Source organism: Gymnogyps californianus, chromosome 2 (assembly GCF_018139145.2).
Source record: "Gymnogyps californianus isolate 813 chromosome 2, ASM1813914v2, whole genome shotgun sequence".
In the NCBI taxonomy this organism is placed as follows: Eukaryota; Metazoa; Chordata; class Aves; order Accipitriformes; family Cathartidae; genus Gymnogyps; species Gymnogyps californianus.
In genome coordinates, this window is record NC_059472.1 from 56,147,484 (window position 1) to 56,291,662 (window position 144,179).

Sequence of the window (144,179 nt, forward strand, 5' to 3'; positions counted from 1 at the left end):
CTAACTTTCTTGTATAATTTCCTGATTTCTGTCTTTTTGCTGTGATGCACTACAAATGGCAGATGATAAACTGTAGTAGAGATATTGTAAACAAGAGATAATATAGTTACACTCTTATAAAACGCAATAGGTGGGCTCCTTGTTATTTTGTTAAACAGACCAAGAATCCAAAGGGCATGGAAATAAACTGTCCTCTGATTTCTGAAGGGGGTCCATCTAGCTCCAGGGAAAAAAGTAATTGACAGAGCAATTGTGGACATTTGACTTGCACTGCATTTGTCCCAGTAGACAGAGGATTTCAAAGTGCACAGATGTGACTGACTATTAATAAATGTGACTATTAGTAGACACCAAATTCTTCACTCAGAACTGCTTTTAAAGTGAAAAAGTCACCCGAAGGCTGAGACGTAATGACAAGCTAGCATGTGATCACTTGTACACATGGAACAGACAAGACTGCATGTAGTGATGTCTGCCACATTTTTGTGACATGTCACAAAAGCCCAACAGGGCATCCAGAACAGGGAAGGTTAAATGTCAGCTACCTGATTTTTCATGGATGCCTCCTAGAAAGTTGGAAGGAAGCACCCATGAAAAAACAGATAAGGTCTTTATGTGGAGATCAAGCTCAAGTCAAATCAAGAACTGAAAAAAAAGATGTTCCCTTGTCTAAATTCCTTCAAGGGCTCAGTGTGTAAGGCATCAGAGTATGGCTTACACGCCTATCATATCATGCCTGTTGAAGGAGGAGGTGTAAACTAGCTTAAAAAACTGATCATAGCCTGCTGTCAGCAAGCAAGCTATAGAGTGAATACCCATCCATCACCCTTCTCTCCAGGACTTCATTAACTCCCAACAGCCTTTAGCATTCCTGCTCCTCTTCTTTCCTCACAGTGAGACAGGTTTGATCCTAAGGTACATTTATGCTTTTTCAATGAAGCAAATGAGGTCACACAGATGAAACTGAGAGCAAGATTTCATCCATTACACTCAGTTCATCTTTTCACCTTTATATTAACATAAGCAGGGTTGTTTCTTGATAATAGCAGGTTCAAGTCAAGTGTAGGATGTTAGGTATTTTACTTAAGTTTCAGAAAGCATGCCAGATATCTCTGAGCCCAGGATTCCTGCTCACATAACTTCCAAACTGATTTCTGAATACAGCAGCAAAGGAAGCAAAAGGAGACAGAGAGGATCTGGGGGCAGCACTGAGTTCTGTGGCAGTCCTGTGAGAGTTGTGCACCACAGGTCAAAGAGAATTATTTTCAAATGCATTAGGAAAATTAGTTGTAAGAGCCATGGAAGCAACTCATTCATTCAGCCCCTTGGTCACTATTTTATCCGTGTACCTATTTCCAAGGTCAGCCAGAACACTTCATTTTTGTTTTGCACGCTTACATCCTAACTTTTCCTCTTATATATACGTGGTTTATACCTGTGTCATTTGGTAGAGGCTTTTACCGCCATAGCAGAAGAAATAGGTGACTAATCAGACATCTGCTGTCTGAGATTACAATACTTGACCACGGGATTAGCTGGGCATCTACCCTGTGGGTTAATAACCCAAGGGGAAGGAACTATTACAGCTCCTAGCCCTGCTTTAGGATGGCACTTCAGCTCTTGCCTTGCACATTAGTCTTAATTGTTCAGGCAGAAGGAATAATCAGTTCTTATGTTCCCTGCACGCTGGCAGTCTGAATTGTAATCTGCAGCCCAAGGGTGCAGACCTCATCTGAGTCACCTTTATTCAAGATGAAAACCTAAGGAATTTTGCTTTAAAATCTTCTAGGTGAATTAAGCTAATACCTAACAGGACAGCATGCTTGTTCAACCACTTTTGCTAATTTCTCAGCACTAACAACTACATCAAATACATGTTCCACATTTAAAACCCCTTGAGGAGAAAAGCAGTGAAGGGGGCAGGGAGGATTAGGAACCCATTTTTAACCCCAAACAAGGACAACACCTGCCCTCTTCCTCCTCTGCCAGGTCTCTCATTCCCAATGCTGTCTCATGTTGTGATGATGGTTATTCAGGCTGCAGGACCATAAACTCCGCACTGCAGCAGCGTGTTACAGCTACATTTGCTAGTCACTCAGGGACCAGTTCTGTCCTTGCTTCAAACTGTGCAGAAGGTACTTCTCTCTTTCTGGGTTGCAGGTGATAAACAGGTATGGCCACCTCTTCTCCAGGGAATGCAGGATATTTCTGCTTGTGTCCGCATATGCTCTCACTCTCCGGGAAGAATAAAACATCTATGGAGTGATAAGTTCTTGAATGCATTTTAAAAAAACACTAGTGACTTTCTGAAAAAAAAACCAGATTTAATTAATAGTTGTTATAATCAACAGTGTTATGTAGGGGCTTCAAAATGTCAACAACAGCCTAAGCAGTGACTAAAACCAACAGATTGATGTTCTACATTAGCTACTCTTCAATAAGTTCTACGTTCACGCTGATTTACAAAGCAAAATAAGATTACTCTCCCTCCCTTTCCCCAAGTGGCAGTTATTAATCTCAGTATTTCAGAGGTTATTAAAGCAGGTAGGTTAGCAGCCTTTACAAAGTATTCCTCATTTATTGATACCATTCACAGTTATACGAGCAGAACAAAAATTAAAAAGGCTACTGATCCTCCTCTCCAGGCCATCAGCCTCTTGCCGTGCATTTCCTACGTCTTCTAAGCTAAGTAATTGTAGAGTGTGACAGTCCGATGAAAATTGTCCCAGTGGTTAAAATTCTTACCTGACCAGCCTGCAGTTCCTTACCACAAACTCCCTCTACGACCTTCCACAAATCCCAGGCCAGGACCTTGGTGTATTCATTGGATGCTAGCACTTTAGGGGGTTGTGGCTGCACCCATAAGCATGGTGCCTGGTTCTGGGAGCAAGCTCCACAGTCTGAATGTGGATGTTTCCCTCTTTCTCCTTCCCCTGCACATGTGTACATCCCAACAATTAAGAAATCTAGTCTACCTCCCTAGACTAGGCTGAGGAAAATGAAGGAGCGCTGGTTCTGAGATGTGACTTGGAAGAAGGAAGGCAGTGGGCTGGACAAAACCTCCACGAGCCACGAGTTACAAATGAGATGATTGAAAATAATGAATAAGATCTAGAATGTGGAATCACTTGTAGTGAGGTGAAATAAGATGGGGAAGGCGTTGGAGAAACAATGTCAAGAATGGATGCTTGAGATGGGAAAGAGTAAATCATGATCTGCTGCAAGAGAGGAAAGCCAGACTGAACCAAAAAGTAGGGAGAAGAGTAAGAAAGCCTGAGTTCAGGTGGAAAACAGTCGAAACCAGTGAGCTATCTGCTTTTCACATAGATGTAAGAAAAATACCCTGTGGAAAGATCATTCTAGAGTCCTAATGTATATACTGCACATGATAGATTAATCCTAATCTAAGCATTGTTCTCTTTTGCTTTCATTTGCCAAAGCTAATTTGGTCATTAAGTCCTTAACAAATCTGTGGACTTCCCTCAGTTTTACCCCAAAACAAGGAAAGTGCTTGCTTTTTTTAAACAGAATTCTTTCTCTTCAGAGGAAGCCAATACCTGCTGCTCACTCAAATGCCAGATGGTGCATTTGGATTTATTTAGACATGACCCACTTCACAGGAGGGAGTGTTGCCCAAATAAGATGATGCCTGTACCCCATGGGTTTGCATGAGGGACGAGACTTCAGCAGGCTGATAAGGCTGAATGCAAAGCAATGCTGAGCCCAGCACTGTATACTGCAGGTGATTCATCGCATTAGCAGCTCAGCTGGATGCATCAGGAGTTTAATGCCTTCAAACTGGCAGCTTTTTTCCACCTTAGGAACTAATAGTTCTTGCAAATGAATAAGCTGCAAAAGTATCTTTCTGGACTGGCTTAGGGAAGAAAGGAGTACAGAGCCAGAGTGAAAGAAAGAAGCCTGTATTTCTTTTCGCCCACGTTTCCAGCTTCACCCTTTCAGAGTGATGTTTTGCACTCTGTTTTGCTCTCCAGCTGTATAAAACCATCTGCTCTGAGTCTCTAAAAGGGGACTGTTGCTAATCTGCCTAAAAAAGACACTGTAGAGACTGACTTTAAAACTTCCTGGTGTCATTTCTTAGTTAGCCAAAGGAGTGGTGAATGAGGCAGTCTTCTCTTCCAAAGAAGATTAGGATGGTATGTAATGTTTCATGCACACAACAAAACAAAAACAGGAATCCATCCCACGTCTCATATGTAGCTGTGTAGAAAGATGTCTTTGCAGAATTAAGCTGAGCAAGAGGCTCAGCTTTATTTATTCACAGTAATAAAGCACATATAATGACTCATAATGTCCGTACGGGCATTCACATTTCTCAAGCAGTGCAATTCTCTGGAGTCTGCTCACTTATAGGTGTTCACTAAGGTGACAGTCTCTTAGAATCATAAAATCGTAGAATAGTGTGGGTTGGAAGGGACCTTTAAAGGTCATCTAGTCCAACCCCCCCTGCAATGAGCAGGGACATCTTCAACTAGATCAGGTTTCTCAGAGCCCCGTCCAACCTGACCTTGAATGTTTCCAGGGATGGGGCAGCTACCACCTCTCTGGGCAACCTCTTCCAGCGTTTCACCACCCTCATTGTAAAAAATTTCATCCTTCTATCTAGTCTAAATCTACGCTCTTTTAGTTTAAAACCATTACCCTTTGTCTTATCACTACAGGCCCTGCTAAAAAGTCTGTCCTCATCTTTCTTGTAAGCCCCCTTTAAGTATTGAAAGGCCGCAATAAGGTCTCCCCGGAGCCTTCTCTTCTCCATGCTGAACAACCCCAACTCTCTCAGCCTTTCCTCATAGAAGAGATGTTCCAGCCCTCTGATCATTTTTGTGGCCATCCTCTGGACCTGCTCCAACAGGTCCACGTCTTTTCTGTGCTGAGGACTCCAGAGCTGGACGCAGTACTCCAGGTGGGGTCTCACCAGAGCGGAGTAGAGGGGCAGAATCACCTCCCTCGACCTGCTGGCCTTACTGCAGTTGTTTTTCACCTATAACACTTAAAAGATCTCCTTGGGAAACAATTACAGGATCAATATGTCACATTAACATCAAAATGACTGACTACCAGGACACAAATATCAGTGGTAAAATCCTGAACTTGCAGGGTCTTCAAAGTCATTAATTACCTGCTTCTTTTTGCAGCCACCTGATTTAGGATGTCATGAGCTAGAGAGTCTCCAATGACTGTTTCTAAATCCTTTTTGAAGACCTTTATGCTTTGGACTTGATGGCATTCTGCAGCATTGAGTTTAATGATTTCATCATGCACCCTATGGAAAGAGAACTTGCTTTTCTTTGCTTGTAAACCTGATATACCCAATAATTTCACTGAGTACTCTGTAGCTTTCATAGTGTGAGAAATAATGAACAGCCACTCCTTAATCACCTTCTCTGTACTACTCATGGTATTATAAAATTTATCACATCTCCTCCCCCCCTTCCCTCCCACAGTTTGTTTTCCAAGTTGAAGGGCTCGAGATTGCTTACTCTTTTTCTGTGGAAGTTGTCCCATTTTGCAGATCAATGTTGCCATTCTTCTTGGCATCCTTCCCAGCTCAAGTACAACCCTTTCGAGATGAATGGCAAGACTTTAATGAAATGTGAAATATATTTGTGAAAACAGAACATTAACTCCTACCATTTGTTTCCTATTTTTCAACACAATATTAATCTCGGAGAGATCGTCTGGTTTAGATCATGATAGCTTTACATGCCTTTGGTAAGAAATCTTTTCGAAAGATTTTTGAAAATCTTTATGTATGAACAACTGTAATAATCTGCTCATTGACACCTTCAAAAGACTGTAATGAACTTGCAAATAAAAAGAAATCTGAGCTGATTTTTCCCCTATATCTCATATTTACACTTCACTCACTGACTGATTGTATTCTCTCTTATAGTTTCTATAAATTTGTTTGGTACAAAAGTCAGATTTACTGCCCTCAGAACAAACTCTGTAGCTCTTTTAAAGACTGATGCAGCATCTGCTTTTACTTTTAATGTGTAAAAAGGCCTTCAGTATTCTGGCTGCAACTGTCTCAGCCTTTGTATTTGTTTAAATAAATGTCTAGATTTAAGGATATAAATTATGAATTAACCAGTAAGATACTATATACTTCATGACTGGAAAAAAGTTTCACATAGACACTTTCCAAGCAATAATTTTCAGTCATCCATCAGTTCTTCTCCCACTTTCAATTACTTCCCTTTCTCTTAGATTTCAGACCTTTTACTTGATACAAAAATACTATCTCCAGAGCAATAATTCAATAAAGTGTGCATATGGAGATTTCTTTTCCCTTTAGCTTGAGTAATTCCAGTCTTGGAGGGAGGGTTGCAAGCCGTCCTTTCCACCAGAACCTGAAGGTAAATGCCATTTTTCTTTTATGGAAATTGACAGGAATAAAGTGTGGTGCAGTCTTAATGTGAACATACTGAGGTGCCCATGTCTTCATCACTGCATTTACAAAGACCTGCCAAGTCCTGGCAACAAAATTCATTATACAAAGAAAAAAACCCGAACACATACTAAAATCTGATTCTAAAAGTAAAGGATCTGGTGACTTATTGATTGAGGAATTAAGAGATACTTCCAGGCTACTCGTAAGTATGTACAAATTATTTATTGCTATCCTGTAGTTCTTATTCAGAGAAAAACATACACAGGAGTCTCTGAGCTTGAGAGATCTCCTCACAGAATTTTCTATACATTATTCTGAAAGTCTCTTCACCCACATTGTGCAATGCTTTGCTTCCAGCCCAAGCTCTCACGTTTCAGACAATATCTTGAGAAATCTGTCAAAAGTGAGACGTTTTCATGCAGAAGCCCTCTGATTTTATACTCGGATGGGTACAGGAAAGCCTAGAGCTCGCAGGGGCAACTCATTCAGTCCACCAAGCAAAACAAATCAACTATCTGTAACTGGCTTTCTGAAGTTGCAGGGAGTTCACGGCAAGAAAGTGATGTAGCTCCGCTGGTTTCCTTGTAAAGTGGAAGGACAGCGCAGCAGCACCCAGCTGCAGTCTTTGAACAGAGCAGCCTTGTGTTATGGCACTAAATGGGAAACTGAGAAACCAGGGAACAATTTTCCTGCTCGCAGGCCTCCGTGACCATGTAAAAATCTCTTTTAATCTCCATCTGTAAGTGCCCTGATGCGGGAAACAGGTTAATAGTGTGAGAATCTGAAAAAAGAAGGGCTATTTTTCTCAGCTAAGCCAACATACATACATGTATGCCACATGTATCAATGCCACGCTTTGCGGAAATATTTCAAATGTTGGCAAGCAAGATCCACAGGTTTAAAAGAGTTTTTAATTAATAATGTCCTGCCTTACAGGGACAGTGAGAGGATCAATACACTGAAGATGTAAGGTGCTCCTCTAGTAATAGGACTGACGTAGGTATAAATAAAACCCAGTTCAATTTTTATAGAATATTCTGCCATCTGACTGATTGAAACAAAAAAATCATATAGTCCCTGACATCATCACCTGCAGACTTATGTAACAGTAGAAACTGTTTTTCAGGAAAAATATTAATTGCAGCCTATTATTAGCCATGAAAACATTTTTCAGTGTTATGAGTCATGGTTCTAAATGCCGTGAAATGTATTTCCTAAAAGCAATACCCTTAACGTTACTGAACGCAGTGGTTGTGTTAGCATGGTTAAATGCTGGCTCTCCAAGGTTTTATTATGAAATAAAATGGGCACATGTGAAAGGACTTGAATGGTGTCACATGTATTTGGACTTCTGCGGTAGAGGGCTGATGCTGCCATAGCAACAAAATCTCTGGATTGTTTGAATTTGAAACCACTGCAGTTAAACTCCCTGTTGTGATAGAAAACAGCTGTATCGCTAGCCTGCGGTCACCGTAATTTTTGCAACTACAGTTGTCTGCAGTATGGTCCATATTTATGTTATTAGGAGCTGTATATCCCTAGGATTTTACATGCAGACTGATGCTTCTGTGTTCCTTCCTCCCACCTGACCAAGAGTTATGTCAACACCAGGTTTTCAGAAGATAGAGCTCCATGTACACGTCTATATTTATATACCTAGATACCAAAGCTGCGACTGAAGTTGGATATTTCAATAGTAATATTGTGTTGATGTTGCTGTTATTTGATTGTAAAGTATAATCACTGGATGTATAGATAAACATATACACATTTTTGCATCCTATTTTATGTATTTATATGTATATATTGCACCCTCAATCACAAACAGGGGGCACTAAAATAAGGTTTTGCCAGACATGTACTTCTGATACTTCTATTCTTTTCTTCCTGGGCTTAGCGGAGGTCTGGTTTAGAAGATTGCCTCTCTGCTTAGAAATTGTAATGCTTGAAAGCTTATAGATGAGATATCTTAAATTTCTGCCTTTTCCAGCATTAAACTAGTTTTTGCAATATCACACTTCAGATGCTCAGTTTTTTTCACACTTCTTAAAGCACTAAGTATCTTTTTCAAACACTGATCTTTTTCATATGCTCAGTCTTTACAGCAATTGCAGCTACCAATTTCATGAACAAATACTATTACAACAATATGAAGAACAGATATCAGTTTTGAATCCTTTTAATGTACTGGGTACAGCTCCTGGGTTACATCTTTTCATTTCTTAACTGTTAGTACTTTCCCAAGTATTACCATATTTTCTCTATTTATCTACAGCCATTGCTACTCTAAACTTGGCCCTTCCTGCTCTCAGGCCACTTATGTCACTCTGGTGGAGTAAAGGCTCTATCTAAAGGTAGATTATATTTTCATCTATTTTCAGGTCTTTTTATGTACAGTAATTGCATTGGGTATCTTCAAGATGAAAGAGAATGAGGTGTTCTGGTGTATTTTCCAGCCCCTCTGTAATTTGCAATTGTTCACAGTCAGAAATGGTGTATTACGAAAGAGCTGCTACTTATTAAAATATTTCTGGTGGGAATCCATCAGTGAAAATTTATGTTCCATTAGTGAAATTTCCATTAGTAAAATTAGTTATATAGCCAACATAACTATCTACTAAGTGTTGGATCAACATTCCTCTCCCTCCCCGCCTCCTAACTGGCTCACAAGTCATAGCAGAGCTTCCGACCACTGCTACCCCAGGGAAATAAAATGGGAGTATTTTTGGATATAGAGTCTCTGCTACAAAGCAGAAACTTGCCTGTGAAGGGAAATTATCCATACAGCTATAGGAATATAGTTACACTGCCACTACTGAGACAGTGCGACAACTTCTGCACGTAGTTTCTCTCAGGATTTGGAACGTCTCTTTTCAGTTTAATATACATCTCTTCAAAAGCACTTTAAGCCAAAATGAAAACAAGCTTAAAATCACATAGAGGTTCACAAGGGGACTAAAATTAACATACTCTTAGTGATATAATTAAACCAATAGAGATGATAAACTTCCCCAGAGAAAAACATCCTTAAATAAGCTCTTCAGTTCTGCATTAAAGGTTCTTTTCCCCCATTAATAAAAAAAGTGTGTAAAACACAAACTCACTGTCACGTAAGCTGTTATATCTCATGGTACGCCACAGAATGAGATGGCTAGACATTGGGTGTTGCATCTACGTGTGTTATCACGACAATCCTGAATGCAGAGGAACAGTTACCACCTAGCTCACCTTATTGGGGATTTGTATTTCACTTCTGACACTGAGACCCTGTTGGTGTTCGGGGAGCACTGGGCATCCAGGCTGCTGCGTTTTCCCTGTCTAGCACCAAAGGTTCCTTGACCTTAGTGCAATAGTGTGGAAAATAGCTTGTGAAGCTCAACCCTCACTCAGGTTTTTAAAAATAAACACCTTTTTATCTTGTGACCGGAGGCTAGCACAGGCTGTTCTATTGCTCTCAATAAATTTCCATTGCCTCTAAAGATTAACCAGCTTGGGAGCTTTTAATATATCATCATCATTACATTTGCCTTTGGTAAATTTACCTAAAATGTCTTTCCAGAGGACTAAATTGCAGCATAGCAAGGGAGATGAGAAATTGCTGTTCACAAGCTACTGCCTTGCAAAGGTTAGCTTATAAAAATATGTGCTGACTTAGGCAGTATTCTTCATTGCCATTTTGGGGATGAAGATTTGGTTATATTAAGATTTCTTACACATCCAGGAGTGTCCTCACACATACATAAATAGGAGGAACTGCTGAGCTCTGAAAATAAATCACTTCGCTTTGATTGGAGATTTTTAGGAAACTCTAAGGGCTGTGAAGATAGAAAAAGTGCTTAAAATACTTCCATTTGTCTTCAGAAAAGTCAGTTTTCAGTGGCCAGTGGGATACACAGCCAGTACTTCATCAGAGGCATCTTCCAAGGGTAGTCAGGACACAGCACTGAAGAAATGAGTCAAGTGCCAGTTCTTGGTTGACAAACTCACGGTATTTTGGACAAATCAGGTACCCAACATCTATGTAGAGAGCTTGGCCTGTTGATGACTGTTCTTCCTTGGACGAAGCATGATAAAGGATTGTGGTAGCAGGGAACCAGAGTTTCATGAGCCTGGCAAGTAAAAGCAGTGCTGGAGCTCAGTACTCAACCTCCGACATTATGCATCCATTTGCTTACCTACAGAATAGAAGGAGGAAAAGCAAGCTGAGAAGACCTAACGTTGAGGTCCTCACTCGGCCAGGTTTTACAGTTTTCTGACAACATTTTAGTTTTCAAAACATAAAAACCATGTAGAAAAGAACATTTATAAATTATTAAGTGGTCTGGAGTCTTATGGATGCATTCAGATGTTATGGGAGTCATTAAAATGTTACAATGATAAAGTCTAGGAGCTCTTTTGGTGATAAGAGACTTAAAAATGATGGCAATATGTTCATATTATTTAGTTTGCTTCAAAATTTTATTATATGGAGCTGCACATCCCTAGAATTTTACATGCAAATTAGTGCCTCTTAATTCTTCCTCCCATATGAACCAAAGCATTAACCGGGCCACATTTTCAATAAGTGGAGCTCCATATGCGTACATCTGTGCTTACATGTGCAAATCCCAAAGCTGTGCTTGCAGCTGAATGTTCTGATATCTGTTATTTGCATGAAAAATGTTGTCACTAAGGGTAAAAGCATAAGTATGTTTTGTATCAAATCATAGGCCTCAGTTTTCTGGAAAGATTTGAGCATATGAATTAATATAAATATGAATAATATATTGCCTGATATGTTATCTCCTTTTGGGCTCATTCAAGTGGGAGAAATTGGCTCCACAGTTGGGAAACTACTTCTTATTTGGATGGTAAGACACCCAAACATCATGTGCTGGCCCAAAACATTGCGTTGTCGTCGCGCTCCCTGAATCACCAAAGGCATGTTGGATTGTTTCAGGCAGCATTTGTTGCAGGGACCCTCCAGCTAAAGTGGAATCGTCCCATAAAATCTCAGATAGCCATTTTGTTGGCAAAGCAGTGTAAAGAAGTGCATGCTCTTCTCAAAGAACTGCTCTAAATTATCTTGCTGGTCACAAGACGGCAATAGGAAAAGAATGTGCTTTGTGAATAGGCATATATTTGAAGCACAGCACTTCCTTAAGCGGACAGGTTTGTATACCAGCTTATACTTTGCTCAAAGTTCTTCCTGAGCATAAAATCTCTTGCCAAGCTTTGCAGGGTCAGAGCAATGTGCGCACATTTTTCTTTAAAGGTATGAAGTTTGGTCATAATAGTCAGTGATATTCTTAGCTCTTTCCTAGGGCAATAATTTCCCAGAGCTTCTTTCATAGTCAGTTCCTTTACACAATATTTCAGCTGTTCTGGATTGTAGAAGAAGTTATCTCATCCCATTGGCTATAGGATAAGCAAAAGGAGGTTAATTTCCCTGGCTAAATTTAATCTGTGTGAATAGCCCTTGATTTTTACAGTAGTTTTTTCTAACATTTTTCATTAAAGGAACTATTCAAAATAATGCAAATTATTCTGACAAAGAAGGGAGCCACAGGATCAGGTGAAGAGTACCTGGTGCCTGCTGCATTTTATCTTGCATATTGTCATCAGAGGATAATTTTATAAACACATGATGTCCCTAGTCTCCGTTCTCCTTCTGTCTTATGTTCTGTAGCTTGGAATTACTCCACGTTGCCTACTGCAGGTATGTGTTCCCACCTTTTACCAGTCTTTCCTAAATGCAGAGGAACGGATGGTCTTAACCAGCTGAAAGGATGCCCTTCTCAAAGCGCCTCTCCATCTATTGATTGGGTGGTAAGACAATGTCTCCCTTCTGACAGTCAAAATGCTTTGGGAGTTTGGGAGTCAAGTGCCTTCTTCAGAACACCAGCATTGTTCACAATTTTTTGTTTTCGTAAGGGTCATGCTTCAGTGATACATTCTTGAGAGGGAAAAGACCTAACCCCCACAGCTCAAAAGTGCGATTCTTTTGGCTGTTAAGCATTGCAATCTAGAACATGGCACAGTTAAGAAAAAAAGGCCCTTCAGTGCTTTCTTCCTGATATTTGACTTAGGTTCTTTCTAGTATTTAACTCAGTAGCTATCTAATGAAAACATAGATGTATATAATAAACGGCATACTACACAACGGAATTATCTACTTCACCACATTTTATTTATTAAGACTATACAAACAATATCTCTTATACATGTCTGGAGACTTTATGCTACCATGGTTAAAGTGGAAATACTTTATTACCAATAGTTTAAAATGGGTGTATCCAACGCCATGATGAACCCCAAAGTAGAAATCACTGAGGAAAATCATAGATGAATGCAAACAGAATTTTTGTGTAGTACCAGCTACCAGACACTCTATTCAATATATTTCAGATTAAAATAAGTAGTCTTCAGTTGTTTAACTCAGACATTTACAAATGTATAGAAACTGGATTTTCTTCCTATAGTATATATATAGCACATACATAACAGAATACCATGAAACATACCATGACATTCATTTAGGATGATGGGCGTAATTCACGCACTTACTGCGAGTAAAGTAGTCTTCTCAAATTCATGTTGGTGATCCCTTTGACTAGTCCTTCATGCCGCCATTTATTTCCTGAAACTTTGCATGCATGCTTATACAACAAACCGGGTGGTGCCTGCCACCTGATTGCCAATCTCATGAAAAATGCAACTATCCAAGTATCGCTGAAGTCGGCTCTACCAACCCAGTATGTTTTGACTCTACAGGTATTTATGCAGGGCTGGTTCTTTCTCTACAGCTCTGAAGCATAAAGGCAGGCTCACGTTTCCTTAGAAAACAGCAGTAGCTGGAGGAGTTGTTGCCCCACAGCTCGATAAAACGGGCGCTCGTTCCTCACCTTCAGTACACAGGGGCAATAGCTCCGGTTAAACTCCTGCTGAAGACGGGTTTCGGCTCAGGCACCAGCTCAGACCTCGCCTGGTCGCCCAAAGGCGGCAGCTCGCCCCGCCGAGCCCCGCAGGGACGCAAGGGGCAATGGACGCCAACGACCGCTGGGTGGCAATCAATAACAAGGCTGTGGCGCGGTAAATGCGCGGCGCCGGTATCGGCCGCGTAACCCGCTGGGTTGATCGAAAAGGTTACGGGCTGCTACCGGCACGGTTGAGCCTATCCCTCGGAACGGTCTGAATCTTAGCTCTATGTTTTCTGTCAAGCTGGCCTTTAAAATTCACAAGCGCAGCGCTGCACTTCTTTTTGTTGCAATGCAGAAGAATCACAGGGTGGAGACAGAAGCTGTGACAAAACAAGGCATTGCCGCTAACAGAGATGAGCAGTTTGGTCAGTGACTGTCCCTCTCTTAGATTAAAGCCTGCCCTTTAATTCATCCTTCTGTTTCATGATAACAAGCCAGACTAAATCGATCTGCCAAACCTTCCCAAAGAAGCTCTGATGTAGTTGTTGATTAAACCTTGTTTTAAATACAGTGTTCACCATAAAGAAACAAAGAAAGGCAAGGCTTGTAAGAAGAGGTAATAGCTGTTAGCAGCTAATAGTGCAGTCTCACAAATGCCAACCTTTCAAGCATATGCACATTCTTCAGGACTTAAACCTAGTCTTTTAACAAACACTAACCTTAAGGCTTTAAAACGTTTCCCTCTTGTGTTATTTGAAGTGAACTGAACATCTGGAAAAACTCCTCACTGGGACTTAGTGTTTATGATTTTACCTACTAAAACATGGTATCAGCATAGGCCTCTGTTTTGCACTTTTATGTTAAAAAACGTAATATATGTACATGGAAATGGCTGCAGGAGGTCACACTGAAGATCCATCCAGTCCAGGAGTGGCCAATAGTAGAGCATGGGGCACATAGTAATAGGGCAAACAAATACCGATGGCAAATTCTTCCAGTTCCTAACAGCCTGAAGCTCAGGCACTTGCCAGCCCAGAGGTGATATTTATGCTTAGTAGCCTTTGGTGGTTTTTGTTGGTTTTTTTTTTTTAAATGGATTTGTCTTACTTCCATTTTCTCAACATGCGTACAGTTTGGCATTGATTGCTCTGCATGGCAGTAAGTTCCACATTTAAGTACGCATTGCTTGAAAAGGTATCTCTTTTTGTTCGTTTTGAACCAAAAGAGTATTGCTGGATGCAAGTATGATGCTGCAGTATTAAACATAAGGGGAGAAGTTTTACACTTTTAAATCAGATAGGAGGGCTGCCTAACCAAACAGACTTATATATGCTATTTGCATCATATATGATAAAAGGAGCTGAAATTATTTTTTATATCTTCTTTGAAGTCAGGTGATTACAGCAGCTATAAGGCTCAGCTATAAAGGCTAAGACCTTTAGAACCAAACTAGCATAATGTTTATCCAGGAACAAAGATGCTTTGAGGATAAAGCTCATTATCTCAGGCATTTCCAGATTGAGGGAGAAGTGTTATATTCATAATGACATATGGGAAGTACAGTGATATAAAGTGCCGAGGTGAGATTCTGTGCTATGCTTGAATCATCGTACAAGATCTTCAGATGTTAAGATAGTTTTACTCCTACCCAGTTCTGAGGGTGTCTGTGACTGAGGAGCTCTGCCTATAACTTATGCTGTTTAAATCTCTCTGGGGCACTCAGAGGGTCACAACACTGCCTTGTATCATCCCCTTCTGCTAAAACCTTCTCTATGACATGAAATACATGTTGTATATTTAAAGACAGTAAAAGGTTCAGTCTCTTTAAACCAACTGTAGATTAAATTCATCAAGAAGCTCTGTGGTTCCTCCTTTCAGCAGTTTAGATCTTAGTGTATTGCTTCCTTTAGAAGTCAGACCAGGGTAATTATGGGGAAACCTGCTCTCTTAAAAGGATGGGAAAGAGAACTTTTCCTTGGAAAACAGTCTAAAGATTGGTTGTTGAAAGATTTCATACAGAAAATACAATAAAAATCTCAAGATAAGGAGCTGGAAGTTTCCTACATTTATTCATAAGTGGCATTTTTCACAAGCAAAAAAAGGGCCTTGGCATTTCCAGTCCTAAGGTCAGCCAGAAAGCTAGGTGCAGACCTAGAGTTTAAAAGCATTTCCTAATTTTTAATAAATCTTTAAACAAAACTAACTGGACAAAATTCCTTCTAGCCAAACCTAAGTGAAGCCTGTTGAATTATGTCAACTGGAAAAAATTTGACCTATCTTGTTTGTAAAATGTTGCGCAAATATAACAAATAAATTGAGTAAACAGTTCCAGAAAGAGTGCATCATCATCATTCAAAATATGTTCTAGGAGACATGAGGGTAGATAGTGAGCTGAAGACTTGCATCATGGAAAAAAGCTAAATAAGGATTCAAATCTGCTCTAACACATTTAGCCTTGCTGCTCTTATTTCTTTCTCTATTTAGGACAGAAGCAAAATCTACTTACCAATCAGACAGGACCAAATTCACCTGTGGTGTAATTTAGCTGGATCTAAGACTAAGACTGAATCAGTATTTTGCTTGCCAGAGGATGAGACAGTGGGCACGGATAAAGTGTGGGATACCATTCTATCTATATGCATTGAATATCCAAACCCAATGAAAATACTCAGTGTCCAATGCATGGATTAAAAGCATTCCAGTATCTACGAGCACAGGAGACCTGGTCCATTGGATTCACAGATATCCTCTTCCAGTCCTCAGCTTCTGTGTGGTATTACTCTTCCCAGCAGGAGTTTCTTTTCAGGCCCTGCAAAGCCTGGTAAACTGGTGTGGGTAGCAGAAACTGCTTTTCGCCAACTGTTGCAGCTAGGACCTGGGGACCACTGTAATGGGAGAGTTCTGAGAGGATGAGCCAGTCAATAATTCAAGCAGGCATCTATTTATGCTCAGCTTTCAGGCAATCCATCTGTTAACAACCAAAAATCAAACAGTAATTAAACATACAGACCTAAACATGAAGCCTTAGTTCTACAATACTGTGAGACTGATGCTGCGTTGTGGTTTCTGATGGCTACATCATTTGACGATTCTTAGCCTCCAAGGCTGCAGTGGCTGAGTTTGAGAGCTCTCTGGCAGGGGAAGCCACAACCAAAGGGGGCATATTCTCCCTTCCCCAAGCTCCACTGTGTATCACTCGTGTTTACATATAGCTTTCCCGTGGATCAAGACCAGTCTGGTCCAAAGGTTTACTTCCTCTTTCCCTAGGTCAGAACCAGTCTGTTCTGGCTTGTCAGACAGATTTTACACTCTTCTGTGTGCAGGTCCAGTCCAGCCTCTTCAGGTGGGTGCTACCTGTTTGCAGACTACATGCTGGCCGTCTGATTCCTTCAAGTTTTTGCAGACTGGGTACAGTTATCTTAGCTCTACTATTTTTGTGCAACTATGCCAAGCAGACAGGTATTACACAATATTTCACTTCCTACCCTAAATCGAACAGTCTTGTGGTATGTCTGGGTGCAAGGCAAACAGGATGCCTCATGTTTCTGCTTTAACTCAAGCAGGCTTGGAGTATATCTGGGTACAGTGCAAAAAAAATATATTTCACAAATAGGTCTTCTCACTGCACAACTGTCCCTGCTGACTCTTGCTTCCTGCCATTCTGGAGGCAAACTAGCTGATGCTGCACCTAAGTACAGCACGATTTTCCTTCTTTTGTCAAATCACATTTTACCCCGCCTGGAGTTAGAGTCACTGACTCACCTGAGAACAGCCTCCACTCCTCCTCTACCTGAGCCACTAAAAGCTGCCTTCTCACCATCAGGTAGAAGCAAAAGATAAATGTGTATTTAAATGTTGTTTCTTTTTTAAAAAGGGAATGGGTCATTCATGTGCTTAAATGTAAGATTATAATTGTACACTTCTCTGACTTACAACTTGGTAGCAGTAACGATTACTTGTTTAATGAGGGCTGGATATAAATACTAGACAGATTTTATAATCTCTGGTTCTTCAGCTGTGAACTACAGCAGATGGTTTCAGTCTATGCAGATTAAGAGCAAAGTAACACATTTTATATTTCCAGAATAAATAGGAATAACTTAACACCAATTACAGTTAGATCATGCAAAATAGGAAAGGCAGCATTCTAAGCACTGAACATCTACTGATTTGAGCAGATTTTGAGATTATAAATATTACATTTGGCAGTTTAGAAACATCCACACCACAAATGGATGAGAAACTGTGAGAGAGAAGAATGAATCTGCAATAGGACTGGGATTTCGTTCCCCTTTCCTTTACACCACTCTTCCACTCAAGCCTTTACAGTAATTTCCAATATAGTTCTTCTTCTGCAAGGACACATGTTAGAACAAGTTTTGTCACTGGAACAGTTCCTCTGAGTAGAGCCCCTCTTACATCCTGTCCTTGTCTCCAGGAGGTTAAATCAAAGCATTAAACAGGAGAGGACAGAAGTACTTACAGGACGGATGGGGAAGCGCAAGGAAACGACACAACAGCATCAAACAAATGACACAACAAACGATACCATCAGCGTGACTGGTATCAGTTCCAGCAATCTTAACTGTTGTCATGGGTTTTTTAGATATCAGAGCAACAAAGAACTTTTATGAGGAATTGAAAGGTTATTTTATATATTCATACATATAGGAAATTTCTCCCCAGTACAGTGGGCAGCACAGGGAAAGCATGAAAAAAGTGGGCAATGCAGACTGGCATCATAGTGTAATAGAAGAGGAGGTTTTCCATAGAACCAACACCTTGACAGCACCAGACCTGCACATGGGCCTGCCCAGGAGCTCCCACATGTTTGGTTTCGGTTCATAGCTCATCATCCTGCAGCCCAGATGGCTGAATTCATGCCAAACATGAGCTGGCAATTCCAAGCCAGGCAATCTCTTGTCACTCTGTATGAGGACAACGTCCAGGATGGAGAGAGCATTCTTTTGTACGACAGCACCTGCAGTGGAGACAGGCATTTCTGTTGATGAGTTAGTGCCAAGGTAGGTCCTTGCTTACCTTTGAGGAGTGACAGCAGTGTAGTGCGGATTGGAACACGGATTTTATCAGGCAGGGTCCACGCTGCAAGATGATACCTGGTGTGTTTGTTGGTCCCATAGTTCCTGTTGTCACCCAGTTTCTGACACAGAAATAGCTGTTGTACAATTGAATCAAAATAATTATGGGGATTGAATAGAAGAAATAAAAAATGTTACTAATGCAGCTTTATAAGGGGGGGAAGCCTTGAAAATGAAAACAAGCCTTTGGAGAATAAAGGAAAGTCAGAACTTTCCTTTATTTTGCGGCCAAATTTGGGGAAACAGTATTTGCAGCAATATTCTGAGTGGCTGTGAATGGGGAGAGATTGAAATCACTAGGACACTGACTCAGGAGAGAGAAAAGAATGTGACGGTTACTGAAATAAATAATAGACTTAGGTGTCAGCAAAGTACAAGGGCAGAAGCTTCATTAAAGTGGGTTTTTTGATGAAACCCCAGATAGCAATTGTAAACTGTTTGTTAAGTACACCAAGAGATGAAAAGAGAAAGGATGATGAGGCAATAAACAGGAAAGGCAGGTGAGTTCAAGGGCACTATTTTGATTAAGATGGGAGAGGTTAAGTCATGCCTGGATCTGTGAAGAGGATAAACCAAAGAAGACTGAGGAGAAGACTGAAGATGATTAAAGATAGTGTGATGAGTGGGCATCAGAAACTAAAGAGAGAGGATGAGATTAAGCCCTTAGGAACATGGTCAGATGAGGAAAACAAATGAGAAATTTGAAACCTCAGAGTCTATGGTGGCAGGAATAGCAAGTTACAGACAGGTAAGGGCATATATGGTTTTGGGTCTGGTACACGGCTCCTCTGCCTACTGTTCCAGTGTGGCGATCATGAATCATTGTGACAGCTTTGGTGGTGAAAGACTGGCCCAGACTGGTGCAGTCACACTGTTGGCTCCCAGGCTTGGTGCTGGGTCCTGGAAAGGTGTGATTGTGCAGGGGACACACCCGTGGCAGGCTGTTGTGTTGTAAGCAGGACCTGTGCACCAGGATGCTCCTGTCAACTTGGCAGCAATTTGTTTCACCACAGGTATCAAAGTGTGGAACATCTGGATCCTAATAATCCACAAAGGCATCAAATCAGCCTGTCTGTTCCCAACAGACTTAATTACTCTCAAAGCTTTGGATATAAGACAAATGTAATTCCTGTGCTTGTAATTATTATCCACAGAGCTCTGGAGGTAGCTGACTAGGTCTGCATGTTTTGATTTACATTAGGTAAAACAGACTCCTTCCCTGGGGACCCGCTTTGATGCAAGGGAAAGGCTGATATGACCTGGTGATAGTGAGAGCTATGCCAACAGAAGCATTAAGTCCTGGAAGGACCATCCAAGGTGAACAGATCAAAGGACTAAAGGACAAATAAAAAACAGCTTCTGGAAATCCAGGATGGTGTCTATGTAATGGGGGGGGGGGGGGGGGGGGGGGGGGGGTGTAAAAAAAAAAAGTTACTGAAATACAGTATAACTGTTATAATAAACAGGATAATAGACAAGGATGGCAGAAACTTATTTGTGCCCTAGGATACCTGACAGGGTGAGAAGCATTTGTTTTCAGACAAGATACTAACACATTAGAAAGTCAGCGCCCTAAAAGTCTTACTAGGCAAAGTAAAAATATCCCTTTAAACTGCATAATAATAATAACTGCATAATAATAATTTGACCAGAAGTCAAATTCATTCCTGGTAGAATTTTGTTGCCTCTAGGGAAGAAACGAAGATGTTGTCTCCTTTCATGCACACATTCATTGTGTTGCATTTTTTTGTTACTTTTTTATTTTTGTAACCTCAACCCCAGGAGGTTTAATGCATTTTAATTTCTTTTTAAGTAGGTCACTGGTTTTCTTTTTCTGCACTGCCCTCCTTCTAAAACAACTTGTAGTCTAAACCTTTATTTATTCGCTTTAGTATAGGGGAAAAAAAGCTCTGCAGAAATTTCAAATCTACTTTAGCAATTCTACTGTATTCCACTTTAACCTCACCCACTCAATACCCACCAGGCTGTTCTCAAGTTCTTGCCTTTCCATCTGCTAGTCCTTCACAGATAAGGATTCGGGGAGGAAGACATCCCAGAAAGATGAAAGCTGCATACTGCAGAAAAGAGGAAACTTGTTCTTAAAGAGTATGACGAGGCAATGCAACTTGTTACTAAAGCTGTCACCATCCTGGTCACGCATGATCTTTGGAAAAAGACAGTCACACGCTGACCATCAGGAGCTTAAAAGAAAACAGCCTAAAACTCCATCCCATGATGTTCTTCCTGCATTTATCTCCATTGAAAATTACAGTTACCTCTCCTCCCACCTCCCAGAAGACCTGCAGAACTTGGTAATAAAATAAGCCACAAAATGTCAAAAAAAAAAATTACCCAGCATGATGTGGGGAGGGACTGCAGCGAGGGATTGACAAGAATTACGATACATGCAGGTAGTAACTGTGTACAGGGGGGTTCATCTCTGATTGCTTGTCCGAGAGGCAGAGGGAGTGCTTTGGTAAATTTTTTGCTTGGGATGCTAGAGGCTGCAACATCACTGGTTGCATTTGGTCAGCACCCTGAAGCCCAGCATATGAATCAAGGGCCATGCCACAGGGACTGCTGTGTTGCTTGGAGCTCGTGAAAGCAAGTAGAGCAACATTCAGACTCCCATCTCTGCCAGCACGAGATGTGAGGTTCACAGGCACTGTGGGAGGAAGACATAAATAATAAATGAGCTAAATAATGAAGACTAGCTGTACCTAATTATAGTTCTAGCTGCCCTTTTGAATAAAGAAAGTTCAAAGCTGCTGCAAAGAGATGCTGATCCCTTTTTTGAATGGTGTTTGAACTTCACAGATGATTAACATGAGAAAGTCAGGAGATGCCAATGGAAGTCACACCAGCCTTTCATAGCCTTGTTGAAGAGAGAAGCAGCGTCTCTTACAGCAGTTTATTTACACATGAAAACATTCTTAAGCTTAAATTAGTATTTAGCCTGAATACAGAAGCAATGTAAGAATTAAAATTAAATTGTGTAGACTATTTGGAAGCTGTTCTTCCTTGTAGCTTTTGGTACCTGGCTTGGGAGATTAACTTCAGAAAGTAGCTCTTCAGGCTCTGTACATAGGCAGGAGAGAGTCAGTTAACTACAGAAGGAGCGCAAGTTCCTGGCCTGGGCATTTAAGTGTCTAATGCTAAGTGTGTGAACGGATTTACCTCCTCATTCCTCTCTATTAATGGTTTAATTGAGAAGAATTTGTTCCTAGTGCCCTTCCCACGCTGCAAACCAGGGACTATGAATGCCTGACCACTGGGAACGGAATTTCTCTCAGACTGGGGGAAAAACACAGTCCATGGAATAGGATGCCAGGTTATAGGTCAGTGGACTTGTGTTCTTCTCCAGGTCTCAGTGACTTCTTATGACTAACGGGGGGTCAGTACACAATTGCCTCACATTTTCCTACTGTAAAATAAATATAATAACTCCTAATCACATTCTAAAAGAGGTCTTCATCTTTGCATAACAAAGTCTTAATTATATACAAACTATGATTATTTCATTCCCAGCACAAATATCTATCTGTACGGGCACATTTAAGTTATTGTTATATATTTCTAAATAATGTGAGTAGTAGAAATAAAGGACAGTTTAAATTAAGATTCTTTCTAAACTTCAAGTGCATTTCCACTTTCATACATAATATGAAATGTACTTCCACATAAAGGTGAAATTTAAACTGCTAGAGCATTTTGAAACAGCTGCATTTGTAGAAAGTACAAATCAAATCTTACAAAATTGTACAATGCCTTTGTGCAAATAGTAAACACCATTAAGATGTTTTTCATCATCCCATATTCCATCAGTGGAAGAATGTTTCATATTACTGTATAGGCTTGCTCGTTAGACCTCAGTAGCACTAAAGCAACATCTAGGAACACAAGCAATGTGTAGGCTTGTTGAATAAAGTGCAGTGTGTCGTAAAAGAAGTACATGGTAAAGAAAAACATATCATGTGTTGTTAATCTGTAATGCCATCTGTATACAGAACGGAGTATATCATGAAGGAATGCCAACAAGTCATCTTTGAATTTAAGCACAGATTACTTTTATATTTAAATATATATCAAACTTCATGACATAAAACAAAATGACTGGCTAAACCATGTATCAATATTTTACTGAGTTCATGTCCCCACAGCTAATGCAAAACTTCTCTTGTTCATTCTGCAGGTATTGTATAAAGGATGCCAAGGTTACAAGCATTTTATCTGCGTTAGGTACACAATATGGCTTGAGCCTATTTTCATTGTCACTCTCCATCATTTACTGGTACTGCTACCATTTGCTTCAAGCAAACTGTAGAACAGAGATGCAAATTTATTGTCTCTAGTACTCAAGCCATGGAAGCAAAGAAAAGAACTGAAATATATTTGTTGTATACAATGGGCTGTGAAAGCTCATAGCTCACAAACCAGTGGGCCTGGTCCTCGGATGAGGAAAATCAGGTTCAGTTCTCTCTCCTTCGGTGGAGCTATACCACTTCCCACCAGCACAGAGGATATGGCCAGTTACCTGTGGCAGTGTCATGCTCCTTCTTTATAAATCGCTTTTCAGATGCTCTAACACCTACTACACCTTCCAGGTTTCTCTGGTATAGTAAGGACTATTATCATTCCAGACAGCCTCCCCCTACAGCAGTATTCCCTGGTGTTCACTTCCAGTTTGGTTCTTAGTTGTTACTCAGCACTGTGGCTAAGTAATTGTGGGTTGGTTTTTGTTCCATGTTCCACGTGCCTTCTCGTTTTCTTTCCAGTCTCTATCCTTCTGCAATTATTTCTCTGAAGGAAAAAGTTCTGCAGAAGTGGTTCCATGTACCACCTCAACACTATCCATACAGTCAGATTTTGTTGGAAGAGTTCCTTCTATGATGCTAATAAATATCCATTCTAACATTTACAGTTCTCAGGTGAGCACGTTAAATGAGCAGGCAGTTCATTGCCTGCTTTGTCTCTATTTTGCTTACAGAAATGGGTCTCAGATAATACTTTACACTAATTCTGCTGTGTAGTACATGTAATTTTTTGATTAATTAAATCTAATCTATCACAAGGATAGCAACACTTTCTCATCTGAAACACTCCTGGGTATATAAACCAGTTTTTTTTGTACAGTGTTGCAATGTGAAGATTGCAACTGAGAATATTTTGTTTTCCAATATTTTTAGGTCTTAATTATTTAATACGATCTCTTCTGTTTGTCCCTTGTATATTCACACTTCCTAAAATAGATCACTGTACTGGTTAAATATGAACATACTAATGTATAACGCTGAGGTTTCAGAAAGATCTTAATAGCCTTTTCTTTTTCTTTTTCTTTTTTACATAGTGGGCAGCAAACTTGATTGAAGGTGTTTTAATGTGATAAGAAGCCTGTGATACCGTTTGATATTATTTATGTTCTCTCCAGATGATCTGTTTTCAGAAGAATCTCTTCAAATCGCTTGCCGACATTCACAGTCCCTACACTGCAACTTACTATTTATATTACTTAATGATAGAGCATGTATCATAAAATAATTAAAATTAAATGTTTTCAAGTATGATTGGTTAATATTACTTGTGCTGCTGTGGCTGGAAGTACTACTTTTGAATGTCAGAAAATATACAGCGAATGCCTGTACATGAATAATGGATTGAAGATTAATGAAAGCCGATTTGTTTATTTTTGTATTTCAAGATGGAGAGTAATGTAACAGTCATTAAATATCCCTAGAATATTTCCTTTTAAAACAAAAGCCCGAAAGCAATTATTTGGTATAACGCATACTAATAAAGAAATCCAATGACACGGTAGATAATTATTTGATTGCAAGAATAGTTGTCTATCCTACGTTTGCAGAAAACAAGAGTATTCTCCATCTCTCCCTTACTAGCCCACGCAACTAGAGCTTGTGAGGCTGCTGGGGACAGGGTAGTGAGGTTACAGAAAGAGGTGGTCTGGCCGTTTCTCACCCATCCTTGCACACCTGCCCTGTTGGAGCCACAGGCACAAGTACATCATCTGCTGCATTTCCAGACCCTTGCCAAAAAAGCAAACACACGGAGTCTCGTTCTCCTTAATGCAGCTTCCCTTGCTGACAGGTCACACGGGAAAAGGAGTTCTCTGAAATCATTGTGGTCCATGAAAGACCCTCTTAGCTATCACCGGCGGTTTGAGCAGTTGTATGCACACGCTTCGTGGTGCCGCACCAGGCCCTGCGTGGGCAGGACTTCGGCACTTCAGTTCAGTGCATGCAGAAGGCGGGACGCACAAAGCAATGGGCAGCTCTGCAGATCACTGCGGATACTGGACTCTCATTCAAGGCCACGCTGGTTTTTTAGTATTGTCATCTGATAAATAGACTGAGTTTAAATTACAAATGCTTCCAAATGCTTTCTTTTTCCTTGTCTAGTAACACATTTATGAAGTCCAACTGAAAAATGCGTATTAGGCTAACATATAACCAATAAATTACTGTGATTATATATTTTATAGTATAAAAATGAATGTTTATTAATTTATCTGCACAGGAACAGTCACAGAATGTAATCATACATGGCCTTTGCTATTCTTAGACTGTATGCCTAGGGCAGATTCTCAGCAGGATATAAAAATTTGGCTTAGCAACAGAATCTGTAATCTGTGCTTGAACATCGCTGCACCATTATACTTGCTCTGCTTTAGGCAGTCTTTTAAGTGTTTTAAGAATTCATCTCAGGGTAGTATACAAGTACAGAAATGAGATTTATAAGTGACTAAATAATTAGTGAAAACCAATCAATGAAAATATCAAATGCTGGTAGCAACACTTAAATTACAAATACTGACAGTAGCTCTCAGCATTGAGGAAATGAAGAATAAGGAGCAGGAAGACAACCACTGACTACACTAAACCTGTCCTGGTTTCGGCTGGGACAGAGTTAACTTTCTTTTTAGTAGCTGGTACAGTGCTGTGTTTTGGATTTAGTGTGAGAATAATGTTGATAACACTCTGATGTTTTAGTTGTTGCTAAGTAGCGCTTATCTTGAGTCAAGGACTTTTCAGTTTCCCATGCTCTGCCAGCAAGCAGGTGTGCAAGAAGCTGGGAGGGAGCAGAGCCGGGGCAGCTGACCTGAACTAGCCAAAGGGGTATTCCATACCATGGAACGTCATGCCCAGTATATAAACGGGGGAGTTGGCCAGGAGGCGTGGATCGCGGCTCGGGAACTAACTGGGCATCGGTCAGTGGGTGGTGAGCAATTGCACTGTGCATCACTGTTTTTTTTTCTCCCCCCCCCCCCCCCCCTTTTTTTGTTGCATTCCTTTTCATTACTATTATTATTATATTTCATTATTACTATTGTTAGTATTATATTTTACTTTACTTATTAAACTGTTCTTATCTCAACCCACGAGTTTTACTTTTTTTTTCCTTTGCTTTCCTCCTCCTCACCCCACTGGGAGGGGGAGGAGGAAACGGCTGCGTGGTGCTGAGTTGCTGGCTGGGGTTAAACCACGACAAAACCCAAATGTAAAAGGCAGTAATCTAACCAGAGGGCTAGTACCACATCCTACCCGATCCGTGCAAATGAAAAGCATTCTGTCAAAAGGGCATTAATTACAGTAACAGTTGCCAAATATATATGTGCACATATATACATATACGTGTATGTCTGTACGTATATATGCAATCATCTGTAAGAGTAGTAAGTATCTTAAATTGTTCTAATATGTGCTTTGCTTAGTGTTTTGGGCTTTGTCTAGAGCTATCTCTTGTCTCACCATACACACGGGTTTCTTTACAGAAGCCCTCCAGGTGCAACTACATAGGCAGAGCCACTGTGGTTCTGTCTAACCTGGCCTTTTGTCCCAACAACTGCCCTGACGGATCATTTTATCAGTACAAATCCATAATGTGGTCATGAAATCTTTTTAATAAAATTCAGTTTGCTCTAGTGCAGTTAATCCTGCCTTTTTGAATGTTTATATGAAGTAAAAAAGGGTCTTTCAACATAAATTAGCAGATGAAAAATAAGTTAACATTTTGGATGAAGGAAAACACTGTAAGGAAAGCTGAATTTTTGTTTTATCATGTATTTACTAAAAGTATTTGATACTCATAGCAACAACTAGCGGATCACCACAATTTTTGCAAAAGTAAAATACACATGGATAGATTTTCACTGCACACTGCATGAATTTAATAAGGCTGCATCACTGATAGCCAGTGTAGACAAGAGGGTGGGGAGTGCAGGGGAGGTCCTCCTCAGAGGGAAGAAGGATATGGTAAGAGATGTTGGAACACCATCTGATGCTTTGCAAATCTGCAATGCTGAGTACTCATCGGTAGAAAATACTTCTTTCTTAGCTGTTATTTGAAAAATGTGAATTTATTTTACAGTGAAAAAGATACATTTGCATTCCTCATCACAAGACCTGAACAATAAGAGGTCTGCACAAGGATGGACCTGTGACCGATGTTTCTAACCATCTGTTGCATCCAAGGAAGAGCTTGTTACTTAGTTCTTCTTCGGTTCCAACATTTGTACTGTATTGACTGAATTACACTGTAAAATGAGAATCACAGAATCATAGAATCACAGAATGGTTTGGGTTGGAAGGGACCTTAAAGATCACCTAGTTCCAACCCTGTGCCATGGGCAGGGACACCTTCCACTAGACCAGGTTGCTCAAAGCCCCATCCAACCTGGCCTTGAACACTTCCAGGCAGGGGGCATCCACAACCTCTCTGGGCAACCTGTTCCAGTGCCTCACCACCCTCACAGTAAAGAATTTCTTCCTTATATCTAATCTAAATCTAGTCTCTTTCAGTTTAAAGCCATTACCCCTTGTCCTATCACCACATGCCCTTGTAAAAAGTCCCTCTCGGGCTTTCCTGTAGGCCCCCTTTAGGTACTGGAAGGCTGCTATAAGGTCTCCCCAGAGCCTTCTCTTCTCCAGCCTGAACAACCTCAACTCTCTCAGCCTGTCTTCATAAGAGAGGTGCTCCAGCCCTCTGATCGTCTTTGTGGCCCTCCTCTGGACTCGTTCCAACAGGTCCATGTCCTTCTTATGTTGGGGGCACCAGAGCTGAACGCAGTACTCCAGGTGGGGTCTCATGAGAGCAGAGTAGCGGGGCAGAATCACTTCCCTCGACCTGCTGGCCATGCTTCTTCTGATGCAGCCCAGGATGTGATTGGCTTTCTGGGCTGCAAGCGCACATTGCCAGGTCATGTTGAGCTTCTCGTCAACCAACACCCCCAAGTCCTTCTCCTCAGGGCTGCTCTCAATCCACCCATCGCCCAGCCTGTATTTGTGCTTGGGATTGCCCCGACCCATGTGCAGGACCTTGCACTTGGCCTTGCTGAACTTCACGAGGTTCACACGGGCCCACCTCTCAAGCCTGGCAAGGTCCCTCTGGACAGCATCCCTTCCCTCCAGCATGTCAACTGCACCACACAGCTTGGTGTTGTCGGCAAACTTGGTTGAATGTTTATCAAAGGCTAAGAAGACAACCAAATGTTTAGTCTTGTTCTTTCTGATCAAGGGAGGTCAAAGCACAGATGCAAGCAGTTCAAACATTAAATACCCTAGTCAACAAAACTGGGTAGAAAGGAGGAAAATGGAGGACAAAAAAAACCTCACCAGTTTCTGCAATTTTCCCCTATTTATTACAGATACTTGCTTCCAAAGGAATTTGTTTTTTCACACTGATGTATGTCACAAAAGGTTAAAATTCACTGAATATTCTCATACAGATCTTATGGTTTGCTTCCATTATTTGAGACAAACCTTCCACGTCTGACAGGACAGGGATTCAACACCTGCAGGAGGGACACTCTGGATAACTTCTCCTTCCGGAGCAGGCAGTCATGATACCTGCTAGCGGGGTACAGTGAGCGGCAACTCACTCATTTTGGATGAGTGGCCATCACAAGGGAAGACACAAACCGCCACCGGCGAACAACCGCCACCAGCTAACGGCCGCCCGCCAACGGCCGCCGCGCGCCCGGAGGCGCGCGAGCTCAGCCGGCGCCCGCCCGCCGGGGCGTCCGGCTCGCGGGCGCGCGCGCGCAGCCGGGCGTCGCCGGCGCATGCGCGGGGCGGGTCTCCTTGCCGCTGCGCGGAGGGCGAGCGTAGGCCTGAAGGAGAGGGAAGCGGGGAGTGTGGGGGGGGTCGCCGCTTCTCCGCCGGCGCCATGTTCCTGTGCGCTCCCCTGCGGGCCGCGGCCGCACGCTCGGTAAGGGGGAGGCTGCGGCGGCGACACGTCTGTCCCCGCCGGCCGGGGCAGGGCGCCCGCTCGGCTCGAGGAGGCCGCGGGAGAGGAGGGGGACCGCGGCGGGGACGGGGGTGGGCGGTCGGTGCTGCCCTCGCAGTAGGCGGGCGGCCGGCCGGCCGGGGCCCGCGGCGGGGCACGTCCTCGGGGAAGAAAGGCCCGGCGCAGCCGGTGGAAGGGCGTCGCTCCAGGGTGTCTCCCTTGTGGCCCCGGGGCCTGCCGGAGTTACCTGACCGGCCCTAGAGTTGCATTGCCTGCATCAAGTGAAAAAGGCTCCAGCAGTAACTGCTTGGTGCGTATTGTAGGTTATTGGGAAGCTTCCCAAGTGGAAATAATATTTCTGCCTTGCCCATGTATGTAAGACTAACCACTGGAAGGAAGCCCCTTAGTTTGTTTTTCAATCCTGAGTCAACTCTTCACACCAATTGAAATCCTTTAGGCCAGTGCAAAAAATGGGGTCTCATCCTATTTCTTCGTGAAGTCTGAAACTAACAGATTTTGGTTCTTGGAAACAGTACAGTATCTTTGGATAGAATAAAGGGTTGTCATCTGAAGTGCTTCTTTTGGTAGGAGACTGCCTCTTACCGTTAGAAACCTGAAGCTTACAATGTGGTGGTGGTGGTCCCTTCAGAGCCAAAACTGCGTCTGTGCCGTATTTACTTAGCATTTAGTAGGATTTATACCAGAGCATTAAATCCTCATTTTTATGCTCCTTTCAGCATTGTCTGCAGAATTTCAGTTGTATTTGCATGCTCTATTTACACTTTTTAGTCTTTTGTCTGAATTTTACATGTTGTCTGGTTCACAGAGGGCACTCAAATTGACTTGCCAGTGCAGTTCATTTGATGTGCTTCATGTAAGTTGATAAAGGCAACAGGCCGAGAGTCTCCTGGAAAGGGTGGCACATAGGAATGATCTGCAGTCCTGTCCTGGTTTAGCTGGGATAGAGTTAACTTTCTTTTTAGTAGCTGGTACAGTGCTGTGTTTTGGATTTAGTGTGAGAATAATGTTGATAACACACTGATGTTTTAGTTGTTGCTAAGTAGCGCTTATCTTAAGTCAAGGATTGTTCAGTTTCCCATGCTCTGCCAGCAAGCAGGTGTGCAAGAAGCTGGGAGGGAGCAGAGCCGGGGCAGCTGACCTGAACTAGCCAAAGGGATATTCCATACCATGGAACGTCATGCCCAGTATATAAACAGGGGGGAGTTGGCCAGGAGGGGCAGATTGCTGCTGGGGCATCAGTCAGTGGGTGGTGAGCAATTGCATTGTACATCACTTGTCTTTTCTTGGGTGTTATTTGGGGTTTTTTATTATATTCCTTTTCATTACAATTATTATTATTATATTATTATTATTAGTTAGTAGTGTATTCTATTTTACTTTAGTTATTAAACTGTTCTTATCTCAACCCATGAGTTTTACCTTTTTTTTTTCCCCTCCTCCCCATCCCACTGGGAGGGGGGACGAAGCGGCTGTGTGGTGCTTAGTTGCTGGCTGGGGTTAAACCATGACAAATCCACAGAGTTAACCATGTATCCCAGAGTTCATTTTGGCCTCTTGACACAGAATGGCAGGAGATGAATTGCTTTCCTGGCTCTGCTGCTTTCAGATGAGCCAGAAGTGGAGAGCAAAGGCGAAATGGATGCATACAACATAATACACATAACTGCATAGTAAATCCAGTGCTTCCTGGAAGGACTGATCATATGACAGGGAAAGACTGCAGCCATTGTGTGAAACTACACTGCAGGTGAAACTACGTGATCTGCTGCTGAAAAGATTGAGCTGATTAGGTTGCTCTTACAGAAGAGCAGGGACTGTAGTTCCCTGGTACTCAAGCTTGGATTTCAGATCTGACCTCATGCCTGTATTTTTGCTAGTTTGATGGTGATCCACTTAAAATCCCACAGATTTTATATAGTAACAGAAATTAAGTAGTTAAGGGGGGATTTTTTTTTAATATGTTATACTTCTCTTACTTTAAGAACTGTCAAAATTGTTCTAGAGTTCAATATAAAAATATAAAATTGATATAAAATTAAATTTATTCTAGAATGTTTGCTTATGACAAGATAATATAATCAAATGATTTTAGTAATACTGGCCAGAATCCAGCAATCTTGATCTGTTTTGGCATGACAGATCCAGACAGAGACAACAGATGATAGTTGAACACAACCTGCATATGGCTCTTGTGTCCTGTTGATATTTCAGGTTCTTAACTTTGTTCTCTTATCTAACTGTACAGTGAGATTAGGCATAAAAACTGAAGAAGCTCATAAATGCTTACTAGAGAAGAACCTCAATAATGGTAGTTTCTGCAAACTTTTTAAAGGACATGCTATAAAGTAACAAATTGGACAATTCTTCATGAAATATTTGATAAGAATTTGTATTCAAGGCAGATTAAGCTGTGGCAGAGTATTATCTGTTTGAAGTTAAATCCTTTAACTTCTACACTGTCTGAAATGGTCAAGATGAGTTGAGATGTGCTCTCATAATAGTACAGGAGAGCCCTTCATATTCTTCTCTTGATTTAATTCAAATTATTAGTGATGATATTAGAATTAATGGCTTACAATTAGAGTGCAAATCAAGCTGGTTGTGAGAGCAGTCTCTAGCAGTTATGTAAATTATTAACTATTAATACTATCTACTTTTTGTTTGTAGATAAGACAAATCCGATACTTACATAGAACGGCAGTGTGCAATAGCAGTGGAGGAGCCTTATTTGTGGTAAGTAATTTTCTACCTTACTGGAAAGGGGATGTGTAAGAAGAGTTTGGCATATACTTTTTTTAATCTGCCTAAAAGATTCTGATGGGCAGAACTTGCTATAGAAGCCTACTGGAATTTAAAAAGAAGCGTTTTTTCAGTAGAACTTTTTATTAGAGTGGTGATGGAGTATCAAAAGGTTTTATTTTAGTTTTTGGCCTTGTGTTTCTTATATAGTGAAAACTCTTGTTTATTAATAGTAATGGTGATATTAGCAGCATTTGCATGTGATTGCAGATGAGACTTTGTTTAAACTTATTTCATTATAAAACAGTTTTCTTTTATTCTTGAAGTTGATTGAGTTTGTAATTGAAGCTCATGAAACTTTTTGCAGGTGCAATTTCTTGATTTCTAAAAGTTGCTGCAGAATTACCCTTAGGTCCAGGTCTAGCCCTGTTCACTAGCAGTTGAAAAGTGCAGTGCTTGTTCGTGTTATATGTCATATAGCATGTTGCATAATGATTCATAATTGAGGCCATTAGGCATTATCATAATACGTATAAATATTAGTAGTGATTGCAAAAAAAAAAAAAGCCCTCAAATTTAAATGTATAAAGCAGATGTGTTGTCTGTCTGTCTCTAAAGAGAACCTGAAGCATCTCTGAGAGGTGTATGCTGTCCCATTCTGCTCCTTTCAGAGCTTTATCTAGTCTGCAAGTCAACAGCTGAATAATTTGGCATTTTTCCAACATCTGGTAGAAATCAGCGCTTTACTAGAGAATTGACCACTTCGTTGGAAGCATTTTTGGACAGATTTTTTGTGTTGTTGTTGTTGCCTTTCTGCAGCTGTCTCTACAGCTTTTCTCATAAGATGAAGTTAATGGGATTACGGTACATGCTTCGTATACTTTTCCAGAAACCTGAGCAGGCATTGATGATTTATGGAGTGAAAGCTGGTATTCAAGGAATAGAGGAAACAGTGTAGGCTGACAACTTAGGAAACTTCAAGTGTAGTTTGAGGTTGGTGAAGACATGCAAAAGATGTCTTTGGCACCCTAATGGATATTGGTGTCTGGCATATGAACCTAGATAGCTTTGTAAATTCTCCAGGCATTTTTCACGATTTATGTAGCTGCTTAAATTACTTGCTGGAGGGAGGAGCCTGAAAATAGAGAAAGGGAAATAGAAAAGAAAAAGTATGTGTTTTAGTTAGCTACTTGTGATATCCAGCTGTTTTATTTAATAGCGTCATTCACTCCTTTTATTTTTATTCCACAACAGAATTTTTGCTAGCAGAGCATAGGCGATTGTTTGTGTGGGGGTTTGTCTTATGGTTGGGTGTTTTTTTTTTTTTTTTAATAGGGTAATATTTGTTCTTCTATGAAGTAAAAGGCTATGGGAAGAAGATAGTTGGATGTCATTGTTTGTGCATGTAATTGTTTGCCCTAACTACAACTAAAAACCTTCAGAGCAAATTTCAGATGTTATTTAACATGGCAAATTTCAAGGGAAACTCTTCCTGCTGAGTTGAGCTGAAGGCATTATTTTAATCAACACTAGGTGTTTGTATACAATCAGAAAATGGGACATTTTTTCCCCAGATTTCTGTAGGGAAAACAACATTAGAAAAAGTCTTAGTTTTCCCCAATATTACAAGCAGATGAAGTGTCAAAGGTTGTGTAAAACTGCTTGCGGAGGAATAGTAGGCTTCCCTGGGAGTAACTCTAACTTGTGGAGGTGGTCCTCTTTGTATGTCAATTTACACGAGTGTCTTGGTTTTGTTTTGCAAAGCATATTGGTGCTTCTTGTTGCACTTCCCATATAGGAAATGTATAGGTGAGGAAGGGAAATGCATACAGCATTATTTGTTTTGTAACAGCAGGGGACACGCTGGCAGCAGACCTGATTATCTTAAAATCTAGTATTAAAAGGCAGTGCTGATTTGCATGCCCTTGTATCCCTCTGCAAACTTTTTTCATGCAAGTTTTTTTTCCTTACATGTTATCAGAAACATACAGAAGTAAGAAAACTTCTACTGAAACTCCTTTTTATTCTGAAACAGCCAAGAAGAGACTTTCACAACCATTAAACTCAGTCTGATGCCATCACAGGCAGCTAGATCACACTTCCAGAAAGAATGTATCAAGTTTAAAACTAGGTAGATTGTTTGCCCATAGTAACCTAAGAGAGCTGCTCCAAATCTATCGTATTTCTGATGGCTAGGGAAGGCCTGATTTCAAAGATACTTTTATTTACAATAGTTACCTTTCTTTCTTTAAACATGCCTTCTCTATCTTTTGACTTTTACCTGTGTTTAGCCTCCTTTACAGCAAAAACATAACTCTTCTACTTTGTGGTTTTCAACACATGGACCGAGTTTCCTTAACACATCGACTGCCCTGATGTGGGCTTTATCATAGGGCTACACAGGGGTTCGGTACAGAAGGTTAGGTAATTGCTGTAGTTTTAGTTACTTGTGAAGACGGTCAGTGAAATACTTGGGTCTGAGAGCACTTCCACCATTCTTAATTTCCGATAGGTTTGTATCTTGAGTTTTGCTGGAGTAGTGAATGTAGGGTACTTTCCCCTTGGAGGAGAAGTAATAAATTTCTTTTTGTTGCTGATTTGATATGGACTCTCAACAGGTTGTTGCCCTAAACATCTTTTCCCCTGCATACCACACAGTTCTCTCATTTTGGTTTACAGTGTTTTGGACTGGTGTTTACCACAGGGCATAGGTCAAGTTTCAGGCCAACTTTTTTGCAGTATAGATGAAAAAGCTAAATTATTCTAGTTATTCTATTGTAATTCTTCAGTGCTCTTTAATAATTCTCTGTGTCAAGAAAGACAGATGATTAGATCACTGAAAAAGAGTAATAAAATGGCCCGGGTTGGTGTAGCAAAAAGAATGAGATGAACATTCAGCAGCCTTAGTACCTTCCATGGGGGAGTACCATCACCTGTGGGGACACTGTGGCTTGGATAGGCCTTCACAATGCAGTTGTTCACACTATAAGTAGGTTAGGCTGAATGCTGCAACACAAACGTGATACAGTCAAGCTATGCGTGGAATGAAAGCATATTGTGTAAGACTTGGAAATTGGGGAGCACAAGAAGGGAATTGGGAGGAAAAGTGTTGATAGAGTTTTACCTTGCTTTTCAACAAATTGCTGTAGTTGGTGCAGACATAATTGTTTGTACTTACTTTGTGTATGGAGGGAGCCTTAATATATCAGTTTCTTCTTATGAGCATCTCTTACGTGAGGAAAGGCTGAGAGAGCTGGGACTGTTAGAGAAGGCTGGGGGAGGGGGGATCTTACCAATGTCTATAAACACCTGAAGGGAGGGTGCAAAGAGGACGGAGCCAGGCTCTTTTTAGTGGTGCCCAGTGACAGGACCAGAGGGAATAGCCTCAGAGAACATCAGGAAACACTTTTTCACTGTGAGGGTGACAAAGCACTGGCACAGGTTGCCCAAGCAAGTTGTGGAGTTTCCCACCTTGGAGATATTCAGAAGAAGCCGTCTGGACATGGTCCTGGGCAACCAGCTCAGGGTGGCTTTGCTTGAGCAGGGGGGTTCGGCCCAACCTCAACCACTCTGTGATTTAACATAGTATTCCTTCCAATACTGTGTCCTTAAGTCTGATCTTGTTCTCCAGAATCTGTATCTTAAAAAGGGCAGAAATGCACCCATATCATTTAGGAGGAAATTGGCTCACAAACTGCACACTAGCGAACATGTGATTGACAAATTCCTAACAGCTCAGTAGGCCTGAACTATGTTAGCTCTCGACGAAAACTATCGAACTCTCCACAGCACAGAATTAGATGAAGCCTATTTAGGAAAATGGAAAACAAAAAAAGGTGACATGATCTTATTTAGTGTTCACCTGTGCTGTAGCCTTTACAACGTATTTTGGGGCCTTGCTGCGCAGAACTGTGTGGCAAACTGTAGCTTCAGATATAAAGTCTTTATTATTCCTCTTCACGTATGGTATTTAAGGATATCAGTTTAGAGATGATACACTGAAAAGAACAGCTGTTCTAGACAGAGGCAGATTTTAATAAATCAGATATACTTATTTGCAAAAGAAATTGAGATCAAGTACAATTGTAACTGTATCAAATAGCTATGGAAGGCAAAATAGCAGCCTGAAATAAAAGAGGCATGCAGATTTGAGAAGGAAAAGTTAAGTTATGGAAATACTTATCATGAATCATGGATTTGATCTGTGCAGCTAAGACATAGAACGGGTCTGTAAGGGAAAAAAATTAAAAGTTGCAGTGTGTTTCCAATCAATTTTTCCTCCATCAGCCTCTTTTTGAGAACCTTCATTAAAATTGGTAGAAAACCCTCACCAACACTACATATGAGGAGTCAAATCCTTTATCTGGAAGGGTCAGTCTAAAATAGTGGCAATTGTGTTCCTAAAAGCTGTTTTATGTTATTTTGTAGACCACACAATAAGCAATAAATTCATACTTAATAAAATATTAGTGTGTTCAAAGGGAATGGGTTATCTTTCTGTAATCCCTGTTATTAGGGGAAAGCCATCCTTGGTGGAGAAGTATATATTGACTGTAGTTTTATATTTGACTTGGAACTGTGGCAGGGGTACACGCTTTCAAATTGATGGTGGCAGTAGTACTGTTGCTCTAGGATATAGACAGGATAAGCAAAGGGGATCTCTTGCTAGACCAACAGATGTAATTGAAGTTATTTGGCCTTTCGATATTTCCATATTAATTTCTAAATCCAGGAATAGCTATGGACCATACATATTTTAAGTTCTGCACTGATGACAGTCTTTCAGTATGTAAGTATCTTGCAATGTTAAGATTTTTTCATTAAATCCTTCGCTGCTTAATAAGAACGCAGTGTGGAAACTGCAAAATCACCCTAGGTTACATGACAAAATGATCAAAGTGAAAGTCAGTGGAGTGGGTTTCTGTCTCCTAAATATACTTTTAAAGCTTTTATTATTAGGTGGTTGTGGATGACTTTTAACATCAAGCTTCAAGTATAGCTTGCATTTTTCCCCAAACTTTCCATTTAATTTGAAACTTTCTCAATTTGACAACTGTATAAAGTTTGGAATGAAACTTAGCTATGAGTATTTCAAGGATACCATAATGAGCTGCTTAGAGATAACTGAAAATTTTGTGCAGGAAGTTTTTCTGGTGGATAAGGATTTTTATCAGAACTAAGATTTTATTATAGGAAAATGACACTTTCTTCAAGACTTCCAAATTTGTATTTTCTGAAAATAGAAGAACTAATTTAAATTTGGTGTTTCCCTAGAAGACCACCTTAAAAATAGTATGATGGAATACCTTATTTTGGAAATATTAATTCAAAATTCTGCTTCTTCCATTCTGATTCAGAATTTTATCTAAAATTAAAATGTTGAAATCCATTACAAATCAAAATAATGTTAAAATGGATTGTGTGTGTGAATGTGCAAACATTTTAGTTATATAGCAAGCTTCCTGATGAATTTTGAAGTTTTTATAGTTAATGTCTCATGGGAAAAGAAAAAATGGGCTGTTGTTTTAGTCCCTTGTTGTTTATTAAGGTATTAACCAGAGGACTCTTAATCTACCTGTGATGAGTTTGAACATAATTGCCAAACTGTATTAACAGTGTTAAAAAATGTGTATGTTGATAACACCACCATATTCCTCAAGAAATAATTTTTTAATAGGAAATAACAGGAATAAGTCGTTATTTTTAAGAGTGATGAAATAATTATCAGTATTTTTGATAACTTTGCCAGAGATATTTAATCATTTGAGTACTGTGAAATTTGTATCTGGAATATATCTGTTTTATTCAAGCAACTCAACTGTAACTGTCTAATGAGAAGGTATTTTACAACAGTAAATCTGTCCCGAATCATTTCCTGACAAACCTAGTTTTACATGTTTTCTTTTTCTTTTCCTGAAGCACAGAGATAGTCCTGAAAATAATCCAGATACTCCATTTGAGTTCACACCTGAAAACCAAAAGGTATGCAGACAAAAAAAGTTAAATACACAGACTTTGTCTTTAGATCAGTACTGACAGGTTTTTTTTCCCTCTTTCTCTTTAAAAAGCGAATAGAAGCAATCATAAACAACTACCCAGGGGGACACAAGTCTGCAGCTGTCATGGCAGTGCTAGATTTGGCGCAAAGACAGCATGGATGGTTGCCCATATCAGCTATGAACAAGGTATTTAGTACTTAATTATCTTTCAAGCATAATTTTACTGTTTTCTTTAAATATCTTACTAGAATATGAGCATTTATTTATCAAAGCATACTAACATGGGAATTTACACGTGGCACAGAATTGTGAGGATTCCCTATGAGACTACATTTTAAAAAATAAAAGGGAAAACTAATACAGAAAACTTGGGGCTCTGTTGTTTACATAACGTTAGCCCATTGCTAGAAACTACAGACAGAACAAAACAAAAATTACATGAGCCTTATTTAGGTAGGCTCTTTTCCCAGAACCATTCTGGAAGTAGGAACAGAAACTTGAAAGATTTAGTTCGCTGCTGAATTTGGGGAAAGAAAAAAAGATAACAATGGTGGGGTTTTTCTCCTACCAGATTCTCCTACCAGTGGCACTACACACATTGCCAGGATTGTACTTAATCGCTGGGCCTGTAAAGACTTTTGCAGAGCAGCGTTAGTGTAGTATGTGTCATGAGTGTTTTATAACACCTCGCAGCAAGTGCCCAGAAGACTTATCAAATTATTTATTAAAATTGTTTCAAAATAAGCAAGCAAGCAACTACACTGCTCCAAAGTGATAGGTTGCATGACAGTAATCAAATACCAAGAAATAAAAAATTCTGGTTTATATTCATATTAATAAATCTATCATATTTTGTGTTACAGTCTGGCATGTCATCAGTTTTAAAGTGAAAAGTTTTAAATTCAACGAAGATATGCTGAGGATTGTGAGTGTTAAGAAATTACTGAAGGAGCTAAGTGCACATTTAGAGAAGGGCAACTTACATCTGCTACTGTTTCTGCAGGGTACCATAAAGCCTCAAATCTCCATTAATACTGAATGGAAAAAGTATTTTTGTTTATTTATTCTAACTTTTGGACTGATACTGTGTTGAAAACAATCTTAGGATTTTTAAGTGAACAAGTATTTCCTGTGGTTTGTTATTTGCCTGCAATGACTGGAACATACAACAGGTACACTTTTGAAAACGGAGCCAGTTCTCAACCTGAGCAGTTTGCCAGGGTTCCAGGTTAATGAGGTCAGGGATACTTGTACCAGAACTGGCTCCATGGAGATGGCACTTCACTCCCTATTTATTAGCTGTGACGCCAATCTGCAGATGTAGCTGTGGCGTTTCTAAGGCCAGCCCTGGTGTGTCACAGAACCCGAGACAGACCTGCTGTATCTGAATTAGGTGAGCGTAGTACCAGCCTGTAAGTATTCCCTTACCAAAAGGCGTATGTGGGTTAGTGTGGGTGGATGTGTACAAGTTCGTTCGTTCATACAGCAAAAGAGCAGAAGTGCAGTATGAACTGGAGCTGACAATGAAAGCTGGAACCCAGCTGGCTCCTTGCATCTAGCTTGTGTATGAGGCTAGGTGCTGGAGGGGAACTGACTTGAGCTCCTCGCTGTGCTAATCCATGACTTAGTAGAGTTTGTGCTTGAGCAGGGTGACTCCAATCAGAGTAACTCAGGTGTCTTTTCTTGGCATTTGAAAACAGCTGTGCTCTGATACCCATCCCCTCCCTCTTATTTATCCGTTACTGCAGACAGAGGACAGGTGACTTTATTGAAATGGTTTGTTAAATGCCTTTACTGATGTCCTGTGAGAATTCAATATAGTGTCTGTTTTCCCCTTGTTACAGGTTGCTGAAATTTTAGAAATGCCTCCCATGAGAGTGTATGAAGTAGCAACCTTCTATACAATGTATAATCGCAAACCTGTTGGGAAATACCATATTCAGATCTGCACTACCACGCCATGCATGCTGCGAGACTCTGATAGTATTTTAGAAGCCATTAAGAAGAAACTTGGTATGACAAAAATTTGTAATATATTTTTATAATTTTTTACCTTTATGTAATGATACTGAAGTGAAATTTTTCATATGGTGGGGACAGAGGAATAGTATTGAAAATACAGAGTGAAATCATTGGCGAATAGGCACTAAACACTTCAAATTTCAGATTTTGTATTTATTCTTTAAAGATTTCAGTATAGTAGAGCAGAAAAGGCCCTTGTCTGCAGTGCCATTTACTGGTCTTAAAGTGGTTTTAAAGGCAATTTGCCAGGAAATGCATTATTCTAATACAACTCTTGGACTGAGAAATTAAGGCCTATCCCATATATATGAGAGGACTCTGAATACTATGGCACTTTTTATATGCAAAATAAGATTTTTAAGGTATATGCTATATGAAAGTTGTTTGTGAGGCTTTTTTTACTTAAGTAAGGTGATAGAATCATAGAATGGTTTGGGTTGGAAGGGACCTTAAAGGTCACCTAGTTCCAACCCCCCTGCCATGTGCAGGGACACCTTCCACTAGATCAGGTTGCCCAAATCCCCATCCAGCCTGGTCTTGAACACTTCCAGGGAGGGAGCATTTACAACTTCTCTGGGCAACCTGTTCCAGTGTCTCACCACCCTCACAGTAAAGAATTTCTTCCTAATATCCAATCTAAATGTACCCTCTTTCAGTTTAAAACCGTTACCCCTAGTCCTGTCACTACACTCCCTGATAAGAGTCCCTCCCCATCTTTCCTGTAGGCCCCCTTTAAGTACTGGAAGGCTGCTGTAACGTCTCCCCGCAGCCTTCTCTTCTCCAGGCTGAACAACCTCAACTGTCTCAGCCTGTGTTCATAGGGGAGGTACTCCAGCACCCTGATCATCTTTGTGGCCCTCCTCTGGACCTGCTCAAGCAGGTCCATGTCTTTCTTATGCTGGAGGCACCAGAGCTGGATGCAGTACTCCAGGTGGGGTCTCACGAGAGCGGAGCAGAGGGGCAGAATCACTTCCCTCGACCTGCGGGCTGCACTTCTTTTTATATAGCCCAGGATGTGATTGGCTTTCTGGGCTGTGGGTGCACATTGCCGGGTCATATTTAGTTTTTCATCCACCAGTACCCCCAAGTCCTCCTCTGCAGGGCTGCTCTCAATCCACTCATTGCCCAGCCTGTATTTGTGCTTGGGATTGCCCCGACCCGTGTGCAGGACCTTGCACTTCGCCTTGCTGAACTTCATGAGGTTCATTCACATGGGCCCGCCTTTCTAGCCGGTGAAGGTCCCTCTGGATGGGAACCATGATGTTAACATAACTTACAAATTCTCCATGGAAAAAGTCAATTGAGAATGCTGCATCAAATGAGATGTAAGGAGAACTCATGGGTTTTGTGTGTGGGTTGGGTTTTTTTTCTTCTTCCTTGTTGGGTGGTTATGGAGAGAAGAGGAGGTAAGATCAGCAACTAACAACTTTTCCCCTTCTATGAAGTTGCAAGCTGTGCTAACATTTCCTAAGAACCACTGTGATAAGAGCTGCAGAACAGCTGCTTATTATCTTGCATTTCATATATTCAGTTGTCTGGAAAAGGCCTATTTAGATGAAATTTGTCTTAGTTTGTTACTGCAAAGATAGCTTAATTTAACTGAAACTCTTAGCTTGAGAAATCAAAGCATTAAGGATGATTGTGTAGCTCTTACTGAGACACAGGCCTTACGCTTTTATTAGTTTTTCCCCCTTCTAATAACTGTGGAGGAAAACTGCATTCTTCCTTCCATGGAGAATTTTGTCAAGATCAGACTCAGATGTTACTTTGGCTAACCTGCCCTCTGGGGAAGGTATGTGTCCGTATCACTAGAACAATAATGTGTCATGGAAGCTAAGTACGTGTACAGAGTTGTTCAGGAAATAAGCCTTTGTGTATAAACCTGGAAGTTGTTTATGAATTTGTAGCTAACAACATTAATACTTGGATCTTGGTTAATTTGGGAATTCAATACTCAACACTGTATATTAACACATTTCATATCAGCACATGAAAGCTATGTTTTCCCTATTTTTCCATTCTATTGTATTGATAACTAAAAATGTTCCTGAGTAGAGCCATTCTGTTTCTTAGAATTGTCATTTCGTGGTTATTTGTCAGTAAATCATACCTGTAAACCTGTAAATGAGGCCTCAAAAATGTATCTGAAGGCAGACTTCACAGTTTATTAGACTTTTGTTTAATAGAAACATTTTGGACTCATTTAAGAGGATTTAACTATGCAAATGTTCTTAAGGCCAAAATACAAGTGATGAGAAGACTATGGAGTACTCAGACTCATGCTTTATTAATCTTGTTCAATCACCGTTACTGAACCTAATATTCTTTATTGGTTTAGGTATAAAAGTTGGGGAAACAACACCTGATAAACTCTTCACGCTGATAGAAGTGGAATGTTTAGGTGCTTGTGTAAATGCACCAATGGTACAAATAAATGACAATTACTATGTAAGTATTACATTCCCTTTTAAAAGATTAAACTTCTTTGCTGGGTTACCTGTATTTTCACTTGTTTCATATTCTGAAGTTTTGGTCAGTTACTTCAAATTCCTACTGGCAGGGACAACTTAGAACCTAGAGCATCTTTTAGTTTCTTGGCCTCTTCCTGGAACACTTTGTCGGTATCACAATGTATTGGTGCATTTTTCCTTTCAGTTACTGTCTTGATTTATACAAGTGGGCTGATGCATTTTTTGCCATAGTGGTCTGCCCATAAATCTGGAATTTTTAAATAGGTATTTGATAAGCTTTTAAAAACACTTTAAAGCAGTCTGTTGCAAAGTATGGACTGGTTTAACACTGTTTTTGAACTTTTAGACTTCTGAATTGTGCCTCACTTGGATGCTATCAGATCAAAGGAATTAATGTATTGACTGAATCCAGCTTTTTAAAACTTGTTTTTAAAATATTTTGTTATCACAGTCTGATTAATATTTTGAGAACTGTTCTCTTGAACTGTACCCACAATTTTTTTGTCACAGCTGACACTGTTTTGCAGTCCGTGCAGTGGCATGCGTATAGTGCGTAGGCAGAGATCCAGCTCGCTAATATACCAAGGAAGCTGAAAACACAAACCCATGTTATAGATGGGTGAACATTTAGTTTTAACATAATTTCTGCAACTATATGTAAACCAAAAATTTTAACATTAAAATGACAGTAGGCTTTTTAATTTTCCTAATTCTGTAAACCAGTATGTGTGTTAGTGGACAGGATCAAAATTACCTATGCTAGGATCACACCTAGGAGAGCCACTAATCTGATGAATTTTGAATGCTGCACTTAGCACAATTGCTGACTCTTTTTCTATTTTGTCAATGATTTTTTTTTAACAGGAAGATTTGACACCCAAAGATATTGAAGACATAATTGATGAGCTAAAGGCTGGCAAAGTTCCCAAACCTGGCCCAAGGTATGCTATATTTGTATAATACTGGCCAGCTACTTGAAGGCTGATCCTTTTGAGGAACTAAATTCCTGTTGAGTTCACAACCTACAGCTAAAAAGCATTAATTAATTTACTGAACAGAATGGCATGTATTCAGTGCCTTTCTAAATATTCAAAGCCAAAAAGAACTGGAAAGAACTGAGAAGAGAATTTTCATGTTCTTGATGACTGACTAGAGGAGCATGAAATGTGAAAACATCAGTTCTGATTTGGCTTAGTACCTAATAGGTGAATGAGATTACCTGTTGGATTTTTTTTGTGTAGATCATGTAAATCAACAAATGCCTGTTGCTTGTTTGGGTTTTTTTGATTTCTGACAAAAACCAGGAAGATCACAAGTCTGTGAAAGGATTATTATTTCTGAACTTTTCTTATTGATTCCCATTGTTCTTTGTTAGCCCAGCTACACGTGTTTGTGTGAATGGAGGAATTAATTTGACTTGGGTGGGTTACCTATTCCTATTGTTTCTATGACTTTTTTGAATACAAGAACAATAATCTTAAAACAGTTATAGTTTCCAAACACAGGGAAGCATCTTTAACAAAAATATGACTGATACAATTGGATACTGCCTTTGGTGTTACTGGGATCAACATCACTTTCGTCTGGCCAACCTATAAATAAAAAAACTAGTGGTCCTGTCTTGCATTTCAGTTATGAAACTATTTGTCACTATATGAATTTGGAATCCTTTTGATTTACGAGTAGCATCACACAGTTCTGAAAGATGAATACAAAGAATGAAAGAAAAAAAAAAAACCAGTGGCTTCAGCCTGAAGTCAGATTCGTAACTATCTTCTATCCAGTGATTAAACAGTATCTGCGGTTATAAACAATACCAGCAATGACTAAAACTGCTTTCATTTTTCAGGAGTGGACGTTTTTCTTGTGAGCCAGCTGATGGCCTTACTTCTCTGACTGAACCACCCAAAGGACCAGGTTTTGGAGTTCGAGCTGACCTCTAAGGATTTTTGTAATATAAGATGAACTGTCTGAAAATAATAAAGTAACTTTAATCTCAGTAAAATTATGTACATTCTAATACTTTTTTTTAAAAATGAAGAAAGCAACAGCAATTAGAGTATCTAATTTACTATGGTTTTAACTACTGCAAAGCATAATCATAATTCTAGATTACAAGAAAAGTTCTGTAGACTGTAAAGTGACTCACTGAAAGAGTCCACTTACGATCACTGAGGGGTGAAAGTTGCATCTTTTGATCTGTCATTGAAAATTCTTTCAACTTTTTCTAAGGTTCTTTGAAGAAGCAACAAAACTGCCTAAATTACAAGTCTGGCAAATGCGCAAGGAAACAAACTGAAAAGAGAAGATCTGACAAAACTTCATCGCATGTTACTTTTAATTGCAATTTAAAACCAAAAACAAACAGGAAAGGTGATCCAAGCTGTGTTGTGCAAAAAATCCGGTAGGTTCAGTAAGAAGTGGTTCTTCTTGAGTCTAATTCTTCTTACTACCATTCAGTGACCAGGAAAAATGCATTATCTTTTTGTCATGTTACAAAAAAAAAAACCCCCAAATAGCAGTAGTACTCTACTAAAAGAATGAACAGCAACAAGAAACAACTTCCTGTACAAATTTATTCAATACAGCCAAGGTGTGCAGTTGGGGAAAGACAGACTATACCAGAACAGTTTAATACATAGCTAAGTGTAATATATGAAAGTAGTTATTTGATTCACAGATCCTTCTTTGACCTTACTGCTGCGTATCAGCTACTTTTAAGAACTAATCGGTGTGAAATTGAGGTATTTCTCCCGAGATAAAAAAAAGCTGATAATTTTTTTAAAAATTGACTGCATATTGACACTTAATACATATGCTTGTAAAATCTGGCAAATGCTTTATATATGTACACATATATACATTTCAATGTAAATTAGGAAATGTGAACATGTCAGTCACCTGAGACCATATTGAGTCTGCCTCTTCAAAATCTGCTGTGGAATTTACATTCTTCTTACAATTAATGGGATAGATGAGGCTTAATTGTATTATTTATATTTTACTCTAGTTTGTTTTGATATTCTGATTAACAGTACTTCCCTAAACTATTCTCCCTCTTCTGAGTCAAATTTTGTATCTACAGATTTCCACGCATGATTATCTCATAGTCTGTTCATGCCCCACCTTTATTTCAGTGGGCTCTGTGAAGTTCCTTGATGTATTGTTAAACAAGTAGTGTTACTTTTGGTAGTTCTGAGAGCAAAATAAATATGTATAGCATTTGTATGTAAAACTTGCTATCCCTTCTACATTACTAAATGTATAAAATGAAGTCATTGAATTGCATACAAATGGAAAAGTAAATTTGATAAATACAAGTCATGAGTGAAGCAGTCACCCAATAAGCACGAAAAAAAATCTTGTATCTAAGTGCACTGTGTATGAGAAAATAGTACATGGAGTGAAATATTATCTGTAAAATTGCTGAATGGTCTTTTGAAAGGTCACTCCAGTGTTTGTAATAGCCACATGCCTTGTAGCAGGCCAGGCATCTGGCATTATGCGGCACTTCTCTAGAGACATAAAATGAGACAGGCAGCATATTACATTCTGATGCAAAGACAGACTCATTTTAATATACCAGTCTGTAACTATGCTGTTTGCTCAACTATAACAACAAAGCTGTATTCTAGTTCATATAGCATTACCTTATTCTAATGTAGTATGAAAGCAGGCAACTACTTTTAAAAATATATGTTGACTATAAATGAGGATTTTGCATGCATTATGGAACTATCAGGTCCTACAATTATTCATGGTTTTGTATGTAACTGTGAAACTGATGGGATTGCATAATTGTGTTGAAGGGAAACATACTTCTAGACCTGCCAAGTTTGAAATGTTCAAGTATACAAAAACAAAGCTCTAGAATGCCAGACTCCTCCCATTCATAAAGCTGGACAGGAGAATTTGTTGCCTTGTCCCAGTTTTCCCCCCTGTTCATTCCATCTGTACGTGAAAATCGTGATGTCTGTCTGATGAGCAGAACACAGCCCTCAACAGTTTCCCATTTGTTGGAGATCATGTTAGTGATGTTCCACAGCCAAGTATGTCAGTCATTTTGATGCAACACTTAACAGTCTGCCAATCACTCGACTAGAAAACTATAATTTACATTATCCTTATTGCGTGGTACAAATCTGATACACCACTGTTTAAAATTAAATTGAATATTGTAGGGCAGCTATAGGACTGAAATATTTGAAGAGAAGTAAGCAAATAATCATTACTCTCCTCTCTCATCTTACCCACTTCCTTCATCAATTATATGAGGCTTTATGGTCCTGGTTTCTACATCAAAGTTTGGCCATCATTGTATTAAGATAAATGATTAAAGAAAAAAATCACATCTTGCGTTATTTCAGGTTTTGTTGAAATTTGAACATTTCAAACTTCAAACATCTCAAATAGAAATACAGATTCTGCAGGATGCGTTACATGTAGTTGTTTACTATATACAAAATTATTTTCACAATGGTAACTCATGCAGGACTGTGATGAGGATTAACAAGGTGATCATTATGGAAGAGTTCCAGAATAGTATAAGAATTAATATATCCAAGTTCTCTTTTCTGTTCTTCAACAGCTGCAGATAATACGCTGTGCTTGCTTTTACTGGTAGTATTCAATATTTTCGCTAACAAATATTAACGGGACGTAATTTCCATTATTCTCAATCCTTTACAGCAGAGGGTTACTAACAGGAATTCTGGGCAGCTGACACTAACCTGTCAAATAATTAAACGCACAATTTTGCAGTTTTGATCTACCGGTTAATATCTTGGACTGTAAGAGTACTGGGTGGTGAGTTAAATGAAAAATGAGTTAACTACAGCAACAGTCAGGACATTCCTTAAACTGGTAATGCAGCAGTAACAGAACTGATGCTGTGTTTTCAGTGGTCTTGTTTGCCCCTCTTCTTGAATGAGGGAAAAATGAAAGAATTCACATCCTATATTCTCCAAATGTAAAAGTGGAAGAAAAAAAAAAGAGTAGAAGAATGCCCTTTAACTGGGGAGGAAAAAAAAGACCACCCAGAGAAGATTTTAAGAAAAATAGGTACAGTCTTGGGAAAGGAAATGAGATTTAGAACGTGGAAGCAGAAGACACGCAAAGAATCCACTGGACTGGGGAGGGTGTGGAAGAAAGTTTGGAGTAATAGGAAACTCCCCTAGATACCCAATGATGTGTTAGATGCTGGATAACAGAAAAGATTTCCATTACCTGGAACCATGTTCTGTCATTAAATAGGAAGCAGCAATGAAGTTCAGTTCCACCTGTGCAGTACATTAGCTGGGCTCACCAGCTGGCCTGCCAGTTACCTACCAGAGGCTAGCACGCATGCTTTCACCAGCGTGACACTTTGCAAGTTCTTAGGACAAAGTTCTTATTTTTAGATTTTTGTACTGCAGTCTGAGATTTTCAGTCATTCAATTACAAGACTGAATTCAGCAATTACACAGTTCAACCAGATGCTGTGCATGTTCGTCTTGATTAAGACCAGGAGTTCATACAGCTGATAGCACAAGATGTTTCATTAGGGAGGGCAGATCAAGGGAAGTACTATGCACACCAACACAGTACAGCTACAAAGGCATTTTGCAGCTGTGCTATATGTAAAAGGGAGGGGCTTCTGCAGACAAGGGGAAGAAACTAATGTAGGGGTAGCAATTAGCAATTAACTGACTGATGCTTTTTATTAGTCCAAGCCACAGTTCTTATAAAAGGCTTAAGGAACCGTATTTTTTAGTTACTGATAGCTATTATCAAATCTTAACATCTGCTGCAGGAGGTGTTGCTCATGAGACTCCCTCCCCATTATCTGAGCTGCTGGCTGCAAACACCTACGAAGACACACTGAAATTCTGGAACTGCACACTGCTAGTGCTGATGCACAAGGATCAGAATGCAGTATTACACTGCTGCGCTACACCTGTAGCCTGTCATGTTTTAAAGTGTGAATCATCAGTATCATCCCTATATAGTGAGAAGAGAAAAATATTCTGCCTTGGGAAGTAGTTCTTACTCCACTTACGCTGACAGTCTATAGCCTGTCTACTCCTCAACCTGCTTGCCACCTCAAGTGATGACCTCTGTAATCAACCCGACATGAAAGAATATGAAGTGAATGCAACTCCCTTTGTTACGCATTCACAGGTGCCGGGATACCTGCTCCTAGTCAGTGGACAGTACTCATGGTACACTAACAGAATCAAATGAAAATGAAGGCAATTGCTTTACAACACAGATGATCTGTACCAGCATTTGTACAGTAATATTTTGAAAGCAAGTGAGAGAAGCTTGCCTGAACAATAAGCTGTTGTGCACGCTGGGAATATTTGAGATTTGTGATGCCATTCTCTACCCATGCTGCAACATGACGGGTGGAGACCAGAACACAGGGGAAGTCCACACAATTAGACGGCCTTAATCAAAGTAATCTTTTAATTCTGAAAAATCCTCATTTCTGACTTGCATAGTAACTATGAAGGAATTCTTGCTTTCTACACAAGAACAGATGAAAGTAATCCAGTAGCAGGCTGAGCATGGCAATTAAAACTACATCAAATGGAAGGGCTTTGTTTAGGTGCCTTCTCAAAACACTACACCTGACAACCCACCTATCTTTAGCACCTTCCAGAAGCAATGTGGAGAGTATTATTTGAGAACCCACAAGTACAGAACCACACAGATTCTTTAAGTCTTACCACATACTACTATTTTAATAAGCAGATGCAACACCTTACACAAGTGCAGACGAATGACCCATTTTTAAGGTTGCAACTAGAACTAATGTCAACCTACTTCTGTAACCCCTTTTGATGCATTTATATGATGTCTGGCTTATTGGCACAAGCAAGACACCCTAAAAAAAACTGTTTTGTTTTGAAAACTGGAAGCGGGCCCAAGCGTCAAACAGCAGGCTGCGCTCGCCTGCGGGGCTAGGGGCTGCATGCCCCCCACAGAAGGTCCTGCAGCTCTTCGCCTGCACCCGCCGGGATGTGAAGCACCGGGCGGACGGGGACTCTGCCTAATCGAGGCATAGGAGGAAACACTGCCCGGGCCACCAGGAGCTGTGAGCTCGTCCTCCCACAGCCTCTCTACGCGGGTGCCCCGAAGGAGAACGGCTCCCCCGGGGCTCTCTGGCACCGCGCCACACGCACCTGCGTCCAGGGGCTTCTCCCAAAAGCTGCGGACCCTTTAACTGCAGCCTGCCGGTACACAGCGCTCCTCTCAGCCCCTGGTGTGAGCGCGTACGCCAGGCAATAAAGCGGCTCCTGCCTGGCGGGGGCAGCGGCCCCTCCTCGCCCGCTAGCGCCCGTACCCCGCCGCACCCGCCTCATTTGGATGCGCTGCCGCTACCGGGCTGCGCCCACCGCGCACGCGCACTGCGCCGGCTCTTAAAACTCACTGCGCCATCGCCGCCGGAAAACCCCTCCCCGGGGAGGGAGCGGCCGCCACCGCCGCGGCGGCGGGGCAGGGGGAGCGGGCCGGCGCCGGTGGCTCTAGGTCGGCTCCCGTCCGGCGGGGACTCGCAAGGCTCTCGTCCCCTCGCCCCGTCCCTGCCCCGCGACCAGGTGCGCCGCAGCCGGGCCGCCGCCATTTCCAGAACGTTCCAGCGACCGCGGCCAAAAGCCCGGCCGCCCCGGCGCCTGCGCACTGCCCGCGTCCTCCCGTCGCCACCCCTCTTCCCTCACGCCCCCATCTCCGGCACCCTGCGAGCCCGTTATTCCCCGTCGCCTGCGTGCGCAGGGGGACGAGGCGCTCCGCCCGCACAGCAGCGAGGAGCCCGGCGGAGGGAGCGCCTCCGTGCCCCTCTCCCTCGGGACGGGGAACGGAGCGGTGCAGTGACGTTGCCCCCCCCCCCCCCCCCTTTTCCCTCCCCAACCGCCGCCCGAGCGGGTTAACGTTCGCGGCAGCGCCTGCCCGCCCGCGTCCCGTGCCCTGTGTGAGGGCCACGTGGGCGGGGCGCGGCCAATGGGAGCTCCGCGGCGCTCGACTCCAGCAGCGACGTTGGGGAAGGGGGGGGTGGTGGGAGGGGGAGGGGAGCGGCAACGGCAGCGCAGGGTGAGAGGGAGGGCGAGAGCGGGCGGGGGAGGGGTGTTTTCAAACCCGACAGCCACAGCGGCCGGAGCCGGGGCTGAGCCCGAGCCCCTGCGCACCGCCGGTGGCGGCGGGCGGCACCCGCTCCCCTGTCGGATCCCCGCGGCCGCGCCGCCACAGAGAGAGGAGGGGGAAAGCGGCGGGAGGAGGAGGACGCGTCCCGCCGCCGGCTCCCAGGAGAAGGTAAGGACCCGGAGCGCAGCTCCCCACCCTTTCCCGGTGCGCGGCGGGGACCCCCCGATCCCACCTGCCGCCGCGGTGCCCGCGCCCGCGGGGTGCCGCCCCCCTGTCTCTGAACGGCGGGCAGCGGGGTGTCCGGGGAGCCCTCACCCGGTGCCCGCCGCGGGGGGTGTAACCGCTGTCCTGCCCTCCCGGGCGGCGGGCACGGCGCCTTCCCCGCCCAGCCCGGCGGGGCGGCGGGCCTGTCGTGCCCGGCAGCGGGCAGCGGCTCTCCGCTGTCAGCCTGTCAGCGCCGCGGCGGGAGCCATGGCCGCCGCTGTCACCGTCTGGCGGCCGCGCCTCTCGCCCGCCGAGCCCAGCCCCTGCCCCGCCGTCCGGCGGGGGGCCCGCTTGCGGCCGGGGGGCGGTGGTGGCGGCGGCGGGTGCAAGGGGCCGGGGCGGCGGTTCCCGCGGGAGGCAGGGCCGGGGCTGTGGGGAGGGAGGCGGTGGCGGGGGCTGCACGGACGGCCGGGGCGCGGGTGCCGAGCGCGGCATGGCGGTGTACACACACAGACACACATACACACACGCACGCCCCGCCGCCCCGCCTCCCTTTCGGGAATTTCGGCAGCTCCCTGCAGCCTCGGGAGTTGCTCCGCCGATTTCGGCCGTGCCGCCCCGCCGGGGTAGCCTGCGCTCGTCAAACCGAGACCCGGGGCGAGCGGGTGAGGCGTTTTTGGCGTCTTCCGTTAAATGCTAAAGGGTGCCCAGTTCTTTTGCAGAATAATACGTTCAGCTGCCTGGTCTGCCAGTACAAGGCAGCCGCCGCTGAGGTGGAGCACAGTAACTCGCACAGCACAGGTGACACTAGGCAACAAAGGAAGGACAAGAAATGAGAGAATGCCAGGCTCAGTTGCACCGTTCTTCATGTTAGTTCTAGCCTGGCTCTCCAGGTACCATCGCTAATATTCAGTCTTTTTTTTTTTTTTTTTTCTTTTTTAAGGACTGGGTAGCTGATAAGACATGAGAGGATTTTCAATTTATTTTTTTTAATTTAAACTCCCAAATAAAATTAGTAGTTTAATATCAGTATTATCAGCTAGAGGTCTTGTGGAGATTGCCTGGACACTGTCACTGTGTTCTATGCCTTTCTTCTGTGGGCCATGTGATGTGGAGGAAAATCTGAATTTTATACCTCTGAATTACAAGGTAGTTTATGGGATAAAGCAGCTCTTTCATGAAGACAAGTGAGTAAGTTGTGATGCTTGTAGGAACAAAAAGCTATCAGACAGATGTGGAACAGTCCAAATGTACTTATGTTCCAGGAAAAAACTGTTTAATCTTGGAACACTAGGAAAGGGTGAGATCATCATGTCTATAAGAAATCATTAACTTTTATTAAAATAATTCACTGTTATTGACATGTCATGATTTGGAGGTGAGGGGCATGTCTGCTCTCTAGTTTTGAAGCAGCAAGGGTTTGGGTGTTTTTCAGTATGCAAGTTGATGGCAGCTTGGTTGTCCTCACATCTTAGTTACTCTAGGTAGGGACATGGTGAGCTACTCACAGGTACTCATGGTGAGCTAAGCATCCTGTGCTTTCTTTACTTCTTCCACCATAATTCTCTGCTATAGTTCAGTGGGTAATGGTCCCCAGAGTAATAGGTCATCAAAATGATGTGAGATGCCAGGGCATTTCACCTGTTCTTATTATTTGAGTCTTGTGCAGATGTTGGGTGTCACTTGCTTTTCTTCATTCTTTAGATGGAAACTCAGACTCTCAGCTAATCTTGTGACTTGATCAGGTAGGGACCTCAATCTCACCCTGTGTGAATTCAGTAGGTTTCTGTGCAAGCTTGAGAAACTGTTCAAATAAAATTGCAGCGTTTGAGGTATAGCAGAATACTTCATTGTGAAGTTAATGGTAAACCCATTGACTATCTGTGTCTTCCCCCTCCCCAATACTTCTGCTTTCCTGTATGTGTCTTGTAACCTAAAATGTCAAGGAGTGGCAGTGTTTTTCTCAGCACCCAGAGGACTGTGGTGGCATTCTTGTGGTATGTTGGTTTTTTGGTGTATGGTATATGAGTCCCTTTTCTGATTTCCTGGCTTTTGTCTGGTAATCATTGAGTGCAGACAGTTGATCAGAGCGCCTTTGGTTCTTTCGTGAAGATGACAGCTCAGTCTTTCAGATATAAGGATTTCTGCCTTTCCATTGCCATCTCTGTGTGTGTTCTTCCACCCAGAGGATTATTCAAAATTATTTGTGAACTCTGAATACTACAGACAGCAAAGCTTAGGACAGATGTTGTGTAAGAAAGCAAGCTCTGTGCAACAAACTTAAGTTCATTTATGGTTTCTCCCAGCAGGCTTGCACAATAGGTAACTTCTTTGAGGAAAAGGTCTTTTAATAAGCAGGCTGAATGAGTGCTTGTATGAAGCTTCAGTGGTTGGTTGGCATTAGTTGCAGGGGGTACTATTACGTTACCACTTACCTTAGAATTAAAAGCATATACTGAAAATGGAATACCTGTGTTATTTAAATTAGAGGTCATCAATCATAGTCTCAAACAGCAGCTTCTTTGCACCATTAAGTGTCTGTTTAAATTGCTACAAAAGCCATGAACTGTTGCAGCTTTAACTTAACTAGATGGAAAAGTCCTGGATATCCTTTTAGTGGAAATACGGGCGCCTAGAAATGGCTGAGCTAGAACTTCTTCCTCAATATTGGGCATACGGATATATGAAAACAAATTCTATTTGTTGAACTGATTTACCATGTTTAGATGATCTTAGGCTGATGAAGTCGTCTGGAAGACTAGCGCAGTTGGTCCTCTTTAAAATTGGAAAAACCTATTGATCACAAAATATGTAATGATTAACCTGCTACCACACTGTTAATATACACACTCAGAACAACTTACTTTTGACATTTTTTGGATCTTATCTTATGAAGAGGTGGGCTGGGCATGAATGTTTGGTGTTTCTTCTTTTCCGTGTTCTGTTGCAGATGGAGTAGTATGTGTCGATTGGTCATTTAGTCTCCAAATCAGACTATATTTTTTTAACTACATCATTAGACTCTACTTAGACTCTAGCGACAGATGGTATGAAATAAATATTAGCACAAACTCTATCTTGCATTTTGTGTTATGACACTGAATAGTTTTATTAACAGAATAACAGAAGTCAGAGCCCTGCTAACATCTTTAGTTTTTTTTCTTACAGTTCATTATTATTCCAGAACCTAGAGAAGTCTTAGAAAGTTCCTCCATAAGCTTATGGAGCCATACTTTGTATCTTAGCTATGCAGTTGAAGACCTTTATTGCCACCTTGCATAAAGCCTAAATATTCATTTAAAGAGAGACTTGAAGCCCTTGAGAGTATGACTTTGCCTTGGCTTATTTTGGGTTATCTCCCTGGATCTGACAAAGCATCCTTATATCTGCTGCAACTGCTTTTATCTTGAGCAAGCAACAAATGAATAAACTCTCCTCAGTTTCACGGCTGCTACTCAGAGTGCTCTAGGTAGTGATAATGTCACAACTGGATTGGTTTCACACTGGTTTATGCTAAGAAAAGCCATTAGCAATGTTAGAGACAGAATTATGAGCTGTATTAGAGGCAAAAAGTAAAAATGCCAGCTGAGGAGGAAGACCTGAGATATTTTCTTCCCTGCTCCTGTCATGTGCTTTCTACTTGCCAGTAGCCTGGTGGAGATGGAGGGTATTGGAACCACTTTCTTCTTGTCCTATGTCTTGCATTCATGAGGCTGGAAAACATCAGAGGTAGAAAGCACTTTTTTCCCCCCTCTCTGAGCTTCAGAATGTATTAAACGCAACAGAAACCGAATAGCACTTTGCATTTCCAGGAGTATTGTTGTGGTAGAAATCTTAGGAAGTTCCATTGCTTGATGATAGCAGAAATGAGCTTACTTACATGAAGACATTTCCTATAGTTTCCCTTCTCTTTCAAGCCCTTTTGTGTTAGCCCTACTTAATAGGTGTCTGGCTTTTCAAACCTTTCAAGCTCTGATAGATAGATAGATAGCTTCCTTAGCCGATTCAGGGAAATATCTTTCTCTTGTTTATGTTTGCTTCAAGATTGTGTGCAACAAAGAACGCAAACTGAGAGAAATCAACTTTCTGTGGTGCTCTGCACTGTTCAGCAACCTACTAATCTGGGTTCTTACTACTAGTTTAGTGATAAAGGGAAAATGGAAAATTCATTTAGTGATACTCTCTTTCTAATGTGGGTAATGCTAATCCATTCGTCTTCTGACTTCAAGAAGGGCCAGGTGTCTTGACAACTGTATTACCTTTTTTAAATAAATAAAAAAAATTGTCTTTTGTCTTGAAAATAACTAGTTCTTTGCTTTCCAGTCCCTTCGATTCTCTAGATGACATAGTAAAACATTAATGAAGGTTAATTGCAGTACTCACTGTACTTTTACAGCTCTAAATAGTCATACTTGTATGCAAACAGTATTCTGGTTATTCTCTGTTCTCTGTTTCCACTCCATCTGTTCCCTCACTATCTCTTTTCTCCCAAAGAAAAACTATTTCTGTAAAGGAACTGGCATGTGATTTCGTTCTGTTACTTTTGTGAAATGTGGTGATGGCCGAGAGGTGGCAATAAAGACTGTTGAATATTTTGCATGTCTTCACAACTTTGCCGGGACAAAAACCTCTGTTAATGAATTGGGACCTGTAAGTAAGCCTAGTCAGAAGCTTGCTTTTTTCCCTGCGTCTGCCTCTTTAGGTCTTTCTCATGAACGGTAGCAGTGTTGGGAGTTCATTTGCTTTTAGGCCGTGAAGGGCCTTTGCGTGTTTTTAGGTTATGTTCCTTCTGGCAGTGCTGCAGATAAGTTGTGGCTTTTCTTGTTTTTAGGTTGGCAAACTATCATTAGCTTGTGAAGATTTAAATAGAAATTACTGAGGTTCTAGTAATATGGTATAGAGTAGTTTTGAAATCTCTTGTCTTGCAGGTCTTTAGAAGGTTTCCAGAGGGTATATAGATTCCTGTAGAAGGAATTTGAACTTAATTGGCAATAGGCTTGCTTATCTTAAGTTTGGCAAAGTACTGATAGAAAGGCTTTTAAGTTTTTCTTTGATAGGCACTGTGCTAATGGAATAGCCTCTTAGTTGACAAAGATCTACTTAGTTACATCTTTAAGGAATAACCAGTAGATCAAAACTGAAGTTTACAATTCCACTTCTCCATTTAGCTTAAAGGGAGTATCATATTATGCTAAACATCTGTGCAGGTGCTTCCTTTGAACCCGTAGCTCATCCTAAAAAAGTCTCAAGAGGAAGCACCTGTGAACATACAAGTTTTTAGACTTGTAGATTAAAAGGGAGGACTAATGGATTTTGCAATAAGTGTCTTTGGCTCCTAAGAGCCAGAGTTCTTGGGCAAGCATGACTCTTTCTTTTCTTTCCCAGAATAGGTTTCCTCTTTATAGGATCAAGAATCTCCTTTATTTCGAGAGGCTATTCAGAATAAAGGGAGATCCCTTCAGACACTCTGGAAGCTTATGTATGTCTGATTCTCAGAGTAAAGAGGAGAGGTGGTTTTTCCATGTAAATGTTTGTTTAGACAGCTAGGTATATCCCTCAGTAGGAATATGATGTTTGCATTCTACACAGCTGTCTTAATGATACGATTTAACTTGAGTATGACATCAGTACTCACAAGCTACACAGGTTCTTCTAGCCACCTGTGTAAGTCTTTGTTGGAATAAATGCTGTCCTGACTACATAGCATAAGTTGCTGGAGAATATAGAAGACTTAAACCTTTTCATATGCTGTATGTATCAACAGGAGGAGAGAACTGCCAGTAGACATGCTGCCGCTGAGGTAAAGAACATCTGCATTTCTAATTCATGGAACAGCATGATAGACTAGTTGAGATCAGAAGGCACCTCTGGAAGTCATGTACTCCACCCCCTGCTCAGAGCAGGGTCAGCTAGAGCAGATTGCTTATAGTCATGACCAGTTGAACCTGGAATTCACCCCAATAGTATGAGTAAAATGTTGTTAAGTTCTAATTTTAGTTAGTCTGTTGGGATTCCTTGCTGAACCTGTTGCTGAAGGCTTGATAAATTGTAAAACTGTCAAACATTTTTTTTTTTTCCAAATGTGGAATAGAACTTTTTTTCAACTCTTGGTAGGTAATGTGTTTTTCCTGACTAATTTCATTTTTGATAGTCAAAGGATGCATTCTTCTTTTACTGCCTGTGTGTGGTAGTCTTGTAAAGCTGTGGTGCATTCTGCAAAGTTGTGCTATACAGATTCTTAATGAAGTCTTTTTTGTTGTTGTTGTTTAAATGACTAAATAACTGGTTGAATAAATAAGTGAAATGAAGTGCAAAGAAGCCTTATTAAAACTGCAGTTTCTGATAATTTTTTTTTAAGAAAAAACAAATACATGTATGTGTTCTCTACATTGTTTGTACTAGAACTTACTTGAAAGTCTCTTCCAGTGCCTGCAACTCAGAGTAAGCCTGAGTGAGAAACTGAAAGTGAAACGACCTTATTTTCTACTGCCGGAGACATGAAAAGTAGCTAAAGCATAAATATTAATAAGAACATTTCTTCAGAAATTATCATTTGAATATTGATAACATCTGAAAAGAAACTTAATAATATTTTTGATCTTGCAGAATTCCTTTCACGGAGAGAAAGAATTATTTATTCAACCAGTTGTATTTGTACCCTCATAATTCTGTTTGTTTCTTTCCAGTGCTTCCTTGCAGAGCAGCCAGCCATATGTAAAAACAATAATGCTAGTATCTTCCATGAAAGACAAAGGGTTGATCTGAGAGTAGAGAAATGCACTTGAGAATAAGACAGTACTGACAAACATCCTTCAGATTCATCTTGAATTCTAGCACCAGTTGCAGTTCCTTACTGGCCCACGTGGAGGAATGCTGTAGAAATAGTGTATGTGGTTCAGAAGGAATGATGCCCCTTGTCACTATGTGGGAGCCATTCCTGCCACACTGAAATGGGAGTCAATGTCTGACTTCTGGAAGGCAAGTTTATCATCATTTTGGGGAGAGGCAATGCTTTTTTTATTTGTTTCTGTTTGTTGCTAATGCTAGGAGATAACCCTGTTCCTAAATGTTCATTTCTTACATCTTGTCCCTCCCAATTTGGGGCAGGAGATGTGTACCTGTATGCATAAAAAGAAGCTTCAACACAAGTCTCTCAGAATCAGGGAGGATTTTCTCCTTTTAAATAATTCCTAACCATTCTCTAATAAAAACGTCATCTGGTTTATGTTATGCAAGTTCCACAAACTTTCAGCTTTGGTAATTTAAGCTGTTTAATTTAAAATCATTTTTTTCATAAAATATTAACTTAAATGCTTTGAATGCAGCACTTTTCTTGGGTACTAAGAGGAAATTATATGAGAAAATAGATAGTGGTGATAGAATGACCTGCCTTTTTTGCAAGATAATACTGGCTTATTGATGAAGATTCTGCCATTCTTGTACAATCTGGGATGCTGTTGTGATATCAAATGTCCTACTGTTTTATGCTTTTCCAGAAAAACTAGCATTTTTCCAACCTTGTTGTGAAAATTATTAATAAATTAAGGCTATGATTTTGCAAGTTCATTTGTAATGTACGTATCCAGTCCACATGCTTCACTATTAAGCAAGCCCACAGCCCTTCAAAGACTTCTCTGAAACAATGGATAATTCTGTAATCTTAAGCTGGTGGGACTTCTGTTCTGAAAGTTTATCCTGAATATAAATACCTGTGTGATTGAGGTGTGAATTGGAGAGTACCTATTGTAAAGACAGTTCCTTGGCCCTGTGTATTTCTTTTACTAAACAACTAACATTTAGGATTTCCGACTTGTTAAACTAGTTGTGTTCAAAAATAAAAGTGAAGAAATAATAGTATTTGATCGTACTTTTTGTTCCTTCAGATACCTTCTCATTCAAGGCTTCCCCATTTCAGCTGTCTGTTTATATCAAATCTTCTTTTGGGATTCCTGTTGCAAAGAACCATCTTCCCCATTCGCCTGTTTTCAGAGTTGTGCTACCCTGTCAGTTTAGGCCATGTTTGTCAACATTGTTTTTCACCCTAAACAATACTATGTAAACAAATTAATTCCCATAGCTTTTTTTTTATTATTTTATTTTTTATTTTTTTAAGTCAGGAAGGAGTTCAGTGTCCTAGGAGCTGTTCAAGAGTCAGCTGGGAAAGAATTCATCCCCTCCCTACTTCTTTTGTTTCATACCTTTTCTCAGCACCTTACAGAGTCTTTGGAGGCAGTCTCTTGGTGTCTTCTTTTGGATGGGGCTTTATGCAGATGGGTTTCCCAGGTTTTTGATCCATGAATCTAAGTGATTCTTTGAGAGTGTCCCATCCTTTGAAAATTACACCTTTTTGGATACTTGGACTTTAGTATTCTACTGTGAGGTGTTAAAGTACAAGTAGAGCCTAGCACACTAATTTTCTTTAGTTTTTCCATGTTCAGTTATCTATGTGGAGGAACATTAAAGGTCACTTGTAGATAGGTGGGATCCTTTTGTTTCTTTTCCTCTGTCATGTTCTGTTAATAATTTTTACCTCTTATATGCTAAGCAAGACTAGATTGTTTGGCATAGCACCTGCAAGGATATTGTGACAAAATGTTAGTTTTTATGATTTTTTTCAGTGCCTTGGCAAGACATAAACAGTAATTAATTCCATATGCATTTAGAAGTCTGGTACCAACAAACTGCTTTGATTTTTTTCATAATCTTGACGTGCGGAGTGACATTTGCAGTGGGAGGATCTCAGAATCTATTTGAGACTAGAAACTTTAGAGAAAGTAAAGGAAGAAAATGGGAGTGTGTTGCAAAAGAAGTGGAACGAGGGCTTCTTGTTCGTATTTGCATGCATTCTTGCTGTATACTACAGTGTCACAAACCTTTATGTTCTGCTGTGTCAGAAATGCTGTCTGCCATATATTAGAGCAGCACTGCTCATTTGCCTTTCTGCAGATAGCAGAATGGGATTACAAGTTGATGGTTTTTGGTTGGGACTCCACTTTAAATAATGAACCAGATGGATCTCTGGGGATAAATTGCAATTGTGCCGTCTAGGATACTGCTCCAAGAAGGAGTCCTATTGCAGAAGTTCGAGTAAGTTCTCTAACTTAGGAGGAGGTTGCAGGAACAGAAAAGAGGGTCCTATGTTGAAGAAAGTTGAGTACTGACCCTGAAAATTACCAATTTTCAGTCTGTTTTGGAATTCAGGTAAGATACAGGCTTCTTATGAGCATTTGCCAAGTGTTTTCTTCACTTGTGGATAACTGCTTTGAGACTGTTTTAGCTTTTTCCTTCAGCAGTGGTAGGGAAGAGGAGTTGCTTGCAGAAGCTGAAACTGAAGTCACTAGTAGCTATGGTCTAACCAAGTATAAAGTACTGTCTAACATGCAATAATCTGAAAAATAAAGTCTGTAATGTGTTATGGGTATGGCAAATTGGTCAAACTCCTGACTTGATTATTTCTGTGAACTTAAGTCACCATCTGTAAAATGAAGGAAATAATGCATTCTCATTTTCCAGCAGTATTGTGAAAATAAATTAATGTCTGTGAAGGGAGGGGGGGCCCTAACCCTTATTATTCCCAGTTTTGATTTATGGATAATAAGTTCTGTGGTGTTGTCCAGGATAGGTCCTCCTTTTTATTTAGGATGTTTTTTAAAATTAAAAAAAAAAGTGTTGTAGTAATTTCTTTCTCTTTAAGAAGGTAGAAATCAAGGCAAGCTGAAATAGCAGGGAATCATGGTATGAGTGACAAATAGATTCTCTTTCTCTGGAAGCAAGTGAAGCCACTTGCTGCGTGTGTTTCTGGTCAGTGGTTCCTCAGAACTTCACCAGGTTGTCAAAAATTTTTCACACAGCAACAGAAGCAAGGTTCTTCAATTGCGATGACAATTTGCCTTTGCCAGTAGTAAGAATGATCACAGAAAGCTGAAGTCCACTTTTTGCCTTGAGTGCTACTTAAACATTTCAGCAGGAGCATTAAGGACTAAACTAGCTTAAAAGAAATGTTCAGCAAGTGAATATATTTGTTGATCATGTCCAAGGAAGTATAAATAAAATCGGAGTTGTAAGTTACCCTAAAAATCTGATTTGTTTTGTCTTGTTTTGTTTTTACTTTCAGAAGAAAATCAGTGCCAGTGCATTGGTTTCATTCTGACAGGTAGATTTTGGAGTTTTAGTTAAAAGTGTGTGAGGTGAGAGATGTCCAACGCTACTCCAATAAGAGTTTCAGTCCTTACTTGGTTGACATTTATTGTAAGTGTAGTTGCAAGAAGACATTATAGAAAGAAGTGCAGGTATATTTCTAATGATGAGCTGTGACATCAAAGAGGAGCCATCTCTTGCTCAGATACAGCTGTTATTAAAGCATGATCTATCTGTAATTTATAAAGCAGTAGTACCTTTAAAATTCAAGTCAATCTGTGTAACAGATCTCAAAGGCATATTGGGGTGTGGTATTTTCAATCAGTGAGTAAGATTTTGTAAATTAAATTTTGGGTCAAAGTTTTTTCTTATTCCACGGTGTGCTGCTTGTAAAACACCGCTGCATGATTTATGGGTGCCTACAGTTAGTCAAGAATAGGAAGGTTTGTATTTTCCATGGTTTCTTTTACCCTTTTCTTTTTCCTGCTCAAGTAACAAACTCAACCTGGTCTATGTAAGGTACATCAACAGCTGAAAATGTCTGACTGACTAGATAACTGAGGGACCTAAATGACCTCTAGATGCCCCTTAACTTCAACTATTCTTTAATTCTATGAGCAATGAAGTTCTTGTGTTCTTTGGTAAGCATGTGTTTAGTTTACTAAAACTCAATCGGAAAACTACAGATTCAGTCATGCTCTTTAATGGAGCGTATTTGTTAGAAAGAGGTTGACAGGTCTAGGTGCTACTATTAGCATGGAAAATAAATTGAAGAGTATTGTGAAATCTGGAACTTGACATTTGAAACCAAGCAGAGGTAAACTCAGGCTCTTAAAACAGGTATTTGAAGGTGTTCTGGGTAGGAGCCCAAGGTCCTATATAGGCAAGTGCAACAAAACCCCTGCAAAGAGTCTTGTTTGGTTTTTGCATAGGAAAGAGTTGTATGTCCTCTCATTTTTTTGCTCTTCCTAGTAGAAATTCCTAGACTATGAGATACATTCTTTATTTTGGTAGGAAGTAGTGGTGAGTTCCAGCTGAAGTATTGGAAAATCTTTCTTGCTGCCTGAGTGTCGGCTGTTTTTTAGGGACTTCATCCTAGTCCTGTGTAGTGTAGTCTGGCATGCAATGAGTAGGTAATTCAGAGTATATTAAAAGCTGTTCTGGAGATTATGAGTAGTCACTGCCCATTCCTATTTCACTGTTCAAGGACACCTTTATAAAATGGGGTTCAAATATTTTATTTTCTTATTACAGAAAGATTTGTGCAATCCTTGTATGTTTGGATCTCAAGTATCTAAACATTTCAAATTAAAATGCAGAAATACTCTCTGATAGGACAGCGAGTCTAGGAGTCCATTCCATATATTAGCTGGGATCTGAGGAGGCTCCAAAATACACATATCCAAGTTATCTCATGGCATGTATTTCTGAAAGGTGTGTTTATGTTAGGCTGGTGTTTTGTTTTCTCGGATTTTTAGTGTATCATCTAAAATCTGGTAGGGAGAATTACTGCAGGGGAGGTGTAAGGCACTTTTTCTGAGGTTGCACAATAGGTATAGCAAAGAAAGGAGTAGAACTGATCTCAGTGTTGCATGTTCTAGCCACAAAGTCATCTCAAGTATTGTGCAAGTCTTAAAGGAAAATTGTAATAAAAATAATTGCTCACCTCTGGATGAAAAGTGTTTTGTCATATTTTATCGTCAAATGCTGTAAAATCTGCCAAATTTGTGACTCATGTCCATGCTGGGTACTGCATTTGCACTTAATACCACAACAGACTGTTGCCTTAGGCACCGTTAGTTTGAGACTGTGTTGGAGCTTAGTTCTTTCATCATAACTCGGACACTGGAGTCTGCATGTGCTGAACTGTCACAATCATGTGTGAAAAGAGCTTGTGAATATTTTCCAAATAAAAAAGTTCTTGTCACCTTTCATGTGTAAAAACCACAGGATGTATCATTCGGGCACTGTTCTCTCCAACATACTAAATTGATGTGCTACCTAAAGCCAGTAGTATTTAGTAATTTGTTTGCTGGTTACTGCTAGAGAACTGAATTGCAAGTACAATGAGACACCATGGAGTGCAGGGAAAAAAGTGCCTGGTAAATTGTTCTGTTTGTTATATTTTATGGTATTTTAGTGCACACCACGTACAGGAAGTGGTGATGGTAAAAACTCAGTCTTAAATAGTATAACATACACAAATAGCCTCTTATTTCATCTTTTCTTACGCAAAATGTGTTTTCCTTTAAGCTTATAAAGGACAATATGCTTCTAGCCTGCAGCAGGAGGCAGGCTTGCCAGTAGGGCATACTGCAGTGTATGTTTAGCCCATTATAGCTGCATATGTCTAATGTATTATCAGCTTTTGAAAAAAATGTTTATTATATAGATCTCATACCTACTCAACTCTGACTTTAGCACCCTGGGAGTTAAGTTGTTCAGTAATCCTACTTAGCAGTAATATGCATGCTGGACTTCAGCAGCACCCTCGGTCGCTAAATGATTGGGAGGAAGTCTTTTTTTGGGATCAATGTAACACTGTTTTCATAGGACTTTGCACAAGAAGCCTAAAACTATTTTTGCTCAAATGAAGCCTTTAATAGCACTTTCATTGTCTTCGTTGTAAAGATCAAATAAACTGCTGCAATCATTCTAGAATAGCTGTGTTTATGTAGTCCTCTGCAGTGAAGACCTTGGTACAAAGACTAATAGTTTTGTGGCTACAATCACTCTGAAATTTTGAAATTTCAGAACAGTATTTTGTATAATGTTCTAATGAGATTTTTAAGTGCGTGCCTTGGGCAATGTCCCATCCTTTACTATCATTTTGACATTCTCATGAGACATCAGCAGTGTTTAAGACTTTGTTTCTATAAGTGTGTCTGTCCAAGGAGGTAATGGAAAACTGACCACAGTAGTAAGCCTGTCATTCTCAATTAAAACTAAAAGGAGATGGAATGCTTGTGCTTTTTTACAGGGCCACAGGAATGACAAGACTAAAGAGTTTTGGTTTGTGTTCCAAGTTCTGGGGAAAAAAATTCTCGTGTGTTGATCATGGAGTCTCCTGTGCTTTCCTCCCAAGTGCAATCCCTTCTTACCTGTCCTCTCAAGTTTCTCTCTGTGCTGCTGCCTCATCACAGTCACATTCTCTCATTTAGCTAAGCTGAAGCTTTACTCCTCACAGGTATACTTCTGTGTGGGAAATATCAGGTAAAAATATAAATGTTCTTTTCATACATGTGATGTTTAAATTCCCAAGCCAGAAGAGCCCAGCTCTGTACTACTGGACTTTACTACCCTCCTACTGTGTGTTGTACCTGAATGGTCTCTTTCCCCACAGTTCCAAATTCCTGGTCTTGTGCCTCTTAGCATGTCCCCAGCCTCTAACCAAAATATCCCAAATAATCTCTCGTTCCGTGTTGAGCCCTTTTTTCTTACTGGACACTGTAGGTGAAAAGGTAGATGCTGATCTGATAACACATGCATTGCAGTCTGACCGGGAGGTGTTTCATTGTATAGTAGTAGGTTATGGTTGAGTAACTATCTGTATGGAAACACTGAGTTCTGTAAGAAGAAAAAAAATTGACAATGCTGCTACATGTCCCATCACAACGTTTCATTTAGCACTAGTAATGCTGCAGTTTAACCTCTCTTTTGGAAAGAAATCATGTCTCTAAGTTGTTTGCTGAAGGATGCTTTTATTGTGAAATAAAATACTGAAGTAATTTGCACTTTCCTGATAAGAAGAAAAAAGAACTCAAAGAGTGTTAAACTTAGTTAAATGAACACCTTTTTGCTTAAACTCTGCTCCTTACAGTATTTAAAAAAGCCCAATTTTCTGTGGATATTGGTCCTTTGTGCTATACCCATTCCCTTTCTCCCAGTGCATTAACCTCAACTGCCTTTGACACGCCCACCAGAATACAGATAACATTTGGCATGGCTAGGCAGGAGCTACCTACATACTTCTTAATTAGCCAGTATGTACATACGGGTTCTGGCTTTCTCTGAACAGAACATGTAATGTTGGCTTTTGCCTGCTTTTCTGTCAGTTCAGCTATCTCTCTCTCATAATCATCCACCAACTTTTTTTTTTCCTTTCCATAATAGACTCTTAATAGCTTTGAGATCTAGATCATAGCAGTCATTTCTAAATAAACTTGGAAGAGAGAAGGTCTTGGGGGTGGGAGGGAGGAGATCACTAAGAGGAAATCTAGGTCAGTGTCTTAGTTTGAATCAGGAATACACATTTAGAGTGACTGTCCTTATCTCACTGTAGTTTAGTTTGCTCTGTGCTTCAGAGCTTGATTCCTCCTGTTTTAAGCCGAGAGATGTGTTCAGGAATGTGCTGAATGTGCTCCAGCCTTTAATGTGTGTTTAGTACATGGGACTGCACTAGAACTAGTCCAGAGCAAAACTGCTAAATGTGACTAGTGTAAATTCTGAATTTTTGTTACCAGCTGTTCCAATCTACAGATCTGCTCTTGATAATTCTGTACTACTTGCTAATGTAGATGGAGTCTTAGCTGTCATTTTCCTAAGTTTAATTTTAGCAAAACATTCTGAAGCAATCCTATCAAATATTTATAGCAGAAATTTTGTACAGTCAATTCACTGTTTCCCAGTCTGGAGTAAATCCCTATTGGAAGAGAGGGATATTTTTCTTCATTTTTTTTTTTCCTCTGCAGATGAAATAAGATATGGGAAATATAGTAGCAACAGAGGTAGTTGAGAAGATTGCCTTGTGCTAGATCCCCTGCTTTTTAAATGCAAATGCATTCTAGAGCTCAAGGATAAATGCAATATCTTGGAAAGTAACCCGTCTACTACTAATATTCTCATAGAAGTTCAGTCTTGTGCCCCATTGATTTGCTATAATAGCAGTCAGGTAACCTTCAAGATCAACTGTACAACAGGGCTACCAAAGAAAACCTTCCCTAAGCATCGTGTAACTTTTTGCCGTATGTGTTATGGGGAAGACATGCAGGAATAAGAAGGTAAGCATGCATTGTAAACCAGAAAGGAAACAAGTAGTTCTGTGAGCACCAGAACTAGTGATGCTTTATTTCTTATAGATTTATGTCTTATGGTTGGTTGACTCTGGTAACATGCAGGTCTCAACTGAAACTTCCCCTGTGACTAGGGCAAAAGAAGGAAAGTGGTTTATAAAGGCCATCTCATGTGGAGTTTTCTTACATGCAATATGGCATGAAGCTCGTATTGAAACTTTCCCTCGGGGAAAACAATGACAGATATTATTACTATTATTATCCACCTTTTTCCATGAAATTTGTGAGTGCTTAATAGATTTGAAATTTTTTTTCTGCTGTCAAATTTAAAGAAAATCCATCTACAGGCTTGAAAGTCATTGGTGAATTATACATATGCATGTAACACAAACACATGGGCCTCAGTTTCTTAGGGGACTGGGCTGAAAGCAAAAACTCATATAAAGGGATTGAACAACAGTGGCAGCGGTGCTGTTGGAGTACTGCATGAATTCTCTGGATTTTTTACGTAGGTGAAGGCATGCCCTTTCATTAGTGCTAGATGTAAGCTTATACAAAATTAATACAGTAACTTGGTGGTATTAGAGATTTATTATATGCCTAATTTTCTGTAGCTAGTTATATCTGAAATTCTGGTGGTTGGTGAGGTTTTTTAATTTGGTTTTTGGGGTGGGTTTTTTCATGAAATAGTCCTAGCTTTTTATATCACTGCCTGTAGATCTGTCAAAACGCTTACTTTTGTTACTTTAAGGAGAAAATAGAGTTTTTTAGTTCCTTTAGGTGAAAAATGATTGAGAGAAAAGTTTAATGGTATTTCAAATAATAGGACATTGATAACTGATAATGAATGTGCAGGAAAGATGTCCAAACATAAAATCAGAATATCGGATTTTGTTAGATGCAGAGAAGTTTCTTTAGTAGGAAACAGATTCTATGTTTTATTGAAAAGCTTGAAATAGATCAGTTTGTTAGAGAAAAAGCACAGCTGTGCCTGTTTGTCAGATGAAAAGTGATGGTGCTGCTTGTTGTGACAGAGGAGAATCATTTGAATGTAAAGAGTTTACCTTTTAATTTAGGGTTCTGGTGATTTGAAATATGCCATCAAGACTGCCTGATAAACCAGTAATTGCATTAAGAAACAGCCCTGAAGGAAACTCAAAGCAGACAGATCTAGGTTTCCCTGAAAGAACCTGCTAACATTCTACATTTTCACTTTGAATGCAAATGTTTGTTGACTCTGTTCAGAACATGAGTTGGAACTGCACTGAACTGCAGGCAAATGGAAATAAAAGGTCAGCAAAATCACTTCTTCAGGTCAGAATTTTATTGTAATATATACCATGTGATCATGGATTGAGTAGTTTGCTTACATTTCTGCACCATAGTGGTATCTTATGAAATAAAAAAACCTACCCTTTATGAAAAGTATTTTTTTTTCTCAGCTATTTGAAGCATTTTTGTCTGTTTGAAAACTGTTTCACACAGGGATTGTGAAATAGCAACCTGGTACATAAAACACTTAATGGAAATACTGCTGTGTGTCAGTGTGATAGTTGAGATGGTGTCACGGATGAGTGATTTAGGATCCTTAAAGAATCTGTAAAAGTGCAACTTAACAGAGTTTGATGGCAAGGTTCACTCTGTTACTTACTACGTGGGAGAAACATACAAAGGAAGATCGAGTTAGAATGGATTTTTCTTGATTTGCACAGAGATCGGAGTTGCAAAAAGGTAAGGGACACCCTCCAGTTGAGTCACGAGGTTCAGAATGGACCCCCTTGCTTTCTAAACTCCTAATGGAGCTTAGGTGTGGCTAGATCCAAACCTAGTCTCAAACCTTCTCAATGGTTTATATCTAAGAGATTCAAAGGGTAAGGAAAACCTCCTCTTGAGTCACGAGGTTCAGAATGGACCCCCTTGCTTTCTAAACTCCTCCTCAGAGAGGAGTCTAAGTGCGGCTGGATGCAGTCTTAGTCCCAGACTTGGTTGACCATTTATGTCTAAGGAAATTATATGTGCATAATCAGTCCTTTATATCACTTAGTTAGGATTTCAAAGTTTAGCATGCAATTAATCACTTACCGATCCATCCACGTGTCTGGTGTTAGTTTGTTCCAAAGCTCAAGCTCACGGTTTCCCGAAACAGACTCAGGCATCGAGTCTTATAAAAAGAAATAATTTAATAGTGGTACAGCAGCAGGGTCAGCTCCAGCTGAGTGCCCCCGAGGGCTGGGGGGGTGAAGGAGAAGAAGAGGAAAGAAGGAAGGAAAAAGGAAGGATGGAACAACCCAAACAAAGAAATTCCTGGGCAATTATACCCTTACAGATTATTCACCCGCCCCTCGTGCATTCTTCACGCGCCTTCCACACGCCCTTTGGTCCAATAGTGATTCTGGCCTGACCCCTTCTGACTCCTGATTGGATTCTTTCACTGTCTCCAGACAGGCCATTCGTTATCTTGTCTGAGTTGCAGGTGCTGTTGACGATTGTAGCCTTGAAGCCTCCTTATCTTCTAATTTACGCTGGCTCTGGAGGCCCCTGTTTTGACTAAGTAGGTACACATTCAGTAAATCTGAGTGAAAGTTTACAGCTTGTGGCCTAAGATTTCAGCAAATCTAGCTACTCATGCTGAGTAAGTAAAGCTAAGCCAACAGCATACTAAGTCACACAACATTATAACTTCAAGTGATTCATTCTATTTAAAACTTACTTATTTAAGCTAAACGACTAATATCTCTTAACATTGAGAGGCATCCCTGCTCAAGGGGAGAGTTGCCTGGCGTGCAGTCCAGTTGCCGTCCAGGGACAACTCAAATTGGGCTCTTCCAACAACCTGTCGGTAAAAGATCTTGTTGTTGGAGATCAACGCCATGCAGCCACGCTGCCTAGCAGGGAGAGCTCAAAGAAGGCTCACTTAGGCTGTCATATTTATGGGATAAAGTGGTTCGCTCATAGTCAAATTGCACACAATGGGAGAGGAATGCATGAGACTCCTTGTACCCACACCTTTCACTGTGTCGCTCTGCTCCTTTGTGGGTTTCATAGAGGTGTTCTTGGCCTGACTGCGGCTCAGGGCTTTACCTCCTTTGGAACCTGTACTAAACTGCTGCAGGTTTGGTTAAGGGGGGTCAAGTGCATCCATCACAGATGGTTCTGCTTTAATAATCCAGTATGTGATATTCAGTTTTAGTGAACTTCCAAAGCAGTTTTCTCTTCAAAACATAATTGGCTTGGGGTCAAGAATTGAATGAATTCACATTTAATTTTGATCATGTGGTGAAGAAAATGGAAATATCCTATGCTTTCTGTTTTCATTTACTTATATTTGTGTATTATTTGTGCTAACTATTATTTAAAAATACTTTTAATTTAAATTTATTTTAAAAATGTTTTCATCATCCTCTTGCCCCTATACAATACCTGTAGCTTGAATTTTTTTTTTTTTGGTCTACCATTTTTAAAAATAAACTATTTCTGTTCAGTAAGACTTGAAAGGACATGCAGGGAGGCTGGGCCTCTTGTGAAGGAGGAACTCTTGTTCAGTTAATGTGGTTTAGCCCCTACTGGTGAGGCAAATAAGAGGAATGGAGCCAAGCCTAAGCTAATAAATTTCGCCAAGCTCATGAAGCTGGGCTCCTTACTGTCAGTACCAGCAGGGTATAGGGAATGGCATACCGAACCAGGAAAGGAAGAAAAGCAAAGCAGGAATGGAGGTAGTTTCAGGGATTCAAGTAGTGGAAAACAAGGAAGGAAAGAAAACAGCAGCATATGCAATGAGAAATACTTTGATTAAAATAATAAAGATAACTTTCACACGTTGATCTGTTCTAAAGTAGTTGTAATCATGGTGATTTATACAATGAGAATTGTTGCAACTGAAACTTAGAGAGGATTTGAGAGGCTAACTGAGCAGAAGCAGATTTATGACTTGTGTTTTCTTTTTAAACCCATGAAAACAGCGATATTTGCTGCTATGGTAATATTCTAGGTATGGTGTAATCAGCACAGTAGTCGTTGTCTGTGAAGATACTAACTCGTTGCTTCTTTTAGGATTAAGAAATGTTTTTGTAAACTACAGGAAACTCATTCTAGAGTACTCTCCATTGCACCGATAATCTTTTTTCTTCCTGCAAGTGTTATGAAAAGCAAATAAAAAGAAAAGGCAAATAACCATGTGCTTTGATGTCCATTGAAAATGAACAATTACTCTCCATATCAGGAGGGCTGCCAAAATTGTACCGACACTACGTAAATGAAGGGAAGACCCTAATGTTTCTTTTGTCTTGGGTAAGAGTAGAACAGTAGGAATTTCACAATATTGTATCTTGTATCATAGTGGAGACAAGATTCAGGTTATTGTGAGACAGTTTCTAATTAAGCTCTTCCTGTTTTTTATAAGCTTGTGGTTACTGTTAAAAAAAACCAAAAAACCAAAAAAAACCCAAAAAACCAAAACAAAACCAAAACCCCCAAACCCTCAGGTGTGCGGGAAAGGGAGGAAAAGAGCAGACCTTAGTGCAGCATTTCCTAATTTTCTGACTTTAGGATTGAGCATTTTGAACTTTCCTTTTTCTCTTGTTCTTCCCCTCCTGTTCTGGAAGAATAAGAAAGTAAGTTGTTACTTTGTTGTATACAATGGTATTAATCTTAGCCAAGTATTCTGTAAGGGAATTTCCCATAGTTTAGGTCTTGTGTGAGGTGGATGGGGTGGTGTGGTATGTAGAAATTTGTTTGAATATGAAAGTTTTGTGTGACAGGTCTAGTGTGCAGAACAGTTTTCTCAGTCATCTACCAAAGAGAAAATACCAGTCTCTGTTGTCAGTTACCTGTGTCAAAGCAAAATAGTGGCCCTGGTCCTATAACAGCAACAAATTCGCTACGTGATGATCCCAAAATCTTAACTGTAAAGCAACAATAGAAATGTCACACCTGAAACAATGTCTAGCTGAGACATAAAATTACTACAAGACTCAGTAAGACTGTGATCACATAAATATTTTTAACATAATACATCAATTCCAAAAGACCTATAAAACGTCACCAGCTTTAAAGTGATGTTAAATGCAGTTTTACTTTTCACATGGCCTTTCCTCTCAGGCACTCTTGCAAGAAGAGTGGCTCTTCATTCTGTGGAAGAGGCAAGTCAGACCTCTTCCATTATGTGAATCTGTAATGACACTTACTTGGTGTACCCTGGAGATGAAACACCACAGAGCTCTTAGAGCTTTTTATATATATATAGTGACGGCTTATGTAATTAATTTGCTAGACAGTGGAAATGAAGGTTTCTAGTTCCAGGTCTAAGCTTTAGAAGATTCTTCTTTTAACATATATCTCTTGTTCAAACAGAAAGGATAGCAAATCACCAAGATTTGACCTTCTTTCCATAATATTTTGGGTAGACAATACTTCAGTTTCCCAGGCTAGAAAGTTTAATTTCTCTTTACAGTGTTGCTAGAAATGATCTTGTGCATCTTCCCAGTCTTACTACCTATAAAATGAAGTGAGATACTGAACCAATGAGCCATCAAATACCCAAAAGTGTTAAGTCTGCCAAAGAGGTTAAGTTAGAGGGATGAGGCAGTTCAGCAACTGACTTGGTGGTTTTCTGATGACACTGTCCCCAGTAGTAGCCATGTTAGACCTTTCGGGTTTTTGCCCCAAGGTTTGAGCTGCAGATGAGTGGCGTGCTTGAAGTCAGGCATCATTGTTAGTCATCTTTTTTGGGGTACTATTCAGCTCTGCTACCATCTGCCGTAACAACATTTGCCCTGAAATGATGCTGCAGTGTGTATATTTATATAATGTTGTTTGTCTGTTTGTTTTTCAGACGCATGATGAACCCACTGATACAAGATACAGCTAGCTAAACAGCTATAAAATGCCCAAATTTGGGTCTACAAAAACAGTTCAAGTTGAAAATTCTGACAGTGATAGCACCATGGTGGAAAAAACAACTGCAAGAAAGGTAACAAAATTATATTCATGTCCATTTAATTTCAGTGAAATGAAGAGCATGTGTTCTACCACAATTTTTGTTGCTGTAATGGGAAGAAATAAATATGAATTTGTATTCTGATATCTTGAGTGCAGAAAATAAAGTATAAGTTTTTACATGGCTTTAACTGTAAATTAAACTAGGGAACAGAATTTATGCTTTTTATTATAACTTGCCACTTAATTCAAAAGGAAGCTGGATGCGTTGGATTTATTTGATGTAAATTAGTGCATAGTTTCCATATCTTACATCATATGAAGTCTTTATACACTCACAGGAACAACAATTCATATTTTATTTAATTTTACAGTGTCTTACTCTCTGTAACAAACACATGAAACGTTTCTGAAGGCCTGTGACAGAGCACAGACCAATGAACAAACACAAGTTTCTTATATTCCTTTGTAACATAGGGACTTGTTCCCTCTGTTAGGAGGACTTGAAAGCCAAATGCTGCAGAAGGGTTAAGAGTAACTTCTGTACAAGGGAGCCCACTTTTAAAAATTGTACAATCCATTTTTGAATGTTGGAGAATGAAGGAATATGGGAGCTCCAATAATACTGAAGGGTGATTTGGTTTTTGTAAGTGTGAAGTATCCCATCATTTTCAAACTTCTGGAGCCAAGTTGCAAATAACCCTGTTCTCTGTTTTGTCTGCCTAGTACGCTTGTGCAATACACGAGTTTATCTGTAGTACTAATGAATAACAGAAGATAGAATAATATTTTGCATCGTGAATGATGAGTTATATATTGCCCTAAGGAGAGAGAATCCATTTATCTCCCAAATGATGTTTAAAACTGTCTTCTCTGGAAAAGGAGATTGTGTGTGGTCATCCTTATGGTTACTATTTTGTTGAAGTCTGTATTCTCTGTAAGACCACTTAATGAATGGATATAAGACAGGAAGAGATTAAAAAATAGGAGAAGATAGAAGATCCAGCATCTACTTCAAACTGTTTGTCTTCAGAAAACATTCATAGAAAACTTCAGACTTTTTAGTCTCTTCCTAGTTTGTTTTATGGGTCCCAGTAAAGTGAGACAAAGGTAGTTGTTTCTGCTAGCTGTGATGAACTACTTAGATAAGAAGAGGAAGATAACAGGGTAAAATGGGGAAAGGAAATTGGCTTACTAGTAAAGGGATGAAAAAATATTGGGTTTTCTTTTTTTTGTTCTGGTCCTTGTTTGGGATATGGTCAAGTTAACTGAAGTGTCATTCAATACTGGGAAAGAGGGGGGAATGTCTGGGACCTACATGCAGCAAGAATAGGAAGGCTATTGCAGTGAAATTTAGTGGTATTAAATACTGCCTTTTTATTTATACACTTGTAAATTAGTTACATTTTTTAAAGATTTTAGGTTATTTATTTAACCAAAAAAATTTTTTCTGGCTTTATAAACTCTCATTATCTTGACACTTCAGTATTTCTGAAAAAAACCAAACTTCTGACACAAGAAAATCTTGAAGACATAATCAACAGCTGCTCATGCTAGGAAAACTGACTAATGTCAATTTTTTCAAGATTTATTTGTGTTTATAATAGTGGGTTTGCTGGAGTGTGTCAATTTTTAAGTTTGCCTTTTCCCTGTTTCTTTGCTAAAGCTATGGCTTGAAATGCTTGGAATGCATTTGTTTGTAGGTTTGAGTGTATAGAAATAGATCATTATATTTTTATAGTACAGATTACTTCCTTCCTAGGCTTTGAATTAAACATACAAATTGCTCTGCAATCTGAATTTAAAAAAAAATAATCAAAATAAAAAGTTTACATGTGAGGCCCCTTTTCCTCCTCCACTCTCCACCTCTGACTCCCCCTCGCCTCCTCTCGCTGTTGCTTGCTGCCGTTGTAGAAAAATGGTGCTAGTTTCCAGAGTGGCTGTTGAATCTGCAACCACTGCCAAAGGAACTGCCTTAGCAGTGACCCTTGTGCCCAGGTCAGTATTTACTCGGTGTCTTGACACCTTCCTCTCCAGTGATCTCCTGCCTCTGATCCCCATAAACTGTTCCCTCTCTGCTAATAACAGTAGCAGTTACATCTGCTGAGCCGTGTAACCCCCATACCCTGCAATCTCTGCAAAGTTAGGTAATCTTCTGAAACAGAGATGTGTAGCTCTTTTGCCAGAACATTAAAGAAGAAGATATGAATTCATATGAAGATATGAGTAACTTTTTCCAGGGAACAGAAGAGTGAACGTGGTGTCATTTATTTAACCACCAGTAAATACGGCAAATTTTGATTTGATTTAGAAAGAAGTAAATTAACATACTATTTTTAGTGGTCACATAAAACCCTTTCATTGTCATAGTGGTTTGGGTGAAGGTTCATCCTTAGCTGCTTGCTCTAGCAAGGAAATGTTTGTTGTTGAGACTGATCACCAGTACAGGAATTACAAATATGGACAAATGTCAGGTTCTGCCTTGCCTGGTATTTGAGATTAAGATGCCAGTGAAAGCAGAATTACTTAGAAAATTAAAGTCTAGGGGAAGATGGAAATTTGACCAAGGACATAAATATGGAATCACAATGTGGACTAATTACATTGATACCAAAAAGCAAGCTGATAAACTGCTTGCACTGTTATGTTCAGTCTTGCTCACTATCCACCTTGCCATAATGTATAATGTGAGATTAGAATAATGTAGGGTTTGGTTTGGGGATTATATGACATGAATTGATATATAATTTTGAAAATGTGAGATCCTAAATAAAATTGCAGAATTATTTAAGTTGCAGTTAATATTCCTGTATTCAGGTTTTTAGCATAATAAATACAGTTTGGTTGCTTTTGTCATATTTTGAGAAAAAATGAATACATGGTTAAGATGTTAAATAGTCACTTAGAGTCACACGATCTGTTCTCTAACACATGGACAAGTAATTGTCAGAAGTGTTTAGCTGGCCCTTGAATAATCTGCAATCTTTCCCCCATATTAGAAAAAAAAGAGAAAATATTGCCAAAAAGTAATCATTTGCATTCAGCCTAGAAAATTATTTAAAATTCAACAGACAATAGGGTAAGAGTACAATTTGAGTTTGAACAACAGAAAATCATGAAGGCAAATCTGTATTACATACACAAACATAAAATTCTGAAGTCAAGATTGACCAGGCCAAATCAACAGTGATAATTTTAAATGAAATATCTTTAGGAAGAAGTGGAAATCTCTGTAAAGCAAATAAGGATTTTTCTCGATACGTAAATACTTGCAACCATGAATTTAAAAACAATAGTCTTTGAAGCATTAGAACTTCTTATGAAAAAGTTATGGATTTGTTAACCTAATGTAATTGATGTAAGCAGTACTGATGCTGCAGGTGAAAGGGATACTAAAGTAAAATTTTTGCCTTAGTGGCATTCTGATATGGAAGTGTCTTGATTAATCTGGAAAATACCTCTTGTCCGCACACTTTTCTCAGTATTGTGCAACCAATGAGCGACCATTCATTGTGCCATCAGAGGTGCCTGTGTCTTTTAGTAGCATGAAAAGACCCTGAGTTGTTCAATGTTCAGATAACCGCAGTGTTCCTTAGTACAAAAAAATGCATTCTAACTGTATTTTTCATGTAGCTTTGGCTTTTTATTTTTTCTGTAGAATAGTACAGTCAAACCACTTCTGCACTTTGCTACATAAACTTGCTCTTACTTGCTTCTGTGTCCATGTTGTTATTGAAGCAGAAATGTCTTTGAACTACTCGTGGAGCTTAATCTCTACGGCTGTAAATGAACAGAAGATAGGTAGTTTAATTATTGGTGTTCCCTTATATGTTTATAGATGCATTGTGGGCAGAGGAGGCCTAATGTGAAATAATGTTCATACAAAACAGTGCATCTTACAAATGAACAGTAATGTTAAAGGACACCACTCCCTAAAAAAAATCCTCATTCTTCTTCTCAAGACTGTAATGGCCTAAATATATGGTGTAAGACTATTCCAATGGTTAATATAGTAAGATAAAAGAGAAGACACTTGCAGGATTTGACTTTCCTTTCATAGTTGGTACAATGTTTGGCTCTTACTGATCGTGCACTCTTAGCTGTTGACTGAGGAATGTAGTAAAGTTACTGTTGTTATATGAGACTTAATCTTTCATATTTGTCCAGGGGAAGTTAATGTTTATTATGCTGTTCTAGCAACCAGTAAATAGCTATGTGAATCAGCTATGTGTTCAGGTCTTCTGAGAGCTTAAAAAAAAAAAATCATTAGGAATAACATTCCTGTTAATAAGCTGAGTTTATATCATATATGCTTTAGGGTATGTGTATTTTTATTTCAGTTGCTCATCTTGGGAGCATAAAATAAATAAAAAAATTGTAAGAGTGTGTACAGCTGATAGACCATTTAGTGTTTGCGTGAGATATTTTATAAACATAAGAACATGATGAAATTTTAATTTATCTGAATTTATACTTTAGAACTTTCATGGCCAAACCTCAGGAAGTAAATGATAGATACGTGGTCCAAAGGAGAAACACATTTGGGGTTTGTAAGAATTAACTCTCTTCTCAGAAGAGTTCAACAATAGTGCCCAAAGCCATTTTAATACCATGCAGAACACGCTTCAGTATGTAATTATCTTTGATAGGCAGAAAAAGAATGCTTGTTCTCCCAGGGCTTAGTACATCTGCTAGATTATATGGCACTCTGTTGTCTCCTTTTGTGTATTGTCATTGATTGTAGTGGTACCAGACAATAGAGCTGGAATGGGATATCAAGAAATTGTCCAGACTGCTGTTTGTTAGCCTTCCGAGACGGTTTCTGTTGAACAGATTAAAAATGTGTTCCTCATCATATCACACTAGTATGGTTTTGTTGACAGAGAAGATTCTTCCTTGTTACTACATCCTCCAGTGAGGCATGCATTAAATGTTGAGACGTGCAGATCCAGTTCATCCATTTGCCCCAGAGTAGAATAAGCTGTACTCTGTTCTTGACAGATGTTTGCCAGACCTTTTCTTTAAAGCCATGCCTGATGGAAATTCCAGTCTCCTTGGGCAGTTTATTCTGATACTTAATTACGCTGATTGGCATAGAGTTAGATACTTAGTAGAAGGATAAATAACCTTTGCTTGTCTCCTGTTGCAGTCTAAAGCCGTTAAATGTCCTCTAACTGTAGTGGACATGGAGTGTATGTAATGCCTTTCTCTTTGCAGCAGTAGTTTGTGTATCTGAATACTATTGTGTCTTCAGCGTTTTATTTGATTAGCAGTTTTCACTTTAGATTAACAAACCTCTTTAGGAAGTCCACAGATATTCTAAGTTACAGGTTGTTTTATAAAAGACGTCAACTTCGTTTTAGGTTGCTTCTATGGAGCACATTAAACTAATACATAGACCTATTCATGCTGAATTTTTAACCTTGCTTTGGACCCTGAAAAAGAGATGTCCATGCTGTTGCAGTGACCAGGAGTAGTTGGAACAGTGAATGCTCACTCTTCAAATCAAAATACCTGTTCTAACCTGCAGGGCTTGCTACCTCCTCTTGCCTTCCTTTACTTGAAGTTGAATCCAGGAGGCTGTTAAGAGTTTTCTGGCTTTTCATGTGGGGTCTTGTGATTGTACAGTTAATTATTTTTATTAATTTGTAGAACCTTGGTTTTATCCTGGCTTTTCTGGTTTTGTTTTGTATTTAGACCTTTTCAAATTCACTAGTCATTTTACTTTCCCTTTGCCGGTGCTCTTTGCTTCTCCCTCTCTCCCAGTTATGATGGTGTCTGCATATCTAATTGCATCTCTATTTCAGCATTGTCACTGAAAATACTAAATAGCATTGACTTTGTACAGACTTCTCAAACACCCTGTTCATTGCATCTTTTGGGTTGGAAAGTCCACCACTGGTGGTGGCTAAATGTTTATTTCCACAATAGCTAAGGAACAAAATACTCTCTTTTTTTTCAGTTTCTGTGTATTCTGTGTATAGCCTGTTCTTTCATTTTCAATATATCTTTATTTATCTGAAAGTATGCATTTTGAACTGTCTCTCCTCCTAATTAGATCATCACAAAATTAATCAGTGATTATCAAAAAAGTAGTGCATCAGTCATAATATTTAACATAATGCATATACACAATTTAAGAATAAGAATAAACATAAAGCTATCAAATCATTTAAGCAGCTTGTGTTTCTTCGAGTGCCTACCACTGTATTTTACTGATTAGTACCAAAAAAAGCAATTCTTTTTAAGGATGACCAACTGCAAAAAGTTTACCTTTTTTTCTACAGAACAAGTTGAAACCAATGTTTCCTGCTTAGGAATTTTAAATTATTTTTAATTGATCCTTTCTATTGCATAGTACATAACATAAGATAATATTCTAGAGAAAGCAATAAAATTTTAATACCAATTTATCATATTGTGGGAAATTTACATACATATGAGAAATAATTGGATTGTTTGGAACAAGGGATGGGAGAGCTCTTGGTGAGGTTAGGCTGAAGTGGGAAACTCCTATGTGTAGTCGAAGAGATCGGAATGGGCTTAATGGAGTTTGGATCTGCTCTTGTCAGCTTATAGATGCATTTGCAAATGATCAGTTGCATTAGATTGATTAGCTTCTTTCAAAAGTAATAGCACAGACACTTTATCTCCTAAGGGCTTAGGGGCGTCTTAAGGGGTTTTAGATTTTTAGATTCTCTTGTTCTAGCATGTAACAAAAAGGTGGTGGTGGTGGTGTGTTTGTTGTTTCCTTTGGGGTTTTGGAGGAGGGTTGATTTTGGTTTTGGTGTGTGGGTTTTATTCTGTGTTTTGGTTTGGGGTTTTAGTTTTTTGGGGTTGGGTTTTTTTTCAGGTTTCCAAAATCAGAATGAAGATAGGTTTTCTCTGGGGGCATCAACCTTTTACTTCAGGAATTCTCCTGACATAGACTGGTCCCTTCCTTGTGATTTCCCTGGTACAGACATTTGTTGTCTGAAGATTGTAGAGTTTGTTTGCAGGTTCTTTTTGTGATCACTTCTGCCTACCCTTTTGGCAACAGTTTAAACTTAGAGTGTCAGATGATATAATCAAACTGCTCTTCTTACCTGTGTTTGTTTTTCAAAAAAGGAAGGGTGCCTTCGAGAACAGTTACCTTTACTTAGAGTTATTTTCTAGTTTTCCTCTAATGAGAATAAATCTTTTAACTGCTTGCTTCAAAAGTACCAAGGAGCAGCCTTTTGTTTTTCACTGATTGGCAAGTCAGTGTATGTGCCTCTTCTACCTTCAGAAAATGAATCTGTTAGTGGTTTCATCTGATCATCTGTTAAGAATGATACAAAGCTGTGGAGTTGTGATAGCTGACATAGCTGGATGATATGTTTCTGCAGCATGTAATGAACAGAAAGCGTTATGTCTCTACATTGCATCTTGATTGGTAGGCCAAAATGTTGGGGTTTGCAGAGGGTGCTGTGAAGCAGTCTTCTCACTAACCTGGTGTCTTTTACACACTTTGACCTCCTATATTATCAAAGTAATCAAACATAAGTTAATATTGTGCCCATCCAAGTTTTTCTCTGTTTATCTTGAAATATGTTTTATAAGCCAAAAATCCCAGATTTATGCAACTAAAAATTTGAAATAGCTTGTACCTGTTTTTTCTAAATTTGATACTAGTTTAAAAAGTTTCTTCATAGATTTTCTAAGTTCTTAGTAAATTTTGCTTTAGAAAATGAAACCCTACACTATTATTCTTGTTGAAATAGGAAGGGAGTTCGGTATGGATGGATTACAGGGTGGGGGTGGAGGCAGGGGAGGGTTGTTAGAGGGTTTTTTTGTTGTTACTGTGTTACTGTTCACAGTCTGAATTGCAGTGTGGGCTTTTAATGTGCTTTCAATGTGATTATTATATTATGGTCAGGGAAGGAAACTGGGCTGGTTGTTAAGACTTAGCAAATTCTTGTCCGGTTTGTGGTGTTCCTTTGCTGATTAATCAAGGCTCTAATAGTGAACAGCAGTTCTACAGTGATGTATCTGGAAGTAGAAATAACACAGAAGATACTAATTTTAAAAAGAAAGAAATGCCATTGATTATTTTTAGTAAGGTTACTTTAAAAGTTTTTGAATAAACTATGTAATACACACACTTACACGCATGCACATACATTCTCTCATAGCAGTCTTTTCAGTCTGTATACGTTATAAGACTATTCTGCTTGATGCAAAAATTACTTAGTATACTTTTTATTTATATTAGAGCAAGGACAAGATTGCATCCTACAGCAAAACTCCAAAAGTGGATAGGAGTGATGTGGGGAAGGAGATGAAAGAAAAGTCTTCCATGAAACGTAAACTTCCTTTTACTATTAGTCCATCCAGAAATGAAGATCGCAATTCAGACACAGGTAGAACCTTTTTATTTCCTTAACTAATTATTTGTTGGTAAAATAAGTCCTAATTTAATTAATTGTATATTATGTTTTTACATTGATTATTTTTTCCCTATAAAAAAGGATACTAAGTATAAAAGTTGCTTGCTTGCTTCTGATTGTTGCATCTCAGTCTGATAGGCTTTCATCCTGTCATTAGCAAGAGCTAGCATGCCAGCATAGTTTATCTACATTTTCCAGTTATTTCCTAACCTCATTCTTTTGCTTCTATTTTAGTAATAAATCTTCCTTCTCATTGTCATCTCTAGAGGTCCATTTGTTTAAACAAGTAAACTGATGAAAAGACATGTAAGTGCCTTGATTTGAGACACAGCTGTCAGCCTTTTGTAGCCTTTTTTGGGGAGGAAGAGTGGGAAAGATTGGTAGATGTACTGTCCTCCATATAAAAGAAGAGGTTGCTAAGGTTGTGGAACTAACTAAACTAGCCATGAAGAGCGAACTTTTCTTTCAGTCTAAGCTCCTATGATCTGTTCAGGATACCTTTTCTGCGCAGGCTGGTAGTTCTTCCTAACTTAAGCATATTCTATTAGAACTGATTTCAAGACTTCAAAATACAATTCTTAACATGGCTCTTTTCAAATCAAGATGGAGGGATCTGGATGTATTCCAAGAGTACAGTTATCTCTGAGTCTAGGTAATTAGTTATCTGTGTCATAGTTCAGTAATAGTTCTGTTGATAGCAAAACAGTATCTGTGCCCTCTGGAAGGCCACCAGAAGGCATGTTCCCCAAATTTCTCAGAGGCTCAGTACTACAGTTTCTTACACAGTGCTCATAGGACATTTGAATATTTTCATGAACAGGTAATTCCCTTAATATGCTTAGATTTAAATGCAAGATAGAAGTATATACCTCAGTACATGTTTAATTTTTGTCCAGGATTGATTTCATGCAGAAGATTTGGCTCCTGGATATTACATACATATTTTTGTTACTGTAGAGAGAATATGGTATGAAATCCAAATTTGAAATAGTCACATTACAAAACAATATTCTTGGCTTTAGATCTCTGTTTTCAGTGGTTTTACAAAATTCTAGAGTCTTACACTATTCAAGATACCACTTGATTCTGAAAAGACCATGTATAAATTAGAAGTATGCTTCCAGCATCTGCCTTAGTAAATTTATTGCTTGGTTTTAGACCCTAACTATTTTTCATAATGGAAATAAATATATTTAGAAGTAGTATTTAGCACTTACCTAATGTTTTCTGTGTTGAAAATCTTTTGTCATCTCTCACCTCCCCCATCAACTTTAAATAATTCATTGTCACAGCATCTTGTAAGGTAATGTAATTTTTTGTGTTTCTCTTGCTATAGCATCTATTGTCACAGTTGCCACAAACAAGATGGATTACTCTAGGCACTTAGACATGCACAGAAAGACACACACTACAAAATCTTTTTGTTACAAGTTGTAGCAGGGAGATGAAATAAGCAGTTCAAGTAGGGGCAAGAATACTTAGTATAACAATAGAAGGCACATAGCTTTTAACTACTGTGTAGCAAACATAGCTTGTTGTCCATTTCAATACTGCTGAGGTAAGGAGGTAAGAGCAACTACCCCGTTTCACAGATGAGGAACTTGGTACATAAGCTTTCCAGAAATTTCAGAGGCAGGAGCATTACTAGGATCAAAAAACAGTTCTTGTAATGCTGATTCTGTACCTAACTAATTAGATTAGACCAGTGGGAATTAACTGCTTACATTGGTGCCAAGTTTGCCACTGACATGGATTAGGACTGACATCACTGATTATGAAATGCAGTGCTGCTTCTGACACAAACTTGGCAATATACATTGAAAAGGTTTGCCATCACTGGACTGAACTGTTACCTCTGACAGAAGTGTCTTCCTGCAAACTATGTACAGAGAATGGTAAATGTTATTTGAGAAGGAAGAAAGTAAGTTTTTTGGAGATGAGAGTGTAACTAGAGACAGAGGGAAAAAGAAGAGGTGATGAAAAGCTTCTTATCAGCTAGTAGTGCTAGTGTTTTTAAAAAAAAAAATAAAAATCTCAGTTTTCTTCTGCTACTTTGTGAAAATCTGTAGTGCTATTCTATGGAAATGCTCAAAGTTGTGTATACAGTTCATAATTGAAAAGATTCTGAAAAAATATGTGGTACTACTCTGTCCATTACAGTTCCAGGATGTATTTTATCCTTTCCTGATAGTTTTATTTTTAATAGCCTTCCAATATGTTTTTTTCAGAGTTCAGAATAGCAAAATGTTCTTACTGCTTTGCTAAATAATTTCTTTGCAACAGATGATAAGACCATTGAGTTTGATTTTCAAATGTTTTTAAAGATTTAGGGTCTTCTAAAAATGTGTCTGCGTGAACAAAAATCAAGAAATGCCATAAAAAGTAGCTCTAGGATAAAAAATTTAATTAGTAGTTTAATTTAATAAATGGTATATCTCCAAGATACATGATAGGGTTGCTAGCTGATTGTAGAAACCCTGTGATAATTGGGTTTCATCCTGTTTAGACAGGTAAATCAGTCAAAGAATGGGAATACCTAATTTTTAGAGCTTTACATCATTAGAGCTGTCTCGGTTCTATCTCCAGAGTATTCATTCATAAACTAAGATTTTGTCTTTTTTGCTTTATTTTTGTAAAAATTGCCCCCTGCAATTCCACCTCTTGCTCCTTTTTGTGGTGGGGTTTTTTTGGTTTAGGTATTGTCTAGAAACTCTAAGTGATAATGAGCATGGACAGCCAAACTACGTTAACTTAATTTGGAAATAATTTTTTAATTTGATTCCTACAGAACTATACATAAAGTAAATTTTACACCCAGTCAGTTTTGGCAAGACTGAAATCAAACAGCATTTGTAGTGTCCCGTAAGAGTCTAGAACAATTCTAGTCCTGTTTATCTAAGTTTAGATTTAAATCAGTGTTTTTGCCTAAGAAACTGCTGCAATAAATTAGTATTAAATATTTTCAGATTTAGCCTTTAGGTTACTTTCTTAATAATTTCATACTGGTTAGGACCAGGTCCAGTTGCCTAAATGTAGTCACGCAATGCCAGTTGAGATGCCTGCAGTAGCTGAGAAGTCTGCACAGGGCTGAAAGATAATGTGAGTCGCAGGAGACCTGTGGCCTTCTGAAGAGGCCAGCGGGACAATGACAGCACCTGAAATGGCACTACGTTCCTGTCTTTAAGCAACAGCATCCTATTCTCAGTTTCTTTTGTTGTGCAGGGGTGTGTCTGTTACACTGTCCTGGTTTGGACAGCTACCCTAAACTGAGGGCTCTGTTATCACATCCCCATTCTTTGATCAGAGCAACTGCAAAAAGCTAATACGATATGTACATACTGCAGTCAAAGTTATTTATACTGCAAATTTTTGCAGTATAGCTTTAACCCATATTTAAGTTAAACTTACGAAGGATTCTACACACAAGCTTTGATTAAGACTGGTAGAATGGATGGTGGAAGGAGAAGCATTTTTCATACCTTTTTTAATAAGTTCTCTGATTTGAAGTCTCCCAATCCAAAACCATAAATTGATGGGAAGACCATCACTTATTTAGACTACTTAAATAGCATTATTTAAATTTTGTTAATTTATTTAATTAATTTGGTTATTTTTAAATAACCTCTGATGTGGTTATCAGAATAAGAACAGGCAAGTACTGTTTTTGCAAAGGACAAGTTTGTTTGCTCTCTCCACCTTTTTAGTCTGAAGAGAGAAATTTGAATTTTTCATAATAATTAAACATAACTGCAGATCAGGAAAATCTTTTCATTGTGAAGATAAGCGTAGGCTTTTTTTTTTTTTTGTAGTCTTGTTACATAGTTGATTATTCAGGAAGAACAACAAGAGTTACAATTACACTGAATGTGCTAATTTGTTAATCTTTCCTTGGAAATGATGTTCTTCGGATTTTCTGTTTATAGTAGCATCTCAGTTTTGTTTTCTGACCCCTTCAATTTCTGTCTTTAAAGTAGTCTAAACATGGCACAGTCATATTTCTTTTAGCATTTAATTGACATCCGGAAGAGCAAAACAACTGACCTCTTTATGTTCCATGTGTATATCATAGTAACACAATATCTATGCTTGTGCTTCCCATAGTTACAGAGGTTAGTGGGGCTGTTAAAGGGACTGTTTACACACTGTGTTACTGCTTGCTGGATTTGAATTTACTGTTCAACTATTACAAGTTTCTTTAACTGTTGTTTGGGCTAGAGGCAGGAAAGTGGAGGTGGGTTTGTGTGTGTGTGTTGGTTTGGTTAAATAAATATGCCATAAACTTGATTAATTAGGTATCACAATAGTACCTTGATATCTCTACAGTGTACAGTGTTGTGGTGGGTTGACCCTAGCTGGACTCCAGGTGCCCACCAAAGCCACTCTATCACTCCCCTCCTCAACTGGAAAGGGGAGAGAGAATATAACTAAAGGCTCCTGGGTTGAGATAAGGAAAGGGAGAGATCACTCACCAATTACTGTCACGGGCAAAACAGACTCGACTTGGGGGAAAAAATTAATTTAATTTATTACCAATCAAATCAGAGTATGATAATGAGAAATAAAAACAAATCTTAAAAACACCTTCCCCCCACCCCTCCCTTCTTCCCAGGCTCAACTTCACTCCCGAATTTTCTCTACCTCCTCCCCCTGAGTGGTGCAGGGGGACGGGGAATGGGGGTTGCGGTCAGTTCACCACACGCTGTTTCTGCCGCTCCTTCCTCCTCAGGGGGAGGACTCCTCACACTCTTCCCCTGCTCCAGTGTGGGGTCCCTCCCATGGGAGACAGTCCTCCACGAACTTCTCCCAACGTGAGTCCTTCCCACGGGCTACAGTTCTTCACAAACTGCTCCAGCATGGGTCCCATCCACGGGGTGCAGTCCTTCAGGAACAGACTGCTCCAGCGTGGGTCCCCCACGGGGTCACAAGTCCTGCCAGCAAACCTGCTCCAGCGTGGGCTCCTCTCTCTCCACGGGTCCACAGGTCCTGCCAGGACCCTGCTCCAGCATGGGCTTCCCACGGGGTCACAGCCTCCTTCAGGCACATCCACCTGCTCCTGCATGGGGTCCTCCACGGGCTGCAGGTGGATATCTGCTCCACCGTGGACCTCCATGGGCTGCAGGGGGACAGCCTGCCTCACCATGGTCTTCACCACGGGCTGCAGGGGAATCTCTGCTCCAGTGCCTGGAGCACCTCCTCCCCCTCCTTCTTCACTGGCCTTGGTGTCTGCAGAGTTGTTTCTCTCATATATTCTCACTCCTCTCTCCAGCTGCAACTGCAACTCCCCTGTAACTTCTTTTCCCTTTCTTAAATATGCTATCACAGAGGCGCTACCACTGTTGCTGATAGGCTTGGCCTTGGCCAGCAGCAGGTCCGTCTTGGAGCCGGCTGGCATGGGCTCTATTGGACATAGGGGAAGCTTCTCGCAGAAGCCACACCTGTAGCCCCTCTGCTACCAAAACCTTGTCACGCAAACCCAATACAAGTATACCGTGGGGTCTCGTCATCACTTTCTAATCTTTCATTGACAATAGGAAGCAGCAGTCAATCATGATGTGTTTCTCTTCAAAGTAACTTCAGTCAGACTACCACAATCACGCAGATCTCAGTAACTCTGTCACTCTTAACTTCATCGTCTGCACACTTGATCATCTTGACCTGTATTCTACTGTTGTTGGTAATAAGCATATTAGTCTTTTGTTGTATATCAGTGAATCTTACAACTTCTTTAGAAGCATTTTTTTCAAGCAGTTCATATTTTAGCTTTGCCTGGTCCTATTTCTTAATCCTGTTATTCCTTACAGTTTGCACTATGATAGGAGTTTTACATGAAACCAGACTTATCATGAGCCCTGAAGTTTGAATTTGGTCTTTTTGCTTTATTTCCGTTATCCACTAAGGTGGTTATTTTACCAAATGGAATATTCTGTTAGTTTGGCATGATTTGTTTTGAGAAATCCACTTTACATTATTTAATAATTTATTTTCCTAAAACATTTAGAAATTACCTAACTGAGAATTTGTAGTTTATCCAATTAAAAAAAAAAAACCAACCCAGATACATTATTGGTTGCCTTGGGACATAATCTGTCATGCGTAAGTTCTCCTAAAATAATCACCGGTGATTCTGATGTTTCTCGTGCCAGTACGTTTAAGTCCTGTGAGTGAATTTCATGAAGCTCTTCTACAAATAAGTGCTCAAATGCACCTAAACCACTGTTTCACATAACTTGGCTATTTTTAAATCCTTTTTTTTAAAGTGTTAGGTGAAAAACTTACATTGCAAAAGGAAAATCTTAAAAGGAATGTTGTCCAGATAGATTTGGCTGCATATTATGAAGGTTATTTAATAGAGATAATTGAACATGAAGCCACTTGAAGAGTTTTGATTTTTATTTCTTTAATAACAAGTAAGAAATCCCCTGATATTCTGTTTCTAACTGCTGAGGAACACCAAAAAGTGACAAGGAAGTGAATTTAAAAGAAGATATTTGTATTCCATAGACTTTGAAAACAAAATGCTCAAAATCTGAAAAAAAACCCAAACTAATTGACTTTAACAGTCAATTTTATACATGAAATTCTACCTAAGCTTAATTTCTTAAACTGGTATTATTCCTCTGTTAAAGAAGTTATTACTGTTCAAATTGTATAAACATCAAGTACACAGCTGTAAAAAGTTTTCTGTTACCACAAGATAAAGAATATCCAAAAAGTCAACATTCCTGAATGTTAAATTGGTGGTCTTCTGCTAAATATAGTGTACTGCGTGTTGATATTCTTGGAGCGGTGAAAACAAATCTTATATTCTGCAATAAGCATAATGGGGGTTCCCAATAATTTATAGGATTTTTTCTGTGGATTTGTGTAGCTTCTTTATCCACAGTTGCATTGTTGTTTTCCTTGGATTTTTTTTTTAAAAGGTAGTTTTTTACTATCTTATTTATTTATTGGTGTATAAAAATTTCTCTTTTATATGCCCTACTGCCTTCCTTTTGCTTCCTTCCACCCTTTTTGTCCTATGTTGTTTTATCTTGTACATTCAGAACTAGGGCATACGCATGAGATCTCAGAGGGGAAAAGCAGTAGCCTCTTACAAGCCATATTCCAATAAATGGATTATCAGGTGCACCTGCTGTAGTCCTGAGACTTTTTTTTTAGGTTTGTTGTTGATCATACTGATTTTGTGTATTGAACTGTTTAGATTTACTGAAAACACATATGAGGTCTCACATAAGTTTTAATAAAATTGTGTCTTTTTTTGAGTGGTAAGGGCATAATTACAGTATAACTTGGTGACAGCAGTTGTATTCTTATTTGGTACTTTTAGTTGGTAAGTTCTAGAAATGCTTTGCAAACAGTGTGTTAGTAAAGAGTAATAGAAGAATGATTTGCCCCACAACTGAAATGCATTGGAATATGTAGGGGAGAATCTTTGTGTTGTTTGACAACACTAAACATGAGACAGGAGTAAATTGCACTAATTTACTTAGTAGGCTTTTCTAACAAAATGATTAAAACAAAAAAACAACCAAAAACCAACAGATAAAAATACCTGGAAAAGTACACTGTATAGTAAAAAAGTAAAAGCTAGATCATCAAAAGATTTATTTCACTTATTTTGATGTATTATTTTCTCAAGCTGAGTATAGCTATAAAATTGTAAGGAATAATTCAGAATGAAAATGAATGTGTTTTTCAAGAAAAGAATCATAAGCAGTAAATAGCATAAGCTAAGAAACAGCAGATCATGCCAGACAAACTGAAATGTGTTGTTTTGATGGAAGTACTAAATTAATCCATGAAGGGTATGCTGTACATTATCCTTGGAGAGAGAACAGCATATTTGCCATGAAAAGTTGAAAGTACAATTTCATTGTAGGTTTTCTTTAAATTTTCCTATGCAGATGTTCTACCAATAGGGCAGTAGTGTTGATTTGGATATTGAATGAATTTTTAGATATTCAGCAGTATGAGAAGCATGCAGTTTAGAAAAGTCTCCTCAATTACTTCTGTAAAAGGAATCTTGTTTTCTTTTTAAACATGATGGATAAATTTGTATGGTTTTTTAATATGTACATCAGTTGTAGCTTTCCATTCTTAAAATAGTCTTGCTCATAATTGTTTAGTCTGTAAAATCATGTATTTCTTACTTGGTCACTATGGAATTCAAGATGTGCACTATTTATGTGCCTTCCTCTGCCTCAAGAGCATTGCATTACTAGAGCCTGTGTATGTTATCAAGCCTAGAAGATGAGATTTAGAGAAGGCTAGGAAGGCAGAAAATGAGTTGAGAGGAAACGAGTGACACAAGGAGGGCCACAGAAAGGGCCTAAGGCAGAAGTGGAGAAAATGAAAAGATTAAAAAAGGGTCAATTTGGGGCTTAATGAGACAGGGAATGATACATGGTTAGGAACCTCAAAGGGACTTAAGCTTCTAATTTGTAATTTTTATTAATTTTTGGCTCTCTGCAGTAGGTTAGTGAAGTTTGCCTCAGCGGAGTCTTCTGTTCTAAGATTTTCTGCTTTTGCAGATGACAGATTTTTTTATTATTTTTTTTAAATGAAGTTTTTATACAGGTGTTTAAGGTTGAGATTTAGGAAAGGAAACTAGGAGACCAGTGTAATCATAGGGACAGTAATAAAAATAAAATCCTCCCCCAACCTTGACTGTAGCTTGATTGCATTTCCACCTTTTTTTTTTTTTTTTGTAGTATGGCCTAAAATACTAGGATTAACTAAAACCAGATGAACAGTGCCTCATCAGATGGTAATCAGTCACAGTAAGAATAAGATGAAATAACTTATTACACAAAGAGCTAAAAAGATCAGTGTGGCAACCAGGCTTATTTAACTAATAGTAGCAATCCCCAACCAAGCCTCAACCAATTCCCAGCCAAATTCTAGCATACTAGTATGGCCAAGTCTGATTAATCAGTCCAACATCTTTCCCCCTGCCTCCCTTTCATTTATTACATATTCCCCATTGTAATTTTTAGATCTCAGCTTTGTTTCATATTCTTGCTTGCTTTATGGGGGTTAGCACATCAGCCAGCCACAGAGGAGAAAGCAGGCAATAGACATCCTTACTGAATTCTGTCCCTGTCTTTGTGGTCAGTAGTCCAGCCTGGAGCATGAACTGGGATTACCCGTGACTGTAGGATGCAGAGTCCTATCCAGCTGTTAAGGGCCTGTTGGGAAGGTGGTTGGTAGGGAGGCTTCCAAAAGGAGAAGGCGCAGTAGAGTGAGCGGGATCTCTGGAAAAGCTAATATTGAACCTGGGCTTTTAGAGAAGGAAACCAAGGAAATTATTTGCTCAGAGTTTGGAGATGTTGTTTCTGTTGGTTGAGTCTGTTAGAATATTCTTCAGACCATTTGTTCTTGACGGTGGTGGTTAGAAATTTTTTTTTAACTCTTTCAAAAATTTTAATTCCAAATCACCTAATTTGTGACTAAGGTTCCTTGAGCCATCTTTTACATCCAGTGTGTTTATATTCAAGTAGTAATCTTAGGGGCTCTGGAAAAAAAAGGTAGACATTATAGATCTAACATGTAAGTAATATAAGCTACTTAGAAGATATAAAATGTTGACTTTGATAAGAACTCGTTACGACAGAAAAAGAGCGTTGCCTGGAAAGACGAGATAATTACAGAAAATGAATGGTCTTCACTACACATAAATGCAAACTCATATGTCTCTAGAAAACACAGTTAAACAATAATGACCAGGTAGGGAGATCTGTGGAAAACAGTTGTAGCAAAAGAAATTTGATGCATTGAGAGTTTGTACTTGTTTAATGTTAAGATCATTAAATACTGCTCCAGTTAAAACTGATTTAGTCAAAGTCACTTAATCACAAATCAGTTGTTTTCTATCATACTTTAACCTAAATGCCTGTGTTTGGTTTACAAGACCTCTATACAGAAAAATGAAGGAAGAACTTCTGAAAAGGATAGAAGACATAGACCAAAGTTTCCAAATTACACAAAATTCTAGTTTTGAAATTTTTTAGGTATTAAAAAGTTGTCTGATTTCAGAGCACATTTAACCAATCTGAAGATCTGTGAGAGTTTGTAGGTACTGAATAGCTTTAGAAATGATCTGTTTGTTCAGATGTGTAATTTTAGCTCCTGGTTTAAAACTTGGACATGAAATATTAAACAACTTCCGTAAATATTGATAAAAGGAAAGAAGTTATGTATATAAAATAGCTGTATGTTTTTGAAGGATATGAATTTTGGAGAAGAAATTGCTCTAAGGTGAAGTAACAGGATGAGTTTGAGAAACAATCTTTTATCCAATTACCTAACAAATACCAGTATTAAAAAGTCTCTTCCTAATTTTTAACATGGTGTCTTGAGAGAAGTAGAATAGAGCACAGTCTCAGATCTGTATTCAAGGCTGAAAGTTGACTAGCTGATCTTACAGCATTTTTTAAGCGCCTGACTTGATTCTCTGAAAATTGAATTTGTGACATATACAGTCATCCTGCTGTGAAACAGGTTTTTCATCTTGTAGAATTTTTTAGTAATCCTCCTTACAGCTTTAAGTGCTTTAACTCAGTAGCTTATTATCTTGATATGATTAGAACAGGTAACCAAAACTAATGCAAATGCAGTAAATTAGAGATGCAATTTCTGTTTTTCATCACCTGCCACCAATGACTAGTTCACATACTTTAAAAGGATGTTTTTATTTCTAGAACAATCTTCTAATAGAACAGCAGTTTGAGGTTTTAAAATGTTAATATTTCCAGAGAAGGAAGGTCCGGAGAAAAAGAAAATGAAGAAGGATGCTGGAAATAAGAAATCAACACCAGTTAGCATTCTTTTTGGTTATCCTCTGTCAGAGCGCAAGCAGATGGCACTTCTCATGCAGATGACAGCAAGAGACAACAGTCCAGGTGATGTTACAAAGTTAACAGTTTTCTTCCTCCTGCCTGTTCAGTTCTGTCCCAATCAGAATATTCTGAACCCTGATGTTTTTCAATAATCTTGATTTTTATTGAAAATTTTTTATTTATTCATAATTCTGTTAAAACTCTATTTTGCATTGACAAGTAATTTGATGAAAAATTCTTGACCTTCTGTATTTATGTGCAAAGCTTTGCATTATGATAGCTGTAAAACCTGAAAATCTCTTTTCTTCCTTTGATTATTTTTGCCTCTCAAACACTGTTCCATATGCATTATTTAAAAACGGAAATGTTACCTGTTTTTTTTATGAAGTTTAACTACTGTCTCATTGTCTCAATTTGGAGTAGGATTTTAATTTAGAAGGAAACTGGATCATTTCCTTAGGATTTAATGGGAGAGGGGAGACACCTTGTTTTTAATTCAGAACTTCAAACTGCCCTTGGTCCAGTTGTATTTAAAAATCTTTATGTATGTATATGTTCTACAGGTGTAATGTTTTTCCAAAATTGGCATTTAAAAGTGAACTTCTAGAAGTGAACTAGGAGAACTGAAAGGCATTTCCTTAAGAAACTATCCAGTCCACCCAAAAACATTTGTGTTGGCACAGCTGAGGAAGTGCATGGAGTACAATACGCAGACAGTAATTCCTTAAACTGGCATCCCATTACATAAAAATATAGTGGAATTGTGCTGGAGGAAGGGGAAGCAGGGTAGATACTAATCTGTATGGTCATGCTTTGTCTTGTTTCGGCAGAATTTATACCAGAGTATGTCAACCTTGTAGTTTGGATAGACTTCATTCTGTCCTTGAAACCTACTTTAAAAATAGTGAGATTTTGCAAAACACCCTTTTGCACATTGCAAGTAGGCATTGGGTTGATACATGTGAAGTGTCAAACACATCCTTTATTTAAATATAATTATTCACTGATTATTGTCATCTTTGAATGTAAGTGTTAAAATGAGGTGAAGTAAAAATAGCGACTTAGAGTGACCGTTTAAAAACTTATTTTGTAGATTCCACCTTGAATCATCCCTTACAAACAACACCAACACAAAAGAAAACTCCAAACTCTTCTTCAAGACAAAAAGACAAAGTTAACAAGAGAAATGAACGAGGGGAAACTCCTCTACATATGGCAGCAATTCGAGGGGATGTTAAACAGGTTAAGGAGCTAATCAGTTTAGGTGCAAATGTGAATGTAAAAGATTTTGCAGGTAAGTTGATACATGTTGTCTTAGCTGTACAAATTCAAAATTAATGCTGAAGTTGTTATCAGAGGTTTAATTTCAGTTCATGCTATATGCAAATGAAAAATGTAACTTAAAACTTATTAGAAATTCTCAAACCCATGTTTTTTATTTCTGATGGCAGTGGTAATACTGGAACTTTATAGTACATAGTATATTATTAGGACAATATATTAATACCTGGAGGTTTCAGTTGTGGCCAGGGCCTTTGCATACTAGATATTTACAAAATATGTGTGCACACTTGCTGAACTTCATAGAATTATACTAGGCAAAGTCAGTAATTGATAATGGGATTGTAGGCTACGTGAGGAGATGCAAAGTTTAGTAACAGTGAAGGTGGTAGCACTGTAATGTACACTGTCTTCTTACTGGGACAGCTAATATGCACCAAAGCAGATGAGTGTGGTGTAGCTTGCACTTGTCATCTAGTCCTGCTAGATTAATGACAGTTTTGATATGTCAGTATTTGCTGTGATTTCTGCACTGATTGATGAACTTTAAGGTAAGTTGTAACTTGTACCATATTTTTAGTATCCTTTATTTGGTATCTTTCTTTATGGTCTGTTTGTGTGTAAGACCTCCTAAATAATTTTTTTTGGAACCTGCTGGCAGGCTTTTGCCTATTTTGCTTTTGATACTCTCACAGTAGTCAAGTTTCTACATGCTTTATTAAAAAATCTCCAGCAGACTAAATATGAGATCCCCAAAGTAACGCTTTAACAGAAGATAGAACCTGCAATTTTGAGTTCAGTAGTTGCCAGTTGTTGATTGGCCAGGCACCAAATTAAATGCATTTGCATACTGAGATAAGCCAAAGTACTTGCTAGTTTTTCCTCAACGAGTGTGAAAGGGCCTAAGACTTAGGAACTGGAGTATTGGGTAGAGATTTAGAGCGTAGAAGGAGGTTAGGGTAACAAGGAGGGATGGAACAGAGTGAAAGGGAGGCTAAATCAGAGGATAAAGGGTTGGGTGAGGTGCGGAGGTTGTTGTGGGGTTGAGGTCTAAGAGACATCTATAAAAAGATAGGATTCAGTAGATGTTTCTATCTTAAACACAAGGACAACTCTAAAAAATAATACAAATATCAAGTGCACATTATATAAACAGCATAATGATCTGCTCCTAATACGCTAACTCTCAACATTGGCTCTAAACGCTGGGTTTTTTGCATCCACAGTAGAAGTGGATCATGGGAAAGCGAGGAAGTAAATATAAGAAGGGGCCATGTTGCTTTTGCTTTTATTCAGAAAGACTGTGCTCTCAATGTGAAGGGTAATGCTGAAGAAAAGGTGAGAAAATTTGTGGGGAGCTGCTGGCATCCCAAGGGAATAAAGATAATACTGAGAATTCTCAGTAGTATAATTAAGTGGCAGCACTAGCAGTTTCAGGTTTTTAGAGGCATTGCATAATAGAAGCAAAAATATAAGGAAGGTCTGAATGAGAATTTTAACTAGACCTACAGCAAAGCCTGCTAAAGATGCTTGGTTTATGGGTCTCAGTGGTTACAGTGAGAATTATGCTCTCAATGGGAATGGGTGAGATGAGCTGAGGTAGCAGGCCCCAGTGGGAGAAATTAAGAACTATATGGTACAATTAGTTGTCGATTCAAACTTGACATCAAGAATAGATATTAATGAGATGGACTAAAATCTTGATTTTAGGTAAGAAACAGGTCAGTAATTTCTTGGTTTGCGGAAGGTGGCTGAATTTGTGTTTGAAGATGAGGCTGCCCAGGACTAGCACATAGAGGAGGAAAGAAAGGAAGAACCCTGTGAGATCTTCAGAGAAGTTGAGAGGGAAGATGACAAGAACTTCTTGACAAGAGCAATTTTAGAAAAGGAGGGGGAGGTTCAGGGGAAGACAGGCCCATAGAAATCACAGGCAGAATAGAAACACTTCAAGAAGAGATGTTGTGGTGGGTTAACCTTGGCTGGCTGCCAGATGCCCACCCAGCTGCTGCTCTCTTACTTCCCCTCCTCAGCAGGGCAGGGGGAGAAAATAAGATGGAAAAAAGCCCTCGTGGGTTGAGTTAAAGAGCATTTAACAAGAAGAGCAAAAGCTGCGCTTGCAAGCAAAGGAAAAAGAGGAATTCATTCACTACTTCCCGTCGGCGGGCAAATGTCCAGCCACTTCCTGGGAAGCAGGGCCTCACCAGGTGTAACGGTTGATTGGGAAGACAAATGCCATAACTACGAACACCCCTCCTTCCTTCTCCTTTCCCTGAATTTTTATTGCTGACTGTGACATCATATGGTATAGAATATACCTTTGGTCAGTTTGGGTCAGCTGTCCTGGCTATGTTCCCTCCCAATCTCTTGCACAGGGGGAGGGAGAGAGAAAGCCTTGACACTGTACAAGCAGTGTTCAGCAGTAGCCAAAACAGCGGTGTGTTACGAACACTGTTTTAGCCCCAAAGGCAATGCACAGCACTGTATGGGCTGCTATGAAGGAAGTTAACTTCGTAGCTTCATCCCAGCCTGACCTAGTACAGATATTTCACTAATTTTAAAGGCAGATGAAAAGACGAGGAGAATGGCTGAGAGCTGCTTCTGAGAATCAGTTGGGAGCAAGTCGTTAGAAACTTTGTTCAGAACTCTGGAGGAGGTGTTTGGGATCAAGTGAGATACTTTTCCATTGGTAATCCAAAGCGAGAAGCAGAGGTGGCTGAGCTTCAAAATACTGTGCAGAGAAAGAAGTCAAGAAGAGGGGGAGGATTTGAGCAGTGAGTCATGAGTGGAGAAAAATAAGAATTTAGGATGCAATGAAGTTTAGAGAATTAGAGTTTTTTAGCTAAGAATTTGGCAGAACTAAAGGAGCAGAAAATGAATTAGTAATGGAGGAAGTAACCCTGCTCATGGGATATCTGCCAGAATGATACTGCCCTGTGAGAACAAGAGTAAAGGAAACAGATGTTGAGAGCAAGCCAGGACTAGAGTTGGCACGCCAGACATTGTGATAGAATAGAAAGGCAAAGCAGTAAAACGTGGAGAAGAATGAATTACGGAGAGAATTAATAAGGGGAAAGAAGACAGGGATCAGAGGGCCGAGAGCAGAAGAGTGTCATCATTGTGGGTGAATGGGAAAAGGGCAAATGACAAGAAAATGGAAAGAAGGAGGTGATAGCCAGGCAGTGTTGGAAATGAGTGACCCAAGTGATAATTGGAGAGGAAATTTAGTATACGAAGATCAGGAAGAAGTGTTTTGCTGTAGAATGAAGTAGAAGCTTTATTCTTTTTTTTTTTTCTTTTTTTAGCTTTTTTTTTATTTAAATGAGTGACAGGTGAGAAGTTGAGTGAGAGATGAAGGTGAGATTACTTTACTGAAGGATTAGATAAGTTAGGGGTTTCTTGTACCTCCTCTTCATGGACGTACAAGACCATTACTGATTAGACACAGAGTTCAAGTGAATAAACTCTTCCAGACTTGCACTGGTTATGTTGGAAACAAAAGTTGAATGCCTTCCCAGAACTGGGCTTTGAGTTCAGGGCTAGAAGTTCAGGACAGCTATAAAGTGGAAGGCATCAAGTTGGGGAGAGAAACTGAGGTAAGGAATATAGCGTGTGTGGGTTGATTGTCATCTTCAGTTGAGGCTTTGCTACAAAAAATGAGCACTGAACTTCAGATTCTCAATGTAGAAATCAAAATTCCTAAAAATGACTAGTATTCTAGGAAATATCAGGAATAAGTTCTCTGCCAATATTTATTAATAGCTTGCTATCTACACTAATAGCTGCTGAATGTTACTAGTAGTTCCTGGTACATGTTCAGTGGCTGTAAAGGAACACTGGTTATGATAATTTGCCATACTTATTCTTTCCAATAGTGTGGTTTTCAAACTGTTTCCATATAGAATAATGTTATTTATATATACCTAACACTGTGTTCAAATGCTCACCAGTCAAAGAATTTCTAACACGTTTAGCCTGGGGATTTTGTGCCAGATTTTGTCTTTTACTATTTGATTAGTGATTTCTGTGTTCAATTTAATCACAGTAAAATTTGCAATTTGGCATGAGGTTTAAAGTTGATAAAGCATGTGTTGTTCATCAGATGGATGGCATTACCTTCCTGCCAACTACTGTGTGTGAGTGTATTTTGAAATGTTTCAGGGCAATAGAGATCTATAGCACAGGAGAAAAAAACAAACTTAGATCTTTGACCTTTCAAATTTACACTTACCACTCTTCACTATAGGTTGGACACCACTGCATGAAGCTTGTAATGTTGGTTACTATGATGTTGCTAAAGTCCTGATAGCAGCAGGAGCCGATGTGAACACACAGGGCTTGGATGATGATACACCACTTCATGATTCTGCTAGTAGTGGGCATAGAAATGTGAGTGTACTGGGTGAGTGGGAGGGGAATAAATAAGTGGTTTGAAATGCTGTGTCTTTAGAACAAATCCTAACTGTCCTGACTGCTGTCATATGGTTTTATAATTCTGTTTCTGCTGTTTTGGGGGCATGTTAAAGTTGTTTTGGTTTTCTTTGTTTCACCTTGCTTTTCATCCTACTTCTGTTGCCAGATATTTTCTACCAGTATCTGTTTTCTTAAAAATTTAAAAGTTTCACTTTTAGTTTTATAATAAATAAACATTTTAGTGACTTGGTTTTTGAGAGCCTTCTACTGTATAGAATTCTCAAAAGAAAAATGTCTCCAAACAGTATACTGTGGGTTTGTGTATATATATAAATATTTAAAGGTATATATCCTACATTTATTTTTATATATTTGTTTATGGACTTTGAAATAGAGCACTGATGTATATATATTCTTAATATTTTTTTTTTAAATTTACCAATAATGACTTAGCGGAGAAGATAAATGGAGCACTGTAGGTATTTAACATTAATTTCTGAATTTGTTCTTGTTTTCTGCAAACTAGATGCAGAAATGACTCTACTCTCCCTTAATATCTCTTTTATTTCATTACTATATGTGCGATCTGCTGCATAAAGCAAAAAATAGAAAATATCCTTAAATCAAGTATACCTTCCAAACAAGATGTTCAGTTTGAAAGGATCTTCAGGAAAGGCTAGAGAAATGAATTATGATAATCTGTGAAATTTTTATTGACTGTTTAGTAACTGTTTCTTATGGGTATGTAAACAAAAGTGGGTCTTTAGATTGAACTTGCATAAAATTGTAGTAGAGTTTTGGAGAACAGGACCTCTTGCATGTCTGGTATACATATCTGTGACCATCTCACTGACATTACGTATCGGAAAAATTCTGAAGTTTCATGTTAACATATCACTGTCTGCTGAATTTCCCCATTCTTAGCATGTAGGACAAAAAAAAGTAACTCATACTGGATACTGTGCTGTATTGTATTCATTTGGGGATGGGGGTAGTTTGTTCCTCCAATAAGATACTTGGATCTCTGTCAGGGCTTTTCTGAAATGCTGTGGAAACAAATAGTACTGCTACTTGAAAAACTTTTCCTGTTCTTAGAGTTAAGTGCTGTAAAATTTGGAACAAGGAGGTGAATCGAGTGTAGAGGAGTAGAGAGCTTGGTAGGTGAGGAACCAGATGAATTGTGTGAGGAAATGCTAGAACAGCAAGAACAAAAGACCACTGGTGCTTCTCTTTATGATGATGCTATGTCTGTGTAACAGAGGACAACTTTCATTAGTCTTCCTCGTTACCTCTTTTAATGAGCAGATTACATATACCTGGAGTTTGCATTCTAGTTGCTGAAGTCTTGCTTTCCAGTCTCAGTTTCATAGGGAGGAGTTTAGTATTGCATATCACGTTATCCACATTTCGTGTGCAATGGAAGATTTTTATGCTGGTCAAGTAACATGTTGTGGAAAACCTAAAAGTTCATTTATTTAATGCTGCAGATTGTGAAGCTCTTGCTTCGACACGGTGGAAATCCATTTCAAGCCAATAAGCATGGGGAGAGACCTGTTGATGTTGCTGAAACTGAAGAGTTGGAAATGCTATTGAAAAGGGAGGTACCCATCTCTGATGATGAGGACAGTTGCTCAGGTAAAAGTAGCCATTTAATTGCATACTTCAAGTGCATCAATTCACCTGAAGTTAGGTGTTTTTAATCTTTTGCATAGTGTTAGCTGTTAAGAGTTGCTGCAGGTAGCAATTGCTATTGCTAAGGTTGTTTTCCACTTCTAGTTTTAGAGGTAGTTTTCAAATCTTTCAATTGAATTGAGTTACTTGAAATGTTTATTCTGACTTTTTTCCCTTCTCTCTCTCTCTTTAATAAGCCCTTCCCACTCTCCAAATCAACCCTACCTCAGAATTGTGGTTTTAACAGAGAAAGATACAGAGAAAAATACCATATTTATTATGATACGAAGTGGTTTCTGAGAGGTCTTCTTGGGGGAAAACTTCCCCAAAGTAATTTATTTCACATGCTTAGTAGATGAATCAGGAGCTAGTGTCTCACATGGGTATAACTTCGTTAGACTTACTCAGTAAAGAAAAAGTCCCTGCCAGTGGGGGAATCACTGGTTTGTGAAGGTGACCAGATAGTAGCTTGCTTACGTGGAGGCAGTAATTCTTGGCCCCTACTGTATTTCTGCAGATTAAGGAGCAGGTATCACGTCTTGGGGCACAGAAAGAACTATTGTCTCCTTGGCAGCAAAAGATTCTTGACCACGAGTAACTTGCTTGAGTGCGAGGCAGGAGCTTTTCATTCTGCTTTTACAGAATCTTCAGGAATTCAGATTCTTCTGAGTAAAAGAAATGAGGTGGATTGAAAACTGGCTGAATGGCCAGGCCCGGAGTGTTGTGATCAGTGGCACAACATTTAGTTGGAGGCCAGTAACTAGCAGTGTACCTCAGGGATCAATACTAGGTCCAGTCCTGTTTAACATCTTCATTAGTGATTGGGTTAGAGTGTACCGTCAGGAAGTTTGCTGATGACACAAGACTAGGAGGAGTGGCTGATGCACCAGAGCGTCGTGCTAACATCCAGAGGGACCTCGACATGTTGGAGAAATGGGCTGACAGGAACCTCTTGAAGTTCAAGAAGGGGAAATGTGAAGTCCTGCACCTGGGGAGAAGCAACCCCAGGCACCAGTACAGGCTGGGGTCTGACCAGCTGGAGAGCATCTTTGCAGAAAAGGCCCTGGGGGTCCTGGTGGACACCAGGCTGAACATGAGTGAGCAATGTGCCCTTGCCGCAAAGGCAGCCAGTCATATCCTGGGCTGCATTAGGAGGAGTGTTGCCAGCAGGTCGAGGGAGGTGATCCTTCTCTACTCAACGCACTGGTGAGGCCACAGCTGGAGCGCTGGGTACGGTTGTGGGCTCGCCATTAAAAGAGACACATGGACATACTGGAGAGAGTCCAGTGGAGGGCCAGGAAGATGATGAAGGGATGGGAGCATCTCTCCTATGAGGAAAGGCTGAGAGAGCTGAGACTGCTCAGCCTGGAGAAGAGAATGTATACAAACACCTGAAGGGAGGGGGCAAAGAGGACAGAGCCAGGCTCTTTTCAGTGGTGCCCAGCGACAGGACCAGAGGCAATGGGCGCAACCTAAAACACAGGAGGTTCACTCTGAACAGCAGGAAACATTTTTTCGCTGTGAGGGTGACCAGGCACTGGCACAGGTTGCCCAGGGAGGCTGTGGAGTCTCCATCCTTGGAGATACTCAGAAGCCATCTGGACATGATCCTGGGCAATTGGCTCCAGGCATCCCTGCTTGAGCAGGGGGTTTGGCCCAGATGACCTCCAGAGGTCCCTTCCAGCCTCAGCCATTCTGTGATTCTGTGAAAATTACATGAGGGAGAGCATCGTGTCACGTGATTGTCAAAGTCTGTTTCTTTTTCCCTCACAATAAAAAAAAAAAAACCAAACCCAAACCAACTAAACAAACAAACAAACAAAACCCAAAACCAAACCCTAGGAATGTTTCTATTCAAGGTTTCACTATACTTGAAGCAAAAAAAAAAAAGCCATATTGCCCTATGTAGAGCTAATAAACGTTCTGATGTACTGTTAACTTTTTTGGCATTAGAAGAATAGCCTGAAATACAGTAGGTAGTCATTCTGTTCTAAGGGACAGTTGTGGCATTGCTCCACAGAATCTACTTAAGCTTAGCTAAATCATTAATCTTAAGAAAAGTATTTTTACATACGCATAATAAAAACTTGTTACTATTTAGCAATTGATTCCTCAGCAGTTGTCTGTCTGTGCAAGGTATTGCTTAGTTTCCATGGGCTGGTTTCCAAGAGGAGCAGAATGTTCTCTGCAGTTTCTCAAGGAGTCAGGATTAGAGAATAGGTGATCTGTCTCCTGTACTTCCATTGCTTTACCTTTGGTCATTAAGGAGTAAGATCTCTGATGTGTTTGGAATGGGGAAGGACTGTTAAGAGCAAAGCAAATAGGGACATGGAAAAGAGAAGCAGCAACTACCTTGTAGGAAAAGGGTGAAGGTAAGGCACAGACAAGGTACAAGGAGTGGTTAGAGTTAAGGCAGGAAGATGATGGCATGTACCTATGGGCGAGGGGGGCAATATACAAAAAGCTGGTAGCACAGAACTAGGAATATGTTCTGGGTGCTACAGATAATTTGGAAGATAATAGGGACTTCTGCGATCTGTTTTATTGATACTGTATTGTTGAATACAAAGTAGCTGAGAAGCCTGCTGGCAAGGTATGTTTCTTAACCATTGTGTACTGGCAGTTGGTCCCCAAAGGATCCTACTGGAAATGAGGGGGAATCTTGCAGCAGAACTCCCCCCCCCCCCCCCCCCCCCCCCCCCCCCAAACTTCTAATGCATTGAAACTGCTTCATCACTTTCCTTACACTATTATTTCAAACTCTTCTGTTACTTTTTATCTCTAGTCCATGGTACTGAATATTAAAATACTTAGTTCTTTTTAAAAAGCAAACTGATAGATTGAGCTGAAGACGCTTGACTTGGAACCTTATTTGGAGGGAACAATACATCCAGAAATACTTTTTAAAGATTTTTTGAGTTCTAGATTTTCATATGATCAGGTGGTGATAACTCTCCATATGTTTCCTAAAATTTAATTTTAGGAACAGTTGAGAGGTTTACATTTTGGACTTGCAAGTCCAAGACATCCACGACAACAGGCTTTCTCCATGCTATGTACTCGTATAGCAGAGACCAGTTGCAGTGAATTATAGCATTGTCTACTTTAGGCTGTCCATATCAGGTGCATAAAGATTCATGAGGGAATTTCTTTATACAAGCAGCCCTTTGTCTTTTAAGAATAAAAGCTTATCTGCCGTTGAAACATTGACTAAATAGTTCATGTGGAGGAACATAGTTTAGTTGTTAGAGAGCATAAGAGTTGATGAATTCCTAGAGGAATGAGTCGTCATAGTAAGATGTCCTTGAGAAAGAGTCAGGTTATGCAGGAATTATGCATGATAGATGAGGTTTACAAAATTTAAAGTGCATTGCTTTTATTAGATTGGGATATAAATGCTAATTAATATTTTTACATACCTGAATGAGAGCTGTAAAGTGTGTGGAACAGTTTGGCTGCATGACCTTTTGTTTTCTCTTAAAAAGCTTAATTCTAGTGAGGTTTATTGTGTGTTTTGAGTGGGTTTTTTTTTTCTTTTTTCATTTGTATAGCAGTGTGACTGCTGAACTGAACTATTTTGTCCTGAACTAAAGTGTGAAGAATGTCCCATCAATATTCAACTAATTTTTGGTTTTCTTACTCTAGATTCTGAAGAAGCTCCATCTGTAAATCCTTCCAGTGTAGAGGGGAATGTTGATTCAGAAGCAGAAAAGGACTCTGTAGCCAATGACAACAAACAAATGGTCCCTAGTAAGACACCACTTCCATCTGCTCTTGATGAGTATGAGTTTAAAGATGATGATGAAGATGAAATGAAAAAAATGATCGATGACAAACATATTCTTAGAAAAGACCTAAGGAAAGAGGATGAGACTGAAGTTGAAAAGAACAGCTTATTTGTGAAACAAGAAAAAGTTGTCTTTTCAAAATCATTTAAAAGCAAAAAGCAGAAACCATCTAGAGTTCTGTATTCAAGTTCTGAAAGTTCAGATGAAGAAATACTTCAGGACAAGAAGATAGTCTCTCCTTGCTCTATTTCAGAGACATCAAATTCTGATGTAAGAGTGAAGAAAGAATATATGGTTACAAATGAACACAAGCAAAAAGGCAAAGTTAAAAGGAAAGTAAAAAATCAGAGCAAAAATAAAGAGAATCAAGAACTAAAGCAAGAAAAAGAAAATACTAGAGTAACAAATATAGCTGCTTCTGGGTTAGATTCTTTAGATAAAACTAGAGAGGAAGAAACCTTTAAGAAGTCTTTCACCCCAAAAGAAGATTCTTCTTTACATCTGTTTCATATCACTGCTGGCAAATCTCCAAAGCATCCCTGTGGATTAAGTGAAAAGCAGTCAACACCATTAAAACAAGAAAACACCAAAACTTGCTTATCACCAGGAGGTTCTGAAATAACATTGCAATCCGAATTAGTTCGGTATGATCACAACACTGATTCTGAATATCTAGTAGAAAGTTCTAGTGGCAAATCTTGCAAGCACAAAGAAAAAAGCAAACATCATCAGAAAGATTTTCACTTAGAATTTGGTGAAAAATCTAGTCCTAAAATTAAAGAGGAAGATAATAGCTCAACGTTTGAGAATTCAGAGTATACTCTGAGAAAGATTGACAAGGAAGGTAAAACACTTAAAAAGCATAAATTGAGGCACAAAGAAAGAGAAAAGGACAAGCACAAAAAGGAACAGGATGGGGAGAAGGAAAAACATAAACATAAAGAGGTTCAGAGAAGTATTGAGTTTGACAGAGAATTTTGGAAAGAGAACTTTTTCAAAAGTGATGAAAATGAAGATACGTTGTTAAATACAGAACATGAATCTCTTTCTTCAGACAGAAAATCAAAGCTAGAAAAAGGTGTCACAAAAGAAGATAAGGTAGTTAAGGAGAGACAGTTCCAGAAAGAGAGAAACACTAAAGAGGAGAGAGAGAAAGAGAAGAACAAAAAGGAAAATGAGAAGTTTCTCAAGGATGAAAAAATAAAAGATACAAAAGAAGAAAAAGAAATTATGCTTGCAGATAAAGAAACGGAATTGTTCTGCTTTGGTGTTAAAGATGAGGCAGCCAGTATGCATTTAATAGAAAAAGAAACAGATACTGAAAAGCAGGAAAAGAATTTAAAGGAAAATAAAGAAAAGAATGAAAAGCGACCCTCAGCCAAAGAAAAAGATGTTGAAAAGATAGAAAGAAAAAATGGAGAAAAAGAGAAAAAGGTAAAACATGAATACAAGATGGAGAAAGAAAAAGCAGAAGTAAATGAATATATAGAGAAAGTAAAGGAGAAACCCAATTTCCAGCAAGCAGAAAGATGCCATAAGGAAAATGATAAAATAAAAAGCATGAGTACTCTTAAAAAACTTGATGACAAAGAAAGAAATAAAGAAAAAACTGATAAGAAGCATGATAAAGAAAAGGCTGATAAAGACAGACATTGGGCTGAAAGCAAAGAAAAACACTGTACTGAAAGAAAAGTCAAACAGTCTGAAAAAGAATCTGAATACACTAAATCAGAAAAAAATAGAACTAAAGACAAAGAAAAGGAACTTGAAAAAAAAGACAAATCCAAAGACAAGGAGATCTCAACAGTAGCAAACTCAAAACACATGCAGGAGGAAAGGAGATGCAGTATTACAGAAAGTAATAAAACAGGGCATGACAAACTGTCATCTTTGAAAGAAAAACCAAAAGATGATTTGTTGAAAACTCCAGATGGTAGAGAGAAAGATAAAAAAGATAAAGATATAGACCGATACAAAGAGAGAGACAAGCATAAAGATAAACTGCATCAAAGTAGTTTACTTAAACTAAAACTCGAACATGAGAAACTTAAGCCTAAACCAGCTCCTGCACCAAAGGATGCTCGACCTAAAGAAAAAAGATTAGTCAACGACGATTTAATGCAAACTAGTTTCGAAAGAATGCTTAGCCTTAAAGATCTGGAAATAGAGCAGTGGCATAGAAAACATAAAGAAAAAATAAAACAGAAAGAGAAGGAACGTTTAAGAAACCGCACTTGTTTAGAACTTAACAAGATGAAAGAAAAACCAAAACACTCATTAGCTGAAGTAAAAAGCAAAGAACTGATTCGTTCAAAAAGCTCAGAGTTGCCAGATGTTTGTATGAAGGAAAAACAGCAGAAAGATGCTACAAGTAATAGATCGCAATCAGTAGATACGAGAAGTGTCAATGTTGTAAAGCCTTCATTGGTTTTAGATAATGTAAATAGATCCCCCAAATCAGAAGGTGAAAAGACAGGTCTGAGCTCCAGATCAGTGTCCATGGTTTCAGTTGCAAGCTCTGAGGATTCTTGCCATACCACAGTAACTACTCCAAGGCCTGTAATCGAATATGATTCAGACTTTATGCTAGAAGGTTCTGATTCCCAAATGTCTTTTTCACAATCACCATTTTTGGCAAGTGCCAAATCACCAGCCCTTCTTGAAAAAGAGACCGATGGTCTTGCTGAGTTGCCAGATCGCATTAAACCACCTTTTGCAAACAGGCTTCCACCAGCGTACATTAGATCAGCATCTGTTGAAGATGTTAAACTGGTTTTAAATGAGTGTAGACCTGTTGTAGAGGTTCGAAGATGCAGCATGCCTGCTGCTGTTTCTGAACACAGCAAACAGCCTCGAATATCAGAAGAAAATAATCCGAATGCTCTGCCGTCAGTTCAGACTTACGCTAGCACTTCTCCTAAACCAGAACTACCGTGTAGCATGCTTGAAAGAGATTTTCAAAGTAGTATGTCTGGTTTGCAGTCAAACTTTCATCATCTCTGACTGGAGCTGTTAGCAACAAGCAGGCAACAACGGGTACAAGTACCATTAAAAATATTGCTCAGATGAGCCCTTCAGAAGACTATAATATGCATTTAGAGCCATGTAGTCAAAGTGGCATGGCTCAGCAAACCAAACCGTGGGATGTGCCTTTTGACAGACTTAATTCATTAAACAATGACTTTAACAGCTCAGGTTATGGTGTATCAGAGCAAGATACTAACAGTATTATAGCAATGCATAATTCTGAAAACAGGACATTAAAAGAGCAACAAGTATCAGAATTTTTGCCTCAGCATGCTGAAATTAAGGGAAGTTCCAGTTCTCAAGAATCTGCATCATTTTTGCCTTCACAGTCACCTTGTTCTTTACCTATCCAGCCACTCCCAGATGTGTCTAAAAACGTTTCCTTACCAGGCATTAGCAGTCAAGATTCATCATTTGTGCAACAACAAAATCTAGTTCAAACTACAACTTCTAGTTTGGATACAGATGCTACTAGTACCAGAGAGCTGGAAAATGCTTTCCTCCCTTCAAACATTAAGAAGGCTGATGCACCCATTGCTGTATACTCCGAGAGCTCTGCAAAGGATATTTCACAGAGCTATGAAAGGGTGAATGATTTACCTGTGGTACCGTTAGAAAAAAATATTCCTGAAAGTGATAGCAGTTCACAATTAAATGTAAATTTGTACGCATTCGGTAAAGTTGTTTGTAAGAATGCTCAGAGTGAAGTGGATAGTAACACAGCAGATACGTCAGACATTAGAAATGAAAAAGGCCAACAAGAAAAGTTGGTTTCAGTGCATGTTGTTGATAATAAAGCCGACGTTGATCTCTGTGAACTAAGTTCAGGAATGTCAAAGGGAATTACGAACGAATTGGCTAATAAAAAACCTTGCACTGCAGACAGAGAAAATGTGTTGACAGATGATCCACCACAGTACTCCTATTTATCTAATTTGGAAAATAGTTCACAACAGATTACACAGGAAGAGGTGCATAAATACAGCCAAGTAGTCAAACTAGAAGAAGAAATTGCTGAGGATCAGAAGGTGGAACAGCAAGAAGTACCTCAAAGAATTACAAGGAACAGAGCAAATATACTTGCTAACCAGGGTAAGCAGAATCCTCTTGGCTGCACACAGACATCAGAAAAAGAGTCTGAATCATCAGCGTCTATGAAAGCAAGGATTAGATTAACTGAAGAGGATGATGCTCAGGTACATCATCCACGTAAAAGAAAGGTGTCGCGTGTGCCTCAGCCTGTGCAAGTGAACCCTTCTTTACTGCAGGCTAAGGAGAAAACCCAGCAGTCGCTGGCAGCTGTTGTTGATTCTTTGAAACTTGAAGAGATTCAGCCATACAGTTCTGAGAGAGCAAACCCATATTTTGAATATTTGCACATAAGAAAAAAAATAGAGGAGAAGCGTAAATTACTGTGCAGTGTTATTCCTCAGGCACCTCAATATTATGACGAATATGTGACCTTCAATGGCTCGTACCTACTGGATGGCAATCCCTTGAGCAAGATATGCATCCCAACTGTAAGTAACATAGTCTTTAAATATACAGTACAATGAAAGGCATGTTTTGCTTTTATTTTTGTAACTTTCATATTCTTCCTAACTTGCTTCTGAATACTTATGCTGAAAATAGTAAGTTGACATATATCAAATTAATATTGATCAGTAATGTCATATTTAAAAGCCCCATTCAGTGAAAATATAAAGAGTGGTTTCACAGTCATTACAAGACAACCATCACATATGACACCTGTAGAAGGCACACAGACAAATATTATATTTCCAAGTATTTACTACTGTAAAGCCTACCCTTTCAAAAGTGAAGTCAATTGTTGAGAGCTTCTCCGAATTTCTGCTGGCAATAATTTGGTTAAAACTAATTATTCAAAGCTGTTTCATTTGGAGAGGGGGTGAATGTGCGGTGCTTCAAAGTATTAAGTCCATCACCAAAAGTTTTAAGAGAGTGCCTGCTAACTATTTCAGTTTCTCCTTAATACTCTCAAGAGCAGCAGATGTAATCTGCTGTGTCCCGGCTTTTGTAATCCATCAGTTCAAAGTGTTCTGAATTCTATTTAATGTGAAGTCCTTTTCCTTTTCACTGAAGAACATCCATAGTTCAGGGACACTTGTTTAGTTCTAAGCTCTGTATAGTTCTGACACGGGCATATTCCTGATGACAGCTGTGAAGGAGGTCTGTGCAATGCGGAACATAATTGGCTCAAGTGTAGTTAATATTACTATTTGCTATGGAGGTGCCCCTCAAGGTGTCTCACAATAACACGGTCGCTGCTGGTCTCTGTTTTGAAGTCAGCATAATCGTGGTAGCACTTGAATCGTACTTCCTTTCTTTGCTCCTCAGCACACCTGATTCTGTGCTTATTGTTGTACATGGGGGGACAGGGGACACCCAAAACATCGTGCATTGAGGGTTTTCTAAAGTACTATTACTCCTGGGAGTAGGAGGTTTTCTATTTTCCCCCTATTATCTGATCCACTTAAACTGCTATAGTTCTGAGGTAGAACATAGTAGCTTAAACCTGTTTGAATGATTTAAGTTAACACACGTAATAGCTGAAATAGGCTGAGACCGTGTATTTGATTTCCTAAAGCAGTTGTTTGGCTGACATACAGTAGCTTGGTAGTGTCAGAATTCAGCAGTATTTGATTGTATGCCCATTACTTAAGACGTGTCAAGTTAGGACAAGTCCAAGTTTAGGAGGAATGGGGAGAATATCTTAATCCTTCAATGGCAAAAATGCCTACTAAACTGAACTGGTTTTGTATATGAAATCTCATATGCACAAGTCAAGCATCCAGTCTTCAGCCTCTGCATTTCCGAATGGACTAGTTATTATGTCAGCTCATTTAAGATAACTTGCCTCTACTTGAGATGTTGCCTTAGCTTTTTCCAGTAGAGTTGAAGATTCTTTTGATTAAGCAATGAACACAAATTTAGTTTATAAAAGTAAATTTTAAAATGTTTGCTTCATTCCAGAGGTAGTCATAATCCCTCGTATAAGCTGTTTCTTCTCATGCCCCCTATGTCTGCCCAAGAGAATAAATACATGTATCCTCTTAATGTTAAGTGAGTTCTCTTATTTGATGGTGACCACAGTTCTTTGAAATTAGTAGATCAATTACAGTCTGAGGAAAGATGTGGGTAAGATGACCCTTTTACTTGGTCTGCAAATGAACTAGGATTTATAGTAAGCTCTGCTACTATATACCAGGCTGTCAGCCTTCCCCAGTCTACAAATCTTTCTCAGTAGCTGTTGCAGCTTCTATAATATATCTTTATCACTGGAAGCAGAGAGTTTTGTATTTTTTTTTTATAGCAGCTGCTAGTCAAGTACGTACTGTTTCCAAGCTACAACTTACTGCGTTGGCATCACACTTCAGTGTTTAATTTGGGATAAGCGGAAAGTGGAGAAGCACGGCATATATTTTTCCCTGGCCCATCTTCTACCTGGGCAATAGAATTAATTTCCCTGTCATAAATGGCAATGTGTGTAGGCACTATAAGAAAGGGAGGGTTATTGACTTGATATTAAAGCACTGCCTCATACTTCCTTCCTGTCTCTGTTGCTGTATATAATAGAGACTCTGCAGTTCATGAAAATAAATTTAGGTAGTGGGGTAGTGCAAATACTTGGGTAACTTAGGTTCAGAAACTATCAGAGATTAACGTGTGCTCCCCATTCTCAATGGCTTTTAATTACTTGTTGAAAAGAAAAACTTCTAAAAAAAGTTGATAAAAATGTGAATACGTACTTGAAGGATTACAGTTATTGATTTTTATCTCATTTAGATTTCTGGGTTGCTTCCCTACACATACATGTTCTGGTGATACTGATGTTTCAAACTGTTACTTGTTTTGTATATGCTTTCACGGTACTGTTAATCTTCTACAGTCATAGAAAGAACAGGTGGGGCTTTTTATTCCAGGCTGTTAGGAACAAAAGGGAAGAAAACAAAAATTCTGAGAAGCCAAAATAAATGATTAGGAATTAGTGTTTATTTCCATTAGGAGTAAAGTGTAAGAAAGCAGCATGAGTTTTCATCTAAAGAGGGAGATATTTAAGCACTTTAGTTTTGTTTGTCTGAAAAATCATCTACAATGCAGCTAAGTGCTTTGTTCAATTACTGTTACTTGTGTAAATACACAATTTTGATAAAATTTCTCGTTTCTTTCCAGAAAAAAGATACCATTTAAAAAATTACTAGTAGTTCAGATTTAACTTCTCTGCAGAGCTTGCTTATGTATACAATTTAATAATTTTAGTTTGTCACCATTGAAAAACACAAACATTAATAGTTCCTATTACAAATACCGTAGAAAGGAGTATTGCTAAACCAGAGATCATTTCATGCTCAGAAATGAATGTTTGTTTGTATATTGTACACATTTTCCAACAACGTGAAAATAAGGGCTATGCCTAGTCTCTCTACAATTGTGGAATATTAATAACATGTACGTGTTGTTATGCATATAATGCGTAATTTAATATGCAACTGTAAAATGACCTTTCTGTTGGGATTTTTTTTTTTAATTTTTCCTTTGATAGTTCTTTAATCTCTGTTAACCTGATTTTTTCCTCATTCATTTACATAGACTATGGGAAAGTAGATACTCTCTCTTAAATTATTCCTGTGTTTTAGATATCACTGTGTGAAGGTCTACATGAAGACAATATATTTAGCTCTGACACTCTGAGACTCAGGATAGTTTGTGTAACATACTGTTCTCTGCATTGGAATTTTAATGATGCACTATAGTTTATCCGATGAACTTCAAACATCCTGTAGGTGGGAACCAGGAGATAGTGCACTCAAGTTTGATTTCCACAGCCTTGTTTATATACTGTCATTTGTAACCCATATCACCTAAGGCTGTAAGGATAGTTACGTATGAATTGTGGCGTCCCTCTCACCAATGCAAATACAAAACATAAGATAGGAGACATCAGGTCAGTTCAAAACAGAAGGAAGCAAATCTGAATCTTCTAACAGAGTAAATTTAAATTGTACTTAGCTATGTTGCCTCTCAGATTGCTAGATCAGTATGTTCTGCGGGGTTCAGTCATCTTTATCTGTACTGCCTCCTGAGAAGAGATACCAAGATGATTCATTTCCAGCTTCCGATGGCTATCTAGCAGATATGTTTCTAGTAAAAGGGATTCTGTCCAGTCTCTCTGGCATTGGTATAGAAACTTAAGTGGTAAAAGCTTATTTTAGTGGTGTTACCAGAAACTTGCTTCCTAAATACATGACATATTATAGCAATAGAGCAGGCCAGTCGATCTGGGTGGCATGGGTGAGGGGAGATAGAGGGATGTGTGAAAATAATTGCAGAAAAATTGTGTATGTGTGAATCTGAGTAAGCTTCAGTGTTGCTCTTTTTTGTAACGGGCACAAATGAGGACTGGAGGTTTATAGAGTGAAGAGTTGGTGTTCTTGTGGTAGTTGCTATGAAGGATGCAAGGCATGCAAGAAACTTTCTGAATTGATTTTAATGCGTTGGAGATGGTGAGGGTATGTCTTGAACCTTAGCTATTACCAAATAAACCTGTTTGATGGCTGCCTTCTAGTGAAGCGGAGCAGAGAGGTGAAAGGCTGAGTTCCGTCCACCTTTTCTGGGTAGTTTCTCAGACTGGGATTAGAGGACGCTCGAGAAGGCAGGGCCCCTTTGTTTCCCTCTCTTCTTTACGGAGTCTGGGCCCTTAAGAAACTAGTTCGATAACTTATTTTGGTTATACAAAAAACTGAGGTCACCTTTTCCTTGTGGCGTTCAGTTTCGTGCTCTGTTCTTGCAAGTCCAACATATGTGTTCGTATTTTCCTTACACGCTTTTTGTGGCCTCTCTACTAACCATCTCTTTGACTGGAAGATCGGAGAGGCTCCTCTGGCTGTTCTTGCCTTGAAACCTTAAACTTTCTGGTCTCAAAGGAAACTGAAGTTAATTTCCTTTGTCCAAATCCAGTGCTGGTTCACAAGCTGGGATTTCTAGCAGGTGGTGTGAGACTACTCAAATCCTGTTTGCAGACTTTAAGGATCCAAGGCTCACTCTTCCCGTGTTTCCAAGAAGAGAGGAAAAACTCTGTAATTTCGTAAATGATGGTAAACAAACTCAGTCCTGCATTTAGCTTTATGTTTTGGAAGACAGTATAGGGCTGACTGGAGTGTTTATAAATGTATACAGAGGCAGCAGCGATCTCGGGGATGCTCAAAACCCGTAGCTGCGCGCATGGCGCCTTGCTGCTCGGGCGGAATGGCTCCCAGGGCGTTCGGGGGTCCCGCCTCGGTTGGAAGGCCGCGGTGATGGCGGCGGGGAGCGGTGCGGTGTCTCCCAGCCTGGCGGCCTCCCTGCCCCGCGCGGCTGTCTCCTGCGGGGGGGGGGGGGGGGGCCGCTCCCGCCTTCCCGGCGCAGCGCTAGGGCGCCGCCTGCTGCTTGGGAGGCGTCTGTCCGGCCGGGGGCGGCGTGGGGGCTGCCAGGTCGGGGTGAAACTCTGGTTTGTTTGTTTGTTTGATAAACAGCTGTTGGTTAGAAGATCTGTATGTGGCTGATCGGCAAAAGCAGCAATCTAATAAAGCAGTTCTGGGATCCGAAAATAATCTGCTGTGATGTAACAGCAGCTTCACAGAGGCAGAGTTCTCTTACGCGTCTAAATAAAAGTCCATACAAGTTTGCTGTCTAGATAATTAAGTCCTTTCCAGTTATTTCCTAGGGTGTTGATTCTTATTCTGTTGCAAAATTAAACGGTCTATAAATTTAAGGGAATAACATTTTACAGTATTTGAAATTGTTCAGGTGATATGCATGCTCGCCAACTGAAATTTTTATTTCTGGATAACTTAGCTGCATAAACTGAAAGAATATTTATAGACAGATTGTTTATCTTGCTTCTTATGCTGTGTGCTTCTCTGTTAGCAAAAGCAATGAGATTTTTGAGAGATCTTTTGAGGTTTAGTAAAATGAATTAAATAAAAGCTTGGTGTTACTACAAGCATCTTGTCTTATTTTATTGAAAGACTATGACAGCACTGTTGTACTGTGCCATGAATGCAAAGTTTCCAGGCAAAACTAGACTGCAGTATATCTCAGGCTAAACTTAAACACACTGATATCCATTATGATTGAGGCAGATTATTCCAGTAGATGTTTGTGGTTTGGGGTTTTTTTGTTGTGTTTGTTTTTAATACTGATGACTTTACAAAATGGCATATGCCATAAACGTTACTCACCGGTTTGGGAGCCAAACTGTTTTCTTTGAGAGAAGTGAAGTGTATCTTGCTTAGTAGTTTGAAACGTGAAGGAGTTGAATGTCATTTTATACCAAATAATAACTTAAGGAATGAACCGCAATTAGTTATTCAATATGTTCTTTAATTCCAAAGACATTGGCTAACTTCCAGTTGGGGAAAAAATTGTCCTGAAATAATTTTCCAAGATAACAATAATTGAATAACTTTTGGTTGATAAATCACTGTGATACTGGAGTGTATAGGTGCAAGATTGATACTAGTAATGCAATGTGTCCATATTTTCATAATGAATGTATTATTTCTTGACAGTTGCAGGATCCATATCATTGAATAGAATTATTTATGTCTATGTGTTGTGTTAGGTACAAGGTAGAGTATAATACCTGTAGGTATGTATTTCAGCTGTGGCTTCTGAGTATCAATGGTAGTAAGCAGTGTTTCATTCAGTTTTTGATGAGTCTTTCCAAAGCAATATTGATGCTCTTACATCTAGCAGTTGTTAAAAACCATGCTGAACTGTCAGACAGAACTTGCATAGAGAAAGTAAACTTTGGGTGGAGCCTTAAAACTCCCAAGATGTTTATTAGTTACTTCTCAAGAAACATCTGATTTCTGCAGTTGCCATGAGGGCTCCCCAGGTGCCTTTTCAGTGTTTTTCATACAGCTCAGTCAGGACAGTAATACTGATTGTTTACTCTAATTGACTAAAAATGCAAAATGTTTAGAGTATAGCCAATCAATAACAGTGTTGGTAGCTCACTCAAGTCTATTTGATTTTTAATTTTTTTTTTCCTTAGGCATAAGCTTTTAAAAAAAATTTATTTGAATAACTGACAGAAGGAAACACTTTTCCAAGCCACTGCCTGAGGCTCTAGTGTACTTTTTGTGCTTGCCTGTGTTCTGCATGATTATAAGATTAGGAATATGGTCAGTTATCTTTTGTGCCATATAAAATGCCAGTGACACTGTACAGATACACCAAGTAACTTATTTTTTTAGCAATATTTTTCTTTTTCTTACTTTGCTCTTGTATTTGGCTAGGCAGTTTTTAACTTCTCAAAATAAACAGTTGTGCTTTAAAGAGTCTTTAAAATTGAAAGCAAGTTGTATTTTTACTATCTTCTAATGTATAGCCCTTTTAAAGAGCAGCTATGGCATGCTGACAATGACTGGTTAAAAGTACTAAACAGTTTGAAGTGCCATTTCAGTCAGGTTTATTAACTTTATGGTAAAGGATCCTTAAAACCTTTTATTGCAAATGGATTGAAGTCACATAATTAATGGAATGTACAAAACTCTGGTATTTTCCCTAAAAAATACCTTGCTTATGTTTTTTTTTAAATAAATGCTCAAATCATATAGGCAATGTTAAACATATGTTAAATACATATTCACTATACTATTTATAAAACTTTTTCCACAGATTACACCACCTCCATCACTGTCGGACCCACTTAAGGAACTATTTAAACAACAGGAGGTTGTAAGGATGAAACTACGTTTACAGCACAGTATTGAAAGGGTAAGACTAAAGTAATTTATTTTTTTATTTCCCAACTTAAGCTTTAGAGTTTTTTCTTTTTCAATGGACAGACTATATTTTGCTCAATTTAACAATGCTTTAGAAGTAATCTGCCTTCTATCCAAATTTATGAATTGGAGAAACTTCTAAATAAAAAATGGTTTCGACAACTGTTAGAGCAGAACACTTAAGTCAGTAAGACAGCAGCTTTTTCCTGTTAATTGCTCTAAGATGCGGCCCAGATTTTTCCCAGGAGCAGTGGGCAGTGGGAAGAAAGCTGCAGACTCTAGTTTTGAAAGCTAATAATGGTTGTAGACTTGTAAATCAGAACCAAATTGACTGAGTTAAAAGAATTGAAGCAAGAGTAAATTCTGTATTGGTAGAAGACACATGTGGCTCTAAGACTAAAACATTATTTGCAATATTCTGCTTGCAAAAACTGCCTAAAATTATGTTAGAACTACATCTGTAGGCTTCACTGAATCTGAACACAGAAATGGAGAAAATATTCCTGGTTTAAGAGTATTCTTTAATTTTAGGTTGCCAAACCTTTTTCCTTGGCAGCCTAGATTTAGATGTCTTGTCAGTATTGTGAGCCAGATTGCTTGTGGACACAGACAGGACCCTTTTCTCACGTAGAATGTATCTTAAGGATTTCCACGCAGTTATACAAGCAGCTGGTTCATTAAAACCCGATGTGGTAGTTTTTTGATTAAGTTGATTTCAGTGTGGCTTAACAAACCAGTTGAGGGAGGGATTTTACTTGAATTCAGTATTTCAGTGTAAAGCTAGGTATAAAATAACAAACACAAAGAATGTAAACATGGTTCAGGTTCTTACTGAAAAGAAATTAGTTGTAACCAAAGGAAAGATGCTGCTTTTTTCTGTTCTCTGAGGTTTTTATAATCAACCTTTTCTTCTTTAGATAAAAATTAGAGCCATTATGTTGCAAAGCAGTAAACACACATACATTATTTTACGTCTTAAAAAATTTGCATATTTTTGGTTATTTTGCTCAAATAGACTGTTCTTCAAATCAAATCCACTTTATACAACTGTAAGTCAAGTTTGGCTAAGTGAGCTATATTTTCTTGTCTCAGTTCAGGAAAGAATCTTTGTCCAGCTATGAATTTATGGAGTTTCTGCATGTTTTAAAAAAAAAAAAAAAAAAAATAAAAATTATTTAAATTATCCTGCAAATTATACTTCTGCTTCAGTTTGCTTGGCCATTGTGCCTGGCATGACAAGCATGTGACAAAAATCTTCATACAGTCAAGACTCACAAACCTATATCCCAATCCTATGCTCCTCATACCTTTCATTTTTCACCTTCTTCATTAACTAGAACTTGTCTCAGTAGCACTAAGTGGAAAATGTGGGCATGACATTCAGCCAACAGCGCTGGAGGGGGAGAAGGTGTTTTCAGTTCCGACATTCAGGGAACACTCTGCATCATTAAATTGAAATTTTGGATTTGGTTAGATGAACAACCGCTGCTCCCTCCACCAGCCCGTTTCTCACACTGTTCAAAAGTGTAAGCTCTAAAAAGAAATGTTTAAACAAATGGACATTTTTGTGAATCAAAAGGAAATGCTGAATTTACCAAATGTATATTTATATGTTGGTATCTTATTCAATTAGGAAAAGCTTATTGTTTCTAATGAACAAGAAGTTCTACGTGTTCATTATCGAGCAGCAAGAACGCTAGCTAATCAAACACTACCATTCAGTGCCTGCACTGTTCTGCTGGATGCTGAGGTTTATAATGTGCCTCTGGATGCTCAGGTAAAGAGATGTATTTCAGAATTTCAGACAAAAAGGTCTTTCTAGCCTGACTCAAAAGGAGTGTTTGGAGAGAATTCTGTTCCCATACTAAAATTGTCATTGATTTGTCTGGAATTAAGATTTTGCACATTATAGGTTGTTACTTTGATTAGGCCTCATTTGGGTGTACAATAACAGGAGGATATGGGTATATGTATGCTGGTTTTCTGTTTTGTACCATGTCTGGTTTTCTTTCACCTCCAGAAATTCTGAGAAGGATAAAATGAGGACATTGCTGATTTTTATGAAATCGAATTTCAGTCATAAACGGAACATATTTTGGAAGCTTACAAATATAGCTTAAACAACAAAAAAATCAGAATGTAAGATAATTTTTGTCAGTAGTCAGAGAATCGGAATGCAGTAGTGTGTGATGAGATTGGTTTGTGAAATTTGGAAATGTTTTGTGGAGGTATTCACATAATACTTTTCTCCTCTCTATAAGGCAGTCACTAGAACGGTTCCATAAAAAACAGATGACCAACAGTGAAATGTTGAACGCTACTAGATGAAATTATTTTTTTCAAAATCACCTCAAGCTCCATATTATTTACATGCGCCATGTTATTTACATGTTCAGTGTTGGTATTTAGTCCTGATTAAAACATAAAATGAGCAGTATACTTTGCATACCTTTTATGGACTACCACTGTTTGCTGCAGCCGTATCTCTAAGAGAATATGTCCTGGTTTCAGCTGGGACAGAGTTAACTCTCTTCTTAGTAGCTGGTACAGTGCTGTGTTTTGGATTTAGTGTGAGAATGATGTTGATAACACTCTGATGTTTTAGTTGTTGCTAAGTAGCGCTTATCCTAAGTCAAGGATTTTTCAGTTTCCCATGCTCTGCCAGCAAGCAGGTGTGCAAGAAGCTGGGAGGGAGCAGAGCCGGGGCAGCTGACCTGAACTAGCCAAAGGGGTATTCCATACCATGGAACGTCATGCCCAGTATATAAACAGGGGGGAGCTGGCTGGGAGGCGCAGATTGCGGCTCGGGAACTAACTGGGCATTGGTCAGTGGGTGGTGAGCAATTGCATTGTGCATCACTGTTTGTTTTTTTTTCTCCCCCCCCCCCCCCCCCCCTTTTGTTATATTCCTTTTCATTACTATTATTATATTTCATTATTACTATTGTTAGTATTATATTTTACTTTAGTTATTAAGCCGTTCTTATCTCAAGCCACAAGTTTTACTTTTTTTTTTTTTCCCCTTTCCTCCTCCTCACCCCACTGGGAGGGGGAGGGAGAAACGGCTGCGTGGTGCTGAGTTGCTGACTGGGGTTAAACCATGACAGAATATAATTTCATGGTGTCGGTATTTTATGAACAGGTCTGCTAACTAACAAAAATGGAAACAGCAGTCAGAACCTGTTTCAGTGACTGTGAGGAGCACATAATGCAAGGAAGAAATTTGATGTTTTGGATGTAATAAAAGTGTTGATGCATTGGATGTTGGGCATTTTAAAATGAAACACCTACATTTCCAACATATGTGGAATTCTACTTTAGTCCTGGAGCCCCTTATAGAATTAGTACAGCTTCCAGCGTTTCCTCAGTCTGTTATTACATTTTTTTTCCCCATCTTTAAAGAACTAGAGCTATGCACAACGAGGTGATTCAGCAGGAGATTGCAGTTTATGGAGACTGTATTGTTCTCCCATTTTAAGCTTTATACCAACAAATTTTTAAATTCATTTCCTTGGTAAATCTAACTGATAGGGCAAAAATTACATTTTTCTCTTCTGTTAACAGTCCAAATATCATTATTGTTAGTTCTGAAGTCCAGAATGTCCTTTGCTTTTTTTCTGCCCCAATGTAGAGGCCCTGAGCTCTTTAGAAATTTGAGATACATCTGAGTTATGCATGTAACTGCATTTTTATAGTTAACATTTTACAATTGATTTTAAATAAGCTGATTCTGTATTTGACTTCTGTGAAACAAAAGGAATCTTTATTGGCGGAGAAGCTGTTGTGAGTCATCCCCCCCCCCAAGTATTGCAGCTTTTTTGACCATCTATATAATAACAATAGTAGTAGTAAAACGCCTCTCCTTCCCCCTCACTACCTCAAGAGCTTTGTGTTTCAGTCTGTGGTAATTTTTCTTAGAATATTGTAATACTGCACATAATGTTCAGCAAAGTATTAAATATATTTTTTATTATAATTGAAATGAATGTTTTAAAATACCAACTTGTTGCTTTGATTTAAATTTGCTTCATGGGAAGAATGTAGATGTATAAGAAACCATTCTCTTGTAATGCATTCTGCCACTTTCCTGTTACCCCACTAGCAACTTTTAATTTTGTTCTACAATGAAGAAACACTTCTGATTAAATTTTTCTTGTATTTGAGCAAATAGCTGGGAAAGATTTGTAAGCAAAGATCTGGTTTATTTTGCAGGAAAATGACCACCTCAGAACTGTTTTTATGGGATTTCTGGGTCTTTGGAGGCTTGCCTTTACAGCTGCACATGTTGGGCAGACCTTGAGAACCGTACTTTGCAGTCATATGGGCCAAACCAAAGATGGGGGAGGCAAAAGGCCCAAGTTTCTGGTGAACAGGCTGTTAGCTGGTCACAGCTCACCTCAGTGCCTACAGTTCAGGGTTACAAGATCAGTGTTGTTGAGGGCTCTTTCTAGAACCAACCTGTTCAGCTGTCCTTGATATCTGAAATCTCAGCTGTTTTCTAGAGATTTCAGTCTTTGCAGTTTTTTTTCCTGTTCTTGCTCATTGCTACAGTGTGCAAAATCCTGCAGTGTATTTCCCCCCCCCCCCCCCAAAAAAAAGCAACAGCAGCTTGTTCTAGTTAGTGATTATTATTTAAATGTTAAATTGGCATAGTCTGGCTTTAGGACTATCTATAGAGTATCTAGTTTCTCATGATGGGCAGATGTGACATTCCAGATTCATATTAAATAGTTTTTAAAAAAAATAATTATTTCATTGAGCAGGACATAAGACATGTCTGCTCACTTTTTTTAATCTCCTTTTGGGGATTTTGATGGTAAAAATATTTTTTTATTATTGCTTTTGAATACTTGTGTAGCCACCTTAAGTCTTCCTTTATTAATGTTTTTGCTTTTCCCTGAGGGAATATTTATTTGATTTGTTACTGAATTTTAAAGAGAACAAAGAGATACCAATTTTGTGGAAGAATCTGCCTTGTACTGATTAAGACTTTAAGGCATAAATCTTTACGCCTCCTACTTTAAATTTCAAAAAGAGAGTACAGTAAATAGCTTGAGGGAAGCTGAAAATACCCATTTTTAGTGAGCAGCTGGTTCACAGTGAAAGTGGTGGTCAACATTTATGCTCGTATATACCTTGATACGTTGACTGAATTTTTCCATCTGAGGCATTGTTTATGAAGGTCCCACAAAGTAGGTTTTATGTTTTAAAGTATGTTTAAGACGGAATCATCAAATAACTTACAGTTTGAATAAAATTTTTTTTGCAGGCTGATGACAGCAAAACATCGGTGAGGGATCGATTTAATGCAAGACAGTTTATGTCGTGGTTACAGGATGTTGATGATAAGTTTGACAAACTAAAGGTACACTTCTTTTTCTTTCCCTTTAAAAAAAATAACAAACAACAAACCAATGTCGCTATGAAGATGAGATGAATAAATAGATGAATAAATAGTAGATTTGTATGGAATATCATAGGCTATTGTAGAGGTTTTAAGGACAACATAAAGGAGGGTCTAGCAGTATAAAAAACTAACCTTTGTTGCTATATAGTGTAATGGCATAATCTGCAAATTTCTAAATACATAGTGGGGAAATTACTTCCTACCACCAGAGAGGCTCCTAGATATTTTTTCTATTTTCAAACTTGTTGCAATATTTTTTCAAATATTGAAATAACTTCTTTCTCAATTTTCAAAATAGACGTGCCTTTTGATGAGGCAGCAGCATGAAGCAGCAGCTTTAAATGCGGTACAGAGACTGGAGTGGCAGCTTAAACTACAAGAACTTGATCCTGCTACATACAAATCTATCAGCATTTATGAAATTCAGGAGTTTTATGTTCCTCTTGTTGATGTTAATGATGACTTTGAATTGACGCCAATATGACAACTAGCATCTTCTGGCTCACCCTTTCCCTTGGACAACTAGAGATTGAGGTGCAGTGATACACAAAGGTATTTTTCTTTTAAGACAGAGCACTTAATTCTGTGGAATACTACCTTTCTCAATAATTCAGGTGTTCTTTCAGAGAAGTGTGGCACGGGCTCTTGTTCAAACACAGAAGATGGCTGCTAATTTTAAAGTCAGTTTCCCAGTAACTGCCACTATCTGTATTTTAAAATTGCCTGTAGCTTTAGAGCTTATTGCTGAAAAAGATGACGAAACATGGTGAGTTAACAGCGCTGGAAGCTGTTAATAACTAAGCCACCAAAAAACAAATGATACTTAAAATCTGCTATAAAGCTTTGTGTTATGAAACTTCAGTAACAGTTGAACTCCCACAGAAAAATGATGAAAGAGCCTGTGGAAGAAAATGTAAGACTGGGAGGAAAATAGTCTATTAATGTTATTATATTTTGTAAATTACTGTACAGTTTTCTTTTTGGAAAAAGATGTAATATTGTCTTCATTTTTAAATAATTTATTTTATACATATTGTGCAAATGTAAATAGTCTTGTAATTAATGTTCAAACCTGTATAAAATAGATATTTTAACTGTAAAACTGTTTTTGTCTAATGTTTTATTGGACCAAAGTTGTAGTTTTTATTAAGTGTAGTGTGTTTCTGGTTGGCAGTTCTTTTTTGTATGGCATGTGTTTGATTTAGCTGCTTGTTTCATCACCATAACTGTAAAAGAATTGAAACTGAACTGTATTGCATGCTTCACAGAACTCTTAACTCCTTTACTTCAATAACTGATACCTAAACAATTGTAATATTTACAAAATCATACTTCATATTAGTCTGCTGTTGTAATGCCATACCTATGACTTACTATATTGAAAATATTTTTGTGTAAAACAAAAAAACCATTTTGCTCTTATATGGTGGTCTCGTAATAGAGCCTATTTTTTCCAACAAAATGCCTTTGAATGAAAATTCTTAAATTGTATATTGTCTATTTTAATATTAATCTATGGAAGGATATGTAAATAGTTGTAAATATACTGTTTAATAAATTTTATTGGTCATGTTATTGGTTGGAATTTCTTAATATTGTAACACTTGATATATCAAGTCTTAGCATTCCTGAAATATCTAAGGAGGCTCAATGAAAAACTAAAAAAGTTTCCCGTGTTGTCGCCATTTAATGCTTTTTTATTCTTAGTACTGTTAATGAGCAGATAGTTAATTATTTATTAGTAGGAGGTTACAGATATTCATGAAGAAGATTTGTTACCTTCTAGTCCATAAATTATTCAAGAATGCTCGGGATCTGATGTCTGTGAAATTACTTCTGAAAGAAATGGGGCTTGGGCAAGAGACCTGGTTACCCAGAAAAGAGATTTAAAGTACTTGGTTTGAACTGATTTTTAATTACTAGGTGAACTACTACAGAGTACTTATTCCTTATGTGCTTGTATGAATGCCCAGGGTGCCTTTCTTGTGACGGAGAGCAAACGGGCATTGAACAAGAGATGGTATGGAGAGCAGGCTCCTTCCCGTGTGCACGTCACTGCCAGTTCCAATCAAGAATAAAGTAATAGTAACTCAGGCATAGTAAAACGAATTAAAATGTCGTTCCTGCCCTGTAACTTTTTTCCCCACTTTTAATTTGTTAGGTACCTGTGGAAGGAGAAGTTGTTCTGCTTTTATAAAGGAATATCTTCCTGACATCACTCAGAATTGAAGATGTACTGAGGAAAATGCAAATGTGATATTCTTCTGAAAGTAAAATATTCTTCTGAAAGTAGCTGTAAAATTTTAAAATAATACAGAAATCTGTATTATCTGCTTAAAAAGACAAGGGAAAAAAATGGATAAAGCTGCAAGGTGTTAACAACTAGTCAGTGGGTATGAGTTACTTCCATCAGATACTTAAGAGTAATAAAAAGTAACATACATATCTGGAAGTGGGAGAACCTAACAGAGACTTTTTGAAGTATGGTATATGAATAATTAAGAGTATTAGATAAAGAACAGAAAAGATAAACTGCGTTGCAGGAGTGTTGGCTGTGTTAGAAAAGAAGCGGGTGACAAAAATACTTGGGACGGAGGAGACAACTGGGCGGATTTATAGCTGGAACTTGGTGCAGTTGTACAGGGGTACCTCAGTGTGTGCCCAGAGAGAGCAAGGGTGACGGAGTCTACCAGGGCAACGGCGGTCACACAGACCAGAGAGCGGGACGGCCTTGGGGTGCCGCGGCAGTTCTGCGCCCCGCGCGGCAGCAGGAACAGCCCCGTGGGTCTCGCAGGGCTGCGAGGAGGGTGGGGGTTCAAGCATGTTTACTGTACAACAAACAGAAAGTTCATCCTCTGGAATTATCAGCAGAAACATCATTGTGATAATTTAAAAATATTTTGGCAGTATCCTATCTCACAAGATCTGAAGACAGATGTTTGTTAGGGTTAGCCTGTGTCTTCTTTACAAGGAGAGATGATTTCCTGTTATCAGGGTCTGTGAAACAGATTGGGGTTTTTTCAATTGCAACTGCTTGGTAAAAATTTAGTCACTCAAAGAAACGGGACTGTCCAAATGTTTCAGTCTCTTAGACAATGATCTCCTGGCTTCTCTGATTTGAGTCCAGGGTTTGTTCCAGTCATATATTTTTTTTCAAGTTTCCTCTGTGGGATGATACCTCGTGTGGTGTTCAAGGACGCCCTGCTGTGGATTTACCTCAACAAAGTGGTGTGAGTTGGGACGGGAGGAGGGATGAGACGAAGTACAGTAGTAACTTGTTGGGGAGAAGGCCCTGTTTCCCTCGCGAGGGTCTCGCTGTCTCCTGGGAATCCCGACGGCTACTCTGCGTTTCTGGGTACCGAGCCAGGTTCCTCCTGCGTTTTTCTTCTAGGGACGAAACTTGTTACCTTGGTCCCTTGGAGCTTGGCACGTAGAATAAACCACCCACGCAGCAGCATTTTTGAGCTCCTGAGCGGGGCTGTCGAAAGCCCAGGGTCCCTTCCTCACCAAAGGCGGGCAGCGGCTGCGGGGCTCCCCGCGCCACCTGCTTGGCGGGGCACAGCCCCTCCGCCGCCGGTTCTTTGTCGGGACAGCTGCTGCGGATTTATCGCCAGGCTCCAGTTCCCTCCTCTTCAGCGCCTCGGCGGGCCGCCTCCAGAGGCAGAGCCCGCTGACCTGCCGTGGCGGTTCCCCCCTGCTCCCTTTCTTCTTTCTCACGCCCTGCCCGCAGCCCTCCGGTGCGGGGCTGCTCCCCCAGGCGCCCTGCCCTCCCCGCAGCAGCCACTCGGCGAAACCCCTGCGCCCTGCTCCTCCCTTCCCAGCTCCCCTGGGCCGACTTTTCTCCCCGCAAGACCTCCGCGTTTTTCCCCTTGCTCGCACCCGGGGCTGGAGGGGTGATGTTCGGCCGCTCACCCCGGAAAAAGCGCCCTGCCGCCGCCGCCGCCGCCGCCTCTGCCCCTCCGCTCCCCTCCCGCTAAAGCAGACGGGAGCACGAAGCCCCCATCCACCGGCCCCTGCCTCCCCCCCCCCCCAGCGCCACCCCGTTCCGCGCAGCCGCCGCCCGCCGGGGCGGAGGGTCCCGGGGCGCGCTGCCGGCGGCGGGGGGCGGGTCCTGGTGCCTGACGGTGCCCCGAGGCGGGGCGATGGGAGGCCGCGCCGCCGCCTCCGCGCTGCCTGCGGCCGAGGGGGGAGCAGCGGGCCGAGGCGCGCGGTTGCTGCTGCCGCCGCCGCCGCCGCCTCCGGAGCAGCGAGAGCCGCCGGCGGAGCGGGGGGTGCCCGGCCCGCGGCGCCGTCCGGTGAGCCAGACCGCCGGCGGAGCGGGGGGGCGCGGAGGGAGAGGTGCGGGCGGCGGCGGCGCCGGCGGGATGGAGCCGGTGGCCGGGGAAGAGGCGGCGGCGGCGGGGCCGCGGCTGCTTCTTTGTGGAAGGAAAGTTTCGGTGCGGCTCGGCGCAGCCGCCCCGCTGCCTGCCTGCCTGCCGCAGGAGGAGAAGGAGGAGGAGGCCGGGCCCCCCGCTGCCGGGAGGGGCGGCTTGTGGCGGCGCTCCCCGTGCGGGGCCCCGCCTGCCCCGGGCCGCTTCGGCGGGGGGGGTGCGCTCTCTGTCACCGGCCTCCCGGGCCCCTGGCAGTGCCATCTTTGGGGCCGGGGCCTCCCGGGAGGCGGCGGGGAGCCTCGGCGGGAAGGGGGAGCTGAGCGCGCGTTGATCGGCCGGAGGGGGGTTTGCGTCTTTTCCGCCCCGGGTGTGAGCCCGGCGGGGAGGGAGAGCGATGCTGAGCCGGGGCTGGGGGGAGCCGGTGCCGCCGGGGCGGGCTGTAGGAGCGGAGGGGCGGCGGGCAAGGGTCGTGCTCCGGGGGGGGGGGAACGCCGGATCAAGTCTCGGGAAGCAGCGGTGGGTGAAACGAAAATACAGCGACGTTGGGAGCCTGGGGAAGGGGTACGTGCGCGGTCAGCCCGGGGCGCCAGCGCATCCGAGCAGGGTGCTCGTGGAAATGGCATCGCTCCGGTTCTCGGGAGCCCTTTTATGTAACAGCCGAGCGCGGCCCGTTGCCGAAACGATGCGGTGCGGTGTTAAAAACGCGGCTGGATCGCTCATCTAGCCAAACATCGTGCTTGCCTTGGCTTCTGCGCCTGGCCCACCGGAACGCAGCGCCCGGTGGGTTTGGACCGTCTCTGGTTGAAGGGAAACTTTCTTTGCTCTGGGTAGCAGGCAGAGTAAGCGGTGACCCCCTTCTAAGGGGAAAGCTCCCGTGTTCTCCGTGCGTGCCCCACTGGGTCTTGCGGGGGGGGGGGGGGTGTCCCTCCCAATCCTGCGTGGGTGCAGATGGCGGTGCGCACAACGCAGCGAGGTTCAGAAGCGTTTAATAACCACTGTAAGAAAGACTAGTCTGACACAGGCTTTAAATGTCCAGATTGTGCCTTATTTACGTGTTGGCTTGTTTTTCTACTTTTTTGTGTTCGGAGATTGCTAATTGAAGGGTGGGTTTTTTTGAGTTCGTAAAGCAGAAAAACATTTCTAGATACAGAAAGAAAGAAACCCAGTGCCCCATTAGCATTTTTTTCCCCTCTTATGAGAACAATACAGGCTCACTGTAAGCTTGCCCAAACATGGGCTGCCTTTTATTATATATTGGTACGGTGCCTAGTGCAATAGGGTCCTCTTTTGACTGGGTTCACATGCTAAGCACGAGTAAGGACTCACTGGCACGCCGCTAATCATGCTATATTTGTAACAAATACCACCTGCCGAGAAGCTGCATTTTCACAAAGGGAAAAAGGCAGAATGCTTTGAATAAACCCAGTTCTTCTGTCTGTTTGAAGTAGCAGATGCTCATCTCCGGTTGACTTCAGTCACTTGCGTGGCTCTTGGAAGTTACGTTGTTCAATCTCTGGTACTTACTTTTTTTAAATGTTGGTGTCTGTATTTTTAAAAAAAGAAGTTAACAACTTTGTGATTGAATTGAAAGCCTGTGTGACATCTAAGTACTTGTGAACATTGCTTACCTGCAGGAAACATGAGGTCACAGTACATCACAGCGCCCACAGTCACTGTCCTTCTGTTCCTGCTGTGGATCCAGTCGTCAACAGGCTGCAATAAGGCTCTCTGTGCTAGCGATGTCAGTAAATGCCTGATACAGGTATGAGTTGTGTTTCCTTTATTTGCTTTTAAGCATTTAAGAAACAGTTCTGAAGCTTTTGTGTTAAATAGTGCCTTTTTAAAGAAGTTCATTTGGTCTCCTGCACATATAAATGCAGATTAACAACCATTTTATAGATAATATTAAGTGCATGTGCATATGGGCATGTTTCTTTTTTTAATGGAAACATTTTCAAGTTGAGGATTATGATTGCTGGGTTATTGTTAGAAGCCACTACCAGTCACACTGTTAGTTTTCAGTCTCTTTCTTCTTTATTAGTGATACTATGAACGAGAAGCAATTTAAAACAGACATTTTATTAGAAAGGTTTCTGTGGGCAACAGTTGTTTTTTTAAAAGACATCTGCAATACCAGAAGTTCAAATGTGCTTACAGTGTTCCCGTATCTGTCTGAAATGTTCCCCTTATCTGTTCCCCTTAACTTGTAATCTGTCTACTTTCTTAAATCTCCCAGCCCAGGCAGAGGGTCAGTAGTTGATGCCTGATGCTCTCCGTAACATTGGGTTTGTACAGTCAATTAAAAGATGCCTAAAAACTCACATGAGAGAACTAACACGAGTAGGGACCTAACTTGTCTTAGAGTCCTGAGGTGCATTTGGAAAAGCTTTTTGATCAGGAGGGACCTATGGCCACTAATGGTAATGAGCAAGCTCTGAAAGCATACAGGTCTACCTAAAAAAACCCCAAACTAAATACTTATGAGTTGAACTGGTAGGAAGTGGATGTTAAACTCAAATCCCGATGCTGCTTTTGACTCACTGTCTGTCGGTCTACAGTGACAGAATCAGACTGAGACCAGGTTGCTGCTCTTACAGCAGGAGTTAAGAAGGACAGTGTGCAGCAGAACAGAAGTGCCTTTTCTAGCAAAATTGCAAGCAGTTGTGGTAACTACCAAGTATTTATTTACTAATGGTGTATTGAGCATGCTTCTTGACTCCATATTGAAAAAAGGAGCCTTCGTGTGGTCGGTTGCAGCTTCTTTAAAAGAAACTGTTTCTTACTGCCCCTTTGTAGATTGCAAATGCAATAGCAGAGAGCACAAATATCACATGCCAGTAATGTGCTAGTATGCTTACTGTAAATGTGTGATCACAGTCTGAAAAGTGATGCAGAAGTGGCATGAAGCATTTCCATGTTTACTTCATTTCATTGACTTCTGTATAAAATTTGTCTGGTTTACAAATAAAAATACTTGCCAGATTCACAAATTCATGCTGTGGAATGAAGACTGACTGTAGGCTGAACTGTCTTCTTTCTGGCTTCTGTACTGCCGTTGCTTTACACACACACAAAAAAAAATAAAAAAAAAAAGAAATTGCTGCTTCTCCTAGCCCCGCCATGGCCTGTGGTGGTGTTAAATACAGGAGCAAGAAAAGAGGCTTTTGACTTTCACCTTTTCAAAGAGAACGCCAGTGTTTTTGCTGGTATGTTGGGCATTGTGCACCGTGACAAACTGATGCGCTTACAAGTTCCTTCTGTTGCATTTTTTCAAATCGCCTCTACGCTCGAAACCTTTAAAAAGTAAGATGCTAGTTGTGGCATTGGATGTACGAGGCACTTAAATAGCAAGTGCAGTGGTACAGATTTGTTGATTCAGGGGAAAGCTGTTGGTCCAGATGAAGGGGAAAACGAAGATATATTGTCTCCTTTTCCTGTGCTACTGATGGAGTCCACCATCCATGAAAGCACAGGCATCTCCTTCCCAAGTAATCACTTACCTTTTAGCGAGTCAAGCTTGAGACACCCAGCATTTAAACTTTATTTTTGTGAGCTAGTCTGAATAGAGTACAGCCCAGGAGAAGTGGAGCTAATGCTACTGGAGTCCTTCCGTGGCTGGGAATAAGACGGTTGTGGTTCAGTGCTGCGTGGAGGTGGCTCACACGACTGTGCTTTACTTGGATTATGTTGGCATCTCTGTAGCGACACAGCCCTGTGCATGCAGAGAGACCCCTGTACTGCTTTACTTGTTGTAGGTGTGTTCTCTATTACTTTGTACAGGTGATGTGGAATCCCTTTTTAAAGCATTTCCCTAAAATCGAAATCGTATGCAATTCTCCGAGACCCTGAAGTAACCCGGGCCATGTGAATTGTGTACAATTAAGGGGGAATGCCGCTGTTGGTTTTCACCGTCTGGCTGCTCTCCTCCTGCGAACAGACCTGACATACCAGTCAGTATTCATTCTTTATAGAAGAACAGATCAGGTCAGACTAGTCTGATTGTGGATATGAAGACTCCTAAAGCTTCAACTTAAAGCAATTGTCATCTTTCTTTTTGGCCTTTTTTTTTTAAATCTTCAGCACTGTTGTGGCAGAAGCGCTGCTCTGGTATGTGAAGTGTGTGTTATTTCTTAGGTAGATATACAAGTAGAGTATATCTGTGTATTTTTTTCCCCCTCTAAAGTCTTCTGGAGAAATCTGAACTTAAAAATAAAAGACTGTGTTGAGTGAGTTTGCTTGACTATCGCATGACATTTTTCCCTAACCTGTTTTTATAACTGTTCTAGTTTGGCAAAATCCGTGGCTTGAAACCAAGATAATGTCACTCGGAGACAACTGGGGGAGCAAACAGCGTGTGAATTTTTGTCATCTGCATCTGCATGCAGAAAGTGAGGCTGCCTGTCTTAGAGACATAACGAGACAAAAGACCTGCTCTCTCAAAAAGCATACAGTTAACATAAATATTTTTGCCAGTGTGGCTAGAAGTCAGTACAGTCATTACTGCCACTCCTTAGGAGCTGCTCTGCTTAAGGGTGGTCCCTACATAAATATTTATTTTGTTAGATCCAGAACAGAGCATGAGATCAACAACTCGCATGCATTCAGCTTTCCTTTTACATGTTGAGGCTCTAGCTTCATTGGTGCTCTTGTAGTCTACTTCTTGTTTTTCTGTAAGCCAAGACCTGTAAGAAAATAGCTTGAGGCATCTCTCTGCATAAGCTTAGCCTTCACAAAAAAACTTTGTGGCTTCCTGTAGCTGTTGAAGTTGTGGATAAGATGTGGGAGCATAGGCAGAGTGGGACCACAAAATCACTTCCCTTGAAGGCTTTGGACATAGCTCCTTCCCATGTCTCTGGGATTGGGGCATTGAAGTCAATAACTGGCTGTTACCTTGCTTTTTTAGGTAGGCCACCGAGCCCTGGTTGCACACTATGTGCGTATTGCAGTATTCTAGCACATCTGTTGTTGACTTGGATGCACGGGTTGTTTTGATGTTTCCTTGTGTGGAGGAGATGAGAAGGCCAGTTACGCTCGCTGGGTGGAGCAGAGGCGTATATTGTGTCCTTGCAACATGGAGGAAATCCTTGAAGGCAGAAACCTCTAGGATGGGACGTTCCCACAATTGTTCATAGCAAACGGGTTTGAGGCGAGTCCCAGGCTGGCTCTTGCGGTGCAGAGCTACCTGCAGTAGTCAGGCTCGAGTGGTACGTCCATGTTGTGCTGGAAGCCGAGCTTTGCTGTCTCATCTGCAACAGCTCTTTAAACTACTGCTGTATGTAGGAAACAAATGGTGCTATAGTTCAGGCGTGGCTTTCAGATCCTTCTAAAGAGGGGTTGTTTTGCAGAGAATACAGAGTTTACTCTCCCAAACGCTACATGCCTGCAGTCACCTCGGCTGGTGCGGTATCGTTCCGATTAAAATCTCTCTTCGTCTTTGCCTTCGCCTCCTGTTAATCTTGTGTACAAACTTGTCAGCTTGAAAGGATTTCCAAGACTTTTTAGCCCTGTGGTATGAAATATACACCACTTCTTAACTTCAGGGCTTAGGCATCTAAAAATTACTTTTAGTGTATGTGTTGTAGCTGTAGTATGTAACACAGTTGGATTAACAAAACAGTTCTGGCTGGTTTGCTTCCAGGAGATTTTCTGTTATTAAACTGTTCTAGGAAAAAAAATTAGCTCTTTTTCTTTCACTCCCTCTTCCAGTTTGCAAAGATGTTGCCAATGCCTTCAGGTCCTGTTTCTCACTGCACTGCGAAAATAGTCTCTGTCATTTCAAGAAAGCTTTGAAAAAATGCAGATGTTAAATACCTTGTAAAAATCTTTATTTGCTCTCTGGAGCAGAAGTATCTTTATTGTACGAACGTGCCTGCTTTCTATTTAATGCTGTATTTTTAGACTGAGAAGCTTATTTCTTGCCTAGCAAAATACATTCTCCGATGCACCTTCAGTAGTTCAGCTTGGGAAGTTGCCAAGTTGACTTATGAGTAATATTTTCTTCCACTGACGCCTCACCACCCCCAGCTATCAACAAGGAACGTTTCTCATTCTGCCTCGCTTCACCCATGTCTCAAGTAAGCATTCTTTTAAAAAGATGTATCCTGTACAAGTATCCAATGCGGATGAGTCAGGCAGAAGGGCTCAAGAGTGGTTAAGGAAACCACGTACGTGCAAACGCATATATGGAAAAACATACAGTTATTGCCCTGAAGAGACAGTCGAACTGTGAGGAGGAGGGAGCTGGAGAACTGTGCAGAAGACTAATTAGGTTGCTCTTTCTTCCCTCCTCTCCCTCCAAGTTTTAAAAAAAAAAAAAAAAAAGGTAAAAAATAGAAAATAAAATAAAAAAATTACACTGTTCATAAGCCGTTCCTACAAAAATAAAGTTGTTAAAATACTGGTAGGTATAGTGATGCTATCCCAAGCTAGTGCTTACACGTATCGAAGCTAAGCAGAATTTTTTTTATTACGTTGCAAATGTATAATGTAAGGTTACATTTAATTCAGAGAGAATTCTCTTAGATTCATACAGTGCAATCTATAAAACTGAAACAAATTTAGTGAATTTTCTGGCTTTGATTCATACATTACATTTAATAGTTTACGGAGAATCACCTCCTCCCACATACTGGCTTGTTGGTGTTGCAATGTCTTTAGTAAGTATGAAGTTTGCCTAGTTTTACTGCTGAAGAACAAATATATAGGATATTTTTAATGCTAATATGTATTAATACTATTCTCTGGCCAAGGTAACAGTACTTTACTCATGGTTGGTTTTGAAGTTGTTGTATTCAGGCTTTTTATTCTCAAGGCTGACACAATCTGTTTATCAAACAGTAAGATAAATATTTTAGAAATGCGTCATTCATTCACATAAGTCATCTTTCTAAGTTTGTGGTGTCTCCTCTTGTGGAAAAAATTGTCTATTTTATTAATGAGCCTGTTTTTCATCTTTCACTTGGAAACAGCACAGTAATAGGTGACATTAATAAACTTTGAGGATGTAAAAGTAAAAAGTCTTGGTAGTTTTCCACTCTGTAAATAAAAATTCAAGACTTACTAAGACTGCATATTGCAGAAATGCCTGTGGAGCAGGAGTCCACGCTCAATCACTCAGCAGGGCAAACAGTTCACATTAAACTGTGCAGGCAACAGCATTTCTCAGCGTTACGTAGAACACGCAGTAGTTTTGTGAATTTGGTTTCTTTGCTGGCTTCAAAAAGATTTGTGATCTGGGATGAAGTGAATGGAAAAATAACAGATCAATTAATTTATACTGCATTAATGCATTGTAGCACGTCTGCAGCAGGTTTGGGGGTTTGTTCAGTTTTCGTCCAGAACTGGGAGCCCTGAAGCTTCATTCACTGTACTCTTAAGCCCCGTCCCCAGCCAGACCTCGCTCTGGCCTCGCCCTCTGAAATGCACTCTTCGGTCTTCTGTGGGCCCGCGTGAGTTGGTGCGAGAGAGCGGCGATCCCTGTGCAACTCAACAGGCTGCAGACGTTTGCAGTTGCCAGTGTTGCAGAATAAAGAGAGAAAGGGGGTCGTACACGATCAGGTGCATCTCTCTGTGCCTTGCCTTGCCTTGCCTAGCAAATGCACTCCTGATGTTCGGTGTAAATATGCCTCCTTTCTTCCCTACCTGATGTTTAGCAATAGCAGGCCAAGGATTACTTAAAAAGTGGAGTTCTGCCCCCTTGGCTTCTTCCCAAGGTGCTATAGAAAGACTTTGCGGGTGATGTTTGTGTCTGCCTGTAAGGTGTGGTGTCCCTGACCCAGCTGTGGTGAGCTGAGGTGGAGCCTCAGGTGGTGACTCCAGGTTAGGAGAATTTCATGCTAAACCATCTTCCTGCCCCTCCCTCCTGTCCGCCTGTGTCTCCCGACCACGCTGCGGTGTGTCCCTCCCCTGCCTCTGGAGAACAAGATCAAAGAACGGGGATGGGTGTCATCTTCTCCCTGGTCCGGTGCATAGCAGAGATTTGCCAGTGGCTCTTCCAGTAAAGCTGGGGGTGGGAAGGATCACGTGGTCAGTGTTTCCAGTAACGGGACTTTGTTTTCTCACCAGTTGCGCGTAACGTGATAGTTAGACAGACGTCATCAAAACTAAATTCTTAGACAGAACAACCAAATGTGACTTCGTGACTGTCTGCGTGTTGCACTACAGCGTGATTCAAGCCCATATATTATCATCAAGTAGCCACAGTCTTTCAGCCAAACTGAAACTACTAGTACGGATTTGAGCTAGAGGGAAGGAGACCGCCTGGTTTTTAGATTTCCTTCATCTGTGTAGGCTATTTCCATGCTGTGAGGTCCACAAGCGTATGCATCCAGCAGGACTGCTAAACCAGCGCCTTCAGGTGTAGGTAATATGAAGAGAAAGGTTTGTCTTCTTGCTTCCATGCCTTTTCATTCTTTTTAGCTTAATAATGGTTAAAGAAAAATGCGTGTGTATACCATTTCGCTTTCTAGAGGCTCCAGAAGTCTTGGAAGTATCCCAAGGTGTCAGTTTGGTGGGGAGGAGGCGGAGGGCTGCTTTCATAATGGCAAAAATGAATCAGCTGGACCTGGGGGGTGGAAATAATCTGGTCACTAATATTGCAAATGGAGAGCAATGTGTAACAAGCATTCAGAGATGCACAAAATCCTGTGGTCAGATGACTTAACCGAGTAAGTTCCTTTTAGAATCCACGAATAGGTGTGACTGTAGATGTTGTCTATCTTCTTGAGTATGCACATGCTGCTTATAGTAACTTCCTTTTTTAGCTAAATTATAACATACAAGCACTATTTCTATATAAAGAAAGATCCTTCTTTGAATTTCCTGTTGTGATGGGAAAAACATTCAAAGAACTTGTAGATTGAGGCATACATAGAAGTGCACACACCTTTCCCATGAATAACATTTTTTCTCTTTTAAATGCTTCTTGACTTCAGGTTTGTCTTTTGAATTTCACCTTCAAAAAAAAATCTTGCAAAAGATCCTTTTGTAAACTAAGATTGGTTCTTTGGCTGGAACTATTTTACCGTTTACTCACTGTATTAGTGTACTAAGCTTTTTTTAATGCCGTAATTTGAGTTGCGGCTTGAGGAGGAATCGCTCTGCCGTGTTAGCATTTTACATCTGGGATCGCTGCGGTGTAATGAGTTTCTGTTGTTTTCAGGAGCTGTGTCAGTGCCGCCCTGGGGAAGGGAACTGCTCCTGCTGTAAGGAGTGCATGCTCTGCCTGGGCACACTTTGGGATGAGTGCTGTGACTGTGTTGGTAAGTTTGCATTTCTTTGGGATTTTCTTCTTTTTTTTAAATTGCCTCCTCCTGCCACATGCTGAGCTCACAGTCTTATAATAGAAGTAAAACATTGGGACAGAATCTGTGCTTTAAACATCTTATGGCTCATTCTGTGGGTACTGAATAAATTACTGTGGGGAACCAAACATTTGAAGGCTGTATCTGCTCTATGGACTGGGGGGTGGTAGTAGTCCAGATTTTGCTTGGTTAGTGTCATCACAACTGACTATTAATTTTGTCTCTAAAACATAAACTCCTTTTTGATTTGTCATCTTGAGGAAACTACACAGCACCTGCTTCATGGGATTGGATGCTGTGTAGAGGTTTCTAACTGTAAAGTATATTGACAGATACCACACAGGGACAATTTTAGGTTTGAGTTCCCTTGTGAATCCTTGGGACTAGTAGTAAATATGCATGGCCCAATGTTTACATTGTTCTTTTATTTGCAAAAAGAGTTCTTTGTGGAGGGCAAGAAAGAGGCATACAAGTTCTTACTGTAGGATTAGATGATAGTCTTAACAAGAACAGCATTACTACTAACAGGTAGTGTTCAGAGTGCGCACATCTTTGCCAGTGAATGCTGCCCCTGCTTAAGGAGGATGTGTTCTAGTTCTGTCTCTTGTTTTAAATGTATTGAAAGCTTCATCCTCCTGTGGTTGCTGGAAGTCTCCCTCTGCTGCCATTCAAAATCCTTGTGCCTTCCATGAAAGACATGCGTCTTGAGTGTTGTACCTGCTCTCAGCTTCTCTGGCTGGCTGGGTCTTCTCTGAATTCATGAAGATGATTAGTGTCAAAATGCTCCTTTTCAGTGCAGTCCATTGCGTCTGTTCCGTCATGATGTGAATATGCTTTCTGACATCCTGCTTTTTGCTTGGTTCTGGCTAGCTAACCTTTGCTTTACTGTCTTTCAGTAAGCAGTGGAGTGGCGTGGTCCTGTGCATGTGTGATTCTTCCCAGTGTCGTAAAGTATTTTCAGCCCCTGCACCTGTGGAGGATATAAATTTAGAAAGAGGCCCTAGAGTTTGTTTTTTCTATTTGATCTTGGGCTCCTTGAGAAGTGAAAAATGTATTTATCTCCTTTTTTCTCCATCCCCTTTGCACTTCCAATGTCTTCTTGTTTTTTGTAATGTATTACTAAAGTGCGCTGTTGTCACATTCAGTCATAGGGGTGAGGAATAGGATAGTAGGTTATTTCCCTAGTTCAGAACCATCATCTGCTGTAGAAAGCAAAGCATAGTGTGCCAGTCTCCTCTAGGGAGAGGAAGAACCTACCTCTTGGATTGTGAAGAAAAAAAGCAAAGTCCACACACAGGGTTTTTTTCTAAATCTGCAGATTACTCACTGTTCTGCTGCTCTTTCCCATGGTGTTATCCAGGAGAGAAGTTAATGAGGTTTCAGGTTCAGTTTCCCAGTAGTGAGTAAATTAAAACACCTCCTGATGGTTCTGCAGGTGCCTCAGACCTTGTTGGTTCTATGGTATGGTCCTGTTCTTCTTCTCTTCAGTGTAGGGTCATCCTTGCTGTAGCCTTATTCAAATGAGGAAACAGGAGCGCATGCCATACCCAGCTTCCTGGAGACAGTTCTTTGCTGATACTTGAGCTGATACTTAAGTCTCTTTATAAGCTGATCATGTCTAATGTAAAAGTAGATAGGTTGTCATGTCTGCTCTGAGGTCAGGAATTACCTCCTACCCTCCAGCACTAACTTTACTGATGCTCAGTTGATGCCCTGTGTTTTGGGTGGATGTTCTCTCCCTTCTCTGATAGGGAAAAAGACACTGGAGGAGGGAGAAAAGCAACAGATTCCTCTTTCCTCTATTTTTTCTAAGCTTTGTGAGTTAAGCTCTTCTAGTCCCTGATGTGTAAAGGCTTGGCTGCTTCCATCATTTCAATAGCCCATTTATGCATCTTCTCATCCATTCCAAAGCAGTAATGTAGACATGTTTGTGCCTTACCAGTCGCTCGTAAGTTAAGCTTTTTTATTTCTGTTTTAACCAAAGCTACTATTTTATAATAATTATTTATAAATATAATTATTATACTTAAAATACCTTTAAAAATAGTAAGAGGGAAGGATCTTTGTGGAATGAGCAGTTACCCAATAAACTATGAGCGATAGTTTCTTGATACCATCTTAAGATAATATTTTTGTACTGCATTGATATGCACAGAAACTTGTACACATTCTGCAATAATTTAATAAACAATCTTGATGTTATTTTTTTCCTGTGTGTCCTTCTTATCAGTGAAATTTATTTTCTGAATCCAGCCTGACCGAGGGGGCCTCTAGAAAGGCTCACTGGTTTCCATTTCACAGCGTTAATACAATGACATCAACTAAAGTATACATCTCTTGATGTATCTGTACAAAACTCTTACCTGGTTTGCTATCTTCCTAATTAATTTTCGGGTGGACATTCTTTATTACAATTGTATGGTGAATATTCCAAGTGCTTACGAAAAGGTGATAATGCAGGGATAGAAATTTTTTATTAAAGCAGTGAGTCCAGGAACGTCTGTGAAGAACAAACCTAGCTGAGAGGAGTAGGAAAATAATTGTTTACGATAGGAAGTTTGTGTAAGTGGAATTATTTTTTAGTGTGACCTGATGTTGTTTGGAGGAGAGGCTTAGTTTTTTTTCCTACCCAATACTTGGCTCACCTTTTTATAGGAGCAGACTATCTTGTGGTGTTCCTATTATTAAATGCTGGTAATGCTAACCACTTGCTTAATATTTGCCAGATCTCATGCTAATTGTCATGGACAAACTTCACTCTGCTTTGTTCATTATGGAAATCCATCTACTTAGATTGAAAAGATTGTGGTTTTGTATAAGGCTCTAGTTAGACACGATTTCTGAAGCTGGAGTCCTAATGTATCTGCAGGGAAGGTTGTGTGAGGCAGGTAGACTTTGAACATTTATGTCCCATTTCGCTTTGATACTTTAAGAATTGGTGTGCTTTGCAGCTGTAGCTGTCTAAAACTGTGTCTGTGAAACTACCCAAAACGATATCCAGATGTACATGAGGAAAATGGATTTGTCTGTCTCTTGCCAGGTGACTTCTAATAGTGTTTTATGGCTTCTGAGTTTAAATACGTATGCAGATACAACTTTTCTTTTTAGTCTTGGTTGTTTCATTGTTCAGGTTAAATCAAGATACCCTTGAGTTTCATTGCTAGTAATAAATGTTAGTGTTTAAATGGTTAATGAAAAACTGGCACCTGCATTGCACATCACAAAAACATTTTGTAGGAAGTGGCAAAGAGAAAGAAGATTACAAGGTTTCAAAAAAGATACCACAAAAGACGTTGAAAAATAAGGAAGAGATAACCTGGAAATAAGCATTTTGCCTGTAGTGACCCCTCCAACTAAGTAGCAAAAGGAGGTTCATCTCAGCTGTCTCTAAGCAGGTAAAGTAATTCAGACTCTTGCTCCCTCCTGATAGCGATCTTTGCATCTCTGGCAGATGACTAAAAAGATCTAGTGCACTGCTGCAGCGGATGAGATCGAATACTTGAATTGTGATCAAAAGTTTCATGTACCTCAGGACTTGTCAAGATACTATCTTCGTTCACTCGTAAGCTTTCATTCCAGATTTAGGCTAGTATCGATTACACTGTGCTTTGTCTCTCTTCCCAGGGGAAACAAACCTTCCATTGAACTCTTCGTATGCTAAACTGTAATGCTAGCATAAAAAGGGAAGCAAAGTGCTGTTTAGATGAGGTTTTTCTTTTCACTTGGATCTCACAAGTCACAGGTGTGTTTTGTGGAAGTCTGCAGAGATCTGAAACCTGCTGTTATGGAAAGCTCGTCCTGCTGGATTTGGTGGCACTTCTGCTATTGAGCTAAGAGTGGGATATATATGAAAGGGCTCTTTCTGTTCTGCTTAGCAAAAAAAAGCAATTTTGATTTTCTAAATATTCCCTCCTGTTCCAAGGAGAAGAGTTTAGGGAGTTCCGTGTAACTTCCTGTTTCATTCCTCTGCAGGTATGTGCAATCCTCGCAATTACAGTGACACACCTCCAACATCCAAGAGCACTGTCGAGGAGTTGCATGAACCAATTCCTTCACTTTTCCGGGCACTGACAGAAGGGGATACTCAGCTGAACTGGAATATCGTTTCCTTCCCTGTGGCAGAAGAACTGTCGCACCACGAGAACCTCGTTTCCTTTTTGGAAACAGTGAACCAGCCACAGCATCAGAACGTCTCTGTTCCAAGCAACAATGTCCACGCACCTTACTCTAGTGACAAAGGTAATGAGTGTAGTGTCTAAATTCCTAGCATTTCCTCTCGTCTCTTCCAGGAGCCTTCTCGGGGCATATTCTGTGCTTGTCCGTGCTCGCTGCTTCTTTTCCCATAAAAAAGTGTGAAAAGTTCAGTCTAATTTTGAGCATGACGTAACAAAAAGAGTGAGGCAAAAGTATTAAGGAGCATGGAAGATGGTGTTAAAGTGTCTGATGATCGTAGGAGACGCTGAACCACATGAGTTTGTTATCTCTATAATTCCTCCTGTGGCATGAGGCAGTTTGTTCACGTTATTTCATGTGCACTGGCACGGTATGTTCTTTGACTTTGAAGCAGTTACCTGTAGCTCAGGATACAGGACAGACCAAAAACTGAATCCAAATCATGTATCAGTGTAGAGGTAGGCAACTGAAATGCATGGCTTCAGAGGTTTGAGAAAGCCACATGCCATAAACCGTTGTATGTGGAGTAGATGTTTATTTCTTTTGTCTGAGCTGGCATAACTTGAACTCTTCAGAAGAATGGTTTGTAGGAAATCCAGGATTAATAGTAAACCTGAGAAAGATTAGCAAGATCGCTCTTTATGTTGAGGAGGGATATGTGACAGTCTTAAAAATAAGCAATTTGGGGGCGGAGGTTCAACTTATGGACTCATTCCTCTTATTTTATATCAAGTTTTTTATATTCTCACCTTCAGTTTAGAGGACAGACTTCCCTGCTGGGCGGGGGGGGGGAGAGATGATAAGTTTGAGGTAGTGACAACAGTGGCATAAGAAAAATACTCTCTGCTTCTTGGTTTCCATACTAAACCTGAAATACTTTTCCCTGCAAATCATTACATCAGACTTAAAAGAATCTCATAAACAGTTCATAGTGAAGTTGCTGCCTAACAGGGGAAAAAGAGCATCTGATTTGTTTTATTAGTGTACTTAATGCTTTGCTTCCTTCCCAACACACGCTTCAAATATTTGTAACCCCATATGTTGCTGTTGTGATGGCTCTTTTATCTTATCAATGAAAGATACCCTAATTGATGGACACACTGCTTTTCCATACCATTGTGAACCTTTGACGTAGTTATGTTTCTGAGTAGGACTGCTGTTGATTAAATGGGACCGTAATGGCAACTTTTCTAATTTCCTTTGGTTAAGGCACGTTAGAAAAATAAATTAATTCCAGAACTGGAAACCAGATGGTCAGAAAGCATCTCATTCATATGTCTTTGACGTTATTAAAACGCTTGCTTGCCATTATGAGAGTGATGCAGAAAGCCATGCATGTTAAATGGCAAGCCACAAAAAGCCCTGTGTGCAAACACTACAGTATTTAAAGGTATGAATTATACTGGAAAAAAAAATTATGCTTAGAACAACCTTGAATATATCCCACTGTACTTAGGTACTGCAGCCCAGATGGCTGTTCCCTGACAGTCCTTCACTACCATACCAACAGGATGGGCTAATGATAGTTTTGGATTAAACTTGGAATTTCAATTGCATCTCAAGGGTGTGGAGGAGTTTTGAGTTTAACAACACAGACAATACATAACACTGCAATTTTTTCTTAGTCAGAAGTCTCCTTCATTTCATTTACTAAGAACATATTAGAGATTAGGTTGAGAGAGCTTTCACTGGAATGATGACAGTCCAAAAACAACAGTTATATTTGGAAATAGTTACCAAATGCCACTGGTTTTCAGGCTTCAGTAGACACTTAGAACGGAAATAAATGTCAGAGCTGTTCTTGTAATCATTGGCTCTGCCTCCTCCACCTTAGTGATCAGTGAAGAACTGGAAAAGGTAGAAAATTACTTTCAACTTCCTATACTTCAAGAATCTAAATATGGAAGCATGTTGAGGAGTCTCTCTTCTTGGTCACAATGTAGATAACTTTGTAGTGCTCTGCTTTTTCAGAAATGATATTAAAGTTTGCTTATAAAAACATGGATGATTCGAGCATGGAGAACAGAAGAAGGTAGAAAGAAAAGTTGGCTGCTGGCCTCAGTCAGTTGATGTTTATTATGGTGGAAGCAAGGACAACTGGGGAATTGTACCTCTTGTGTTGGATGTTGTGTGAGCCATGGGGTGGCATTGTTTTTAATACTTTTTTTGATGAGTTCATTGGGGAAGCAGTAGCCAAAAGGTGGAGGGGTAGTAGGTCAAGGGCTGAAGAGCCTACTGAGCATGGGCACAGAGAGGGAGCCCAGGAAGTTGCTGGAGTCTGGTGGCTTCTGCCCATGTAAAGTTCAGTCATACAATCAAGTCACGGTGGTTTAACAAGCTAGCACGTGTTAGAAGAACCACTGTAACAGAGAGTGGGTCTGTGCGTGTGTATGTGTGCGTGCTCACCTGCAGTAAATACAAGATTAGCCTGCAGCGGAAGAAACTGAAGAGCATCTCTTTACCCTTTCCTTCTCCCCAAACATGCTGCTAGGCTTAAGGGCAGATCTTGCAAATGGAGATGTCCTTTGGGTGACTTGCTAAGCAGTTGTCTTCAAGGCCGTGACATTCAGGGATTTGAAAGAATATTCCTGTGAGCAGGAACACAGATGCTTCATGTTTTCTTTACAGTGCTGTGCCTCCTCCATTTTGTGGTTCTTCTGTGGCTCCTTGCATGCTTCACTCCAACATGGTGTGCTGGCAGCAGCCTATTTCTTGCATTGCCTGTAAAGGGAGAGGGGCTAAGGAGAGGTAGATTTTGGTAAGGGGACAGTAGTCTCTGTGCTGTCTTCTGGAATACATCCCCAAATTTGGAAAGGGTCTGCCTATAAATACCCCTTGTCACGTCATGTAACACAGTTCTGATTTTAATTTCAACACGCATTCATGCAGGGATCGCCGTTAAGCTGGTCTAGAGTGCCAGACTTGCTCGATGAGGCTCTGGGTGACTGCCAGGAAAAGCAGCACCAGACATGGGAACCCGTGAGCTTTGTGCCTGAGTGGCGTGAAGCCACCAGCCCCGGGAGGGCGGCTGTGGATCCGGGAGGAGGTGGGGTGCAGTGGGATATAAAGCATTCCTTTCTCGCCCCAGCCTACTGTGAGCCCAGCCGCCAGACCTTGAACTTCCCCGTTATTATCTTAATGAGTGTCTTCCCTTTCCTCCTGTGAATTAACGTTTTAGCTGCCAAAGTATGCGTGCGCTGCTGGAGCTGCTGTAGTTCTTCGTATCAGTAGTTTCTGGCATTTGAGCCGCCACTTCAGAGAGGATTGTGATGATTATTAATCTAGAGCTACATTTATACTTTATTTTTGCTTTGCTTTTAGCTGATACCCTCAGAGCTCTGAACTGCGAGTTCAGATGTCTAAAAAAGCTTAATTGTTTCAGATGATGACAGGATGTTGGCGAGAGAGAGGGGAACTAGATAATCTTTTGGCAACTGATGAAACAAAATCTGTGTTGTAGTTAAGGGTTTCTGACTTACACTGCTTGGTGACACGGGATGGTGTCCACTTTGTGCTTCCACTCCCCTCCAGTGCCAGCCAGGTAGAGGAAAGCTAGAAATCCAGTAAAGTGGCATCTGCCTCTGTAGGTACTCCAGGAAGATTTTATTCTTTTTTTTTTTTAATGTTTCTTTTTATAAGTTCTGATTGGCATAAAATAGTATGGCAGCTGGATGGACAGTTACCTTTTTAAAGTACTTTTAGAGCTACCGATAAACAGACCAGCGGACAACGGAACTTACATCGCACCTTTAACTTCAAAGGTGGCATACAGGGAATTGTCATAACTGGGAAAGTTTTTTCAACTTGTAGATAGGCATTTTTCCTTAACTTACAAGAACTGAATTGCTTTATCTTCTCCGAGTTGCTAAATTCCTCCATAGTGCACCAATACAGATCTCACTTGCAGCACAGACAGTATCATAGCAAAGCCCGATAGAAACGTGAGTCCATTTCTTCTGGTCATTTTGAATTTAGACTTGATTGTTGTTTCTCCTACACAACCTTCGTTGAGTATCAGTTGGGGGAGAAAAAAGGTGAGAAACTCATGTTCTGGAAAAAAAAGAATGCTGCTGCATCCTTCTCCCTCCCTGCACCTGTAGTCTGTAGTCCTTAGTGTGTGAAAATTGGCAAAATGCAAATGAAAGAGCTGTTACTGCACTAAGTAACATCCTTTTTATCTACACTGAGAGAGCCAAGTGATGACTATGTAATTAGGTTTGTGAAACAACTTAAATACTCTCCCAGATCCCAACTGAGCCTGTAGGTATGCATTTTTTTCACCTGTGTAACTCTGTTTCTGCAGCCTATAAAGAGGGATTTAATGCTTGATGCGAGGAACTCTCCTGCTTTCAGTAATTCAGCCTCTACACGGGCACACAGACGCTGCTGAGGAGGCAACCAGCAGTGTCCCGTGATCAACAAAGTGCACCCTGGCCAATCTGACTCGTTCAGACCTGGCAAGTCTCTGAGTGAGCGAGACTTCAGCAACAGTTTGGTAGCACATACACAGAGTATGTCCTCCAGCTGCTTACAAGAGCTACTGGGAACCAGCCAGATCTGCTGCTGGCTCTGGCCTGCTGTGTACAGTCTGTCCTCTCCCCTTCACAGCATTTTTGGCCTGGTCCTCTAGGACCTAATCCTCTTGGCTTGTGTGTAGGTGAAAATAAACTTTCTTCTCTCCAGTCAGTCAAGATTAATGTCCTTGGTTGTTGCTGCCACCTTAATAAGGTTGAGGTCTGGCTTTGGTTCCCATTTTGGTCCTGGGAGAGTGGTCAAGGAGACCAGTCTCTCCAGTCTCACAGGACCTGACTGCTGTCATCTGGTTTTGCCAGGGTTATGGGTCTGGTGCTGCTTGTCCTCCAACCTCCTTCCCCCTGAGAGATGTCTTCAGTCTCTCAGTTCAGCATCATTGATCTTTACATCCTAGAAATCACAGGCTCTTCTTTCATAAGAGGTTTATTTTAAGTTTCAGCAGGCATTAGCTGATGAACTGGGCTTCTCCAGGACTTCTGAACTGGTACGGACACGGATGATGCTGTCACAGATGAGGTTAACATGAAGGTGAACACAGACGTCTCCTAACACAGAGGGGACTGGTCATTCTCTGGTGTGAAGACAGCCTGCAAGTGCTGGGAGCAGCTAGCCCACCTCAGAGTGTGCACAACTTTCCTGACAAGCTTTCCTGACCTACTATAGGCTTTCCTTTGGGTATTGCGAGTCGGAGTGCAGTGATCAACATGATAGCGGTGAGCACTTCTGGCAACCCTTTGGGGAGGACTCTGGTTTCTTTAGAGTTGTTCCGCTGCTATCTAGAGAGAGCCATGAGTCATTTTGCCTTCTCAAGCTGATCTAGAGACTAGGTCAGTCAGGTGGAGATGGCGTCTCAAAAGCTGATTTTGCAGCAAGAAATCTTTTTGGATTAGCCAGGATTGCCTGTTTCAAGGCAGAGGCTCTGTGCCTCCAGCTGACACCTTATAAGGCTGACCCTACCTATGGCATTTTAGGTCAAACTTGAGAAGAAAACTACTAAGAAGGTATCAAAGGATTGAGTTGGGATTAAGCAAGAGGGTACAAAGAGTATGAATATGTCTTAGAGAGGCTTCTGTAAGGTTCCTGTGCTTGCACACCAGCACTGAATTGGATGACTGATGGGGCACTCACTGGTGCTTAGATTTCACGAGAAATGCTGCCTGGAGACTCACTTCTACTTTCTCACACCCTACCCTTCCCCTGAAAACCTCCTGTGACAAGTGAGGGGGACAGATACTTGGGAATGTCTGGGCCTCCTGGGAATGGATGATGTGGGCTCCTTCTTGGGACCCTGGCAATCTGAGCTTTTTGTCGCTGGTGATGAAATGTTGCCAAGTCCTTGTGCGTTCTCCATAAGAAGACGGAGCCGCTGTGTGGCCTCTGGGTGGATTCTTGCTTTTGAGGCTGTGGTGGCTGCATCTCCCTGCCACTTTTCAGCTTTGGCTGAGCACTTTAGGTGTATGCCTGGCGGTCACTCTTTGCACGTGGTACCATAGCATACGCTTCTGTTTTGCTCTTTCCTCCTCCCCTCTGTGAATAAAGTGTCCTTGCTGAAGCTGTAGGTATGTTAGCTGGTTTTAGGCAGAGGTTCTGTTCTCTGAGAACTCTCTACCTCTGGTTGCTGTGCCTCAGGCTTTATTATAAGGCGTCATAGAAATAGAAGTGCCAAGAACGGGACAGGACTTACACAGCCACAGTCTACTTTGTTGACATTCCCAGCAGTACTTCAGGTACTCCAAGATTTCTTGGACAACTGCAGCTTTACTCACAGCACAGTTTTTCTGGGAGCAGAAAACTGCTTCAGCTATGGGTCTGCACTTCCTCCCCAAGATCCTTATTGCCTGTTGCAGTGTATATGGTGTCTGCAAGATGTGTACATCAGTTCAGAGCCTGAACAAGGCAGTGAATACTCTCTTGCTTTCAGTGGTCTGACAGCATGTCCTCTGACCCTCTTGCAGCTGCTTAGTTAGTAGTAAAATAGTTAGACAGTGGTGAGGGTTCCCTCATACATGTTTTAACAAATGATAATTCTTAAAAGGGTAGGCAAGGTTTCCAGATATCGAGGAGGAGGATGCATCCACAGAAAAGCTGCTGGGTACATTGTGCTCTCCTGTATGTTGTGTTGTCCCTTGTCACATGCTCAAAAGCATGGGCACCACAGAGATCATCTATTGTTGGTACTGGGGAAACAGACTGCATAGATCTGATGACTTGTAAGGTGATGGAGACCCTTGCTGGCCTCAATTCACCTTTGGACCTCACCTTAAGAGCTTGCCATGAGATAGGTATACTACTGAGGCTGCTAATCTATGGGGCACCAGGAAGGAGAGGTTCTGGTGCACTTCAGCCTCCCAAGACTTGTTCACAGATAAGAGACTGAATAAATGCTATGGTTAACAACTACAGTGCTCTGAGAGTCCTTCGGTTACTCACCCTTCTCCATATCTCCATAATCATTCAAAAAAACCCCCACTGTCTTGATTTACCATTTACGTTTGGATTACGTTTTTCTAATCCGTGTTGGAATGTAGGTCAGTATGTTTCTCCTGGATCCACGCACCATAAGTAGTAATAGGCTAGAAAGCCCTTTGACGTCTCCCACTCACAAGTCTGTCTGATGTGTGTGACAGAGACACTCGTGTTTGCAGACAGCTTTCAGTTGTGCTTTTCCCCAAAGTGTGCCAAGTTACGCTGTGGGTAAATGTGATGCAATCAAGGTCCTTTGGAGGATGAACAAAGTTACAGTGTGATCCCCCGGTCAGCACAGAAGAAAGTTGGTAGAATCTGTCAGCTTGGAGAATTGGATGTAGACTGGGAGAGGTGTTTTTGTTTTATAGTTGTGGTGAATGCCTCAGCTCCAGTTTGAGGTTGCA

At 40.1% G+C, this 144,179-nt stretch overlaps 3 protein-coding genes across 4 annotated transcripts in view; all 3 read left to right on the forward strand.

Moving 5' to 3' along the window:
- The first annotated feature begins 28,550 nt into the window (after positions 1 to 28,550).
- NDUFV2 (NADH:ubiquinone oxidoreductase core subunit V2) lies at positions 28,551 to 46,252 on the forward strand. Its single transcript, XM_050891353.1, has 8 exons — positions 28,551 to 28,631; positions 31,338 to 31,403; positions 37,329 to 37,391; positions 37,478 to 37,594; positions 39,253 to 39,421; positions 41,769 to 41,878; positions 42,766 to 42,842; positions 43,751 to 46,252. Exons 1-8 carry the CDS (start codon positions 28,590 to 28,592, stop codon positions 43,842 to 43,844), a joined length of 738 nt encoding a protein of 245 aa, XP_050747310.1. The 5' UTR covers positions 28,551 to 28,589; the 3' UTR covers positions 43,845 to 46,252.
- A 3,872-nt stretch (positions 46,253 to 50,124) lies between these two features.
- ANKRD12 (ankyrin repeat domain 12) lies at positions 50,125 to 120,552 on the forward strand. The gene is given in 13 exon segments (XM_050891352.1): positions 50,125 to 50,190; positions 71,206 to 71,343; positions 79,543 to 79,690; positions 90,472 to 90,618; positions 91,649 to 91,849; positions 96,080 to 96,222; positions 97,734 to 97,881; positions 101,563 to 104,694; positions 104,697 to 106,252; positions 113,418 to 113,516; positions 115,158 to 115,301; positions 118,794 to 118,889; positions 119,230 to 120,552. Coding segments are annotated over 12 exon segments (6,087 nt in total). The 5' UTR covers positions 50,125 to 50,190; positions 71,206 to 71,256; the 3' UTR covers positions 119,416 to 120,552.
- A 2,631-nt stretch (positions 120,553 to 123,183) lies between these two features.
- Positions 123,184 to 144,179, forward strand: part of TWSG1 (twisted gastrulation BMP signaling modulator 1) — a 23,381-nt gene continuing 2,385 nt past the window's right edge. The window contains exons 1-4 of one of the 2 annotated variants that reach the window (XM_050891866.1): positions 123,184 to 123,226; positions 124,936 to 125,063; positions 132,462 to 132,561; positions 136,576 to 136,842. In XM_050891866.1, the coding sequence (XP_050747823.1) occupies positions 124,941 to 125,063; positions 132,462 to 132,561; positions 136,576 to 136,842 (490 nt within the window). In that variant the 5' untranslated portion in view covers positions 123,184 to 123,226; positions 124,936 to 124,940. Of the gene's footprint in view, positions 123,227 to 124,935; positions 125,064 to 131,579; positions 131,681 to 132,461; positions 132,562 to 136,575; positions 136,843 to 144,179 lie in introns of those variants that run through there. The other variant, XM_050891867.1, reaches the window with a different exon arrangement.

Bases quoted from the DNA above. Each gene is read 5' to 3' on its own strand.
- NDUFV2 (XM_050891353.1), top strand. From the start codon at position 28,590: ATGTTCCTGTGCGCTCCCCTGCGGGCCGCGGCCGCACGCTCG. The intron at 28,632-31,337 runs GTAAGGGGGAGG...TTTTGTTTGTAG, and splicing joins GGGCCGCGGCCGCACGCTCG to ATAAGACAAATCCGATACTT. The intron at 31,404-37,328 runs GTAAGTAATTTT...CTTTTCCTGAAG, and splicing joins GTGGAGGAGCCTTATTTGTG to CACAGAGATAGTCCTGAAAA.